Source organism: Cetorhinus maximus, chromosome 32 (assembly GCF_964194155.1).
Source record: "Cetorhinus maximus chromosome 32, sCetMax3.hap1.1, whole genome shotgun sequence".
Taxonomy (NCBI): domain Eukaryota; kingdom Metazoa; phylum Chordata; class Chondrichthyes; order Lamniformes; family Cetorhinidae; genus Cetorhinus; species Cetorhinus maximus.
The window spans coordinates 10,658,413-10,802,591 of NC_135910.1; the positions used below are offsets into that span (position 1 = coordinate 10,658,413).

General features: G+C 48.7%; 1 protein-coding gene across 4 annotated transcripts; it reads right to left on the reverse strand.

Annotated features, from left to right (window-relative positions):
* Nucleotides 1-691: 691 nt before the first annotated feature.
* On the reverse strand, nt 692-108,854 carry LOC144671395 (RAC-beta serine/threonine-protein kinase). Of its 4 annotated transcripts, none has more exons than XM_078533284.1 (15): nt 108,699-108,854; nt 68,863-68,933; nt 39,257-39,425; nt 35,534-35,662; nt 31,116-31,227; nt 26,491-26,644; nt 25,803-25,934; nt 24,709-24,774; nt 16,384-16,452; nt 11,424-11,546; nt 10,864-10,992; nt 8,841-9,055; nt 6,152-6,239; nt 5,321-5,423; nt 692-940 (listed from the first exon to the last, which is right to left on the reverse strand). In XM_078533284.1, exons 3-15 carry the CDS (start codon nt 39,300-39,302, stop codon nt 861-863), a joined length of 1,446 nt encoding a protein of 481 aa, XP_078389410.1. In that variant the 5' UTR covers nt 39,303-39,425; nt 68,863-68,933; nt 108,699-108,854; the 3' UTR covers nt 692-860. The 4 variants fall into 4 exon arrangements, with proteins under 4 accessions (XP_078389410.1, XP_078389411.1, XP_078389412.1 ...); XM_078533285.1 differs by having other exon boundaries at nt 68,859-68,933; XM_078533286.1 differs by lacking the exons at nt 68,863-68,933; nt 108,699-108,854 and adding an exon at nt 61,723-61,803.
* Between the last annotated feature and the right edge of the window lie 35,325 nt (nt 108,855-144,179).

Below are 144,179 nucleotides of genomic sequence, written 5' to 3' on the forward strand. Positions count from 1 at the left end.
CCACAGGGTCTGATCATTAAAGTTACAATCTCTATCATCCTCCACTGATGTCGAAATAAACTGCAATGCCCAGGATTCCTCTCCTCCACCCCACCCCACCTCCACAACTCCCCCCCTCCCCCCTGCCCCCCCTCTCCCCTCCCCCCCTTTCTCCCCCCATCTCTCCCCCCTCCCCCCACTTCAGTACTGCCCCTTCAACACTCCAATAACAGTGTAGTGCCAGCCAAATGATGAGTTTTAGCATTTGTTCCAACCACTTTTTTTGTGCGTTTATGTGCCTGTGAGAGTACACTCAGCAGATGCCTGTGTGCACGTCTGCATGCCCGGTGGATGTGTGTGTGTGTGTGTGTGTGTGTGTGTGTTTGCCAGTGCCTGAATAGTCGGTGTGTGTGCCTCTCTCTCTCTCGCTCTCTCTTTAATGGATCAATAATAAAGGCGATATTTTGAAATTACTTCTTTGTAACAAAAAAACGCGAAACTTTTGAATAGTGACGCGGTGTGAAGCGAGCGACACTCGCTTTGCATGGGTGGCACTGAGGGGGGGAGGAAACGGAGGACCACCCTCGCTGTACAGATGTCTCTTTAAAATATGCACAAACATCCCAAACCTTGGCTCTTGCAGCAGTAGAACAATCACTGCGAGTTTGCTGTTGTTAACTATGTACATATATAAAAAACACAACTTCTAGAGTGAAAGTGAACCGGTAGTTAATTCCCATACAGCAGAGCCTGCTGTTCCTCGGACTCCTAAGGTGGCAGCTGAAGACCGACGATGGAAAAGATGGAGTTTTGGGATAACGTAGAATTGCCTTTTCCGGAGTAAGTCCTGGGTGGTTTTTTTTTTGGTATATTTGCAGGGTTTATTCTCGCACACTTGCCGAGTAGGAGAACTGGGGAAAGTGTGCTTTCTGATCACTCTCCATCAGGTCCAAATTGTCGACTGTAGGGGGAAGAAAAGAAAAACAGTGACAATAAGGGGAATGTGTCAAGCTACAGAATGGGTAGCGGGAGCGAGCGAGTGCTGGGATGTTTCTGGACCCTCAAGCATCTGAAAACAACCAAGAACCATCACCTAGTGCCTCCTGGCAATACGACAATTGCTGACTCTTACGACTGATGATCAGGGATATTTGTGGCCCCTGGGTGCAACCTTTAAATAAACCACAGGTTTATAAACCGGCAACATGGTAGAGTTGGAACTCTAAACTCAGCACCTGCCTTCACACCTTGAAATCAATTCAACAAACTTAACAAATCTTCTGCTCACTTGAGCTTCGAAACACAGAATTGTTATGGCGCAGTGAGGGGACCATTTGGCTCTTTGTGTCCGCATCAGCTCTCTGACTGGGGAAACTCACCTAGTTTCATTCCCCTGCCTTCTCCCCGTAACCCTACACATTCTTTCATTTCAAATAACAGCCCATTTCCCTTTCGAATGCTTCAATGGAACCTGTCTCCACCATACTCGCAGGCAGTGCATTCCAAACCCCTAAGCATGCGCCACATGAAAACGTTTTTCCTCATAACACTATTGCTTCTTTTACTTTTTACTTTAAATCTGTGCCCTCTCGTTCTCAATCCTTTTATGAGTGGGAACAGTTTCTCCCTATCTACTTTGCCCAGTCCCCTCATAATTTTCAATACCTCTTATCAAATCTCCTCTCAGCCTTCTCTTTAAGGAAAAAGTGCGATGCCCAGAACTGGAGATAATACTCAGCTGAGGTCAAACTAGTCACTCATACAACCTCCTTGCTCTTGTACTCTGTGCCCCTATTAATAAAGCCCAGGATACTGTATGCTTTATTAACTGCCCACTCAACCTGTCCTGCCACCTTCAATGACTTGTGTACACACACACACCAGGTCCCTCTACTCTTCACCCCCTTTAGAGTTGTACCCCTTATTTTATACTGTCTCTCCATCATTTCTACCACAATGAATCACTTCACATTTCTCAGCATTGAACTTCATCTGTCCACTCTCCACCAACTTGTCTATGTCCTTTTGAAGCTCTACACTATCCTCCTCACGGTTCACAATGCTTTAGAGTTCTGTGTCATCCACAAACTCTGATATTGTGTCCTGTACGCCAAGACCTAGGTCACCAATATACATCAGGAAAAGCAAGAGTCCCAACGCTGACCCCTGTGGTACTCAACTACAAACTTTCCTCCAACCCAAAAAACATCCAATAACCACTATACTCTGTTTTCTACCACTTGGCCAATTCCGTATCCAAGTTGCTACTGTCCCTTTTATTTCATGAGCTATAACTGTGCTCATTAAGTCCGTTGTGTGGCACTGTATCAAACTCCAGGTACACCACATCAACAGCACTGCCCTCATCAACCCTCTGTTGCCTCTTCAAAAAACTCCAGAAAATTAGTTAAACATGATTTCCCCTTAAGAAATCTATGCTGGCTTTCCTTAATTTAGCCCGCATTTGTTCATGTGACTATTAATTTTGTCCCGACTTATTGTTTCCAGAAGTTTCCCCACCACCGAAGTTAAACTGACTGGCCTGTAGATGCTGGGCTTATCCTTACACCCTTTTTTGAACAAGGGTGTAAACGTTTGCAATTCTCCAGTCCTCTGGCACCACCCCTGAGTTTAAATGTGACAACATTTCATTGCAGCATTGTCACACTTTGTTGAACCAACTGAATCACTCAAGCAGCCTTTTCCCCCCCACCCACCTCAGTAACTGATTTTTCTAATGCACAAAATAAGATTTTAAACGAGCGCAAAAATGTCCACGTTTCACATAAATATGATTTAATTTGCCCACTGAATTGCAACTTCTGCTTTCAAATACCTTAATTTTAAAGTCTTCACTTCAAGTCCTCATCTTTCCTCCAAAACCTGTACTCCAATACTATCTAAAAGAACGTTTAACAATACCTCTGCATTCTGAGCATGCAATCTGCATTATCTGCAAAGATATCTTCATCCTGTGAGGATCTGGAAGATTATTTGGTTTTTCCTCCAAATGACTTTGAAAACAAACCAGAAAGCGATTTCAGCAAATTTTGAGGCAAGTGCCAACATTTGTTTAAAAATGTCACCATTTACTATGATGAGCAGGTCATCGACAGACAACATGGGGGAAGATGGTGGCATAGTGGTAATGCCATTGGATTAGACCCAATCTAATGCTCTGGGGTCTTGGGTTCAAATCCCATCATGGCGGCCAGTGAAATTTAAATTCAATTAATAAATCTGGAATCTAAAGCTGGCTGTGAAACCATCACCGACTGTCATAAAGACTCATCTGCTTCACTAATGTCGTTTAGGGAAGGAAATCTGCCATCCTTACCTGGTCTGGCCTACATGTGACTCGAGACTCACAGCAATGTGGTTGACTCTTAACTGTTCAAGGGCAATTAGAGATGGGCAACAAATGCTGGCTTTGCCAGCGACACCCACATCTCATGAAACAATAAAGAAAATAATATCTGATCAGCAGTGTCTACAATTGTGGTTGCTCAGTTTTCCTTCTCACCCAATGCAGAGATCATTCACCGAGAATAGATTATACTTTAAGATTCTCTCTATATTTCGGTTGAAAAATTCAGAGCAATAATTCATCACAATCCAGGCAGGAAGGAGCTACGACCTAGAAGGAAAGTAAAAGAGATCTAGGGGGCCTTGTTCGGGTTGCCAACTCTCCAGGATTGGCCTGGAGTCTCCAGGAATTGAAGATCAATCTCCAGGACACAGCTATGTGCCACCCTGGAGAAAAATCATCGGGACATTCAAAGGGATTTTTTTTTTTTGGTTATTTTCTTTAACAAGTTTCTCTTTACAAGATATAAAAATATTGAAAATAGGGGAAATAAAGGCTGTTTGGCTGACGGTCAAGCATCATCCAATTGGGTAATGAGTGTAGGCCTGAGGCCTACAGCCATTAATTTTTGCAATTTTGCATTTTATTTCTGCTTTATTCTTGATTTTTAAGCCTGCAGTGAATATTTAAAGTTATTTTGTATTAAATCTTACATCAATTTTAACCCAGCTATGATTATTATTGATTAATTAATCAAAGCACGATCAGTAGTGGCCTGTTTTCCCAGGCCTCGTTTTTTTCCATACTGGCCGTGCACAGCTGGTATTTAGACTATATCTTTGTTTTGCATTTTTCAAGCTGGAATGCTAAAATAAATTGTCCTTTGTTTAACCTTTTTCTTACTGCATTCAGTGACCCTTGAACAACAGTCCAGGGCCATGAGTAACCTCATGGTAGTCACCTAGTATGGTCATCAGGAGATGAAGTTTGACTGATGGACATTACACTTCAAGGATGACAGATGGGAAGATGTGTAAGCAAATGAGATCTTGTGAAGTCTGTATGGCCTTGCAGAGCCTATGAGAATTGTTACGATCTGAGGCTTGTTTTGGGAAAGGTCTGTACCAGGCCTCGGAAGGCAGGATGGGAGCCAGAAATTTGGCTTAAAAGGGGACGTTGCTTCGAGGACTCGATGCTGCAGCCATTGTGGAGTAGTCACCACTGAAGACGGGAGGAAGGGCCTGGAACGGAGTGACTGACCGCAAGGCCCACCTGTAGGTACTCAGCAGCTCGGTAATGTATGTACCAATTTAAGGTGCTGTCGTGGAACAGGCTAATTTGGGGTTATCCATTTTGAGGAGCTGTCATGGAACAGACCAAGTTGGGGTTATTCTTTGCGCTTTACAAAAATCTGCCTTTCTTCTGATGAATATAAAAAAAAGCCTTCCCTTTTCAATAAAGTTATCTTTCTTCCTTTGTAAATTTTTTTATATATCTATTAATATATCAATTATAACTGTCATATTATTATTATAATCATTAGTCAATATTCAATAAAACTGTTGTTTTAACACATTACTTGTCATAGTCATTCATTCCTGTTATGTCCAGAGTACGGCTCTGAACCCAAATAAGACGGGAGAAAGGGACTCTCAGGCCCTTCCTCACACGAGTCTTTTGCTTTCCAGTTGGCGTAGGAAGGCCGTACGTCACAAGGATGGGCATGTTGGCCGACTAATGGCTGGAGCGTGGGGGCAAGTCATGTGATGGAGCCTCCAGGGATACATTTAATCGCAGTTGGCAACCCTAGGCTTGTAGATGGGCAATAACTAATGGTTCCAGACCCCCCCCCCGCCCACCCACCCTAGTCGCTGTTTGAGTTGACCAACAACAGCCCGCCATTGGTCCTGGTTTCTTTTTTGCCTTTTATGAAGGAGTTAATCTAGAGGAAGAACCTCAAAACAAAAGTGGAACATTTTTAATAGTTTCTTGCTCGCTCACCAGATCTTTCATGGGGGGGTTTTTAATACTCACATTTATCTGGGGGGGTGACTGTTATCGACTCTGCTGTGAACTCATCATCAAAATATCGTGTGTCTGTCTCAGACGATACCTGGGGCTTGAATGGGGGGACAAGCTGTTGCACAGAAAGAAAATGGAGGACAGGGGAATTAGTTTAGTGTGAGTACAGTCACTGTACCATCCAAACTCCCTCTGGGTTCAAAGGCCGCAGGAGATCAGACAAAGCTCCACCCTGGGTGACACCTCCCCACACATACCTCAAAACGTGCTCCATCGTGCTTGGCAGCCACCCGCACCCCAGGTAGCAACCTTTTTACATGCAACCTCACAAACACCCACCACCACCCCCATCCCCTTATCCTGGACAGCACCCACTCACATTTTCCCTGCACCATGTCCGCCCCCTCCCTCTGTACAATGGGTGGAAATAGCCTTCACCATGGCGCCCTTCCTGGGTGGTATACCCAAGTAGCATTCGCCCACACCCTGGGTGGTACCTACCCGCACACCCATGCCCCACTGCCTCCCCGGCACCCTGTGTGGTACCTGCCCACTTTACCTCCCTCCCGCCACCGACCTCCCATAACCATGGCAAACACCCAGCCACACCAGGCAACGGAACCCCCAGCGCTATTTGCAGTGCCTGAATTACAAAGCAATCCAGTCGAGCGTGAAGTGCTTTGAGTCGCTGGTGTGGCACAATCAGACTCTTCAGGCAAACTGCTGACAGAGTTGCCATTCAGACTGTTTCAAAAAGCAGCTCTTGTCCATTTTGTGGCTCTTGCTTTGCCAGCTATTTCTTTGCAATAAATGAAGTTCCATCAAACGTTTAGGTTCTCTCACCCGCTTCTCGACGACGTCTTGCCAGTTAACCGGGACAAAGAATTTGTGGTGCATGACTTCCTTTGCATCTTCAGGGCCGCCGCCCAACCTGGAGGAGGCAACAGAGGTGAATAAAGCACTGACTAACTCACGCCAAGCTCCTCTCACCCTCCATCCACTCCAGCCCTTTAACACTCAATGCGGCCATTTCAGAATCCTTGCTCTGAGCTTTAAGTCGCCCCTCCTATGGGCTCAACTCTTCTGTCCTCTGCAACCCCTTTCAGCCTTGTTTTTATACTCATCTCTGCTCTGAGTGGATCACCATCACATCCCCTCCCTCCGTTCTCCACCTGGGCTTCATCCTTGGGTCGCACAAACCAGAACATCTCCTGGACCAATCTCTCCCACTACAACCTACTTCTTCTCCATACCTCTCATCCTTGGCCACCGTCTTGAACCCTTCGCCTTTCTCCCAGCTCAGTTCAGTGTCTGGTTAATTCAGATGTTCTATTAACATTGAAAGGCCCTGGTCGGAGGCAAGGCTTTGACGACAGTGGAGCTTTCTAGCAGAGCTGGTGCAACCGTCCGACGCTACCCCACCTGATCCAACACCACCCGCAAGTTCCCCTCCGAGCCAAGCACCATCCTGACTTGGAACTATATCGCCGTTCCTTCACTGTCGCTGGGCCAAAATTCTGCAGCCTCCTTCCTAACAGCACTGTGGGTGCGCCTACACCACATGGACTGCAGCGGTTCAAGAAGGCAGCTCACCACTACCTTCTCAAGGGCAATTAGAGATGGGCAATAAATACTGGCCCAGCCAGCGACGCCCACATCCCACGCAAAAATGAAAGAAAACAGTAAGGAAAACACCGACCCTCAATACGGATGGGGAGTAATATAGCAGCTTTGGAGGGACAGGGTTCTATGTTTTCTATGGTTCTATGGGGCCTTCAACCTATACTTCCTTAAATTCTCCACTATAGTGGGGGCAGGAGGGGGGAAGCGTGGTTAACCTCACCTCATTATTGGCCAACAATTCCATTGTTGTCAGAGCATACAACTACCTAAAAGACAAATTACATGGAAATTTGTCCTTCTTTCCCCTGAAATTCTAATATTAACGCCAACGACCTTTTTACGTGCCCACAGACTGCGACTCATCCCCGCACTTACCCACGGGGTTCCCTGCTCACTGCAAAAAGTGTCTTTTGTTTTCTGCCCATACGAAAACGAAGAGTGCAAGGGGAGACTGAAAAAGGTGACTTGAATTAAATTCTTACCCACTCGCTCAGCAGGATTGAGAGTGACACCTTTCACCTACTTAAACAGAGGTGGTTTGCCCGGCGACAAAGTAGCAGCACAGCCTCTCTGCTGAGAGAGGCAATGAGTGGTCATCGGTACCTTGTTACTGCTGCTCACATGTTGCTACCAGGGCTGTTTCTTCTTCAGCTAGACCTCTGACAACTCATGGTACCCAGGCAGGAACACTGCAAGAAGAACCTCAGGCCCAAGGTCAGGTTGAACCAACCCAGTCAGACTGCTGGTCAATTATCAATGCAATCGGACTTGGTCACTGGATGGCCAAGCCTGCCACACAGTCCGATCAGACTTAGCTCCTGCTCCCATGGGAGAGAATTATTTGGTCGTTACACCGTTGGCAATAAGAGTCTGAGCTCTCAACACATGGATGGCAGGTGCCAGGGACATAGAAGCAGGAGGAGGCCAATTATCCCAAAGAGGCTGTCCTGCCATTCAGTGAGATCATGGCTTATCTGCAATCAAATTCCATATCCTAACTCTTAATTCCATATGGGCCTTTGCCCAATATCTCTTAATACCCAAATCTGTCAAACACAGCATCAATTCACAGAATCACAGTGCAGAAGAGGCCCTTCGGCCCACCGAGTCTGCATGAGAAACACCTGACCTACCTACCTAATCCCATTTACCAGCATTTGGCCCATAGCCTTGAATGCTACTCACTGCAGCCACCAATCACTCACTTGGACTCGTGATACGTAATTAAGCAGTGCGTTAACTGCATTTACCTTAAACAGCAGAAAGCAACAAGGCGCTTTCCAGGATGGGTTACCAATCAAAACCTGATATCAAGCCGATAAGGAGATGTTAGGATAGGTGTCTAAAAGGTTGGTCAAAGCAGTAGGTATTAAGGAGAGTCCTAAAGCAGTAGAGGCAGAGAGGTTTAGGGAAGGAAGTCTAGAGCTTAGGGCCCAGGCAGCTGAAGGCATGGCTGCCAATGGTGCGAGTGAAGGAAATCGGGGAAGTGCAAGGGATTTCAGGGTAGCCACAATCCACACCAGATAAAGGCCATCAAGGCACAGCCAATTGTCTCAATCAGCAAGCATTCGATAAAAAGAAATGATTGCAGGTCAGAGTAATGAAATGCGAGGAGTCTCACTATTGTGAGTGAGTTCCCCTTCGAAATGCAAAGAATAATTAGTGCAATACCGGAATACTCACAATACTGGCCACAGTTCCTCTTTAACCGTTCCTACTGGCTGCAGAGTTGCTCCAGACCTGTTTTTGTGAATTTAATCTTGTGCAGAATGGGAGAAGAGGGGAGAGGTGCGGGGGCAGCATGAGCAAGCATCAAACATCACTGGGCAGGGGTGGTTACACTGAGCTGCGAGTGGATTGGGAGCTGCAATTTGAAAGGCGTTTACCTGGGAGGCTTGGCGGCTCTTACCTCTGTTTGGGGTCTTTCTTTAAGAGCCCCGAGAGAAGGGATTTGGCTTCGGGGGACAAGGTGCGGGGGAACCGAATTTCTTCCATGAGGATCAGCTCGAAGAGCTTCTCGTGGTCCTGGTTGTAGAAGGGCAATCGCCCGCACATCATCTCGTACATCACCACTCCGAGCCCCCACCAGTCCACAGCTCGACCATAGTCATTGTCCTCCAGCACCTGGTGTGGGACAAGAGGGGTGATCAGACTAATGATGGGTCAGTGCCCATTCAAAAACGAGGAACTTCACTCCATCCCCTCCCACCATGGCCTAGTGGATTCTAAAATAGTGGGATAAAGGAACCCTAAGTCTGTACGATCCCACCACCTCCCAACACTGCAGCTACATTCATGCATGGGTAGCATGCAGTGATCAAGAATATGTGCAACTAGGCAACTCCCAAGTCAGAGAAGGCCAGAGGATGTTCTCTTTTTTGAGGAGGTGCAGTTGGGTGTCGTGCTCAATCTGCGCCTGAGAGATTGTTTTGGACTGAGGGGATTTGCACAGCAGTGCTACCGAGGGAGGAGGGCGCAAAAGGTCACCACCCCCACCAAATCCCCCAAGTTCAAAGGCCCACAAACCTGCTGCCTTGAGGGGGCAGCGCCTGTGGAGAATCCACTCTTCAAGGCAGCATGTGTAGGGTCAGACCACAAATCAGAACCTCTGGGAGCCACAGGCCAATCGTAACCACCGCATCCGCCGATCGTAATATAGTGGGGTGGGTGGGCGAGGCCAGCTAACCTCGCAGATAAGTGTGGAATAGCAGGGAGCACCCCCACATAGTCAGCACTAACACCGCTCCGCTCCCCCCAGAGACACTCAGGCAATAAGGTCAGATAGGATCCATAGGACCTCAAAATAAAACCCCCCACACGTGCTCGCCTAAAATCCCGTAGCCCCTACTGGAACACACTCCACAGCCTAAAAATCGACAACACGCCCACCTCTCAATGGCAGGCCTCCTGGTTGACTGCAAACATCACTAACTGTAGCCTGGGTAAATGACCCGAGCAGTGAAGTCCCAGGTTTCAACCTGCCACAGAAAATCTGGGCAACCCTCAACCACTTAGGCACAGGCCAGGGAAGAGGTGGCCACTTGAGCTCAAGTGGAACATGAGAAACAGCTCAAATTGTGACTGTGGTCATCCAAGTCAGACCATCACCCACGTACTTACAACTATTGCTGGAAAAGAGAGACGTGTCCTAAGCTTTTCGTCTTACACTCATCAGGACACTTGCAAGAAAACCAATAGAAGGGGGAACAACAATTTATACTGTATGTGAAGGGAGTGCTGATTGGTTGGCAAGTGGTGTTGCCATGAATAATGCACCACTGATGGTGGCCGACAGTTAACTGCCAAGCATTGCTTGAAATTTAAACCCGGTAGCTTGTCCCTGATTGGTCAGGGCATTGCCCGGAGGAAGGGGTCAGCGAATGGCTGTCACTTATTTTGTTTAGCTGAAACAGGCGCAGTGTACGTACATGTTCTTTCTGTCTGCAGTCACCATCAGTGGTGCATTCTCCATGGCAACGCCACTTACCAACCAATCAGCACTCTCTTCACACACAGTATAAAAATTGTTGTTTCCCCTTATATTGGTATCTTTGCGAGTGTCCTGATGAGTGCAAGACAAAAAGCTTAGGCATGTCTCTTTTTTTTCAGCAATATTCAAGTTCTGTGCTACCAAACGGCTATTTATATATTGTACTCCAGCCCCAAGAGATCCATTCCTGGTGGCATCACAATCGTTCACATTGCGTCATTGAACGATAACTGCTTCCTCCACCGTACGAATAAATAAAAAGAGCACAAGCGTTTGGGGCGAAAAAAGTATTGGGCAAAAGAGTTAGAGGACAGCAAACCCTTGAGAGTTAAAGAATTAACCACGATCTTTTTACAAACTCAATTCCAGTTTTGTGGCGGGTTTTGTTAAATCTCACAAAGCTCATCTGTGAAGGGAAGCGTAGGGTTGGAAACGCTCTCACCTCGGGTGCCAAATACTCTGGGGTTCCGCAGAAGGTCTTCATGGTTGCTCCATCTGTTATTCCCTCTTTACAGAGGCCGAAGTCTGTGATCTTGATATGCCCATCTTTGTCCAACATGAGGTTTTCCAGCTGAAACGAAAACGAGGGGCACCCCAGAATTCAATGCGGGTATCAATATCGTCACCTTTTTGCCATTGGCAGCCGTACCTTCAGCTGAGTGAGCCCTGAGCTCCGGAATTCCCGCCCTAAACTTCTCCGGTCTCTCCCCCCCACCACACCTTTATGACATCCCTTAAAGGCTACCTCGTTGACTTGGGTCACCCCTTGTAAATCGCTCCCTTGGCTCAGGGTTAGATTTCATTCCACGAGTCTCTTGTGAAGGGTTCCGAGGAGCTTTTCTCACTTTAAAGATTATATGTAAACCCAAGCGGCTGCTGCAGTTTTCGTTAGGGTTGTAAAATTCGCCCTCCATTCCTCTCCACTCCCAACTAATTGCGCCAAAATGGATATTTGGTGGATCAGAAGCTGCTGCCCCCCCCCACCCATGGCCAAATACCAACCTTCAGATCTCTGTAGACAACATTCTTATCGTGGAGGTAATCCAGAGCAGACACAATCTCAGCCCCGTAAAAGCGCGCGCGGTCCTCGGTAAAAACGCGCTCTCTGGAAAGGTGGAAGAAGAGCTGGGGGAAAAAAGACAACAGGGGGTGGAGAGTAAGCACCAGATATATACAGTAACAGAAGGAGGCCATTCAGCCCCTCAAGTCTGTTCCACCGCTCAATTAGATCATAGCTGCTGTATCTTAAATCCATCACCCACCTTGGTTCTGTAACCTTTAATATCCTGATCCAACAAAAATCTATCAATCTCAGTTTTAAAATTCTCAACTGAACCCCCCCTACAATTCCAGTCTCAACACGGGGGTAGAGTTTGGAGTTGGGCAGAGTGGCGTTGGGGGGAAAAAAAGAGTTCCAGGTACCCACTATCCTTTGTGAAAAGTACTTCCTTATATCAACCCTGAACCAGCTCCAATTTTAATATTATATCCCCTTGTTCTAGACTCACGCAGTTCCTCGATCTACTCCATCAAATCCTTTAAACATTTTAGAAATTTTGATTAGATCTCCCCCCCACCCCCCTACTCTTCTATGCGAGGCCTAATTTATGCAAACTGTCCTCATAATTTTACTTCTCGTCCCAATATTTTTGGTGAATTTGCATTGCTCCCTCCCCACCCAATTCTCAGAGCCAACATATTCTTCCCGAGATGCAGTGGTGCCCGGAACTAATGTGGGATGAAGGGAATGCCAAACCTCGCCTGAGGCAACATCTTCATCATCAAGGCCCTCACCAGAGCCACTGGATTAAAACAGTTATTTCTATAGACTGTCACTGAAGGTAACAGAGCAGGAGGCAAAGGTTACAACTGAGGGCCAAAGGAGGGAGTTCACTGCAGCACAATAAGGATCTAGCTTTATGGGTATGTTTAAGAACCATCATTGGGGAGGGGGGGTGGGTCTTCTTGCTTGGGGAGGGGAAAAGCAAACACTCAAAGCTCAGCAGCATCCAGGACAAAGCAGCCCGCTTGATCGGCACCCCCATCCTCCAATTTAAACATTTACTCCCTCCGCCACTGATGCACAGTGGCAGCAGTGTGTACCATCTACAAGATGCACTGCAGCAACTCAGTAAGGCTCCTTTGACAGCACCTTCCAGACCCATGATCTCTACCATCTAGAAGAACAAGGGCAGCAGATGCATGGGAACACCACCACCCGCAAAGTCGTAGAGTCATTTACAGCACAGGAGACGGCTATTCGGCCCATTGATTCAATCCGGCTCCAGACGGAGCAATCCGGTCAGACTCACTCCCCATCTCGATCTCTGTAGCCCTGGAAATGGAAACCTGTCATCGGCTCATTAAACAGCCAGGAGGCAGGAAACCCCCATCATTCAGTTCTGCAGCAAGCAGTGACTCAGGGGACATAAGGAGAAATCACTGATGAATTTGAGCGAGATGGGAAAGGTGATGGTCCTGGGAGTTGATGAACGGATAAGTGTGAAATGTACCTATAGCAATTACCCTTTAACCTATTTTTGCTAGGGTGCAGAGTACTTTGTTCATGTACATATAGTCAAGCCCTGAGCAGCATTTCATTTCCTTCAAGTGTCCGTCCAATTTCCTTTTGAAGTCATTGATCGTCTCTGGTTCCAACGCCCTTGTAGGCAGCGAGTTCAAGGTCATTACCACTGGCTGCATAGAAAAGTTCTTCCTCACATTCCCCCTGCATTTCTTCCCCTTAAATCTGTGTCCCTTAGTCCTTGTGCCATTAGCTAACGGGAAGAGATTTGCCTTGTTTACCTAACCTTACCCAAACCTTGTATACCGCTATCAAATCTCCCCCAGTCTCCTCTTCTCCAGGGAGAACAGCCCCTGTTTTCCAACCTAATCGTGTAACTAAACCGCACCCCCTCCCCACTTTCTTAAAGTGGATAAACTGGATGCAGTACTGTAGTTGGAGTCTAACCAAAGCTCTATAAAGGTTCAGCATAACTTTCCTGCTTCTGTACTCAGTGCCTGTATTTTATGAATCCTAGGATCGCATCTGTTCTGCTAATCATTCTCTCGATATGTCCTGCACCTTCAAAGATTGATGCATAGGCACTCCCAGGTCCCTCTGTTCCTGAATACTCTAGAATTGTGCCATTAAGTCTATATCGCCCCTCCCCATTCTACCACCTGAAACCTCTCTGTAATAGATTCCATCTGTCACTTATCTACTCATTCTGTTGGCCTAATCCTGCTGCAGGTAAATTAATATCATCTGCACTATTTGCCACTCCTTCAAGGTTGGCATCATTAGCAAATTTGATACTTTACTCCATTTTCCAAGATCCAAGTCATTTATTTATAGCAAAAAAAAATAGCAGCAGCCCTAGCACTGACCCTTGGGGAACACCACTGTCTACCAACCTCCAGTCCGAAAAGCAACCATCCACCGTGACTCTTCAGCTCTGAAGAAGGGTCATATGGACTTGAAACGTTAACTCTGTTTCTCTCTCCACAGATTCTGCCAGACCTGCTGGGTTTTTACATCATTCTGTTTTTGATCCACCATGACTTGCTGCTTTCTGTCCTTAAACCAATTTTTTATCCAATTGGACACTGACCCTCCTTTTCCACAAGCCTCAATTTTGTTAAATCAGCCTTTTATGTTAATCAAATGCTTTAAGATCCATTTAGACGTCCACTTCATTCCATCCAGCCTTCTCTGTTATTTCATCAAAAAACTAAATTAGATTAGTCAAGCACCATCTGCCTTCTACAAATCTGTGTTGGTTCTCCATAACTAACTCAAACCTCTCCAAGCCTCTGTTGATTTTTTCCCCCCGATTATTGTTGCTAAAACCTTACCCACTGCTGACGTTAAACTAACTGGTCAGTAGTCGCTAGGGGTGTCTTTACACTCTTTCTTGAACAAGGTCTCAAATTTGCCACTCTCTAGTCCTCTGGTATCACCCCTATATCTAGGGAAGATTGGAAGATTATGACAAGCCCTTCTGCTATCTCCATGGCCACTTCCTTCAGCAACCTGGGATGCAAGCCATCTGGAGCAGGTGACTTACGTGCCCCAAGCATAGCCAGCTTTTCCTGTACTTCCTCCCTCAATTTTCACACTATCCACTGCCCCTGCCATCTCCGCTTCTACCAATATTTTGTCAGATTCCTCTTCCTTAGTAAACACCGGCACAACGAACTCTATTCTAACCTTATCCTGCACCTCTAGACATATATTACTCTCTTTGTCCTTAATAGGATCCACTCCACCTCTTCCTACCCACTTACCATTTACACGCTGGTAGAAGATTTTTGGCTTCCCTTTTATATTTACTGTCATTCCATTCTCATACTCTCTCTTTGCCAGTCTTATTTTCCTCTTCACTTCTCCTCTTAAAAACTGTTGTATTTGACCTGATTCTCACTTGAAGAGTTCACCTAACATGCATTATACACCTTCCCTTTTTGTTTCATCATTATCTCCATTTCCTTCGTCATTCAGGGAGCCCCATCCTTGGTTCTCCTACCGTTCGTCCTTGTTGGAATGTACCTAGCCTGTACACAAAGCATCTTTTCTTTAAAAATTGCTCCCTAACAGCTTTACTTGTCAGTCTCCGGTTTCATTTCATCCCTTCTCATCACATTGAAATTAGCCCTCTTCCAAATTAGAACTTCTATATTAGATTGTTCCTTGCTCTTTGCTATTACTAATCTAAACCTTACGATACAATGATCATTCTTTCCCAAATGCTCCCCCACAGGCACTTGGTTCACCTCATTTCCCTGCGCCAGGTCCAGCAATGCCTCCTTCCTAGCTGGGCCAAGAACATTCTGGTCAAGGAAGTTCTCCTGGCCACATTTCAGAAGTTCCCCTCCAAGCCACTCGCCTTCCTGACTTGGAAATATATCAGCCGTTCCTTCACTGTCGCTGGATCAAAATCCTGGAACTCCCTCCCTAACAGGTGTACCTACACCACGTGGACTGGAGCGGTTCAAGAAGGCAGCTCACCACCACCTTCTCAAGGGGCAATTAGGGACGGGCAATAAATGCTGACCTTGCCAGCGATGCTCAAATCCCATGAATGCCTTAAAAAAAATTTAAATACTATCAGCAATTCCTGCAGTTTGGAAAAACAATACAGGTCAGAAAAGGGACATTAACCAACAAAATCCTTCCCCTTGATGCTCGAAGGGGGCCCCCAGGTTTGAGCCCCAGTTTGTGCCAAGTTATATGATCTGAGCTCTCTGGTTGTAACAGGGCAGGGTGGATTCACACCGCAGGACTAAATTTAAATAGAAAGTTAGAGGGCCCGGGTTCAATCGTCCTGCACTGAGAAAGCTGATCTCAGTTGGCATGACAACGGAGTGGCTCTGCCAGGTGTTTCAGTGAGGCCTCTCAGTCAACCACCCAGCGTGTGGGGCTCGGGTCAGACCGGGTCAGGGAGGCGACCGTGGGCCAAGTTTGGGTTTTTCTAACGCTCCAGCATTTTGGAGGTCATTATATTCTGGTGCGAACCCACAGATTACCAGGTTTATTTTATGCAAGTTCACAGTTTGACATCACAGGGTGAGAACTCACAACGTTTGGATTGTTCACCCCGTCACAATCACCACGCACGGACACACAGAGCTGGGAGCCACAGCGGGGAAAACCACAGTTCGCCTCGGCGCCTAGAGCTAGAACCGGGCCCAGGTTCCGGGCCTAGGTTCCCGCCCCCGTTCGCTCTCCGGGCAGTCCGACTGGAAGGCTCAACTGTGTGGATGGCAAACTGGGCTGGGGCTGGGTTACCTGGTGAAAGAGTCAGCTGCCCTCTGTGCCATCTGGAGAACAGCACTTGGGCAAGGGATCAGAGACTGCTGATGGCAGATGGGAGCAACAATCCAATCCCACACAGCAGCTTCAGCCGAGGGAGGGGGGCTGACACCAGCCAAGCCAAAAGGGAGAACGCCATAAACCTACCTCTCCGCCATTCGCGTACTCCATGACAAAACATAACCGATCACTGGTCTGAAATGCATACTTCAATGTCTGTGGAGCGAGGGGAAAGAGTGTTAGTTAGTGAAAACACAGCACGGAACCAGCAACTCCAATACAAAAGAAAAAAGGCTCTCATTTATATAGTGCCCTTCATGACCATGGGGCGGGGAGGTCTCAAAGCGATTTACAGCAAATGTACTTCTGAAGTGCAGCAATGTGAAAAAGCGCGGCAGCTAATTTGTGCACAGCAAGCTCCCACAAACAGCTATGAGATGACAACTGGGTTATCTATTTCTGTGATTTTGGTCGAAGGATAAAAATTGGCCAGGATGATAGGGATAACTCTCCTGGTCTTCTTCAGGATAGTGCCTGTGGTCTTTACACCTACTTGAGACAGACGGACAGGGCCTTGATTTAACGTCTCGTTCGAAAGACAGCACCTGCAACAATGCAGCACACCCTCGGTACTGCAGTCCAGTGACAGCCTAGATTTGTGGGTTCTAATCCTGGAGTGGGTCTTGAACCCACAACCTTCTGACTAAGAGGCACCGAGCCACACCTGACAACAGTACAGATCAAAAACAACACGGCGGTTGATGGGTGTATGGATGTTCAAAAGGCATTTGATAGTGTACCACCTTATAGGCTTGTTAGCAAAGTGGAAGTCCCTGGGATTAACAGGGGTGGCAGTGTGGATGTGAAATTGGCTCAGAGACAAAGCTAAGAATAGTAGTGAATGGTAGATTTTCAAACTGGAGGCAAGAGTACACTGGTGTCCTCCAGTATTATTATTTGATATACAACAGTGAGCCAGACTTGGGTATACTTAAATATATAATTGCAAAGTTTGACGTTAATACAGGAAATGTAGTAATCAGTGAGGAGGATGGTCATTGAAGATGGCAGGACACGTTGACAGAGTGGCTAATAAAACATACAGTACCCTGGGCTTTTTTTAATAGGGACAGAGTGTGCAAGAGCAAGGAGATTATGTGGAACTTGTATTGGGCACTAGTTTGGCCTCAGCTGGAGTACTGCATACAATTCTGAGTGCCACACTTTAGGAAGGATGTGAAGGCATGAGAGGGTGCAGAGAAGATTCATGAGAAAGGTTCCTGGAATGAGGAACTCCAGTTGTGAAGATAGAGAGAAGGCAGAGAGGAGATTTGATAGAGGTATTCAAAATCATGAGGGGTCTGGGCAGAGCAGATGGGAAGAAACTGTCCCCGCTTGTGAAAGGATCGAGAATGGGAGGGCACAGATTTAAAGTCACTAGTAAAAGAAGCAATAGCGATATGGGGAAAAGTTTCTTCACACAGTGAGCGGTTAGGATTTGAAATGCACTGCCTGAGTGTGTGGTGAAGGCAGGTACAATTGAAGCAGTCAAAAGGAAATTAGGCTGTTATCTGAAAAGGAAGAAGGTGCAGAGTTGTGGGGAGGAGGAGGAAGACTGGCAATAGGTGAGTTGCTCATTTGGAGAGCCGGTGCAGATACGATGGGCCAAATGGCCTCCTTCTGCAATGTAACAATTCTGTGATGGTAACAGACTTCAGGATGATGTAGACAGACTGGTGAAATAGGCAAACACAACTTAATGTAGGGAAGTGTAAAGTGATGCACGTTGGAAGGAAGAATGAGAGAGAATTAATGTAAACAAAATGGTGCAATTTTGAAGTAGGTGCAGAAACTGAGACACCTGGTGTTCACAGAGGGAAATCTCAAAAAGGTGCAGGGCAGCTTGAGAAGGCTGTTAAATAAACACATGGGGGCCTGGGCCTCATAAATAGAGGCACTGAGTACAATAACAAAGAAACCGTGTCAAGGCTTTATAAATGACTGGTTTGACCTCAACTAGAGTACGTGTTCAGTTCTGGCCACCACTATTCTGGAAGGATGTCAAGGCTTTTAGATAGAGTGCAGAGGAGATTTACTAGAATGGTACCAGAAAGTAGGGACTTCAGTTATCTGGAGAGACGGGAGAAACTGGGTTTGCTTTCCTTAGAGGAGAAAAAGGTTAAAAGGAGGTTTGATAGGTGTTCCAAATCACGAATGGCATTGATAGAGTAAATGAGACACTCCAGTGTCAGGAGGGTTAGTAACCAGAGGGCACAGGTTTAGGGTAATTGGCAAACGAACTAGAGGGAAGATGAGAATATTATTAATTCAGCAAATTTGGATGACCCGGAATGGCAGCGGAAACAGAGTCAAAGGGATTTGGATAAATACTTGAAAAGGAAAGACTTCTGGGGCTATGAGGAAAGAATGAAGGAGCGGGATTAATTGGATAGCTCTTTCAAAGAGCCACCATAGTCACAATGGGCTGAATGGCCTCCTGTCCAATGAATCTATGACTATGGCGATTATGTTAAAAATGGTCCTGATAAAAAATACTGCAAAATAAGGGATGGTTTTCGAAATTTGAAGATATATAGCTAATAATTTGTAAAACTGCACCAAAATACAGCAAGATTCACCCAGACTTGCAAAGTGGACAGATAAATGGTAAATGATATTCAATATAGTGAAGTGTGAGGGTACTCATTTTAGGAGGAGGAATAAGGAGGCCAAAACTTCCATGGAAGGCAAGAAACTAAATGGGGCAGAGGGGCAACGAGGTCTGAGAATAGATAGAGGGTCAGAGAGTTATTATGACACAGGAGGCGGCCATTTAGCCCATCAAGTCCATCACAGCTCTCTGTAGGGCAATCCAATCAGTCACCCTTACCACACCGCCTCCCCATGCTCCTGCAGTCCTGCAAGTTTATTTCCCTCAAGTGCCCGTCCACTTTCCTCTTGATATCATTCATCGTCCCTGCTTCCACCACCCTTGCAAGCAGCAAACTCCAGGTCATTGCAAAACACCAAAAGCAGCAACGAAAGTTAAGGTTGCAAAGAGTGCAAAAATACTGAGGCTCATTTCTAAAGAAATAGTAGGGTGCAAATGTTAAAAGTATATAGAACTTTATTTAGACCATACTTGGAGTGCTGTGTACAGCTCCAGTGTCGATAAAGGATACTGAAGTATCAAGAAAAATGTGGAAAAGATTTATAGGGATATTACCAGGATGGGAGGGTGAACCATCTGTCAGTAAGGATGGAGGCGACTAAGGCTGAGGAGTGGAGGAGAGCACCAGACAGCCTAAAAATGAGCTGTCAACCTGGAGAAGCTACAAGACAGGACTACTTGCGTGCCAAACAGCAGAAGCAGCAGGCAATAGACAGAGCTAAGCAATCCCACAACCAACAGATCAGATCTAAGCTCTGCAGTCCTGCCACACCCAGTCGTGAATGGTGGTGGACAATTGAACAACTCACTGGAGGAGGAGGCTCTACAAACAATCCCATCCTCATTGATGGGGGAGCCCAGCACATCAGTGCAAAAGACAAGGTTGAAGCATTTGCAACCATCTTCAGCCAGAAGTGCTGAGTGGATGATCCATCTTGGCCTCCTCCTGAGGTCCCCAGCATCACAGATGCCAGTCTTCAGCCAATTCAATCCACTCTACATGATGTCAAGAAACAGCCAAAGGCACTGGTCACTGCAAAGGCTATGGGCCCTGACAATATTCCAGCAATAGCTGAAGTCTTGTGCTCCAGAACCAACTGTGCCCTTAGCCAAGTTGTTCCAGTACAGCCACAACACTGGCATTTACCTAACAATTGGAAAATTGCCCAGGTATGTTGTGTCCACAAAAAGCAGGACAAATCCAACCCGGCTAATTGTTACCCCTTCATTCTACTCTCGATTAACAGCGATAACAAGTGACGGAAGGTGTCATTGACAGTGCTATCAAGTGGCACTTACTCAGTAATAACCTGCTCACTGACGCCCAGTTTGGGTTCTGCCAGGGCCACTCAGCTTCTAACCTCATTACAGCCTTGGTCCAAACGTGGACAAAAGAGCCCAACTCCAGAGGTGAGGTGAGAGTGACTGCCTTGGACATCAAGGCCACATTTGACTGAGTGTGGCATCAAGGAGCCCGAGCAATACTGGAGTCAATGGGAAACAGAGGGAAAACTCTCCACTGGTTGGAGTCATACCCAGCACAAAAGCAGGTGGTTGTGGTTGTTGAAGGTAGCACCTTTAACATAATAAAACAACCCAAGGTGCTTCACAGGTGTGTCATAAAGAAATACTGAAGCATTCAGTGTCCATACGTAGCAGGACCTGAACAACTTCAAGCTTGGGCTGGTAAGTGGCAAGTGACATTTGCACCACATAAGTGGCAGGCAATGGCCATCTCCAACAAGAGAGAATCCAACTATCTCCCCTTGACATCCCTTGGCATTATCATCACTATCAACATCCTGGGGATCACCATTGACCAGAAGCTGAATTGGGCCAGCCACATAAATACTGTGGTTACATGAGGTTAGAGGCTAGGAATCCTATGTTGAGGAACTCACCTCCTGACTCCCAAAAGCCTGTCCACCATCTAAAAAGGCACAAATCAGGAGTGTGATGGAATACTCTCCACTTGCTTGGATGAGTGCAGCTCCAACAACACTCAAGAAGCTCGACACCATCCAGAACAAAGCAGCCCTGCTTGATTGGCACCCCATCCACCACCTTTAACATTCATTCCCACCACCACCAATGCACAGTGGCAGCAGTATGCACCATCTACAAGATGCACTGCAGCAACTCAACTACAGCCCTTTGACACCACCTTCCAAACCTGTGACCTCTACCACCTAGAACAAGGGAAGCAGATAGATGGGAACACCACCACCAGGAAGCTCCCCTCCAAGCCACACACCATCCTGACTTGGAAATATATCACCGTTCCTTCACTGTCGCTGGGTCAAAATCCTGGAACTCCCTCCCTAACAGCACAGTGGGTGTACCTACACCACATGGACTGCAGCGGTTCAAGATGGTGGCTCACCACCAATATCTCAAGGGCAATTAGGGATGGGCAATAAATGCTGGCCTCACCAGCGATGCCCACATGCCCTGAAAGAATAAAAAAAGTCTAGGGGTCTTTGTGAGAGAAAAGAGCCTCAAAGCAGAGAATTAAGAGATCTTTAAATTACGAAGCGATTCAATGAAAACCGTTTCCACTTGTGAGCGAGGCAGCACAAATAGAAGAAAGTCACTAACAAATAAAGGATTTGGGAAGAATATCTTAGCGCAAAAAACTTACATTTATGCCGAGCTTTTCACAACTGGACGTCTCATATTGCTTTACAGGCAATGAAGCGCTTTTTAAAAGCGTGACCACTGTCATAATGTAGGAAACATGGCAGCCAATTTGCGCACAGCAAGCTCCCAGAGGCAACAATATGGTAATGACCAGATAATCTGTTTTTTGTGATTTTGACTGAGGGACAAATATTGGCCAGGACACATGGGAGAATTCCCATGCCCTTCTTTGAAACAGTGCCATGGGATCTTTTACATCAACCTGAAAGGGCAGATGGGACCTTGGTTTAACATCTTGTCTGAAGGACAGCCTCCTCTGACAGTGCAGCACTCGCTCAGTGCAGGGTCTAAAAGGCACAAATCAGGCATGTGGGGAGTATTCCATCACACTCCTGATTTGTGCCTTTTAGATGACACTATAGTGTCAGCCTTGAATTTTGTGGTCAAGTCCTGGAGTGGGATTTGAATCCAGAACCTGGAGACTCGGAGGTGAGTGTGCTACCCGCTGGGCCATGGTTGAAATAAATAAGAATGTGGAACGTGCAATGCGCTGCCAAATAAAGTGGTTGAAGAAAACAGCATTGACACATATCAGGAGAGGCTTGATACATACATGAGGGAGAAAACGATAGAGGGATATTGGGGCAGTGTGGGCAGGAGTCATTGGTTCTTGTACAGTATAAACACTGACACAAACCAGGTGGGGGAAATGGCCTGTTCCTGTGGTAACACTATCAGGCAGACACCCTCGCCCCACTGAATTTCATTCACAAGCACGAATCCCACATGCTCTCTCTGATTGTGGGGGACCCTCCTGCATAAGCAGCAGGGCCAAGGTTAAGGTGCGGATCACATTGCACATGTAACTTAATGCCACCTTTGAGAGAGATGCAAGATCCTTTGACGCAGTTTAAACAGGCTGAAGAGCTTCACACATGGCATTGCCATCTGGGAAGCAATGCCGGGTCAGGACCTCTCAGTATATCCCTGAAAATGAGCTGCATGGAACAGGCGGTGAAAGGCCCAATTGGCAACCACAAGGATGGGACGAGCATCTTCACTCCTGAAAGCACTAACTCTCATTGTGGTACAGCTCCATAGGCAAGGGTAGATAAAAACAAAATCTGCATTTCTATAGTGTCTTTCATGACCCCACAGCAGCTCGTGGAGTTGGGGATAATATATTAGCATGGCTAGAGGATTAGTTAATGGATAGGGAGAAGAGAGTATGGATAAATGGGGCACTGTTAGGTTGACAGGCTAGGACTAGGGGAGTTCTGGAAGGATCAGTCCTGGGCCTCAGCTATTTATAATCTATATTAATGACTTGGATGAAGAGACAAGAGTAATGTATCTGAGCTTGCTGACAATACAAAGCTGGGTGGGAATGTAAGCTGTGAGGAAAACTCAAAAAAGATGCAAAGAAATATAGACAGGTTAAGTGAGTGGGCAACAAGGTGACACATGGGGTATATTGTGGGCAAGTGAGAGGATAGAAAGGCAGAATTTATTTTTTTTTTGAAAGGAGTGAAACTTGTAAATGTTGATGTTCAGAGGGACTTGGGTGTACCTGCACAAGGAACACAGAAATGCAGCAGGCAGGTACAGCAAGCGATTAGGAAGGCAAATGGCATGTTGGCCTTTATGGCGAGAGGATTGAAGAACAAGAATAAAGAGATCTTGCTACAATTGTACGGGGCTTTGGCAAGAACAACCCGGAACATTGTGTTCAGTTTGGTCTCCATATTTTAAGGAAGGTTATACATGCGTTGGAGGTGGAACAGCAAAAGTTCACTAGATTGGTCCCTGGGATGAGAGGGTTGTCCTATAAGAGAGTGGGTAAATTGGGCCTATACTCTCTGGAGTTCAGTAGTGTGAGAGGTGATCTCATTGAAGCACACACGATTCTGAAGGGGTTTAACAGGCTAGACACACAGGTTGCTTCCCTTAGCTGGGGAATCTAGAACATGGTGACAACAGTCTCAAGTGAAGGGGCTGATCATTTAGGACTGACTTAAGGAGACATTTCTTCCCTCAAAGGGTCGTGAATCTTTGGAGTTCCCTATTCCAGAGGGTTGTGGATGCCCCCTTGCTGAATAAATTTAAGATTAAGGTAAGACAGATTTTTGGTCTTTCAGGGAATCAAGGGATACAGGGAGCAGGCAGGGCTGTGGAGTTAAGGCCAATGATCAGCCATGATCGTATTGAATGGCGGGTGAGGCTCAGGGGGCCGAATGGTCTACTCCTGCCCCTATTTCCTATGGTATGACATTCTAAAGCGTTCCACAATTGATTAATATTTCTTGAAGCGTAACCACAGTTGCAACATAGGAAATACGGCAGCCGATTTGCACACAGCAAGCTCCTACAATTAGCAATGCCAAACAACAGGTAACCTGCCTTTTTCTTTTAAAAAGTGTTATTGGTTAAGGGATAAATATTGGCCTGACATCACGGGGAATTGCCATCCTTCTCTTCGAAATGGTGCCATGGGATGGTTTACATCCGCCCAAGAGGGCAGCCATTTTAACATCTCGTCCGAGAGGTGGCACCTCCGACAGTGCAGCACTCCCTCAGTACTGCTCTGGGAGCATCAGTCTGGATTTTGTGCTCAGGCCTCAGGAGTAGGGCTTGAACCCACACATTCTAACTCAGGAGATGAGAAAGTGTGCTACCCATTGAGCCACGAGCGACAGGACTCCACTACTTGCCAGGGCTGCTGTTATTCCTGCGCTGGTTTAAACCGATGGGCTGTTTGACTGATCAGAGAATTACTGAAGTCTGGCCGACTTTTTGTTTCTGCCCTGGCCCAACCCACCATCTGACTGAGCTCAGCCTGAGGGGGCGACGCCGGGTTGGCGGGGGGGGGGGCTCTGCTCAGAACAGAGCAGCTACACACATCAACCAAGCCTCTGGGGGAGATGGTACACCCTTTACCAGTAGTGACTAAATAAACACCTACTTACTGAAATAGTCAGCGCAGGGGAGGAAAAAAAATAACTGACACATCCCATCACATGGGAGCTGCTTTTACTGTAAATACCACTGCCCTGGTGCCAAATATATATTTTCACATAAACAGACAGCCACACAGGACAGACCAGTATCCAGGAGAATACAGATTAAACCAAGCTCAATCCTATGTACGTTTTTGTACTTACTGTTAAAAATGGATGTCGTGTGTTCTGTAAAACCCTGCTCTCTGTAACAGTGTGGGCGACTTCATCCTACGATAAGCAAAAGCAAGCATTAATGTTTAGGCAGTTCTTGTTTTATCCAGTCAGCACCAACTCTCACAGGGGCATGAATTGCACAAGCACTGACCCCTCCCTGCAGGGGCAGGTTTTCCGGGCATCGGCTTCTATGGCCGCTGACCCCCACCCAGGGCATTGCATTGAGGGCAGATTTAAGAGAATTGGCAAAAAAAAAAAAGCCAGCATGGAGATTGGAGGGGCTATTTTTATTTTTAAAAAAGTGGAGTTGTTACTCTTCTGCAATGCACTGCCTGAAAGGGCTGTGAAAGCAGATTCAACGACAGCTTTCAAAAGGTGGGGGGGTTGCATAAATATTTGAAGGGAAGCATTTGCAGGGCGGTTGCAAAAGGACGGAGGAGTGGGGCTAATTGGATCGCTCTTTCAAGAGCCAGCACTGGCAGGATGGGCCAAATGGCCTCATTCCGTGCTGCATCGTTCCATGATTCTCTGATGAATTCCATGACATTGGCAAGACACCAACAAGTGAAGCGAAGACACCTCAATGTAGTATAACTGTTGTTCGAATAAATCACAGGGGCGTTTAAAGCTTGTTTTCCTTTGAGTTTCTTTGTACACTTTGGCTTACTAGTTGCAAAGATATTGGACATGGTTGGGGGAAACAAAAGGTAGGTTGACTGACAGTTAAGAAACATCCAATAAAAGTACTGAAGAGAATGTCCACTCTCTGATTGGCGTGGGGAGGCCAGGCATGACAAGTATGGACATGTCAGGTGACCAATGGCACCAGTGAGTGGGCAGGGTAAGCGGGATCAGAATGTCATGCGTTGGCCTTCCAGGAATCTATGCCCAATCAGAATTGGCAACCCTAGTTGGGAGGAGCTATGGAAGGAAAGGGGCAAGGAGAGCAGCGGGTTCAACAGAAATCCCAGACTGTGCTGCCTGTGTAGGTGTGGAGTGACATGGACCATTAACGCTGACTGACAGTGACGGAAACAGCCAAAGGTTTCTTCACTAAACGAATCTCAAAAGTAAATACTCACTTTAGCGATAATTACTTCTTTCCGTAGGATTTTCATGGCATAATACCGCCCCGTGGCCTTCTCTTTAACCAGGATAACTTTACCAAAGGTGCCCTTCCCCAGTAACTTTAAATAGTCAAAATCGTTCATCGTCTGCAATCAGAAAAGGACAGCATCCAATTTAGTTATGTCACTTGTGTACTCGAATGTAATAAGACTGAAGGTTGGATCAAACACGATGCAGGCCTGGGCCAGAAACTCAGAAAATGGTGGCGCTCTGTTTGGCCAGTCCTGTAAAATTAAACCACCCCCCCCACCATTCGCTAACACTGCATTATAATCTCTGTGGAACTCAACGAAGACAGAGAGGTACAGGCTATTCAGTAAAACTGAATGACCTGGACATGCTTTCCAGGTGAGTATTGCCTATTTCAGTGGAGGTTATAGAGTGGACCTTACTCAATCATTCCTGCACCCAACTCCGGTATAACAAGCAATGAGCAAAATCCCATTTGATGGGAAATGCAAATCTTAAAACTAATTCAGGTCTGAAATATTTAAATTGGATTGGATATTTTGATCTGAAAATGGAGCTGGGGGGGGTTCCACAGCATGAAGGCTCATCTCTTTTGTGGGGGGAGAAATACCTCCAGATGCCCATTCCCACTGCATTTGCACATCCCTCTGCCAAACAAGCCTTCATACTAACCACTTTATTCCTCGACTTCAAAATTGACACCTCCATCTCTTCCATCCCCGAGCTGTCGCTGGGCGAGCCACACTTGACGTCCATAGCATCATCTCCTGGTTCCTGGTGTTTCAAGCTGTTTGCGACGGTCTGGATGGCCCTTGTCCACTCCTCTCTAGAAACACAGTGGTAGGTACAGTCAGTGACAGCTGTCCCTTTGCAGCCAGACCCCCTGCCCCACCTGCGAGTAGGCGCATGGATCATTTTTCTGCAATTAAGACAACCGAGCGGATTGTGGCCTCACAAGAGAGATTGGTGCGGCCCAGAGCAGCATTTCCACTTTAAACCATCAACAAATGGACTTCTACTCAGCTGGATCCTTCATGCTGTTTTTTTGAAAAAACAAAGTGAAGAAACTATTTCAAATGGACGTCTCGCTGGGAGAAGCATCTGTCTAGACTTTCCTGCGTTTCAGCTCTTTGCTCCCTCTCCCTTGCACAGTTAGGGATGTGGAAGCACCTTTCCTCACAAAGGGTAGTGGAAATCTGGAACTCCACCCACACCCCACCAAAGCCAGTTGAGGCTGGGGGTCAGTATGGCCCACTGGAACGGTCAAAACTGAGATGGTCAGGTTTTAGTTAGGTAGGGATATAAGGCGATGTGGAACCAAGGCAGGTACATGGAGTTAAGATACAGGTCGGCCATGATCCAACTGAATGGTGAAACAGTCTCGAGGGGCTGAAAGGCCTCCTCCTTTCTTGTGGGCCGATCCATGTTAAAGCTTCATGGAAGCTTGGTGCTCTGTATCAAGGTTGGCAGGAACTGGATTCAGATATGAAATCGTATACCCACGCATTGCCGCACACATCCATGGCTGCAGGCAGATATAGACAGGTTAAGTGAGCGGGCAACTAGATGGCAGATGGAGTGTAATATAGAGAAGTGTGAAGTTACATGGTGCTCGTATAAGGAGCACAGATAGTTAGCATGCGGGTGCAGCAAGCAAGTAGGAAGGCAAATGGCATGTTGGCGTTTATTGCAAGGGGATTGGAGTTCAAGAATAAAATGAGGTCTTGCTACGGTTGTGCAGGGCTTTGGCGAGGCTGCGTCTGGAATACTGGGTGCAGTTTTGGTCTTCATATTTAAGAAAGGGTATACATTGAAGGAGGGATAGCGAAGGTTCACTAAATTTGTCCCTGTGATGAGGGGGTGGTCCTATGACGAGAGGTTGAGTAAATTGGGCTTATATTCTCTGGAGTTTAGAAGAATGAGAGATGATCTCATTGAAACCTGCAAAATTCTGAAGGGCTTTGATAGGGTGGATGCTGAGAGATTGTTTCCGCTGGTCGGGGAATCTAATACACAGGAGCACAGTCTCAGGATAAGAGACCAATTGTTTAGGGCTGAGAGGAAGAGAACTTTCTTTACTCAAACGTTTGTGACTCTTTGGAATTCTCTACTCCGGAAGGTCGTGGATGCTCCATCATTGAATACTGGGATAGACAGGTCTCGGGGAATCAAGGGATACGGGGGGAGGGCAGGGAAATGGGAGTTGAAGCCCAAGATCAGCCCTGATCGTATTGAATGGCGGAGCAGGCTCGAGGGGCTGTATGGTCTCCTCCTGCTCCTATTTCTTATGTCCTTATAAGGAAATCTGCCATCCTTACCCGGTCTGGCCTACATATGACTCCAGACCCACAGCAATGTGGTTGACTCTTAATTGCCCCCTGAAACGTCCTAGCAAGGCAGTCAGTTATAGGTAACAAAAACAGAAAATGCTGGAAAAACTCAGCAGGTCTGGCAGCGTCGGTGGAGAGAAAAACAGGGTTAACGTTTCAAGCTTTGAAGAGGAGACGTTCAGGCTTCGAAACGTTAACTCTTTCTCTCACAACAGACGCTGCCAGGTCTGCTGAGCTTTTCCAGCATTTTCTGTTTGTATTTCAGATTTCCAGCATCCGCATTATTTGGCTTTTATCTTGGGTCAGTCGTAGGTGACGCACCACCACGTGCTCCAGGGCAATTAGGGATGGGTAATCAATGCTGGCCTTGCCAGTGACACTCAAATCTAAAGAACAAATACTAAAGAAAAAAGGCGCAGTGATGAGATTTTCCCTAATCAGCCTTGCACCCTCGCCCCCACCGTTACCAGGTTGTGTGTGAAGATACTTTATCTGTAATTTGGTTGTCTGTTATGCAGCGGGAAGGGACGGATGTACTGTGAGGACGGACGTCTGGTTGGCAGCTTTGTCAATATTCTCCCTGCTAATCCCAGTAAACGGCTGCCCGCCTGTGTAGCTGTGGACAATACGCACACACACACCTCTAGTGAAAGCACATTTCAGGCAGGCAGCAGCCAACGTCCAGAAGCCAAGGACACAGCATGCATCCCAGAGCAGCAGTCCATCTCAGAACTTCATTGTAAAAAGCAAATGGAGTTTCCTCTTGAGGACCACCCGAAGTGGGTTAAGGTCCAGGATGGTGGGTGTGCAGTGGCTGCACGTGCTCACGCGGGGGCTGTATGCGCACCATCCTGGACCTTAGCTCACCTCGGGTGGTTTTCAAGAGAAAACCATTGAACCAATACAATACGTTCCCCAGATAGCACCACTGGCCACACGGTTAGAGTCATTCTAAGCATGAGCACCAGGTCACAATAGGCAATCAGAAAAACCTTCAAATTTGTGGCTTTGACTGCAAAGTGGAAAGCATATTAAAACTGTAACTGAGGAAAGGGACATTGTTTCAAACTCCATTTGCTTTTTACAATGAAGTTCTGAGATGGACTGCTGCTCTGGGATCCATGTTGTGTTCTTGGCTTCTGGACACTGGCAGCTGTCTGGTTGAAATGTGCTTTCGCTAGGGTCGTGTGTGTGTGTGTGTGTGTGTGTGTGTGTATATACTGTCCATAGCTACACAGGCGGGCAGCCGTTTACTGGGATTAGCAGGGAAAATATTAACAAAGCGGCTCATCAGACGTCCGTCCACACAATATATCCGTCCATTCCCGCTGCATAACAGACAACCAAATTACAGATAAAGTATCTTTACACACAACTTGGTAAAGGTGGGGGCAAGGGTACAAGACTGAGTAGGGAAAATCTCATCACTGCGCCCTTTTTTTATGTATTTGTTCTTTGGATTTGAGTGTCACTGGCAAGGCCAGCATTGATTACCCATCCCTAATTGCCCTGGGGGCACGTGGTGGTGAGTCACCTACGACTAACCACCTTGCTCGGCCATTTCAGGGGGCAGTTAAGAGTCAACCACATTGCTGTGGGTCTGGAGTTACATTTAGGCCAGACCAGGTAAGGATGGCAGATTTCCTTATAAGAAATAGGAGGAGTAGACCACACGGTCGATTGAGCCCGGTCCGCCATTCAGTACGATCATGGCTGATCTTGGGCTTCAACTCCATTTCCCTGTCCTCTCCCCACATCCCTTGATTCCCTGAGACACCAAAAATCTGTCTATCCCAGTATTAAATGTATTCAACAATGGGGCATCCACAACCCTCTGTGGTAGAGAATTCCAAAGTGTCACAACCGTTTGAGTGAAGAAAGTTCTCCTCCTCTCAGGCCTAAACGATCGGCCCCTTATCCTGAGACTCTGCCCCCAACCAGTGGAAACAATTTCCCCAACCAGTGGAAACAATCTCCCAGTGTCCACCCTATCAAGCCCCTTCAGAATTTTGTAGGTTTCAATGAGATCGTCTCTCATTCTTCTAAACTCCAGAGAATATACTCAACCTCTCCTCAGAGGACAACCCCCTCATCTCAGGGACCAATTTAGTGAACCTTCATTGTACCGCCTCCAATGCAAGTATATCATTTCTTAAATATGGAGGCCAAAACTGCACACACTACTCCAGATGCGGTCTCACCAATACCCTGTATGACTGTAGCCAGACCTCTTTATTCTTGTACTCCAATCCTCTTGCAATAATGGCCAAAATGCCATTTGCCTTCCTAATTGCTTGCTGCACCTGCATGCTAACTTTCTGCGCTCCTTGCGCAAACACACTGAAGTGTCTTTGAACATCAGCACTTACAAGCTTCTCGTCTTTTAAAAGATATTGTGCTTTTTTCACTCTTACGGCCAAAGTGAATTACTTCACACTTCCCTATACTATACTCCATCTTGTTGCCCACTCATTTAACCTGTCTATGTCTCTTTGCAGCCTCTCTGTGTCCTCCTCACAGCTTACCTTTCCACCTAGTTTGGTATCATCAGCAAATTTAGATACATTACTCTGTTTCCTCATCTAAGCCATTAGGATAGATTGTAAATAGCTGAGGTCCCAGCGCTGATCCTTGCAAAACTCCACTATTCACTGAGAAAGCCCTTTCACTAAAGGACATTAGTGAGCCAGATGGTTTTTACAATAATCCTGTAGTTTCATGATCATTATTAATGAATAGCATTTTATTTCAGATTTATCATTCAATTGAATTTTAAACCCCCTCCGCTGCTGGGGTGGGATTTGAACTCATGTCTCCGTGTCTGGGCTTCTGGATTACTAGTCCAGTGACATTCCGTTCCCTCACGGTAGAAGGGGCTGAGGGGTCCGGGAGATAGCAAGCTGCATCCCCGGAAAGTGGAATATTAAAGTGCATTCCCCACTCTCCCCCCTTCATCACTGGCCTCACCGTTCATCTGGTGTATCAACATGGAAGGTCCTCTCAATCACCGTCGTCCACTGCAGGCACCGAATGATAAATGTGTTGGGCCTTGGCCTTTCGGTCTTCATTAGCTGGCATTCTAATAAAACAGAGAAACGTTGAGAAGTTACAGGTCTGTAGGGAAGTTCAATATTCCACAGAATGTACAGCACAGAACAAGCCAATCAGCCCAAGTTGGTGCTTATCTTCCACACCTTGCTTCATCGCATCCGATCAGTATATCCTCCTATTCCTTCCTCTCTCATATGTTTATCCAGCTTCCCCTTAAATGCATCTACACTACTTGCCTCCACTACTCCATCACTCTCTGGGTGAAGACATTTTTCTGGAATTCCCTATTGGATTTATTAGCGATTATCTTATATTGATGATCTTTAGTCCTGGTCTTCCCCAGAAGTGGGAACCATCTTCTCCATGGTTTACCCAATCCAATTCCCTCATAATTTTGACGACGTCTCGAGAAAAGGGCCCCAGCCTGTTCGGTCTTTCCTGGTAGTTACAACCGGTCAGTAAAACCCCCTATCGGGTCCCCTGTGCTGAATGGTCCAATGCAATGCAGGATGGTGCATTTACATGCTGGGGTTAATGACTAACCCTTGGCCATTTGATTACTGAAAGAAGCTGACATTGAAACACAAAGAATTAATCTGCAGCTACATAGCACCCTTCACAACCCCAGGACATCTCAAAGCCAATGAAGTACTTTTGAAGTATAGTCACTGATGCACTGTAGCCAAATTGCCCTCAGCAGTACAAAAGCAAGCCGATGAGGATAGCTCATCTCATCATTAAATCACATTGATTTTTTTTTTAAGAGCTTACTATGCTTAAATTGCCACATTACAACAGGGACTGTGCTCCAAAAGTACTCCATCAGCTGTATATTGCTTTGGGATGCCCAGAGTTCATGAAAGGTGCTATAGAAATGCAAGTTCTTACTTTATTCTCCATCTGTATGTTGCCACAGAACATGACTTGAAGGCTTTATTTTAAGGGAGCCACTTCCCAAATGCTCCCCCTGCTGTTATTTATTGCTACACTGAGCAGGGTAGTAGAGGCTGAAGCACAATTGGAGGCTGAAATCTTTCCACAAGATCAATGAAGGTTTGACATTCACAGGCACTGAAATCCATCCCAGCCACAAATTGGCTGTGTCATTTCTTTGCGCTTTTCTTAAATTCATTCATGGGATATGGGCGTCGCTGGCTAGGCTGGGCATTTATTGCCCATTCCTAATTGCCCTCGAGAAGATTCTCACCTCACAAAGCCTAATGCTGGTTGATCATAGTGGAGAAGAGCGGGACAAGATGGCCGCTGGGACACCATGAGGGCGGGAAGAGATAAGATGGCCGCCAAAAAAGACTCAAGCCATTTGACACTCAACATGCGTTTGGGGTTCAACAGTTCGACTGCTGATCGCAGTGGAATTGGTGAAAAAGGGGCGAGGAACTTTACAAATCAAATTCCAGAAGTCTGATAAAATGGTGAAGGAGATTCCACTCTACAAAACCTGGGACTGTAGGACACAGAGATATGAACAACACCTGGGAGAGATGGTGTCTGTGCTGCGGGGGGGTGGGGGGGGGTAGAGAATGAAGCCATGATTTGAATAAAAGGTCAAATAGATAACAGAGCACAGCGCTAACAACCCATCACTCAAGTGCATTTTGGAGGGTCAGGTTGTCCAGGTCATGTTTTTCACAGGGTGAAAGAATATTCAGTTTGCATATACTGGAGGAATCGCGGAAATGAAAGCACAAGGAGGCCATTCAGCCTATCGTGTCTCTTCTGCTGCTAACTCTTGAATGGGGGCAGTTCATTAATTTAATTCCCAGCCCTTTCACACCTTCTCGGTGAGAATGATCCATCACTCTACACTCTCGCACATCCAGTCAGTTCTGAAATCCTAGCTTAACCTTCCCTACGGATAAAAGCTCCAAAACAGAATGTTTTTAAGCGGTGAGAAACTATAAAATATCAGTGCTCAGAGGGATTTGGGTGTCCTTACACACGAAACAAAGTTAATGCGCAGGTACAGCAAGCAATTAGGAAGGCAAATGGCACGTTGGCCTTTATTGCAATGGGCTTGGAGTGCAAGAGTAAGGAAATCTTGCTGCAATTATATAGAACTTTGGCGAGACCACACCTGAAATACTGTATTCAGTTTTGGTCTCTGTATCCAAGGAAGGACATACCTTCTTTAGAGGCGGTGCAACAAAGGTTCACTACAGTGATTCTTGGGATGAGGGGATTCTCCCATGAGTAGGGATGGAGTAGAATGGGCCACACTCTCTGGGGTTTAGAAGGCTGAGAGGTAGAGGTAATCTCACTGAAACATGCAAGATTCTTCGAGGGCTTGAGGGTGTAATGCTGAGAGGCTGTTTCACCTGACCGGAGAATCTAGAACTAGGGGCGACTGTTTCAGGATAGGAGGTCAGTTATTTAGGAAGGTTTAGTCAGGGTTGCGAATCTTCAGAATTCCCTATCCTAGATGGCTGTGGGTGGTACGTTGTCATGTATACCCAAGAATGAGATCAATAGATATTTGGGTGCTATGGGAATCAAGAGATAACTCCACTTACCCAACCAATACTATTGAGGTTGAAGGTCAGCCATGATCTTATTGAATAGCACAGCGGGCTCGAGGGACCTTAAGGGCTACTCCTACTTATGTCCTTCTGTTATGTTTTTAATTTTGCAAGCCCCTTAGGCAGAACCTTCCAAACCCATAACCACTACCACCTAGAAGGACAAGGGCAACAGACACATGGGAACACCACCACCTGGAAGTTCCCCTCCAAGCCACTCACCATCCTGACTTGGAACTATATCGCCGTTCCTTCACTGTCGCTGGGTCAAAATCTTGAAATTCACTCCCAAACAGCACTGTGGGGGCACCTACACCACAGGGACTGCAGCGGTTCAAGAAGGCAGCTCACCACCACCTTCTCAAGGGCAATTAGGGATGGGCAATAAATGCTGGCCCAGCCAGCGACGCCCACATCCCTTAAAATGAATATTTTTTTAAAAAGCCTCGCCTATCATCAGTGATCACCCATGAATCTTGGTTGCCCCCTTACCTTGGTTCTAACGTCCTTCCTAAAATGGAGCTCTAGGCCTACACACAACATTCAAACTGTGGTCTAGCCAATGTCTTGTACCAATTCCTTGCTTTTTCCACCTGCACCCCAATCTTTAAAGACTTCTGTATTTACACCCTGCAATTTGTCTGCTCAGAAAAATTCGACGAAACCATGGAATCCAGTAACACAGGAGACCATTCAGCCCATTGTGCCCCTGCTGACTCTTCGAAAGAGCTATTCAATTAGTCCCAATCCCCTGTTCCCATCTCATCGACCAGCAAATTTGTCCCCTTCAGGTATTTATCAAATTTCCTTTACAATTTTATGTAAAGTATACTACTTCTTGCTTTTTTCCTCTCTCAAAAGGTACGACTGCACATTTCACCACATTAAACTGTGTCTGCCGTCTATCTGCCCACTTCAGAATCGGATGGCTTGTGTAATACGAGCATAAAGCCTGAGTGGCCAAGTTGCATAGTGATTCAGAAAGCTGCAGATTCAACCAAACCACCCCACGCAGAGACACTTCTAGAAGGTTTTTGGTCCCTGCCAAATGCCAAGCAGTAGAGGAAATGGTCCAAAGGCACTGAGAATCTTTAGCTGCCCCTAACATGCTTGAGAGATAGCTACATGGTTTGCCCAAGAAATTTCAGTTAGTGGTTACTATTGGCAAAAGGCCATAACAAGTCCATGAAAACCACATCCACTGTGACGGGAATCATTTTTAACAAGTCATTCACAGGGTTGGTGAGCTGCTATGGGTGTCACTAGCAAGGGCAGTGTTTATAGGCCATCCCTAGTTTCCCTTGAGGTGATGGTGGCGAGTCACTTTCTTGAACTTCTGCAGTCCACTGGTGTAGGTGCTCCCACTGTGCCATTAAGAGAAAGAGTTCCTGGATTTTGATCCAGTGACAATGAATTAAGTCAGGGTGGTCTGTGGCTCGGGGCGACACTTGGGAGGCAATGGTGTTAGCATGCAACTTGCCAGAGTTACTTCGCAGTACCTCTCCAACCTGCAAATTCTACTTCATGGATGGACAAGGGCAAAAGGTGCATGCTAACAGCTGTTGCCCTTGTCCATCCACGAAGTAGGAGTTGCAGGTTGGGGAGGTGCTGCGAAGTAACTCTGGCAAGTTGCTCCCACATCACTGTTAAGACAGGGAGTTCCAGGATTTTGGTCCGACAACCGTGAAGAAACGGCAATATATTACAAAGTTAGGGTGGTGCATGACTTGGAGGGGAACTTGGGCACATCAGGAGATAGACACTTCAACCAATGTATCACTATCCTCAAAAACTCACCTCCTACAGAGAAGTTGTTTAAGGGTGGCAAACCGTGATCCGGGCTCTCCGGCTTCTCTTTATAGCCAATAAAAGAACCATCCGATTTCAATAGGAAGTACCTTGGCCTCCATGTTTTAATATATTCACCTGCAAGCGACAAAGAGGTAAGGAGGTTAAGGGCAGCATTCATTCTGCCAGATCAACTGGCCAGACTGCAGTGGTCGCAGGGCAAATGCCGCTTTAAGATTCTTCTCCAGCCCCCGCACTGCTTAAAACACATCCACTCACGTGCACAGGGCACCACCAGAAAAAGGGTTACAAGTCCACCTGGATATTTTGGTAAACCATCTGAATGATCTGCCCATCATGGCACAGAACATCATAGGGAATGGAAAACCTCCATTTTCCAGCATCCCTTATAAGCTCTAAGTATGAACCTAGCAATTGATTTTTTTTTGTTAAAATAGAGATGGGCACAGTTGACGAACATAGGAAATAAGGAGGAGGAGGCCATTCAGCCCCTCGAACCTGCTCCGCCATTCGACAGTTCCCTATCATCGAGTACATCGAATGAACCAATCTGAAATAACAACCAAACGAAAAGCTTAGCGAGCATCCATAAACAGAGTGAATGTCACCGCTGCCAGCCAATATTGCCTCTGCTCTGTTCAGGGTTTGGCGAGGGTGGGCAGCCGCAGGGGGAGGTAAAGAAAAGCTTTAGAGGGAGTTGGAATGGAGAGGTTTAACACAATTTGGTCAATAGATTTATATTTCAACTCAAGTCTCACAGTAATACAAAAGCAAGCTGATTTGAAAACAAGACTCTGCTCTTTATAAAAAAGAGAATTAGACAGCAAAAGAAAATTATGCTAAACCTTTATAAATCACTGGTTCGGTCTCATTCGGGAGTTTTGTGGGCACCAGAATTTAGCAAGGATGAAGGGGCTTATATCTGGGGTTGACTGGGAAAGGGGATGGGGAGGAACACATTGCTCTGGGAAGGGGTACAAGGGAGCTATGCCTGGGCTAAGGGTTGGGAGGCAGTGGGCAGGTTTGCTGCACAGCAAATCAGACTAGGAGCAATGGAATGGTCCCGAGTTAACCACGTGACCAGGTCAGCGTGAGTCAATCCTGTGAGACTTACATCATGTGGTTCACACACATCCAGTTGCATGGCACAATTAACATTTCTCCCTGCCACCCCCTGCACTTCCGTGGTGCCCAAACTCATCCTCAATCAGTTCTGTATACTCACTCCCACCAGTCCGTACCTATTACAGTCAAATCACCAATAATCACACATTCACATCAGGGAATGAAACGGCATGTATAGAACTGTAGGAGATATCAAACAGCAGTGACCAACAATCTGCATACATATAGCCCCTTTAAAGAAAAACATCCCAAGGCGTTTTACAGAAGCATCATCACATAAGGAGATACTAGGACAGTAGGCCAAAAGTTTGGTCAAAGAGCTAGGTTTTAAAGGAGATGGAGGTCAGGAGGTTTAGGGAGGGAATTCCAGGGCGTTGTACCTCAGTAGCTAAAGGCACGATCACCAATGTGTCAATAGGGTCCAAGCCGGTTGGTGAAGTTGAAACCAAGGTACAGAGCTTTTATTTATTGAGAGAGTCCAGTCTCGCAGCTCTCCTCCAACACAACCCAGTGTCCCAGCTATCCCCTATGTATATGTGCTCAAAGTACTTAATTAAACAATGCCCTCCACCTGTGTATCCTCACAATATAACTAATAAACCATTAACACAATGGTGGGGTAAAGGTCACCAGGGGTACACAAGAGGCCAGAGTAAACAACAAAATATAAAGAGCAGAGCAGTGTAGAGAGGTTCAATAAACAAATCTTTAAAAGTGAGATGATAAGTTGATAATGCTGTTTAAAAAATACAGGATACCAGATTTTGTTGTGCACAAGTGATAATGTTAAACCAACATAAATCATCGACATGGATGCAGCTCAAATACTTAATATGAGCTCAATGCAACCTCTCCTTCAAGAAGGACATCCAAAACAGACGAAAGGTACAGAGGTTCACCGAGGTGATAACAGAGATAAGAAACTTTAACTGGAGAAGTCACTGGAACACATAGCAAGAGGTGATCCCACTAGTGGTATTCAAAAATGTAAGGGTTTTGAGAAAGTGAACTGGAACAAACTATTTCCACTAGCTTGAGAGTGTGTTTTTAATCTAAAACATAGTACAGTAAAGTCCTGCCATTCGCAACTTCCTTGCTCATGTATTCGCTTCCCCGCATTTTGTGCTTTGTACACCGCATTGTACATCATGTGAGCAATTGTTCACTTATCCGTATTTTCTTTCCCCTCTTTCCTCTATCCCCGCGGAGATGGCAGCCATGACGGAGCAGAGACCTCGACACGTTTTAACAGGGAGATGGTGTGTAAGTCTCTGGAAGCAGTTTCATCCATTACCCTTGGTCGTGAACATTTAATTCCCCCCTTGTTTTTTTGAAAGCACCTTTCCAACAGGGGTGAGAAGCGGTGTCTGGAATGGTTGCAGCTGAAGTGCAATCCGAGGGGAGAGATTAACCTGGGAATGTCTGAAACTCTTGGTCCTGAGCAGCAATAGTGGCTCTATTCCATTTTGAAATGTTCACCGGTTTTTGTCTGCTAGCTTTGAGGTGATTCATCTTTTCTTAAACGAGGATTGTCCCTTTTTAACATTCTCAATACTTGTATCACTCAGAGGCTCCCCACGTCTGTCGTCTACAGGTACCACAATTTTCTGTAGAGTAGCTGCACAAACCAATGCTGCCCTCACGTTGCTGGAACCTATCTAATTGACTCCTATCGAAAAGCACGTTCATCGTTCATGAACTTGCTGTTTGAGAGGTTTCGCGGGAACGTAACCCCCGCAAATGGCGGGACTACACTGTGATAAACTAACAGCGTAGAAAAACGTGACGATTCTCAAATTGAGAGCATTGCTCATATGTTTTTTTCTTCTATGTATAAGCTGCCTTAGCCTCTTGATTCAGGCCTTTAGTTCGCTCCTGGGCATCCGTCATATATTCATTCTGTATATAAATGGTCTGAACCTCTTTGTTTGATTCGAGTCTGTAACTCACATCAACGTCCATCTCAGCCAAATTACTTTGTGTCAGAACAGTCACAACCTGACTGGAGGCGATGGAGCTTCCTTACAGTGAACAGGCATTCCCTGCTACCTAGCACTGCACACGGATCCCTCCAACGATCTTACTGCCCCGTGGCGTCTCCCGAGTGCCAAATTCTCCACTCGACAGTCGGTCATGACAAAATGAATGGGTAATTTCTTATTCACACTTCTTTCCATTCGTGAGCCAATATCGTGGAATAGTTTATCTTTATCAAGTGGAACAGGCAACTTAAAAAAAAAATAAAATAATGCATTCCCTGGACAGGTGTGTCGCCAGCAAGGCCAACGTTTATTGCGTATCCACAGTTGTCATCAAGGAGGCAGTGAAACGCCCCATAGTGTAATTAGGTCAGGAATTCCAGGCTTTTGGAATAGCCAATATAGTTCCAAGTCAAGACGCTGCGTTACTTAAGAGGGGAACTTGCAGGTGGCGGTGTTCCCATTCATCTGCTGCCCTTGTCCTTCTAGGTAGTAGAGGTTACAACAGGTTTGAGAGGTACTGTCGAAGAAACCTTAGCTTCTTTAAATTCGGTTATTAATAAACATTCGGTGGCCCCCCCCATCTAGCCAGGCTTCACACACTCACCTCTTTTATGAAGCCATCCCTCCTTTACAACTGACACTTCATTCATATTGGGACCAAAATATTCTGAGGAAAACCCTGGATTCACTTAAAGACGGAGGAGAGGCACCTGCCTGACCCCAACGACAGGATCCTCAGCAACTCGCCCCTCTTCCCAAACACGGCACGGAATCTGCGGCAAGAGAGATGATAAAAAAAAGTTAGCAGAGTGAGGAACACCCACATAGCCAGTAGAGTGCAACACACACACACACACACACACCCCCTCCCCCAACCCCCACCTCCCCCCCACACACATCTTGCACGTACGCAATAAGAGGAAATATTGAACCGACCATTTCATTCATCCCCACAAGCAGTTGATGCTGAGCCCAGGTTTGGGCTTCAGCCTTGGCCTTAGAAGGGGAACCCAGGACTAGCGCTCACTCTTTAATTTATTTTTGCTGTGTGCGGTCTGTTCATTTCCGTGCATGGTGCTTTCTTTGCACAGACACGTCCTTTAAAGGGGACGGGCCTGTGTGGTAGCTTCCAGGTTGTTGCACGGCCGTGAATGCAGAAGGGAAACACTTCGCAGGGCACATAGGGACGAAGGTAATTCAAGGGAGGGAAAGGCCAACTGGTTCACTCAGCCTGTCCCACAAATATGCAGCCACGACTAAACACTTCATCCCTCTCACCCACACCAGCAGCCGTGTCATCTCCTAGGGAAGGTAAACAAAATCAACCAGAAAAAACAGCCAATAAGTGAGAGATATATATATATATATATAAAAAAAACAACCTGGAAAATCCCTCTCCGACAGCCATAAGCCATTCAGACGGTGGTTGCCGGGAGGGGAGATTAGCAATGGAGGGGAGTTTTGCACGGCAAGTCCCCTTTACTGGCTACAACAGCACTGAGACAGCCCAAGCTCATTTCACTTGGTGGGGGGTCCTGCTACACATTTTTTGGGGCTGGAGTGGTGTCTGGGTCCTCTGGCTCTGGGGTGGGGAAGGTGTTGCCTCACCTGCTGAAAGGTTTCACTGCAGAAGGAGAATTGGGGAATTTTATCAGGGTCATTGGCTACAGAAGGAAATGCAACACGCTGTTAACTGGGGAATTTTATCAGGGTCATTGGAATGAAAGGAGGAGCGGCGGAGAGCACTTGTTTTTAAAAAAAAACCCCATTTCATTCAAAGGGAGCCCTGTCTGCTCTCTCAGGTGGAAGGGAAAGAGCCCACGACACTACTTCAAAGAGCAGCAGGGGTGGGGGGAGAGAGGGAGAGGGAGATCTCCCCGCTGTCCTGGCCAATATTTACCTCTCAGCCAATATCACTTTCAGATTATGTGTGGTCACTATCGCATCGCTGTCTGTGGGAGTTTGCTGTGTATAAATTGCCCGCTGTGTTTCCTGTATCAAAACAGTGGGGGGGCGGACACTTAATGAATGGGCTGTGGCATTTGGAGACACTCTTAAGGCTGTAAACAGCACTACACCGGCGCTTACAAAGCCTCTCTTTTGTCAGCACCCTCTCTGTCCCTCCCTCAAAGCTCCAAATATTCTTGCTCTCTCTCTCTCTCTCTCTCAAAAGGTTGAATTCATACTTTCTCGCTCTTTCCCCCAAGGTCCAAACACTGAGGGAACACCGCCTCCTCCCATCAGTCAAGGGGCAAGAGATAGGCTCAGAGATAAAAACAAAAAACTACTGCGGGTGCTGGAAATCCAAAACAAAAACAAGAATTACCTGGAAAAACTCAGCAGGTCTGGCAGCATTTTATGCTGCCAGACCTGCTGAGTTTTTCCAGGTAATTCTGTTTTTGAGGTCAGAGATCAGAGCTGGTTACTGTGACAAACTGGCCAAGGGGGTTGTGCTGCATGTTTGTTTTTCCACTTCACCGAGTCACAGCAATACTGACCTCCCCCTCTCACCCCCAACTCCTCTAGCTCTCGACCCTCAACACCTCCCTGAATGTTGGCAAGGTGGAGATCCAGCTCCCCCACCCCGGACTATAATGTAAATGAGATGACTGGCATTAGTAGTGAGCATGGACAGCCACTGACTGAACAGCTCAAGGGTTTTCAGAAGGAGCTACAGGATATTGTGAAACACTGAACTTTGAGACCACAACATGGCCCATGTCAAGTCCGATTGGAGGAATCGGGGAGGGTTCAGATTATGAAAACACAGGAACCGGGCTGGCTTGGGGCTGCTCTGAAATCTCCAGCAGATAGACCCACGTCTCTCACACACACACACGCTCAGTAACAAAGTTCCCGAGTTTAAAAATGCGGGGGACGTGCTGTCTCAAGCAATGGCAAGGTGGTGATGGAACTGCTGAGTGATGTGACTGAGGCGACAGAATATATATTAATCTGTGCAATCACCAGGGTTTCACTAAGAGTGAAATTTAATGCCGTGTCCACTTAAATCGGAAATACCCAAAGATCCATAGTTTACAACCTGAGGAAGAGGCTATTTGGCCCACTGTGTTTATGGGAGCTTTCTGTGCACAAATTTGTTCCTGAGGTAAAGAAAGGTGTGGTGTAAATGTGGGTCTTTAAGAGAGATAAACACGAGAGGACATGGCTTTAGGGTGAAAGGGGAAAGGTTTAGAGGGAATTTCTTCACTCAGAGAGTGGTGAGTGTGGGGAACGAGCTACCATCTGACGTGGTAAATGCGGGCTCACTCTTAAGCTTTAAGAAAAAATTGGATAGATACATGGAGGGGAGAGGTCTGGAGGGTTTTGGACTAGGTGCAGGTCAATGGGACTAGCGGAATAATATTTCGGCACAGACTAGAAGGGCCGAATGGCCTGTTTTCTGTGTTGTAGTGTTCTATGGTTCTTTCATTTCTCATCCCTCTGTGGTTGGTCCAATTGCCTACTGAGGGGATGAGAGAGCAATCTGTGACAGGTTTGCTGAATCTCTGGCTTCCCTTATCTTTCCCAGGCTGTTTGTGGAGGGCAATGCAAATTGAGGGAGGAATAGGAAGTGGTTAGAGACATGGAGATGAATCAATAGGAAGTGAAGGAAGGGGTTAACGCTGCTCTAACAACTGCACATAAAATAAGTTTCAGATAAGCATTGTTTCTTAGAGATCATTTTAAACTACTGACCCCCACCCTGCCTCACTGCTCTCTTCCCAGCGGAGAGTCTTTCCACCAATGTTAATCTTCTAAATTTACTACAGTATATGCTCACAGGGGGAAAAGTACTGAATTTAATGGAGATGAACTATAATTATCACACAACATTTAGGTGCATTAACCTAAACACAATGATCCCATTGTTATTAGCACCAACAACTCTGAGTAAGCTGCTGCTTGTACCCACAACCCCACTGACAAATCCCAGAGTGTGGAATTGTTGTGGTTTAGTCGAACAGAGTTCAGTTTTACCTTGCATCCCCCGTACACAAATCCACTGTAAACAAATCAGGGGTTTGAAAGCACAGTTGTGATCTTCACACAAAAAGCATTAAAATGCTAAAAATGGAAACACCTTTTCTGCTTTAACAATGACTCACTCTTTCACTGTGACATGTTCCTCTTACACAGAATTCAACCACAGCTTCCAGCTCAAACTCAAAACGCACCATGCGGACTGCTTTGCTTTCGAACAGGAAAACAAAACTTGCATTTGTATGGCGCCTTTCAGGGAGGTCTCAAAGCACTTCACAGCCAATGGAGTACTTTTGAAATGTACTGCAGAAACCATGGCAACCAATTTGCTCACAACACTATTCTACAAACAGCAATGAGATCATGATCAGATGATCTGTATTTTTTAAATATAAAAGTAATGTTGATTGAAGGGTAAACATTGACCAGAAAACCTCCCGCACTTATTCAAAGAGAGGGCTGTGCCATCTTTCATGTCAGTGGTTCGCAATGTGGGGTCCACAGAATAATCAGTACTGTTGCAGGGTTTCTGCAGAAAAATATTTAGCAAAAGTAGCAGAGCGACTTCTGACAAGTATTCCGACAACTTGTGTTTGTGTAGCGCCTTCGACGTCCCATTGCTTCACAGGAGCGTCATAAAAAAAATAGCGAAGCGGTCTGTGCCCATCTGCACAATATCCAGGCTTGGGCTGATAAGAGGCAAGTGGCATTCATGTCACACAAGTGCCAGGCAACTACCATCTTCAACAAGAGAGAATCTAATCATCGCTCCTTGACATTCAATGGCACCATCATCGCTGAATCCCCCACTATTGGTTACTATTGACCAGAAACTGAACTAGACCAGCCACATAAATACTGTGGCTACAAGAACAGGTAAGAAGCTGGGAATTCTGCGGAGAGAAACTCACCTCCTGGCTCCCAAAGCCTGTCCACCATCTACAAGACACAAGTCAGGAGTGTGATGGGATACTCTCCACTTGTCTGGATGAGTGTAGCTCCCACAACATTCAATAAGCTCGACACCATCCAGGACAAAGCAGCCCACTTGACTGGCACCACATTCACCACCTTCCACATTCATTCCTTCCAACACTGACGTACAGTGGTAGCAGTGTGTACCATCTACAAGATGCACTACAAGAGCAACACACCAAGTCTCCTTAGACAGCACCTTCCGAACCCGCGGCCCCTACCATCTAGGCAAAAGCAGCAGACACATGGGGACACTACCATCTGGAAGTTCCCCTCCCAACCACTCACCATCCTGACTTGGAAATATATCGCCGTTCCTTCACTGTCGCTGGGTCAAAATCCTGGAACTCCCTCCCTAACAGCACTGTGGGTGTACCTACACCACATGGACTGCAGCGGTTCAAAAAGGCAACTCGCCACCACCTTCTCAAGGGGCAATTAGGGATGGGCAACAAATGCTGGCCCAGCCAGCGAAGCCCACATCCCGTGAATGAATAAAACAAAAATTGACATCAAAACACATAAGGAGATAATTTGGACAGAAAGCCAAAGGGGTAAGTTTTAAGGAGCATTTTAAAAGAAGGGAAGAGAGGTGGAGAGGTTTAGGGAGGGAATCCTGGAGCTTATCCACAAAAATCACCAGGTGTTGGGCACCAAGAAGTTGATCGATGACAGTTCACGAGTGTCTCTCTCATCTGCTGTTCTCCAGTTTTGGGGCGAAACGACACCAAAAGAAAAACATATTTTTGGCATCCAGAATTTCCTGGCTATAGAAAGTAGCATTATTATTTAGGTGGCATCTGTGATTACAAATCAAATTTGAAAAGGGGCGGGAGACACACTTTAATCAAAAAAAAAGTACAATCACTGCTTCACATCGATTTGACGAGGCCTCAGTTCAACATCTCACCTGAAGGATGGCACATCCGACAGTGCAGCACTCCCTCAGCGGCGCATAGAAGAGTCAACTTGGATTGTGTGCTCAAGTCCCTGAAGTGGGATTGAGCCCACAACCTTGAGGCCTGGCCGGGGTAGGGGGGGCGGGGAAGAGCCATGGTCTGAGCAGGCTGAGAGAGCCTAACTGAGCAAAGGCCCACAACACTGGACCGCACTCAGTTTGCGGTGTCCCTCAGTAACATTCCAACATTTCGTTTCATTAGCTGCCTCTCTAGTGTTTACCAAGCTTAATTGCCAACTGAAGCCTGTAGTTGTAAATTGAACAGGTACAACTTGAAACAACTGTATGAGTTCCAGCCCCATTGTGGCAAATTGAGAGACTCTATTCATTTTTCTTATCCATTCATGGGACTTGAGCATCACTAACTAGGTCAGCATTCCCTACTAGAAGGCGAGCCTGATAATTAATTTATGGATTGAAAAAATAAATGACCATTTGCTGCTGATGGATAAAGTGCCTCATGCAGAACAACGGTGGCACAGATTTAATAAGCCAAACTGCTCTACCTTTGTCAGTGAGGGGGTTAAGTGAATCTTGTGTTATAAAATCTCAACCGTTTCAGGATAGGGTGCCCGTCCAGTCTGGGACAATACCTGCAGTGTGTACCATCTACAGAGTACACTGCAGCAACTCGCCAAGACTTCTTCGACAGCACTTAGCAAACCCATGACCTTTATCACATAGAAAGACAATGGCAGCAGGTGCATGGCAATGCCACCACCTCCAGATACTGGCCCAATCCGCGCACGGAAATATATTGCAGGTTCCTTCATTATCAGTGGGTTAAAATTCTGGAGCTCCCTACCCAACTGCACTATGGGAACACCTTTACCATGTGGACTGTAGTGGTTCAAGGTGGTGGTGGTGGTGAGCCACTGCCTTCAAGGGAGACTAGGAATGGGCAATAAATGATTTCGCTGCTAGCGATGCCCATTTCCCAAAAGTAAATGCAAAGCCCCAAACTAAGTCGGCCGAGCAGCACCTGCTCAAGAGTCATTTGGGATGCGCAATGAATCCAGAGTCATCAGCATTCCTGGGACGAAGGAAAAAGGACTTCATTCGGAAAGCAGGACCACAGGATAGACCCACTTCCCATGCCAGTGACAAGTACAGCACGATTCGGACTTCAGTGACTGAGAGTACACTGCCTTCAGAAACCATAGTAGAAATACTTCAGAAAATTCACTTTGTCTGAAAGGATCACATCATGTGTGTTTTCCTTACAGTCCAGAAATGAAATGTGCAGAAACATAATCCTCCAGAAACAAAAGCAAAAAATGTTGGAAATACTCAGCAGGTCAGGCAGTAACTGTGGAGAGGGAAACAGAGTTAACGTTTCAGGTTGAGTGACCTTTCATCAGAACGGTTTTGATGAAAGGTCACTAAACCCGAAAGGTTAACTGTTTCCCACTCAGATTTCCAGCATCTGCATTATCTTGCATTAATATATAATTCTCCAGGCTTGCTCTTAGATCAGTAGCACAGTCTGTTTCTCACAGAGAGCCTTTGATAATCACTTCAGATCACAACCAGACCATAAAAGCGGCGAGAGAAGGCGAGAGGTCGGGGCTACCAAAGCAGCGAGAGTGCACAGTAAGAGTTCACAGCCACATTCAGAAACAAAAACCAAGACCAAGACGTAACATCACAGTGATGTTGCAAGTTAATTAGTTGTTGAGTATTGCTGCTTAGTGACTGAGTCTAAACAACTGGCAGATTAAAAACAATAAAAACATTAATATTAAGTAACAAGTGACAAGCTAGTGTGTTTTATTTTTAAGTAAGGTTTATTATGACTAGTAAGGAGTGTTTAGTATTAGTAGGATTTATCAATATTAGTAAGGTTTATTAACAGCAGTAAGGTTTATTAGCAGCAGTAAGGTTTATCAGCAGCAGTAAGGTTTAAGTTTTATTAGCAATAGTACGGTTAACTAACTAACTAACTAAATAAATAGAGAAATGGCTGGGCTGCTCCGACCTCCACAGTGCACATCCTGTGCTGTGTGGGAACTCCAGGACACTTCCCATGTCTTGGATAACCATTTGTGCAGGAAGTGCCATCAGCTGTAGCAGCTTGAACTCCAGGTTTTGGAACTTGAACAGCAGCTGGCACCCAGGAAGTCGAGAGCTTCGTGGATAACATGTTTATAGATGTCGTCACCCCACAGTTTAAAAGTACGCAGAAGGAATGGGTGATCACCGGGTAGTCACAAAGGAACAGGCAGATAGTGCAGGAGTCCCCTGAGTGCATACCACTCTCCAGCCAGGGTTCAGTTCTAAATACTAATGAGACAGATAGTTCATCTGGGGAATGCAGTCAGAGCCAAGTCCATGGCACCACAGGTGGCTCAGATGTACAGGGGGGATACAAGGAAGACTGGAAGAGCCATAGTGATAGGTGTTTCGTTAGTTAGTGGAATAGGCAGGCGTTTCTATGGCTGCAGACATGAAGCCAGGGTGGTGTGCTGCCTCTCTGGTGCTTGAGTCAAGGATGTCATTGAACGTCTTCAAAGCACCCTGGCGGTGGGGGTCGGTGGGGTGAACAGCCAACAGTCATAGTCCATATGGATATGAGCGACAAAGGCAGAAAGAGGGATGTGGTCCTACAGTCTGAATTTAGGGAGCGAGGCAGGAAATTAACAAGCGGGGGCTCAAAAGTAGTAACCTCTGGATCACTCCCAATGTCACACGCAAGTGGGTATAGGAATAGGAAGATAAAGTAGATGAATGCGTGTCTGGAAAGATGGTGCAGGAGGGAGGGCTTCTGATTCTTGGAACATTGAGAGTGGCTCTAGGGAAGATGGAACTCCTACAGGTCGGATGGGCTGCATCTAAACAGAACTGGGACCGGATTCCTTGAGGGGCATATTGGAGAGAATTTAAACGAACTTGGCAGGGGTGTTAGAAGCAAGAAATAATATCAGAGAGGAATATCAAGGTGCACAGAATACTGGGACAGATAGATAGCAGTAGAATAGAGAATAGTAAGTTAATAGGTGGGGTCAGCGTAAGGGAGAAAATAATAAAGTCTAAATCAGGGTTATGTATGTGGTAAATAAGACTGATAAGTTACAGGTGCAGATTGCCATGTGAAATTCTGACATTGTGGCTATTAACAGAGACTTGGCTCAAAGATGGGCAGGGCTGCATATTAAATATTCCTGGATACAAGGTTTTCAGGTAAGATAGGAAAGGAAGAAAAGGGGGAAGGAGGGGTGGCGGTATTCATTAAGGAGAACTTAGCAGTGCTGGAGAGAAAGGATCTCCCAGAGGGGTCAAGGACAGAACTATTTGGATGGAGCTAAGGAACAAAAAAATTGCTCGGTGTAGTCTATAGGCCACCAAGTAGTGGGAAAGATGTAGAGGAACAAATTTGCAAGGAAATTATGGAGAGGTGCAAAACTTATAGAGTAGTTATAATGGGGGACTTTAATTTACTGAATATAGATTAGGATAGTAGTACTGCAAAAGGGCAGAGAGGGGCAGGAGTTCCTAGAGCAAGTTCTGGAGATTTTTCTACAATAGTATGTTTCCAGTCCAATGAAAGGGGAGGCACAGCTGGGTCTGGTTCTTGGGGATGTGCCAGTGGATCAAGTGTCAAGTAGGAGAACATTTAGGGGATAGTGATTGTATATCATAACATTTAGGTTGACTATGAAAAAGGACAAAGAACAGCAGACTAAGAATAATTAACTGGGGAAAGCCAACTTCAATGGGGTAAGAATGGACCTGGGCCAAGTCAAAGGTTGGCAGAGAGGTAAAAAAAAAAGAGTAGCTGAACAATGGGATACTTTCAAAGAAGAGATAATTCAGGCACAGTCAACGTATATTCCCTCAACAGGGAAAGGTAGAGCAAACAAATCTGGAGCTCCCTGGATGACAAAAGAGATAGAAATTAAGATAAGGAAGAAAACCTGTGCTTATGACAGATGTCAAGTAGAAAAAACAATTGAGAGCCTGGCTGAATATATAAGGTTCAAAGCGGAAGTGAAAAAGCAAGTAAGGGAAACAAAGAGGGAGTATGAAAAGAGACTGGCAGCCAACATGAAAGGGAATCCCAAAATATTTTATAGGCATATAAATAGTAAAAGGGTGGTGAAAAGAGGAACCAAAAGGGGATTTATGCATGGAGGCAGAGGGCATAGCTGAGGTATTAAATGAACATTTTGCATCTGCCTTTACCAAGGAAGATATTGTGACCCAGGCCATAGTGAAAGGAGGATTTAAAATTGACAAGGTGGTATTAGATACGCTGTCTATTCTTAAAGTGGATAAAGCACCAGGACCGGATGAGGTGCATCCAAGGGTACTGAGTGAAGTGAGTGAGAGTGGAAATGCAGAGGCACTGGCCATCATTTTTCAGTCTTCCTTAGAGGACTGGAGAATTGCAAATGTTACACCCTTGTTCAAAAAAGGGTGTCAGAATAAGTCCAGCAACAACAAGCCAGTCAGTTTAACTTCGGTAGCGGGTAAACTTCTAGAAGCAATAATTCAGGACAAAATGAATAGTCGCATGAACAAATGTGGGCTAATTAAGGAAAGCTAGTATGGGTTTAAGAGGAAATCTTGTTTAACTAACTTGCTGGAGTTTTTTTTTGAAGAGTTAACAGAGAGGGTTGATGAGGGCAATACTGTTGACGTGGTGTACCTGAGCTTCCAAAAGGCATTTGATACAGTGCCACACAACAGACTTGCAAGCACAGTTATAGCTCAGAGAATAAAAAGGACAGTAGCAACCTGGATATGAAATTGGCCGAGTGGCAGGGGGCAGAGAATTGTGGTTAATGGATGTATTTTGGACTGGAGGAAGGTTTGTAGTGGTTAGTTCCCCAGGAGTCAGTGTTCGGACTCTTGCTTTTCCTGATATATATTAATGACCTGGGCCTTGGTGTACACGGTACAGTTTCAAAGTTTGCAGATGATACAAAACTTGAAAGCATTGTGAACTGGGAGGAGGATTGTGTAAAACTTCAAAAGGACAAAGACAAGTTGGTGGAATTAATGGAGAGGTGGCAGATGAAGTTTAATTTGGAGAAAGGTGAAGTGAATCAGGTTGTAGGAAGAACATTGAGAAACAGTATAAAATAAAAAGTACAACTCTAAAGGGGGTGCAGGAGCAGAGGGATTGGGATGTAGAAATGCAGGAGTCATTGAAGGTGGCAGGACAAGTTGAGAGAGTGGTTAATAAAGCGTACAGTATCCTAGGTTTTATTAATAGGGCCATACAGTGCAAGAGCAAGGTTATGTTGAACTTGTATAAGACACTAGTTTGGCCTCAGCTGGAGTAGTGTGTTCAGTTCTGGGCCCTGCGCTTTAGGAAGGATGTGAAGGCATTAGAGAGGGTGCAGAAAAGATTCATGAGACTGGCTCCTGGGATTGGGAACTTCAGTTATGGAGATATATTGGAGAACATGGGACTGCTTTCTTTGGAGAAAAGAAGGCTGAGAGGAGATTTGATAAAGGTATTCAAAATCAGGAGGTGTGTTAACTGTTCCCACTTGTGAAAGGATCAAGGACAAGAGAGCACTGATTTGAAATAATTGGCAAAAGAAGTAGTGATATGAGAAAAAGCATTTTCACGCAGCGAGTGGTCAGGGTTTAGAATGCACTACCTGAGAGTGTGGTAGAGGTGAAGCGTTCAAAAGGGAATTAAAATGTTATCTGAAAAGGAAGAATGTGCAGGGTTATGGGGAGAAGGCAGGAGAATGGCAGTAAGTGAATTGCTCATTTGGGGAGCTGGTGCAGACACGATGGGCCAAATGGCCTCCTTCTGCACCATAACAATTCTGTGATTCAGACCAGAGCCATTTGGTGAAAAATCTCTTAGCGCTGGGAAAGTGACCTCTTGCTCCACATTACACCAGGTTGGAACTAGACTATATGGAATGAATCAATAAAAGAACAAACTTGCATTTATATAGCGCCTTTCACAACCGTGGGATTTCAAGCCGCTTTTACAGCCAATGAAGTACTTTTGAAGAGTAGTCACTGTTGCAATGTAGTAAGCTCAATTGCCAATCTGCACACAGCAAGCCTTCACAAACAACAATGCGTTAATGGGTAAACTGTTTGTTACTAAAATGACGTTGGTTGAGAAATTGGACACCACGGAGAACTCCCTGCTTCCCTTCAAAATAGTGCCAGTGGATCTTTTACACCTTCCTAAAAGGGCATTCAGGCCCTCAGTTTAATGCCTCATCCGAAAGACAGCACCTGACAGTGCAGCAGTCCCTCAGCACTGCACCGAGTGTGTCAGCTCAGATTTTGTGCTCAACTCTCTGCAGTGATACGTGAACCCACAACTTGCTGACTCAAAGGCGAGAGTGTAACACCCTGACATCTAAACCTCGAACAAACATCCTTTTTGAAAACAGAAAACCCCTTTAATCAGGCCCTGAAACACTTCTACTAAACGCAACAGTAATGAGGTAAAGCAACCCTTTTGTACTTGAACCATGGGTGACACAATGAGGGACTCAGATACGCTAAGAATACCTGCATTGATTGGCCAACCCGATCCAGTGCTGAAGACCATTTGGATCAACGTGCTTTTGAGGTCCTGGACAACATGCTCGCAGGGAGACAGAACTCATTTCCTGGGGTCCAAATGTGCCTAAAAAGTCATAGCAGCAGCAGCAACAGCAACAAGGCTGTGTGAGTGAAACTTGACGCAGGGGTGTTGGGGGTGGAGGTGCAAAGAACGTCAACCATCGGCAAGGGGCAGAAGGTTGAAGACACTGTTCCTTAGTGCAAAACCTTGGCAGCCCCTCAGTCTGAGAATCCCACAGACCCGACTCAGACAGCAGGCAAAGCTGGAAGCATCTCCCGAGCTGAGTTCTGTTCACGGTGCAAACGCAATCCTTGCAATCCTCCGTGGCCGGGTAGCTGGAACGTTCGCTTGAGCGAGCGCTCCGAACCCGAGCACAAACACCGACCGGGTTTTCTACGCCAACCGCAGCCGAGTTCTCCCGGTGCTCGAGCCCTCTGCACACATCGAAAAAGAGGAAATGCAGCGTTTTCATTTTCTAACAAGTCACCACATCCTATGCAGTTCCTGGATTTAACGCATCAAACATTGCAGAAAGCTTACTATATAAAGCACTGTGCGCAAGGTGCTGTGTTAAACACGGCGCCACAGCAAGCCACACCAACACGCCACGCAGTATCGGATCACGTAGACACGCTGTGCGTGTGTCGAAAAGTGAGCTTCACAGATCCCCTCACAACTAATTAAAAGGCATAATGGTCAAAATCTCTCACCAGAAGTTCCCTCTTTTCCCCAAAAGGACAATTTCCTTTGTCGATAATATAAAAATAAAACCTACATTTCCTCTTGCTTTGCTTTCTACTAATTATACACTTTAACACTAAAAATGGTAGATTGAGATTCAAACTCATACTATATGAAACCATCCCATCTGAAACCACCAAACACAACATCCCACTGCCTGCACATCACCATTTGCCAGTGACTGTGCTGCAGGGTATATATGCCTGGAATCTTGCTATGGGTTATGCGCGCGATCACTGCCCAGTGCAGCACTATTGTGCAGTTGAAACAACCATTGCTATTCCAGATCTGAGTCTTGTGGGCCGGTCTCAGCCGAGGCTGCAACAAGGACCCTATTCCTGGTCACCATCCATCCAGTGGCATTGGGCTAGATGGGCTGAATGGCCTCCCCTTGCCTTGCTACCTGTGATCCATGATGGAGAGCATCTATGGTGCACCCACTATCAAATAGCCCCTCATTCCCCTTGCAGGCAAAGCAAGAGGACAACTGACAGTCATAGAACTGTAACCCAGCAAGAATCAACACCTTCCAACTGCTTGAGAGGACATGTGAAAGACTACATCAATCAGAACAGGTTAACAACAATCTGGCAAATATTTTGACCTGGACCTGGATACAGCAGTTCATATGCCAGCAAGTCCCATGGCCTTTACTCCAACAGCTTATTGTACAATCATACAGTGCAGAAGGAGACCATGTGCCCATCATGCCTCTTTGAAAGAGCTATCCCATTAGTGCAAATCACCTCATACATATGTACATACATATGAATTCAGAGCAGGAGTAGGCCACTCAGCCCCTCGAGCCTGCTCTGCCATTCAAGATCATGGCTGATCTGAATGTAACCGTAGCCCCATATTCCTACCTACCCCCGATAACCTTTTACCCCCCTTGCTAATCAAGCATCTATCTAGCTCTACCTTAAAAATATTCAAAGACTCTGCTTCCACTGCCTTTTGGGGAAGAGAGTTCCAAAGACTCTCAACCCTCAGAAAAAAATTTCTCATCTCTGTCTTAAATGAGAAACCCCTTATTTTTAAACAGTGACCCCTGTTCTAGATTCTCCCACAAGTGGAAACATCCTCTCCACATCCACCCTGTCAAGACCCCTCAGGATCTTAAAGGTTTCAGTAAAGTCGCCTCTTACTCTTCTAAATTCCAGTGGATACAAGCCTAACCTGCCAACCTTTCCTCATAAGATAACACCTGCCCATTCCTGGCATTAGCTTAGTAAACCTTCTCTGAACAGAAGGGGACCAGTATTGTACACAGTCCTCCAGATGTGGTCTCACCAGTGCCCTGTATAACTGAAGCATAACCTCCCTACTTTTGTATTCAATTCCCCTCACAATAAATGATAACATTCTATTAGCTTTCCTCATTACCTGCTGTACCTGCACACTAACCTTTTATGATTCATGCACTAGGGCACCAGGTCCCTCTGAACCTAAGAGTTCTGCAATCTCTCGCCATTTAGATAATAAGTTTCCTTTTCAATCTTCCTGCCAAAGTGAATGATTTCACATTTGCCCACATTATACTTCATTTGCCAGATCTCATCCCACTCACTTAACTTATGTCACTTTGTAGCCTCCTTATATCCTCTTCATAATTTACTTTCCTACGTATCTTTGTGTCTACTGCAAATTTAGCTACCATTTCTTTGGTCCCTTCATCTAAGTCATTTATATAAAAAGTTGAGGCCCCAGCACAGATCCCTGTGGAACACCACTTGTCACATCCTGCCAACCAAAAAAAAAAGACCGATTTATGCCAACACTCTGCTTCCTGTTAGCTAACCAATCTTCTATCCACGCCAATATATGTTACCCCCTACAACATGAGCTTTTATTTTCTGCAATAACCTTTGATGTGACACTTTATCAAATGCCTTCTGGAAATCTAAGTATAGTACATCCACCAGTTCCCCTTTATCCACAGCACATGTGACTCCTTCAAAGAACTCCAATAAATTTGTGAAACATGATTTCCCTTTTACAAAACCATGTTGACTCTGCCTGATTGCCTTGAATTTTTCTGAATGCCCTTCTGTAACATCTTTAATAATAGCTTCTAACATTTTCCCTATGACAGATGTTAGACCAACTGGCCTATAGTTTCCTGCTTTCTGTCTCCCTCCCTCTTTGAATAAAGGAGTTATATTTGCAATAAAGGCTTTTTCCCATAAGCCTGCATTTTACCCTTTTTTAAGAATTTATCCATCTCCCTTTTGAAAGTTAATATTGAATCTGCTTTCAGGTAGTACGACCAGATCATCATAGCTCGCTGATTAAAACAAAATTCTTCTCATCTCGCCTGTGGTTCTTTAGCCAATTAACCTAAATCTGTGTCCCCTGGTTATTGACCCTCCTACCAGTGGAGGCAGTTTTACTTACTCTTAACTCATTCTTCTTGAAAACCTCGATTAAATTGAGCCCTTGACCTTCTCTGCTCAAAGGAGAACAATCCCAACAAGTAACCACAATTTCTCCTTTCCCCTTGTGTAGTAGGGACAGGGAAGACAGTGTCAATGTCTTATTAATTACATTGTTAACGATCAATGGCAATCATTTTGTTAAATGGCAATTGCATTATTAAACAGGTGAGGGGGACTGGTACATGTATAAATGGGGACAGCTGGAACACTGAGAGGGGAGGGACTGGGAGAGTCTGTGACTTTACTTTGCCAAATTGGAAATAAACCTGTTTAAAAGGTCCAGGCTAGCTTCAGACTCATTCTTCCTCAACATAGGGTGTCATAGACTGCACTCCCTTTTCAGTTATTTGAAGAACCTTTTGTTAGTGTTTTGTTTGCACTTCAGTCCCACGCTCCTGATCTACGGACACCCGGTGCGGAAGGGGGTCGGGAAGGAGGAGGACCTCCTCGTGAACCTGCTCCTGGGCCTGGCCGGGTTGGCCATTAACAGGTCCAGGTAGCGGGCGATTGAGGGGGGAGTCCCACCCGATTGTTTGTCCCTCTTCCGTAGCTACGTTCGCGGCCGGGTGTCCCTGGAAAGGGAGCACGCGGTGTCTGCTGGCACCATCGAGGCCTTCCGTGCCCGGTGGGCACCGCGGGGACTGGGGTGTTTTGTTGACCCCTTTAATCACATCTTGGTTTGATGTTTGTACGGTTCCTTTAAAGTTTTTCCTTGATTTTACAGCTGACCTGACTTAGGGGCTGTGCTTGATTTCTCCCTTGTTATTGTTAATTTAGTTAATTGTTTTAACTCTACAAGAGTTACTGGAACTAATCAGACGGGGGAGGGAAGGGGCTGCTGGGTTTCTGGATGAAGGTGGAGGGACCTCATCAATCCCCTGGTACTGACTTATCCCCTCCTTTGCTACTGCAGCCTGTACCACCAGGACTTCACACTCACCCTCTCCAAGTGGGTTAAACTATTGTTTGGACCATTCGCACATTTACAAGCTTTCCTGTATATAGCTTTTAGTCCATTAATTACTCTCATCCTGCCTCATTTTGTCTCCCGGTATTACCACTTTTGCCAACGAACCGCCCCCATGTACCTAACCCAGCCACTTTATAGTTCTGGTATTCTCATTTCTATTTTCCTCTGGCTCTGCTCTGACCAGCCGATCGACAACATGAGTCCCAGTGAAGGGTCCTGTCTGAGACGATCGTATTTTCCTTCTCATAAACAGACCGTGCCTTGACTGGAACATTTCCAGCATTTTCCATCGTTTTTCTTACGGATTTCCAGCGCCTGCGCTATTTTGGGTTTTTTTTTAAATGTTACGTAACAAGCGGTCGATTTTACAATTGGGTTTCTAAAAAGAACTGCGATCAGGTTTAGGGTTAACAGATTCCAGTAAAAATTGCAACTTTATCAGGGAATCAAGTCCCTACCCCCTAAATGCACCATGAGTCAATTAACACATACTGCTGATTCTTTAGAAACTGAAAACCTTTGTTACTGCATCTCTACTGAGGTTAATAATCCACCCTCTACAACAGCTTGCATTTCTGCAAGAAATAAAAGCAAAGTAGGTCTACAGCCCCTTGAACCTACTCTGCCATTCAATAAACTCATGGCTGAACTCCCTCAATGGCACTGTCTCTCCAAATTCCTTCAGTTCCCTTCAGTCTGCCCACAAGCGTTGTTTTACCTCTCTACCTTTTAGCCTATTTCCGATCCTTTCCCCCTCCCCACCCCACCCACAATCTGTAATAAAAGCAAAATACTGCGGATGCTGGAAATCCAAAACAAAAACAAAAATACCTGGAAAAACTCAGCAGGTCTGGCAGCATCTGCGGAGAGGAACACAGTTAATGTTTCCAGTCCGGATGACTCTTCATCAGAACTAAGGAAAAATAGAAAAGAGGTGAAATATAAGCTAGTTTAAGGGTGGGTGGGACAGGTAGAGCTGGATAGAGGGCCAGTGATAGGTGGAGATTGCCAGAAGAAGTCATAGACAAAAGGACAAAGAGGTGTTGATGGTGGTGATATTCGCTAAGAAATGTGCCAATGGGGACATTAAGGGTGGAAAGCAGGATGTGCAAGGTACAGATAAGCCTAGTGGGGGTGGGGTGAGGGGAAGGGATCGAAATAGGCTAAAAGGTAGAGATAAAACAATACATTTAAAAATAATGGAAATAGGTGGGAAAAGAAAAATCTATATAAATTATAGAAAAAAGGGGGATCGGAAAGGGGGTGGAGAAGGAGGAGAGAGTTCATGATCTAAAGTTATTGAACTCAATATTCAGTCCGGAAGGCTGTAATGTGCCTAGTTGGAAGATGAGGTGCTGTTCCTCCAGTTTGCGTTGAGCTTCACTGGAACAATGCAGCAAGCCAAGGACGGACATGTGGGCATGAGAGCAGGGTGGTGTGTTGAAATGGCAAGCGACAGGGAGGTCTGGGTATTGCTTGCAGACAGACTGAAGGTGTTTTGCAAAGCGGTCACCCAGTCTGCGTTTGGTCTCTCCAATGTAGAGGAAACCACATTGGGAGCAGCGGATGCAGTAAACTAAATTGAGGGAAGTGCAAGTGAAATACTGCTTCACTTGAAAGGAGTGTTTGGGCCCTTGGATGGTGAGGAGAGGGGAAGTAAAGGGGCAGGTGTTGCACCTTCTGCGGTTGCATGGGAAGGTGCCGTGTGAGGGGGTTGAGGTGTAGGGGGTGATGGAGGTGTGGACCAGGGTGTCCCGGAGGGAACGATCCCTGCGGAATGCCGCCGGGGGGGGTGAAGGGAAGATGTGTTTGGTGGTGGCATCATGCTGGAGTTGGCGGAGGATGATCCTTTGAATGTGGAGGCTGGTGGGGTGATAAGTGAGGACAAGGGGGACCCTATCATGTTTCTGGGAGGGAGAGGAACGTGTGAGGGCGGATGCGCGGGAGATGGGCCGGACACGGTTGAGGGACCTGTCAACCACCGTGGGTGGAAAACCTCAGTTAAGGAAGGAGGAAGACATGTCAGAGGAACTGTTTTTGAAAGTGGCAACATCAGAACAGATGCAACGAAGGTGAAGGAATTGAGAGAATGGGATGGAGTCCTTACAGGAAGCGGGGTGTGAGCAGCTGTAGTCGGGGTAGCTGTGGGAGTTGGTAGGCTTGTAATGAATGTTGGTGGACAGTCTATCACCAGAAATTGAGACAGAGAGGTCAAGGAAGGGAAGGGAAGTGTCAGTGATGGACCATGTGAAAATGATGGAGGGGTGGAAACTGGAAGCAAAATTAATAAATTTTTCCAGATCCAGACGAGAGCATGAAGCCACACCGAAGTAATCATCGATGTACCGGAGAAAGAGTTGTGGGAGGGGCCCTGAGTAGGACTGGAACAAGGAATGTTCCACATACCCCATAAAGAGACAGGCATAACTGGGGCCCATGCGGGTACCCATAGCCACACCTTTTATTTGGAGGAAGTGAGATGAGTTTAAGGAGAATTTGTTCAGTGAGAGAACAAGTTCAGCCAGATGGAGGAGATCAGTGGTGGATGGGGATTGTTCGGGCCTCTGTTCGAGGAAGAAGCTAAGGGCCCTCAGACCATCCCGGTGGGGGATGGAGGTGTAGAGGGATTGGACGTCCATGATGAAGAGGAGGCGGTTGGGGCTAGGGAACTGGAAATTGTTGATATGATGTAGGACGTGAGAAGAATCGCAGATGTAGGTGGGAAGAGACTGGACAAGGGGAGAGAGAATGGAGTCAAGATAGCAAGAAATGAGTTCCGTGGGGCAGGAACAGGCTGACACGATCGGTCTGCCAGGACAGTCCTGTTTGTGGATTTTGGGTAGGAGGTAGAAGCGGGCCATCCTAGGTACTTTACAGCCTTCTGGACTGAATATTGAGTTCAACAACTTTTGATCATGAACTCTCTCCTCCTTCCCCACCCCCTTTCCGATCCCCCCTTTTCCTATAATTTATATATATTTTTCTTTTCCCACCTATTTTCATTATTTTGAAATGTATTTCCATCCATTGTTTTATCTCTACCTTTTAGCCTATTCCGATTCCCCCCCCACCCCACCCCCACTAGGGCTATCTGTACCTTGCTCGTCCTGCTTTCTACCCTTAATGTCACCTATTAGCACATTCCTTAAATAATATCACCACCGTAAACACCCCTTTGTCCTTTCGTCTATGACATCTTTTGGTTATCTCCACCTATCAGTGGCCCTCTATCCAGCTCTACCTGTCCCACCCACCCCTTAAACCAGCTTATATTTCACCTCTTTTCTATTTTTCCTTAGTTCTGATGAAGAGTCATTGGGACTCGAAACGTTAACTGTGTTCCTCTCCACAGATGCTGTCAGACCTGCTGAGTTTTTCCAGCTATTTTTGTTTTTGTTTTCCTTCAGTTCCCTTGTTGTCCAAAAATATATTGGTCTCAGGCTTGCAGGCACTTAACGGAGTGAGCATCCATAGCCCTTGTGGTATAGAAGATTCCAAAGATTCACAACCCATCTCCCCGCTCCCCTCCAAATGCCACCTCGAGTGAAGAAATTCCTCATTTCTGTCCTAAACGGCTGACACCTCATCCTGAGACTCGAGAACCACGGGGTAGAGTCTCCAGCTGAGGAAACAGACTCCCAGCATCCACCCTGTCAACCTCCATGTTGTCAAGCCATATTGGACTCGAAACGTTAACCATTTCTCTCTCCACAGGCGCTGCCGGACCTGCTGAGATTTTCCAGCACTTTCTGCTTTTATTTCAGATTTTCAGCATCTGCAAGATTTCGTCTACCCTGTCAATCCCTCTCGGGAATCTCGTGCAGTAACATTGATATAGCGCCTTTCACATAGCAAAACATCCCGAGGTGCTTTCACAGGAACGTGATCAGATACACCAAGTCACATGAGGAGGAATTTGGACTGGCAAGAGGTTGGTTTTAGGGAGCGTCTTAAAGAACAAAAAAAGAGGTGCAGAGCGGGAGGGGTTGAGAGAGGGAGTTCCAAAGCTTAGGGCTCAAGCAGCTGAAGGCACAACAACAATTTACGTCTATGTGGCACTTTTAGCTTAGTAAAATGTCCCATGGTGCTTCACAGAAGTGTAACCTGACTAAATTGGATAAGCTATATGAAAGAATGAATGAGTTACATTTCTATAGCATCCTTCATGCCCTCAGGGCATTCCAAAGGGCTCTACAGCTATTGAAGTACTTTTTGAAACAACGAGGTTGAAGGGTCATGAGGACTCGAAACGTCAGCTCTTTTCTTCTCCACCGATGCTGCCAGACCTGCTGAGTTTTTCCAGGTAATTCTGTTTTTGTTTTGGATTTCCAGCATCCGCAGTAGCTTTTAGCTTTTTGTTTTTATCTCTGTAGTTAATTTGTGTGCTGCACAGGCCCATAAACAGCAATGAGACAATGGCTAGATGTTCTGCTTTAGTGATGTTGATCGAGGGATAAATATTGGCCGGGGTGGGGTTACCTGCCCAGTTCTTCAAAAAGAGTGCCGGGGATCTTTTCTGTCCGTCTGCGGGGCAGCATTGAGGAACTGCTTCATTTACAGATAAACTGGGATTGAAAATGAGAAATTGGGAACGCACGAACTGATTTTTCGTTTGAAGTTAAAACTGGGAGACGGGCAGGTATTCGTCAGGCTTCAAGGGGAGGCCACTGCCTGGAGAACTCTGATACGGTCAGCTTTCTACCAGATACAGGGTTATTCACAAGGACCCTCCCCCCCTCCCTAGCGCTGGGTGCACCCCGCCTGCTTTTCCTGCTCGTACTATTCAGGAGAAAGAAGAAACTGTGGTTACTTGTTGGGAGCGTGAGTCTGTGCGCCTTTGCGCATGCGCTCGCCTGTGTCCGCCACAACCTTGCTCCCCATTCATTCCCTGCAATATTATACTAAGTTACACAGGCCGCAAGTCTTTTGCTCCATTTCCGGTTTATCTCAGAATCACACAGTGCAGAAGAGGCCCTTCGGCCCATCGAGTCTGCACCGACAGGTGAGAAACACCTGACCTACCTACCTAATCCCATTTACCAGCACTTGGCCCATAGCCTTGAATGTTATGACGTGCCAAGTGCTCATCCAGGTACTTTTTAAAGGATGTGAGGCAACCCGCCTCCACCACCCTCCCAGGCAGCGCATTCCAGACCGTCACCACCCTCTGGGTAAAAAATATTTTTCCTCACATCCCCCCTAAACCTTCTGCCCCTCACCTTGAACTTAGGTCCCCTCGTGACTGACCCTTCAACTAAGGGGAACAGCTGCTCCCTATCCGCCCTGTCCATGCCCCTTTATGTGGTGCTGGCATTGGAGGGAGGGGTTTGGGGGTGAAAAAATCAGATGCGGTTGGAATCAGTTTGTATTTCTGAGTTGTACCCTGGATTTGGGGGTCCGAGGTTTACACAAGGATAAGGCACGGGGGATTGGAGGGAGGGGGGGTGCAGGGAGTATAAAACAATGGGGCTTCACAGGCATGTCTCCCAGCCCAGTGGCTCCACCAGCATGGACATTCTTTGGGCGGACATGTCGGGGGATTAGGAGGAACCTCGCTTGCTGCGGCTGGTTTAAAGAGGTACAATACCGAGGGGATGGACGGAAGCAGTAAATGCAAGCAGGCACACATCCATATCCTGTAAGCGGATTGCAAGAGTCTCGTAGAAAGCAATGTTGGCAGAGGGGGCAGCGAGAGACAGGGAATGAGGACGAGGGAATTGCAGGGTTTGAAATGGGAACAATGTGAGGGAATTGTGAAGAGTGGCCGGGGGAGGGGGGGGTGGGAAGAGGAGCCGAATGTACGCGGGCTCAACACAGTGAACAGTTTGTCTGTGAATGACTGGAGAATAGGGAAAGGTGCTACATATCTCAGGGGAGCTGCTGCTTGTTTTTTGGCCTTGTGCAAGAGGGGAATGCTTACTGCCTCTCTAAGGCTAAGAAAGGGGGAGTTCCAGCCCTATATGTCACTGAGAGGGGAGATTGATGCTGCCAGTCTATAACCTGAGGTGGCGTGCTTGTGGGTCTGACTATGTGTAAAGAGGACGAACGTTCAGTCTCAACTTCCTGGTTTACACTAAACAAACACTGGGACAGTCCAGAGTATACTGCCATTCTCGCTCTCTCCCCTCTACCCCCAAACCCTCTCTCTCTCACCCTTATTTACACAGCACAGAGATAATGGATTGTAGTCAGTGGCGCTGCCACATTGTTTGCATCTCAGACACGGGATACAGAATTAAAGTGACCACTTTAGTTACAAAGGCTAAAGGAATTTGGGCCCTGAACCGTGCTGTGGTGCCATTTGCATAACAGTGGCTGGTGAAAAGTTATCACATTGTAATAAAGTGGGGGTCGGGGGGGGGGATTGCTACATAACTCAACTGACACACATCATCTGAAACGCAAGGACTGCACTGCAACCTGCACTTCTCTCATCAGCCAGACACGCACTGACCTGCAGCCACGTGTGGATGCCCTCGTTCCCCCTCATCCTGGGCGGCTGCTCGGCTCGGCAGAAGAGCCTCGCAGGCAAGCAGCACCCACTGCACATGCTCAGAGCCGGCATCCCCGGCCAGACAAACAAGTGACGCTCAAAGCAAACACTGGGGTCAAGCACAAGGGCACTTTGGGGGTGGGGGGGGGGAAGCAAACAAGAGGCAGCAGCAAAGTGAACAGAACCGGCCAATGCCAGCTTTCCCCTGCTGCTTTCAAATATTTACCTCTCTGCCGAGAAAGAAAATCGATGCTGCGGGGAGGGGGGTTGTTGTCTGGCGTCCCCTTCGCCCCTTGGCCTGCCGGGACCTGAAATCACAGGCCACACACACTCCGCGCTGCAATCCTGCAGATCGAGGCTCATCCCAGCAAAGCCCAAGAGACAGGCTGCGACAGTGCGCCTGGGGGAGGGGGTGGAGAGAGATCAAGTGTCGGCTCAGTGAGTTAGCGCTCTCGCCTCAGAGGCTGGACGTTGTGGGGTCGCGCCCCGATCCAGTCCAGGCTGACACTCGCGGTGCCGCACTGACGGGGGTGCTGCACCGTCAGGGGGTGCCACCTTTTGGACGAGGCTTTTAAGGTTGACATCAAAGAGGGGCGGGGTGGGTTCTCCCCCAGAGTTGTGGCCCTCACTCAAAGCAAAGTTACAAGGCTCAAGAGAAAGGCATAGATGTTAGCATTGCGCGCGAGCTGGGGTTGCGCTGCAACACTGTCATGGAAAGTGGACAATCAAGGAAGCCAAATTTAGAGGCAAGCACCATGGAGGGGGACTTTACATTGTCTTATCCTGTGGCTCGATCCAGTCACATAACCAAAGATCCTACTGTATATTAAGGGGATTTCCCCACTTTGCTGTCAGTCACTGTGTAAATATAGTTTTACCTCCTTAAACACATCAAGGCGCTTCACAGAATTACAGCACAGAAACAGGCCATTCGGTCCAACTAGACCATCCTGAAGTTTAAGCCCTCTCACCCTACTTCACTTCACCCTTATAGAACCATAGAAAAGTTAGGGCGCAGAAAGAGGCCATTCAGCCCATCGTGTCTGTGCTGGCCAAAATGAGCGTAATAAAATAAGGTGATTTTAATCCCACTTTCCCACAGCACCTGGTCCATAGCCTTGCAGGTTATAGCGCTTCAGGTACCTTTTAAATGAGTTGAGCGTTTCAGCCTCAACCACCAACTTAGGCAGTGAATCCCAGACGCCCACCACCCTCTGCGTGAAAAAGCTTTTCCTCATGTCCCCTCTAATCCTTCTACCAATCCACCTTCAATCTGTGCCCCCTGGTAATTGACCCCTCAGCTATCAAAATATCTTTCTATTCCTTTCTCTCCTGATGTGGTTTCACCTCAAATGCATCTTCTGCTTTGCGCCTCAACCACTCCATGTTTCTCATACAAATTAGGGGGGGGAGGTACAGCATAAATCGATGCCTTGCCCGATTAACAGTGTTGTGGATCCACCCGGATACTGGGCGCAGGTGATCCAGGGCGCCAGTCTCCCTTCTCTCAATCTCCCAAATCAAAAGTCCAAGAAATTGGTAAGGGGATCAAAGGTTACGGGGCGAAGGCGGGAGAATGGGGTTGAGAAACTTATCAGCCATGATTGAATGGCGGAGCAGACTCGATGGGCTGAATGGCCTAATTTCTGCTCCTATGTCTTATGGTCTAAATGGACAATAAGCTGCAGGAGAGGTAGCTGAAAGCCCAATCAAAGAGAAGGACTTGGAGAGGGTTCTTAGGCTAGGGGAGATAGCAGGACAAAAGGTTAAGAGGGCTCCAGGGAGTTGATGCTGTGCCACCAGTGATGGGAATAAAAGGGAGAGGTGTAGTGGAGGCCAGATTAACCTTCCAACAGGAACGCTGGAGGTTACGTGCAGGAGAATTAACACTGACAAGAGCACACCAGGTACAAAGCTTTAACTCGCAGGAAACACAACGTGAAAGTGTGCACCGAGATTAATACAGGGATCCACAACGCGCCCCCAGGATATCAGAAAGCCCAACTCAGTCACTAATGTCCCTCAAGAAAGGGAATCTGCCAACCCTATATTAGTCACACGTCACCCAGACTAACATCAAATGATTGACATGGGGGGCACTAAGGGTCAGTCAGGGATAGGCAATGAAAGCTGCTCCCCAAAGTCCTTGAATTAGCTGCCACCTCCCACACGCGTCTTCTTCACATCCAACGTTCCTGGTCAGCCTCCCAACCTCCTTCAACTCCAGTTCACCCAAATCTTTGCCGTGCCTACCCTTTACCATACACAGCTCTGCTAACTCATCATCCCCGTGCTCGCTGGCCGACTTTGGACCCCAGCTCCCCGAATTCCAATGCCTCGGTTCTCATCCTCGTCCTTCAATTCTGCCATGGCCACCCCGTCACTGTGACCTCTGCTTCCCCCTCGCCGCGACCTCCCCTTCCCCCTCGCCCCGACCTCCCCTTCCCCCTCGCCGCGACCTCCCCTTCCCCCTCGCCCCGACCTCCCCTTCCCCTTCCCCTTCGCCCCGACCTCCCCTTCCCCCTCGCCCCGACCTCCCCTTCCCCCTCGCCCCGACCTCCCCTTCCCCTTCGCCGCGACCTCCCCTTCCCCCTCGCCCCGACCTCCCCTTCCCCTTCGCCGCGACCTCCCCTTCCCCCTCGCCCCGACCTCCCCTTCCCCCTCGCCCCGACCTCCCCTTCCCCCTCGCCCCGACCTCCCCTTCCCCTTCGCCCCGACCTCCCCTTCCCCCTCGCCCCGACCTCCCCTACCCCCTCGCCGCGACCTCCCCTTCCCCCTCGCCGCGACCTCCCCTTCCCCCTCGCCGCGACCTCCCCTTCCCCCTCGCCGCGACCTCCCCTTCCCCCTCGCCGCGACCTCCCCTTCCCCCTCGCCGCGACCTCCCCCTTCCCCCTCGCCGCGACCTCCCCTTCCCCCTCGCCGTGACCTCCTCTCCCCCTCGCCACGACCTCCGCTTTCACCTCGCCGTGACCTCTCCTTCCCCCTCGCCGCGACCTCCCCTCCCCCCTCGCCGTGACCTCCCCTTTCCCCTCGCCGTGACCTCCGCTTCCCCCTCGCCGTGACCTCTGCCATTCCTGGCCACTTGGGCATCCCCTTGACCTTCGCTCCAAAGGCAGCCGTGGCTTCAGCTGTTCATAGACTGGAATTCCCTCTTCTGCCTGTCTCTCCTTTTTTTTATCCCTCCATAAAGCTTAACTCTTTACCTCAATTCCTCCTTTGACTAAAGCACTGATTTTTCACCTTGTACACTTCTGAGAAGCACCTTGGGACTTTTTTTTTTAAACTTTACAACAAAGAAGGATGCCATTCAGCCCCTCATGGGGCAGCAGGTTGGCTTTCTCCATTAATGGCAAGACACAATTGCAAGTTGTTGTTGCCTCACAGATGTTGTCCACATCCAAATGGCTCTCTCCTCTTTGTGCCAAATCCAGCTCTGGAGGCTTACAGTGAAAGATTGAAAATGGAATATGTGAAGTTCCTCTGCTACTGGTTAAGGAAGTGCCTCAACATTATCAGAAATTCAGAACCAGGCAGCTCACCACGTGTTTTGATGCTCCCACTTAGCCACATCTTCACAGAAGTGAACTTCCTCAGGAAGGACTCCGAGGGCCGATTCTCTATTTCACACCTGCAGGCGTTCAAACATTCCCAATTTATCCGGGTTGCCCGGGCATGCGGACACGGGATGCGGGCGGAATCAGGCTGGGCCGCAATGCCTCACACAGTTGAAATGCCTGCCGTGCTCAGTTTCACAGTTCGCACTTGATTGGCCAGGGGAGGTGCTGACGGACACTGCCCATTGGGCCACCCACCCTCTAGGGAACGGGCGCCTTCAGGGGAAAGGAGAAAAGTGCCGGGAAAAGACCACCTATCGATCCTTAAACCAGGACACCTCTCATGTTACTTACGTCCTAACCTCACTCCCTTCGCTGACTACCCCCAGCCCCATCTCTGCGATCAGATCAAAGCAATAAAGAATCACTTTTTCTCTGCCTTGATATTAAGCCAAGTGAAACAGGCACATCACGCCATCTTGTAAAAGTCCAAAACACTGTAGATGCTGGAAACGCAATGTTCCAATGCAAAATGGCCACTAAACCCTTCAATTCTGCACCATATTTCACGCTGAGCCGCCTAGTCCAATCCTCTATTCTGGCTTTCTCCCCAATAGCCCTTGATAAGGGGTGACCCTCCCCTCCACAATGTCATCCAATTCCCTTAAAAACCTGGCATTTGCTTCAGCAATTTTCAGCAGAGAGTTCGGGATTCTAACCATCCTCGACGAAGCTAGGGCTCTGTTAGGAAGGAGCAGACAGCGGGCCAAGAAACGAGGCTGATCGCCAAAGAGCAAGGGGAGTTGGGAGGCAGGAATGGGAGGCGCAACACTGGTGGGAGGCCTGCAGCTACACCATGACAGGTAGCCCTTTGTATCAGAAGTTGTCATAAGTGCTAACATAGGCAGTTTCACATGCTAAAGAACCTTGAATCGAGGTGTGCCAAACCAGGAGAGTAGTACTTATGGTACAATCTGGGATTGGTACTTTGGCAGAGACTGTGAAAATGCCTAGTGACATTTAATGACAGATCACTCTGCGCAAACAATAATTCCTCCCAGCCAATTATTTAACAGCGACTCTGTGTAACCATAAAACGTCTCACACACACAAACTCACTCTCTCACACACGCACGCACAGTTAGATAGTAAGCCAGCATAGCTACTCCTGTTCATAGATTTGTAGGACCTCAAAATGGCTTTCCCAACCCAAGCTTGGTGCCGTCTCGCTACTGTCAGGTGTAGAGTCTTGGTTAGACCCCACCTGGAGTACTGTGCACAGTTTTGGTCTCCTTACCTAAGGAAGGATATACTTGCCATAGAGGGAGTGCAGCGGAGGCTCACCAGACTAATCCCTGGGATGGCGAGATTGTCTTGGAGGAGAGATTGAGGAAACTGGGCCTGTATTCTCTAGAGTTCAGAAGAATCAGGGGTGACCTCATTGAAACTTACAAAATTCTTACAGGGCCTGACAGGGTGGATGTAGGTAAGATGTTTCCCCTGGCTGGTGGGTCTCGAACCAAGGGACATAATCTCAGAATAAGGAGTAGGCCATTGAAGACTGTGATAAGGAGGAACTTCTTCACTCGGAGGGTAGTGAATCTTTGGAATTCTCTACCCCAGGGGGCTGTGGAGGCTCAATCATTGAGCATGCTCAAGACAGAACTTGATAGTTTTCTGGAAATTAATGACATCAAGGGATATGGGGGATAATGCGAGAAAGTGGCATTGAGGTAGATGATCAGCCATGATCTAATTGAGTGGTGGAATAAGCTCAATGGGCTGAATGGCCTTCTCCTGTTCCTATGTGGCTAAGTGGGTACCTACTCACCTTAGGCAGAAGGTCCTGGGTTCAAGTTACTTCACCCAAGGGATTGAGAATCTTTGGAATTCTCCACCCCTGAGGGTTGCGAATACTCCCATTGTTGAATACATTTAAGGCTGGTATAGACGGATTTTTGGTCTCTCAGGGGAATTAAGGGATATGGGGAGTGGGCGGGAGAATGGAGTTGAAGCCCAAGATCAGCCATGGCAGAGCAAGTTCGATGGCCTGTGTGATCTGCTGCTGCTCCTATTTCTTACGTTCTTAAGTTTCACTCCAGAGACTCAAGTAGAACATCCAAGCTGATACTCCCAGTGCAGTACTGAGGGAGTGCTGTACAGTCGGAGGTGCCAAATTTTAGATGAGGCGTTAAACCAAGAGCCCACGTGCCCTTTCAGGTGAACATATAGTATCCAGTGTAATTTTGGAAGAAGAGCAGGGGAATTCTCCCCGGTGTCCTGACCAATGCCTTCAGCCAGCATCACTAAGAAGAGTGGTACCTTGCTGTGCACAAAGTATATTTTCCTATCTTACAAACAGTGACTTTACTACATTGGCTGTAAAGTGCTGTGGGGCATGCTGAGGTTGTGAAGGGTCTTGTATAAATGTAAATCTTTCATTCCTATTCCTAATTTCCCTTTTCAGCCTGAAATGGAGCATGGTGGCTTCTCCTCCTGGCTTCTCATCTTTCCAGGGATGATGCAAATCTGACAAGGCAAAGGTGGCAGCCAGATTGTCAGATGTAACCTTCACCGCCAGACAAAACAGTGCAAGCTTCACAATGCAAGAGAGAAAAAAAAAATCGCACCACAGCTAACGGAACACAAAGAAATCTGGCACAGATTCCTCCTCCAGAAGCTTCTAAAGGCCCAGATAAAAGACAATGCAATCGCGTTTCAGGCAGAAAGGGCCCCTCTAACCCATCCTTCAAACTTTATCAGCTCCCTCGCCGGGGTTCTGGGACTATAACACCTTGGTGTCCACTCATTCTCAAACCCTGTGGCCAAGAGCTTTCCCTAAGTTTTCCCACTCTCACAAAAACCTTAATTCTGCCAATCCCATCCCACCCACCACCACTACCCCCGCCCCAAGCTTCCTGGGATAAGCAACACTTCCGCTAGTTTAGCCCCTGAAGATCAGGAAACTTGGACAAAATGTGGGGGCGGGGGGGGGATGAAAATGAGCCAATAAAGCCCCTTTCATCTCTTGGAGATGAGACTGAGTGCCACCCAGACATGGGGTGAAAGCTGCTTGTTATCAGGACACCGGGTGGCTGGAGCAGCCTCACTGGGTTCCTAGCGGCCTTAAGCCCACAGCTTTGAGCAACGAGGGCGCGAGGAGTGCGAACGTTCAACCAAAAAAAAAGGGGACAGTACCCTGGAGCCAAAGGCCCTGGAATTATTAAAATGAGGACATGGTGATGCATTTTTGTTTATTTGTGCTTGGGATCTGGGCATTGCTGGCAAGGCCAAGCATTTGTTGCCCACCCCTATTTGCCTTTGAGATGGGTGGGAGAAGAGCAGGAGAAAGAGACACTGTAGGAGTGATAACATGGGCCTCATCCATATCTAGGTCTGGGTACAAACAGGTCCAAGTGTGGCCCTTGTGTGCAGGACATATAGACACACCCGAGCCTGGCACAGGAGATGGTTGCCAGTCTTGGCCACGTGAACTAGGAGAAAGAAAAAGAGAGAGAGAGAGAGAGAAGAGGGACGGCTCACCTACCTCCTCGAGGCCAAGCTTAGGAGCATTCGCCCACTCTTTCCGTTGGAGAGACTTAGGTGATGCAGGCAAACCTAAAGAACAAAAAAGAAAAATAATTTACAAACCTGGGACTAAGACTTCATTCTTTGATTTTCACCTGTAGGCACAGACTCCAGCTGTGGCACAGTTCTAGCGATTCGACACTACCTGTCCGTGTGTGATTATGACCAGTAAATGCCAACAGACTATTTAACTGTATGAGGCGTCTCTCAGCAAACCCAATGGCGTCCTCACCGAAGGTTTTGGCAGAGGTGGGGGCATTGCTAAAACACAGAGGAACTGTAGCAACCTGATCATTAATAAAAACAAAAAACTGCGGATGCTGGAAATCCAAAACAAAAACAGAAATACCTGGAAAAACTCAGCAAGGACTCAAAACCTCAACTGTGCTCTTCTCCGCCGATGCTGCCAGACCTGCTGAGTTTTTCCAGGTATTTCTGCAACCTGATCATTGTTTTGATTAGCTAATCTAAGCTCTGCAGACACTACATGCAGAGGGTGGGACTTCTAGCCTATGGTGCTAGGCCCCACAATGAATGGTGCTCTACCCACTAAACCACTGGGGAGTTCAGGCTGAAAGACACGCCGAGAGCAGTACTGAGGGGTCACGGCTCTGTTGGAGGCACTGTCTTTCGGATTAGACGTTAAACTGAGGCTCTGTCTGTCTTCTCTAAAAACAACAAGGAAGTTCTCCTGATTAATGTTGATCACAATCAACATCGCTTCACAACAGATGGCCTGTTCATTAATCCATTGTTGTATCTGGGAGCTACCCTGTGCTTGTTTGCTGTTCCACATTTTAAAAGACTGACTACACTAAGTGCTTTGGGATATTGTGGGAACGTGAAAGGCACTATACAAATGCAAGCCTATCTTTCTGCACATTTTATATTTACGGTGTGCTGGTCAGATCAAGATTAACAGGCAGCAAGGGGGCTGCATGTTATTGCTGTAGATGCACTCTTAGCAGGAAGATATTCAGCTCTATGCAACAACACTCAAGAAGCTCAACACCATCCAGGACAAAGCAGCCCACTTGATGGGCACCCCATCCACCACCTTAAACATTCACTCCCTCCACCACCGATGCACAATGGCAGCCGTGTGTACCATCTACAAGATGCACTGCAGCAACTCATAAGAACAAGGAGGAGGAGGCCATTCGGCCCCTCAAGCCTGCTCCGCCATTTAATAAGATTACGGCTGATCTGATAGAAACCTCAAATCTGCATCCCGCCTACCCCTGATAACCTATCACCCCCACTTTGCCTACCAAGAATCTATCCACCTCTGCCTTAAAAATATTCAAAGGCTCTGCTTCCACCACCTTTTCAGGAAGAGAGTTCCAAAAGACTCACGGCCCTCAGAAAAAATTTAGCCTCATCTTTGTTTTAAATGGGCGACCCCTTATTTTTAAGCACCAAGGCTCCTTCCAAACCCATGACCGCTACCATCTAGAAGGACAAGGGCAGCAGACACTGGGAACACCACCACCTGGAAGTCCCCCTGCAAGCCGCTCACCTTCACTGTCGCTGGGTCAAAATCCTGGAACTCCCTCCTTAACAGCACTGTGGGTGTACCTACACCACAGGGACTGCAGCGGTTCAAGAAGGCAGCTCACCCACCACCTTCTCAAGGACAATTAGGGATGGGCTATAAATGCTGACGCACATCCTGCGTAAGAATATTAAAAAAAGTACACACTGCCTAGACTCTCCTGGTGGTTCAATGGGCTTATCCAGACTGTCTCAAGCCAAAGAGCTAGACAGTCTCAAGTTCCAGTCCTGGTGTGTTCTGACTGCAGCCAGGTGCAACAGCAGACTCAGCCCTGATCATTGACCCTTGTCGGAAAAGGTCACGCCACGTAGATATCAGGTGAGGGTTCAATTCGGATCAGCAGCTCTGCCTCCCATGGGTGAAGAGCCTGCCAACACTCGGGTGTCTAGACTGGCAGGATGAGCAGCAGCCACTCAGGGCGAGGTGCTAGTGGAGCCCTGGGGGTCTGTGGAACAGCCAGAATAAGCAAAAAGGGGGTGGGTTGGGGGGAAAAAAAAGAATAAAAAGACATACAATTCTGAGAAAGAATAAAATAGCACACGGTTGGTTAGATGTTTGTGCAGGTTTCTTCTGAAAGAGCCAACAGCTTGACACCAAGTCCGGTAAATAACCCACAAGAGAAACAGAAAGGTACACCGCACACAGTCACGTGTGTCCTAGATCTGTTTACACAGAACAGTTACTCAAAATAAGCTGAGTGAGAGAGGAAACTGGTGGCTGTCTCACTGAGTGAGGGTAGGAGGGGGGGGAGGTGCAGGCAGAGAGGGAAGAGAAGAATAGAATGATACAGTTTCCCCTCCTCCCACTGTATAGCAGTCTGCAATTCCCTCTCTCTTCACCCTCTGTGGCAGGGGTCACTGCCCGGCTTCCCACTTTAGAAGGGAAATGCTCCCCATTGCGACAAATTCTCCTCGGGGTTTATGGAAACTGCTCCTCTACAAGGAACCCAGAAATGTAATTTGGAGGGGGGGGGGGGGAAAGAGGGTGCAGGGGGAGTGGAACTGAAAATCCTGTGGGTTTCTGGAGATTTCATCCACACCCAAGGTTTCAAATGCAGAAACAGCTGGGCAAACCCCCGAATGGAAGGGTTTACCGGCTCAGAGCTGGCTCTTTATCGGAATTGCACCCCATCACTTTGTGACCTTTATGCACATGGTCCTTTATCTTAATGCCAGTCTTCCTTTCCTGTTAGTTTTGCCTTTGGTCATCAAGGCCAGTGCAGTATCGAGAGAGTGCTGCACTGTCAGAGGTGCCATCTTTTGAGTGAGACACCATCTGCCTGTTCAGGTGGGTGTACAAGATCCTACGGCACTATTTCATAGAGGAGCGGGGAGAGGGCTTCTCGCCAATATTTATCCCTTGATCAACATCAAAAAAAAAAATCTATTCATTATCACTTTGCTCTTCATGGGAGCTTGCTGTGCACAAATTGGTTACCACGGTTCCTGCACTACAACAGTGACTACACTTCAAAAAGTACCTCATTGGCTGCAAAGCACTTTGAGGCATCTTGGGGTCATGAAGGGCGCTGTATAAATGCAAGTCTTTCCTTTTTAGATTCAAAATTTCTGTCCTCAGCAGTATTATTTCCTGTTTACAGCACTTACCACCTCCCACAGGGTAAACCCCATCGCCCATGGGCAAGCCCCACTCCTCCCTGTTCAATCGGCACAAGGTTATCCACTCCCACTTCTGGAAATGACTCTGTTCGATTTGCAGTGGACGAATGCATCGGGCGGGGGGCGGGGGGGAATGCTGCATGTCACCAGGTCACAACAGCAAAAATTCACCGGTCGCAGGCCCCTCCCCGGCCACTCACTCAGGCTGAACCAAACTGTGCAAAACTCTGGGACCTTCGAGCTCCACTTTCAAACCCACATCCTGTCTGCCACCAGGGCTCAAATTTGCATCATTACAGTGCTGCCCACCTCCATCTCTAGTTCAGCATCTCTGCTGCTGACACTTGTAATGCTCTAGACCAGGTGTAGTTCAATAGTCACAGGTGTGTCCATGTTGACTGACAACTGACAGAGAGGCGCGCACAGGCACAGAGGCGCGCACAGGCACAGAGGCACGCACAGGCACAGAGGCACGCACAGGCACAGAGGCACGCACAGGCACAGAGGCACGCACAGGCACAGAGGCACGCACAGGCACAGAGGCACGCACAGGCAGTACAGGGAAGTCTATTTCATATGTATATTACTTAACATCCATCACCATTCACTATCCAAGAAAGTTAAATACTCAACAATCAAAACACAAACATCTGAATTCCCAATTAGCCAGATGGGAAACTCGGGATTTTTCAAAGGTGGTAGTTATTATATTTGACAATACTTCTCTGGACTTGATTCCCCAACCTCTCTGATCTGGCTACTTGTCCAAAACCCAGGCGCCAATACTATCCTGCCCCATGGTGAGACTCGTTCACCAATCACCCCCCACTCTTCCACATCTACACTGGCACTCTAACCCCTAAACGTATTGAATTCGCTAACACAGACAAGCGGCAAGGCCACAGAGGGATCTGAATGTGAGGGAGGCAAAACCGTAGTCAACAGCTTCGATCTTCCAGTGCTTATGTGGAGGAAACTGCTGCTCACCTGAGACTCCATGTCAGACAAGCGGGTTGACAACCAACGGCAGTGGAAAGGAAGAAGAAAGATGGTAGAGAGGGAGAAGTGGGGATTGTCAACGCTCCTGTGGAAGCTGACCTTGTGTCTACGGACAGAGGCAGCATATATATGAGGATGTGTGGAGGAGTGGGGAACAAGAATAGATCCTTGGGGCACTCATAGGAACAAGAGTTGGCCATTCAGCCCCTCAAGCCTGTTACGCCATTTAACTAAACCATAGTTGATCTGAGCCTCGACTCTATTTACTCTTTGCTCCATATCCCTTACATAAAATCTATTAATCGCAGTTTTGACATTTTTAACTGACCTTTAAGTCTTTATTGTGGGGGACGGGGTGGCGGGGGTGGGGTGGGAAGAAGAGTTTCAGATTTCTACTAACCAGTGTGTGAAGGAATGCTTCCTGACAGCACTCCTGAGCGTCCAGCCTCGAATTTTACGGTTGTGCACCCCGCACCCCCCAACATTTTTAGGGTGTGTGGAGGGCGATGATTGAGTATTAAACCCCAACAAGTCTCAGCATATCCATCGCATTATCACATTCTTCTCTCTCCAGCAACGCACACGGCTGCTCATTGAACCCACTTGTACTGTCTGCATCAACGCCCTTTCTGCCAATTTAATCCTGGGCAAGAAACTTCAATCTCATGTCACTTATACTCTTCAGTGCCTCATGTGAAACTTGCCCCTCTGCGGCTTTGAATCCTTGGCCAAAGTGAACAGTTTCCTTGGTTTGATCAATTCCCTTCATAATCTCCAAAACCTCAATTAGATCATCTGAGAGATTTTTCCCCACCCTCCCAAAAGACAAGAAACACAGTTGCCTGGATTCAAAGGCAACTTGAAAAGGAAGAATGTGCAGGGTTACGGAAAGAAGGCAGGAGAATGATACTAAGGGAATTGTTCTTTTGGAGAGCTGGTGCAGACAAGACGGGGGCTCCTTCTACACTGTAACGATTCTGTGATTCAGCCATACAACTTGTATTTATAGAACGTGTTTAAGAGTAGTGACAATACTTCCCTGGGTGCTTCACGGGAGCTTAATCAAAGCTTTGAACCTCGTCACAAACAGACGTAAGTGCAGGTGACTAGGAGCTCTGTCACAGAGGTTGATTTGAGGCACAAAGTCTCCAGCAAGCCAATTTAACCAATGAATTACACAGGGCTGTGGGTTCAAGGCCGCTCTCCAGGCTGCGGGTTCGTTCTTCAAACCGGTGTGGTGCTGAGGGAGTGCTGCACTGTCAGATGTGTTAAGCCAAGGTCTCACCTGCAAGTTGAAGTGCTGCAAAAGATGGATGCCCCTAAGAGAAGTAGAGAACTCTCCCAGCGTCTTGACCAATATTCCTCCCCCAGTCAATAACACCTAAAAGTAGATCAATGGGCCATTCATTACATTCCCCATCTGTGCCCAAATTGGGCACCATATTTGCTCACATAACAAGGACAGTATTTCATTAGCTGTGCAACACTTAGGGATGTCCTGAGGACATCCGGTGCTTTATAAATGAAAATTACTCTTTACCAATTTGAATTTGAAAACCTGCTACATAGAGACTGCTGTAGGCTGTCTTCAGTCACCGAATCACAGAATTGTTACAGCACAGAGAGAGACCATTCGGCCCGTCGTGTCTGCGCCAGGTCTCCGAGTGGGTATTGCTCCTGGTGCATTCCCCCGCCTTCTCCCCGTATCCTTGCACATTCCTCCTTATCATAGACTAATCCAATTCCCTCTTGAATGCCCCAATTGAACCTGCCACCTCTCTCGGGCAGTACATTCCAGATCTTAACCACTCACTCTGTGAACATGTTGCTACTATTTATGCATGAAAAACTACTGCACACACTTCACCTCTACGAAACCCTACCTTCCCACTACACTCTTGCACCCAATTTTTAGGCTGTAAATTCAAATGTTTGCATTTAGAAACTTGTCACACTGTACAGGGTATGGTGGTTATGTCACTCGACTAATGAGCCTGAGACATGAGCTCAAATTCCAACAATGCAACTGGGGAATTTAAACTCAGTTCATTAACTAAAGCTAGAATAAAAAGCTTCTATTAGTAATGGTGATTATGAAACTACCAGATTGTCATCAAGACCCATCTGGTTCGCGAATGACCTTTAGGGAAGGAAGTCTGTCATTCTCACCCGGTCTGGCCTGCACGCGATTCCAGGCCCACAGCAATGTGGTAAACCCTTAAATGCTCTCTGAAATGGTCAAGCAAGCCGCTCAGTTGCATTCAAGGCAGCTCACCATCGCCTTCTCAAGAGCAATTAGGGGTGGGCAATAAATGCAGGCCTTGTCAGGGACATTCTCATCCCTGAATGAATAACAGAAATGGCACTGTCCAGTCAGTGCCTCCTCAGTTTCACACCTCCGAGCTCCTCTGTCCGTACTGCAGGAAAATCGCCTCTATTCCAATCAACCCTACCCTCTCTGCTTCTGAAATCACTCCAAGTTTTTGCTGTTGAGCTTTAAACAATATAAAACCAAAGTATTATTGGTACAGGAGACAAAACAGGATAATGTTTGGGTGCCCTGCTCCGAATTGCCAGGGGTTCACCCAAAACTATGTTTACCCAACACCATACGTTACAGAGATAAAAGCAAAAAACTGCAGATGCTGGAAATCCAAAACAAAAACAGAAACAGAAATACCTGGAAAAACTCAGCAGGTCTGGCAGCATCGGTGGAGGAGAGCACAGTTGACGTTTCGAGTCCTCATGACCCTTCAACAGAACAGGTCTGGCAGCATCGGCGGAGGGGAGCACAGTTGACGTTTCGAGTCCTCATGACCCTTCAACAGAACTGAGTTCTGTTGAAGGGTCATGAGGACTCGAAACGTCAACTGTGCTCTCCTCCGCCGATGCTGCCAGACCTGCTGAGTTTTTCCAGGTATTTCTGTCACCATACGTTACAGATTAGCGTCTAGTAAAATTTCATGCCAGTTACAGAGCACAAGGATGACATGAGCATCGACTCCAACAGTGTGAACACCCGATCCCGAGCTAAGAGATGGCGCTCTCTCTGAGTCAGAAGAGTGTCAATCTGATGAGCTCAATGGTAGCACTCTCCGAGTCAGAAGGACGTGGGTTCCATTCTTACTCCAAAGGTTTGTGCACAAAAATGTAGGTCTGCAGTGCTGAGGGAGTGCCGCACTGTCGGAAGTGTCTCTTTTGGATGAGATGTTAAACCAGCTACATTTCAGGTGGCCGTAAAGCATGCCATGACACTATTCGAAGGAAAGCAGGGGAGCCGTTCAAAATTTATCCCTCCAACAACATCACTAAAAACACTGTATACATTGTTGATGGGAGCTTGCTGTGCGCAAATCGCCTGTGGCATTTTCCACAAGACAAAACGGCTGCACTTCATTGACTGCAAAGAGCTTTGGGACGTGCTGAGATCATGCGAGGGACTTTATACATGCATTTTTTTTTCTCTTTGAACTTCTCATAATTTTATTTTTCAAATCTCAAACGGACAATTAACGGAACTGAACATCTTGGCTATAACAAGGCAGAGGGAGTAAGAGAAGCATTTTTAAGAATGTGCAAACTGCTCACTGCACCTGCAGGAATAACCTGATGCCCCGATACTTTGCTAACTCCTGCACTCCAGCTAAGAGAGTCGGGCCCCAAATGGGGCAATGGGTTGAGTGTAAAGGACCCTGATCCTGACAGCTACAGGGCGAGTGCTCATTGTGTGAGGCTGGCTTTTCCAGGTTGTCGACTGAGTCGGGTTACGTCGCTCTTCCTGATCCCAACAAGCACATCGCTTCCTCGTGTGCTGGCAAACCTCCACTCACAAGTTCCCGCTCCAGAGGAGAAGTGCCGACAGCTTCACTAAGTCCGGCTGGGTTGTGGTGAGCACAGAATGCTACAGGAAAAAGGATCATCTGGAAGAGGAAGCTGTTGAACTTTATTTTTCATAAATACGGTTTTATTTACTGTAATGACAGGTCGACTAACTCCTCCCTAGCCAGCACCCCCGCCTTGCTTCTCCTGACAATATTTACAGTAAAACAACCAGAGCAAAGATAGGTTTTGTTTCCAAACAGAGGTGTGTTTGATTTTTTTTCCTCTGTAATAGGCACTAAAGGGACAACAGGTAACAAGGCCACACCCAGAATCCCTTGGCACCATGAGGGTAAACACAGGCACATTCTACGGCAGAGTTTAGATTCCGTTGCGGCAGCCTGGAGCAGGGACTCAGCTTTTCAGGGCACGGGCTCTGCTTTCATGTCCTGGTACGTACACTCCTACGGAAAGCACAAAGTCACATTCAGCACCTGACAGCGGGGGACAGTAGCACAATTGGTCCAATCTTCAAGAGGGCTACAGGAAGGTAGTAGGTCAAGTTGAGAAGGCTGTTTAAAAAACCTATGGGATTTTTGGGCTTTATAAATAGGGGCAGATAGCACAAAAGCCAGGAAGACATGCTGACCTTTCTAAAATTTGTTTAAGCCTTAGAGAGAAAAATAAGGCTTGGATGCATACCGCACTTTTCATGACTACTGGGCATCTCAAAGTGTTTCATAACTTTTTTTTTGGAAGTGTAGTCACTGCTGTAATGTGGGGAACACAGCAGCAGGGCAGAGAATGCTGGAGGGTTGGCAGTGAGGAGGGAACTCCAAAAGCATAAAGCCAGAGCTGGGCGGCTGATGGATCTGCCACTCAAGGTGGATTGGAGGGGATAGTGTTTGCAAGATACCCAGCAGGGTGGCGTGGGTTGGGGGGTACCCTTTACATAGGTATCGCTCGGTACCGATTGCCCTAACCAAATAAGCAATACCCACATTCCAGTCCCCCTGACAACAATACCACTTAATTTGATAAGAGGAAAATAATTGCTTCACCTACGCTCTTGCAAAGACATTTTGTTTGCATTCTGAGGTGAAGGCCCCTCCCCACCCCGCCCAGAGACAGCAGCTAAAGTGGAACTGTCCCTCAGCTCAGGGCCACTATGCCAGGAGCTACAGCGCCAGTTCCAGCTCTCAGAGGCACGTGTACTGAATCTCCTGGGATAGGACAGCCATCTAATGGACACAAAGTCACACAAGGGACTGTCCATGACTCTCTCTCTCAAACTTTGGCACTTCCTCTGCTCTCCATCCATTTGGTTCCTCTGACCTTCAAAACACTGAGCCTGCTATTCTCTGATTTTGTATAGAATTACCAAGTATGTGCAAAGTAATTTGGCCCAAACAGTATATGTGCATTTATGCTCCGCCCAAGCCTCCCCCTATCCTCATCCAACTCTGTCAGCATAACTCTCTATTTCCTTAAGTTAAAAGCAAAAACCTGCGGATGCTGGAAATCCAAAACAAAAACAAAAATACCTGGAAAAACTCAGCAGGCCTGACAGCATCTGCGGAGAGGAGCACAGTTAACGTTTCGAGTCCGTATGACTTCATCAGAACTAAGTAAAAATAGAAAAGAGGTGAAATATAAGCTGGTTTAAGGCCGGGGGCGGGGGGGGGGCGGGGGCTGTAAAGTGCCTAGTCGGAAGATGAGGTGCTGTTCCTCCAGTTTGCGTTGAGCTTCATTGGAACAATGCAGCAGGCCAAGGACGGACATGTGGGCATGAGAGCAGGGTGGAGTGTTGAAATGGCAAGCGACAGGGAGGTCTGGGTAATGCTTGCGGACAGACCGAAGGTGTTCCGCAAAGCGGTCACCCAGTCTGCGTTTGGTCTCTCCAATGTAGAGGAGACCACATTGGGAGCAACGAATGTGGAAACATTCAACGTGGCAGAAGCTGTGAAGTGGGGTCCCACAGGATTCAGTGCTGGGCCCACTTTTGTTCGCAACTTTCATAACGATTCAGGCTTTGGAATCAAAAACAATTTCTAAATTTAAAAGGCGGCACCGTTTTTGGGAGAGGGGCTTGGTCAACACTGAGGAGGGCTACAAAAACATTACAGAAGGACAGTAATAGTGGACACAGTGGAATGGTCATAGAGGTAGCACTGTGGGTGTACCTACACCACTGACCTCAGCGGTTCAAGGAAGCGGCTCACCACTGCCTCCTCAAGGGCAATTAGGGGGTAGGCAATTAATACTGGCCCAGCCAGCAACACCCACATCCCATCAACGAATAAAAACAATAAACTTACAGAGCAGGCATATAATTGGCAACTGAATTCCAACATAGATAAGTGAGAGGAATTACATTTTGGTTAGAAAAATAAGGTCGCAGATCACTTGGAAAATAAGAATCCAAATGGCGCAGAGGGGCAAGGGAAGTTTAAAAAAAATCACAACTTCTCGCTATTTGGTGTAAACCAATAAAGCCACACAAAAGCAAGCCAAGAGCTAGGGTTTACTTTTAGAGAAATAGAATTGAAAAGTAGAGAAGTTATGATGGCATCGGGCCTTGAAGTACCGTGCAGTTTTGGACGCCATAATTTATGACCCTAAAGTTTCTCAAATCTAGTCACTAATTTGGAAAGCCCAGATTACCGTCAAGTAACTATTAATTTATAATCCCAATTTAGTCTGTACCTAGAAACTAATTGAGGACCGCCTTCTGTTACCCTTCCCAATCCCGCTGACGCCTCAGTCTATCACCGGGGTTTCTCATGGAGAGAAATATCCCCATCTTAAATGTGTTTAGTAGGCGTACATCAATGACTCCTCATTTGGTATGTGGTATGTAGGACTCGGTCAAAGATGGGAGAGAAGAGGCATAAACACTGGCAATGTGCCAGTTTGGCTGAATGGCTTATTTCTGTGCCCACCCCCCCAATGTAATATCACAAAACTGCGGCTTCACAGCTGACCTTAGACTTAGCTGTTTCAGACTGTACACAAGCCTTGGCACAGGCCAACTAAGATGTCAGAACCCGTTTCGGTCTCTTAGTTGGGTCAGCAGCACATTTATTAGCCATTTTAGACACATCTGTAAACTAACCAAGACAAACCATACAGATGGCAGGGCACTGTGCCAAACACACGCAGTCACAAGAAACAATGACGACAGCTAAATGTGTGCTCACCTTTTTTTAAAAAAAAAATTAAATCTTCAGCTGCGCGGGACAAAGCAGAGCAAATAGTTCGAAAAGGGAACGGGCAAAAGGCCTCATCCTGTAACAGGGGTGAACTGCTTACTCATGGGCCAACTTTAAACTCCATCTAGGTCAAGCCTTCGAGTACAGATCAACCTCCAAGTCTTGGGATTTGGCAAATCAATGTCGTAACCCGGCTCCTAATCGGCTGAGATTTAGCATCGTAGCCAAGGTGGTCGTTCGGCCCATCGTGCCTGTGGCAGCTCCCTGAAAGAGCTCTCCAGCTAATCAAGTTCCTTTGATCTTGCTCAGCCGTCTTTTGTCTGCGCCAAATATCGATCCCGTTTCTAGTTAAAAGGTATTATGGATTCCGCTGTCTTCCCGCTATTGGTGGTCAGGCATTGGAAGTCCTAACAACATTTTGTGTATAAAAAAAATCCTTCCTACTTCGTGTTTCTGAGGATGATTTCAATTCGATGCCCTCTAGTTACCAACTCACTGGCCAATGAATATAGTGTCTCCATTTACCTCGTCAAAATCCCCCAGAAGTTTGAATTCTGAACTATTTACCACTTTAGAAGAGAAACATAAATAAAACACGCCGATGGATTTAGAGACAGAACGCCACCTTAAATTAAAGAAAGGCAGACTCCAAAACAAGGAAGAATTTTCGCCAACAAAAACAAAAAGAGCTTGTGTTTCAACAGTGTCTTATTGTCCCCTCAGGATGCCCCAAGGTGCTTCCCAGTCACCAAGTTACTTTGAAGTGTACTCACTGCTGCAAAAATCCACAGCAAGGTCCCACAAACAGCAACGTGAGAATGGACGATCGGTTTTCAGGTTGTTGGTCGAGGGATAAATATCGTCCAGGATATCAGGGAGAGCTTTGCTCTTCTTTGGAATAGTGCCACAGGATCGCCTACATCGACCCGAGGGTGGGGGTGGGGCACTCGGGGCCTTCGTTTAATGCCTCGTCCGAAAGACGATACTGACAGTGCAGCGCTCGTTCAACACCGCACTGAGGTGTCAGCTTAGATTCCGGCCCTGGAGTGAGACTTGAACCTTTGACCTTCTGACTCAAGAGGGAACAGTGCTACCCGCTGAGCCACGATGCCATCTTGTTGATTGGTGCCAGGCCTGCCCTATTCACACTAACACTGGGAAATCTGTGTTTGACTTGAGGAACTGTCCTGGAAACTGCATTTGGCTTCAGGGAGTCCCAGGGTCTCCTGAATATACAAAACATTCTTCCATTGGTTTATGTGACTACCTACTTGCATTGGGAGAGGCCACCACTAATGTTCCCTCTAATTTTCTTTTTATGTACAACCTATTCATTTAAGCGTGTGGGCCCTTTAAAGTGCTTTTGCTCAGCCACGCATGTGCAATAACTTAAGGGGGTCAGCCTGTGTGGGGGCCTCCGGTTTGCTGCATAGCCTAGTGGGAACATTATCCTCAGAACATGTTTCCACATGGGCGAGGCTGAAACGGAGGACCATAATTATGAGACAGTCACTAACAAATTCAATAGGGAATTCAGGAGAAACTTCTTTATCCAGAGAGTGGTTCACTACCACATGGCGGTAGTCGATGTCAATAGCATAGGTGCTCTGAAGAGGACGCTAGATAGGCATACGAGAGAGAAAGGAATAGAAAGGTATGCTGGTTAGGGTTAGATGAAAGGAGGCTCGTGTGGGACATAAACACCAGCTGGGCAGAATGGCCACTTTCTATGCTGTACTATGTAATATACAGCACCGACTGTTTCCATTAAAGAAAGCAGAACTCACCGCAAGGCCAAAAAAACCATCATGTTACTAAAGTTTCAGCACAGTCATTGGGTTCTGGGGAATCACAAGGGAAGGGTTTAAAACCAATGGGATTTGGTCTGCACGACATAATTTCTCTCGCTTTTTGATGAAGCCAGCCTGTTGCAGCATATCTGCACTTCCTTAACGACACAGACTCTGGTTCATAATAAATGAATGCTTGCCATCACATAATTTGCACGCGATGCCCTCAGGGGAAGTGCTCAGCCCCACCCAGTTTTTTCCATCTTTATCAATGGCAAAAGTCAAAAGTGTCATCAGGCGAGCTAGTCAATGAAAGCTCCTCTGGTGAATCAACAAATAAAAATACAGTCTGGGGCAGAACTAAGACCTTATGGGCCAGGATGCTTCAGGCCTTATCAGGATAAATAAAAGGAGAGTATCAGAGAAAATAGTTCAGCAAAGGGAGGATGAAGTGGCATCAAGGATCTTGAGGGAAATCAAGGGATGAAATTTAACGCAGAGAAGCGTGAAGTGAATACATTTTGATAGGGAGAACAAGGAGAGGTAATAGAAAATAAAAAAATGCAATTCTGAGGTAGGGAGAGGAGCAGAGGGGCATGTGCACATACGAAAATAAAAAATACAATTCTGAGGTAGGGAGAGGAGCAGAGGGGCATGTGCACATACGAAAATAAAAAATACAATTCTGAGGTAGGGAGAGGAGCAGAGGGACATGTGAACATACGAAAATAAAAATACAATTCTGAGGTAGGGAGAGGAGCAGAGGGGCATGTGAACATACGAAAATAAAAAATACAATTCTGAGGTAGGGAGAGGAGCAGAGGGACATGTGAACATACGAATCAGGGGGAGTAGGTCAGTTGGCCCCTCGAGCCTGCTCCGCCATTCAATAAGATCATGGCTGACCTGATTGTGGCCTCAACTCCATCATCCTGCCTAACCCTAAACTCTTTTGACTCCCTTGTTAGTCAAGAATCTAATTACCTCAGCCTTAAAAAATGTTTAGTGATCCTGCCTCTATCATTCTCTGGGGGAGAGAGTTCCACAGAGTCATGACCCTCAGGGAAAAAATTTCCCCTCACCCTCCGTGTTAAATGAGAGACACCTTATTTTTAAAGGGTGCCCCCTGGTTCTGGACTTTCTCACAGCGTGGAACATTCTTTCAGCATCCCTCTGTCAAGCCCTCAGATCTTATCCGTTTCAATAAGGTCACTTCTCATTCTTCTGAACTCTGGGGCCTGGGATGCACAACTCGTTGACGGTCAGAGCCAGGCTGAGAAAGTGGCTAATATGGCATCCTGGGGCTTTACAAATAAAGACAGAGTACACAGAGCAAGAAATCTGTTATGGTGAACTTTACAAAATACCAGTTCGGCTTCAATTGAAGTATTATGTCTAATTCAGGGCACTGCATTTTAGGAACGATATGAAGGCATTAGAGAACATATAGATAAATCAAAATACAGCTTATGCTGGAAATCTGAAATAAAAACAGAAGGTGGTGGAAAAGCTCAGCAAGTATGACAGCGTCTCTGGAGATAGAAACACAGTTAATGTTTTAAATCCACACGACCCTTCTTCAGAGCATACAGAAAAACTTCTGAAAACGTTAACAGGGATGAGGGACTTCAGTTACGCGAATAGACTGGAGAAGCCGGGGCTGTTCTTCATGGGGAAGATGGAGAGATTTGATAGAGGGGTCTGGACAGAGTAGGTTGGGAGAAACTGTTTAAGTTGGTGGAAGAGTCGAGAACCAGAGGAAACTGATTCAAGGTGATTGGCAAAAGAAACAAAGGCGACTTGAGAGGGGGGGGGGGGGAAAAAAAATTAATGCAGCGAGTGGTTAGGATCTGGAATGCTCTGCGTGAGTGTGTGGTGCAGGCAGATTCAATCAAGGCTTTCAAAAGGGAATTGGATAATTACCCAGAAAGAGAAAAAAAAATTGCAGGGCTAAGGGTGAAAGGCGGGGGAGTGGGACTAACTGAATTGCTCTTGCAGGGAGCTAGCACAGACACAATGGGATGAATGGCCCCTTTCTGTAACCATTCTATGAAATAGCAGAGGCCCTAGAAATTATCCTTCAGGCTCTCATTGTAGGTAGATGAGTGCCAAAGGACTGTAAAGTGGCCAATGTGATATCTATAGGAACAGGGGGTGGCCATTTTGCATCTCAGTCCTGTCGCACCATAGCATGAGACCATGATTAATCTGTCACCTAACTCCATATACCCCTTAATACCTTTAGTTAACAAAAATCTATCGATCTCAGATTTAAAATTAACTATTGACCAAGAATCAACTCTTTGCACATAGAAGTTTCCTAACTTCACTCTTGCAAGGCCTGGCTCAATTTGTTTTAGTCCTAGACTCCCCAACCAACAGAATAATTTCAAATGCAGACAGAGCTAACCTAAGTAATTACAGAGCAGCATTTTCTCTCAACATCTGTGGTAAGGAACATTTTGGTAGGAACATTTTGGAATCTTTAATTGGAACTTAAATTGTCAAAAATTGAGATGACGACGAAATAATTCGAAGCAGTTAAGTTAAACCCACTTTCAGAGAGGAAGATGGTGCTCGACAAATTTGATTCACGTTGAGAAATTCTTGGAGGAGGTGATGGATAATGGTGGTTGGAGGAAACGAAGAGGATGTGATGTACATGGGCCTTCAGAAAAGCCTCGACAAGGTCAGCACACGTGAGACTACTGGAGGTCAAGAATCAATGCAGTAGGGCAGGATAGCAAATTGAATTAAAACTGAAAAGGAGGGGGCAATACCAAGGATAGGAGTCAGAGGTAGTTTTAGAGTGGCTGGAATTGGATTGTGGAGTCCCACAGGGTTCTGTTCCAAGGCCACTTCTGTTCACAGTGCACACTAATGATTTGGGTCTAGAGTGAGAGGGAGCGGTGTCCAAATGATAAACAGGAAGCATTTTGAAGAAATGGGCTAAAAGAGGCAGGTGGAGCTCAAATGTCAGGAAAAACGAGGTGACACATTTTAGTGCAAAAAGAAAATAATTATGCCAAAACAGTTGGTCTGGTCATTTCTCTCAGTGGGAGCTTGCTGTGCGCTTATTTGCTGCCACATTTCCTACATGACAACGGTGTCTACACTTCTGAAGTATTCACTGGTTACAAAGCACTTTGGAAAAATCCTGAGGTCATCATTGCTATAGCAATGTAAGGCTTTCTTTTACTTTGAATGGAGAAGTTGGGGAGAGGGAAGAGAAGGTTGGGTAATGTGGAAACACAGGAGTTTGAGAGTTTGGGTTCAGAAGACATTAAAGCAGCACATGAACTTTTTTAATGGTCCTATCCACTTAACAGAACACAGGGTTTTATGACATGAGGTAGAGAATATAAAAGCCAAAGTACTGTGTGCAGTTTTGGGCCCTATGCTATAGGATGTTGAGGCCATATTGACTGTGCAGCATATTCAGTAAGATGCTGCCTCACATGAGGAAATGTAACTATGAAGAAAAACTTGAATAATTGGAGCTGTTTTAGCTGGAAGGGGAGAGTATGGGGTGATTTTATAGATGTGTTTAAAATTATCAAGGGGCAGGTCAGGGCCATTTCCAGTGAGGGGCCTTGAACAAGGGACAGAAGATACTAGGCTACGAGAGATTTAGGACAGAGAACAGAAGAAACTTTTCATATACACAGAGGGTTGAGACACTGTAGAATGCAATGAGTTAGCAATTGAAGCAGAGGCCATATCAGAATTTAAGAATCTGTTACGATAGGCGGATGAAGGAAGGGGGGGAAATAAAGGCACATGGGGACAAGATGAATAGACAGGGTTAGGACTGCTACATGTGTGTGGAGGATAAAGACCAACACCAAGTGGATGGGCTGAATAGCCTCTTTGTGATGGGATTTCTATGCACTCTCGGGTGGATAAATAGTTGGCCTCAGCACCCTGCACGCATTCACTCAGTTGGCACAATTGGGCACATGATCCCCATGGTCACACAATCATGCATGTTGAGATTCTCTGGTGCCATTTCACACATGAAGGTGCGCGCTGTGGGGAACCTAGCTACCAACATCAATAAAACAGATGACCAGGTCCTGGTCACATTGCCACTTGGGCGGACCATGCTGCATGCAAACTGGCTGTCGCAGGCTTCCTATATTACAACAGTGGCTGCACTTCACAAGTATATTATTGGCAGGAGAGCGCTTTGGCACGCCCCCGAGCCCGTGTATAAACGCACGTCTTTAACTGGTATGGGAGTGTCACAAATTAATGAATTCACTAACTTAGCACCCAGATCAGCTGCTGCTATTGAGGTGTTGGAAATCCTAGACTTTCATTGTGCTCTGCGTGAGCTATGAGGCGACGAACCAATAGGCAACAATTGACTTTCAATGCGTACCAGTGAGTAAACCGGGCATTTGTACCTGGCAATTGGATAGGACCTGACAGGACAGCTGGGCATCAACCCCAGTCTAACAGGCCATTAGATATCAGTGACTCAAATCCCATTGCCAAGTCAACCATGTTCCTTTATGCCACCCATCAAGAATGCTCTTCTTCTCGATCTGAGCTGCACAGAGCAGTACAATGAATGACAACGTCCGAAGAGGTAACAAGACATTCCAGGGAGATGGGAAATATCAGAGATTATCATAGACCCTGCAGATTAAAATTATGAAAAGATTTGATGAAGGATCTGATTCAAGTAGACTGGGAGAGATTGTTTCTACCGGCAGCAAGGTCAGTAATCAGAGGACACAGATTAATTGGATTAATAATTGAATAGCAGGTTGACATAATCAACAAAAGAGTCAGGGGGAAGATGAGAACTTTTTTTTAGATGTAAATGCATCAGTATCATCAGAATTATTACAGTGCAGGAGGCTGCCATTCGGCCCTTCATGTCTGCACCGACTCTCCAAATGAGATATTCACTTAGTTCCATTCTCCCGCCTTCTCCCCGTACCCCTGCAAATTCTTCCTTTTCAGACAACAGCCTAATTTCCTCTTGAAGGCCACAATTCGACCTGCCTCCGTCACAAGTTATGATCTAGGACGTACTGTTTGAAAGGACGGATGAAGCAGATTCAATGGCGGCTTTCAAAAGGAAATTGAATCAATACTGGAAAAGAAAAAAAATTTACAGGGCTTGGAGATTGAACAGCTGTTTCAGAGAGAGTACAGGTATGAAGGATCGAATGGCCTCATTCTGTCCTAAGATTCTACCTTCTCCTGCTCAGTTCTCAGTAGAATTGCTCCCGTTATTCAGACTTTTCTAACAATTTTGCAAGCAACTGAATGTGCTGCACCGAGTGACACGACTATTCCCAGCCAAAATGGAGAACCTTGGGTGATTTCACCCAATCACTGCTGTAAGTGACTTGGGGTTAATTTTTCACATCATCTGACTATTTTCCACTTAGTACACTTTGATGGAGAAATTATCCCGCTCATATTGGTAGACATTACCATAGTGCATCACAAGTTCTGTTTGGGGTTGCTGGTAGAGACTCTTAAGTAGACTCTGTAGACTGTGCTGTAGTGTACTGTTTAAAGACTTGCTTTGCTGAGCAAACTTTGCTTTGCTGTAAAAGAAATGGTTTGCTAAGAGCGTTGCCATAAGTCCCATCCCGACACAGTGGTGTCAACAGATATTCTGTACTAAGCGTGAAAGCAGAGCAGTTACTTAGTCTCAGCATGGAATGATATGCACAGTCAATGAAGTAGCCTAAACAGATCTCCCCTGTTCTAGGTCCCCACACACTAGTTTTACACGGCAGCAAGTTGTCTGGCTCTGCATCACATCCCTTCATAAAGCAATCCCAGAATTGGTTAATTGACCAAAACTCGGGTTATGCTATTTTTAAACAGATTAGCATTTGCAAACAAAACACACAAGTTTGTGGTTAGTTTTATATTCTCCCTTTAGAGTCAGATGGCTACCGATTCAAGTTCAACTCCAGACCTTGAGCACATTAATTAGGCTGATGCTACGCTGCAGAGGGAGTGCTGAACTCTCAGAGGCGGGGTCCTCCGGATGAGATGTTAAATCGAGGCCTCGGCTGCTTGATCAGTAAGCAGAAAAGGCCTCGCAGTGCAATTTAAAATGGGGAGCTCTCCCAGTACCCTGACAGCAGTCATCCCTCAACCTACATCAATAAACACAAGAACATCAAGTCATTCATCACTGCGGTTTTACAAAATTTTCTCTCTTGAGCATCCCCAAGTTTAATCACTCCACCATTGACAGCTATGCCTTCAGCTCCTGAGGCCCCAATCCCTGGAATTCCCTGCCTACACATCTCCACCTCTCTACCTGCTTTCCTTTAAGACTCTTAAAACTTACTTCCTTGAGCAAGCTCTTGGTCATCTGACCTAATATCTATTTATGTGGGTCAATGTCATATTTTGTTTTATAGTCGCTTGGTAGTACAGAACTTGAGTCTTGCTGAAAAAAAGAGACATGCTGTTAGAAGCTTTTCACCTCGCAATCAGGACAGATTCGCATGAATACCAAATCTCAAAGGGAACAACAATTTATACTGCCCGAGAAGAGGTGCTGATTGGTTGGCAAGTGGACTCTGATTGGTAGAGGCATTACCATGGAGAATGCATAAGGGTACAGTTAATTGCCAAGCTTTTGTTTAAATTCAAACCAGGCAGGTCAACTCTGGTCAAGGCATTACCATGGGGAATGAACCAGGGAATGGCTGCCCCTAAGCTTTTTTTTTAAAGTTGAAAAAGGCACAATGCGTGGGCATGTTCTTTCTGTTTGCAAAGGAGAAAGTTTTCAGAGTCCACTTGCCAACTAATAAACACCCTCTTCTCATGCAATATAAATTGTCATTCCCTTTGAGATTTAGTGTTCGTGTGAATCTGTCCTGATGAATATAAGATGAAAAGCTTTGACAGCATGTTTATTTTTTCAGCAATATTCAAATTCTGTTCTACAACGCGCCTGTGAAGTGCCTTGGGGCATTTTATTACATTAAAGGTGCTACATAAAGATAAAAACAGAAACAGAAATACCTGGAAAAACTCAGCAGGTCTGGCAGCATCGGCGGAGAAGTGCACAGTTGACGTTTCGAGTCCTCATGACCCTTCAACAGAACTAAGTAAAAATAGGAAAGGGGTGAAATATAAGCTGGTTTAAGGTGGAGGTGGGGGGGGGTTGTTGGGACAAGCAGCCAGCTGGGACAACCCCCCCTTAAACCAGCTTATATTTCACCCCTTTCCTATTTTTACTTAGTTCTGTTGAAGGGTCATGAGGACTCGAAACGTCAACTGTGCTCTTCTCCGCCGATGCTGCCAGACCTGCTGAGTTTTTCCAGGTATTTCTGTTTCTGTTTTGGATTTCCAGCATCCGCAGTTCTTTGCTTTTATCTCTATATAAAGAGAAGTTGTTGTTGCTGTTTGCAAAATTGACTACTATTTTTGAACACTTCAACAGCTCTTCAGGATATCCCGAAGGTGTGAAAAACTCTGTAAAAATGCAAGTTCCCCCAACCCCCTCACCCCTTAAATTTGCCTGTTGGCCTCCGCAGACCCAGAGGTGAGCATTCTGGTTTGTGCAACTCTGGGGGATTTAAAACCAACAGAGATTCTCCACAGGCTGAGAGCCCAGAAATGATTTTTGGATTGACTGATTTTCCGTGAAGAGAGTCTGACAAACATAACTCAGTGCTGTTGCTTTTCAGTAATAAACAGTGCAGAGGAAACACTGTGCAAACAGCAGATACCATCTACATTTACAACACACCACATGTATATGGTAACTGCTGAGGCTAGTTCCAGCCTGCCAAAATCTGATGTAATGTCTATATACGAAAGCACACATCCTCCTCCCTACACACCCGCACCTCCCCACCGAGACACACGCACCCTACAAATAAGGCCACAGAACCCCTCGACAGCAAAAGCTGATATGATTACTGCCAGCTAAGTAAATATTTCCACACCAGTGCAGCGTATGGCCCAGTTTTCTGCCTCTGGAAGTGCCTCGCTATCAATTTACCTGAAGAAACAATCTCTCACCTATTGCCCTTTCAAATCCTCGATTAATAATTTTAAATGAGATTGATAGATTAGAGGACAGGAGTCAAGGCAGGTGGATGGAGTTAAGATAAAGATCAACCACGATCTGTATGAATGGCCAAACAGGGCTGAATGGTCTCCTCCTGTTAACATATCACAAAATAATTATAGGTAAGGAGGGCCATTCAGCCCATCTTAGACATCCTATGACCCTAAAATTCTACCATTGCAGTATCCCAGATTGGTAGATTGCCCCACTTCTGAGTCTCTGTTCCAATGAGAAAATCCCCAAATCCTTTGAGCTTTTCATCATAATCACCCTTTGCTGGCCCCTTTTCTTGGACCAAATCCTTCCTATAATGAGGCATCCAGACCTGCACGCAATACTGCATCTGTGGTCTAACCAATGTCTTGCACTAATTCAGCAACACTTCCGTGGTTTTATATTTAATGCCACGAGGTGTATAACCCAGAAGCTTGTTTTACGAGTACTCACAAAGTTCAAGATCAGTGTACCTGCAGTCCCAGGCCTCTCTCCATTCCACCGCTCTGAAGAACATTACTATTAAGGGTGTACTTCCCTTCAACACTCTTATTTGCAACATGCACTTCTGCATAAAACAGCATCGGCCACAACTCCAAACGTTAATAGGTGCATTCCACTTCTCTTTTCATCAGATTTAATATCTTACAGACACTTTTTTTGTGCTCTCAGCATCAGGGAGGTTTGTGAAAATCAAACCAATTTCCATTTCAGCCGAGATTTGCAAATACCCCTAGGTCAGGTACAGCACGGGGTTAGATACAGAGTAAAGCTCCCTCTACACTGTCCCCATCAAACACTCCCAGGACAGGTACAGCACGGGGTTAGATACAGAGTAAAGCTCCCACTACACTGTCCCCATCAAACACTCCCAGGACAGGTACAGCACGGGGTTAGATACAGAGTAAAGCTCCCTCTACACTCTCCCCATCAAACACTCCCAGGACAGGTACAGCACGGGGTTAGATACAGAGTAAAGCTCCCTCTACACTGTCCCCATCAAACACTCCCAGGACAGGTATAGCACGGGGTTAGATACAGAGTAAAGCTCCCTCTACACTCTCCCCATCAAACACCCCCAGGACAGGTACAGCACAGGGTTAGATACAGAGTAAAGCTCCCTCTACACTGTCCCCATCAAACACTCCCAGGACAGGTACAGCACGGGGTTAGATACAGAGTAAAGCTCCCTCTACACTGTCCCCATCAAACACTCCCAGGACAGGTACAGCACGGGGTTAGATACAGAGTAAAGCTCCCTCTACACTGTCCCCATCAAACACCCCCAGGACAGGTACGGCACGGGGTTAGATACAGAGTAAAGCTCCCTCTACACTCTCCCCATCAAACACTCCCAGGACAGGTACTGCACAGGGTAGGTACAGAGTAAAGCTCCCTCTACACTCTCCCCATCAAACACTCCCAGAGCAGGTACTGCACAGGGTTAGATACAGAACTCTGTGCTGTGGGCTCCTGACCATTGGGATCTGATTTGTCAACGCCCACGCTCATCACCTCTGAGTAATAGGAATGTGGGGAAAGCTATGCAAGATGAAACCTACAGTTGTTTCACATGGATACTGCAAGCCCGAAATGGAAAAGGTTCCATTCTCTCATCATGATAAACACAAAAATTCTCTTATCGCAGAGAGAGACTTAGGGACCAGAAGGGTGGACTAGAATCTAACCCAAAAGATCATTGCTGGTAAAAACAAAAAACTACTGTGGATGCTGGAAATCCAAAACAAAAACAGAATTACCTGGAAAAACTCAGCAGGTCTGGCAGCATCGGTGGAGAAGAAAAGAGTTGACGTTTCGAGTCCTCATGACCCTTCAACAGAACTGAGTAAAATTAGGAGAGGGGTGAAATATAAGCTGGTTTAAGGTTGGGGGGGGCGTTGTAGGGACAAGCAAGCAGTGATAGGAGCAGATAATCAAAAGATGTCACAGACAAAGGAACAAAGAGGTGTTGAAGGTGGTGATATTATCTAAACGAATGTGCTAATTAAGAATGGATGGCAGGACACTCAAGGTACAGCTCTAGTGGGGGTGGGGTGGAAAGACTGACAGGGTATTACAGGTATAGATTTAAAAATAATGGAAATAGGTGGGAAAAGAAAAATCTATATAAATTATTGGAAAAAACAAAAGGGAGGGGGAAGAAACGGAAAAGGGGTGGGGATGGAGGAGGGAGTTCAAGATCTAAAATGGTTGAACTCAATATTCAGTCCGGAAGGCTGTAAAGTGCCTAGTCGGAAGATGAGGTGCTGTTCCTCCAGTTTGCGTTGGGCTTCACTGGAACAATGCAGCAAGCCAAGGACAGACATGTGGGCAAGAGAGCAGGGTGGAGTGTTAAAATGGCAAGCGACAGGGAGGTTTGGGTCTTTCTTGCGGACAGACCGAAGGTGTTCGCAAAGCGGTCGCCCAGTTTGCGTTTGGTCTCTCCAATGTAGAGGAGACCGCATTGGGAGCAACGAATGCAGTAGACTAAGTTAGGGGAAATGCAAGTGAAATGCTGCTTCACTTGAAAGGAGTGTTTGGGCCCTTGGATGGTGAGGAGAGAGGAAGTGAAGGGGCAGGTGTTGCATCTTCTGCATGGGCATGGGGAGGTGCCATAGGTGGGTGTTGAGGAGTAGAGGGTGATGGAGGAGTGGACCAGGGTGTCCTGGAGGGAACGATCTCTACGGAATGCCGCCGGGGGGGGGTGAAGGGAAGATGTGTTTGGTGGTGGCATCATGCTGGAGTTGGCGAAAATGGCGGAGGATGATCCTTTGAATGCAGAGGCTGGTGGGGTGATAAGTGAGGACAAGGGGGACCCTATTATGTTTCTGTGAGGGAGGAGAAGGAGTGAGGGCAGATGCGAGGGTCATTGCTGGCATGTGACCTACCACAGCACCCACTTTTGTCGGACATCTCCCAATGCAATAGAGGGTGAGGGGGCACAAAGTTAAGGTAATTGGCAAAAGAAGCAATGGGGATGTGAGGAAAAAGCTTATCATGCAACAAGTGGTTAGGATCAGGAATGCACTGCCCGAGAGTGCAGGCAGGTTCCATCGAGGCATTCAGAAGGGAATTAGGCTGCTATCTGAAAAGGAAGAATGTACGGGGTTACAGGGAGAAAGCAGGGGAATGGCACTAGGTAAATTGTTCATTCAGACAGCTGGTGCAGACACAGTGAGCCGAATGGCCTCCTACCACGCTGACAATTCTGTGATCCTGTACAAGCACCAGGCACCAACGTTCCTTCTCAATTTTTTCTGGAGCGTGCGGGTGATTTATCCAAGTGCTCAGCCGCTTTAAACATCTTTGCGCAGCCCTGCGGGTGGAGTAACTTAAAGGGATCAACTTGCAAACAGCCTACGCGGGTAGATGCAATGGAACAGCTCACATGAACATTGTTGGGCATTCCCTCCCCATACAGAAAGTAACTTAGGCACGAGGAAAAAAGCACAGGAGAGCAGCGCACACTGCAGCGCCATCACTATTGAGAGGATGCAGGTGCAGCGTGACAAGCTTACATAGGCATTGCCCATTATAGAAGTGGCAGAATGCAAGATTTTAAAATTGGGACCGAATTACTTTGCAAGCCCTGATCTAATACTCCCTGGCCCTCAAATCTTACTTCACCTCAGAGCCCCTACCCATGATCCTCTTAAAATTCTTCCAGTGCTAATATTTTGCTTTTATAATGTACAAAGCAGAGAATGGTGAAAAGCAGCAATAAAGTTGAATTTGGTCCAGAGCAGTTTTCTTTGCAGTAGCTCTCGATTCTTCAGCTTGTTTGCAGAGCGTTTACTGCTGATTACATAGATTAAATCAATCTTGCTCATCCCACAAAGATACAGCCGGGCATTTGGCAACAGCTGTTGCTATGGTTGCACAGCTCAGTAATATCCTGGGAACCAAATCTAGGAGCACGAGGTATGGCAAAAGCGATAGTGAAGACTTCTGTGCGTTACCTAGTCTCCCGCACCCATCGCTCATCTCTGAGATCAAAAGTCACGGGTTCAGGTCCCAGTCCAGTTACTCAAGCACATATTCTAGGCTGACAAGCCAGTTCAGCACTGAGAAAGAACTGTGCTGTCATTGGCATCAACTTTTAGGTGGGGCGCTAATCTATCTGCCAACCCGGGTAAGGCAGGAGATTCCACCACAGGGCCCTGGCCAATATTTATCCCTCAACATAAATCATTTGCTTTGGGAAAACTGAATGTCATGTTTCCTACATTCCTTCATCTGTTGTCACTATATCCTTAGTGGGGCTGCTGACATCATCTTGCTTCTTCCCTGGCTTTCTTCAATCCTCCCTCAGTCCACTTAGCAAGGTTATCCACCTTAGCCTTCTCTGCTCTAAGAGGGAACAATCTCAGCTCCTCCAATGTCTCCAGAGGTTGAGCCAGAGGAAAGTGCAGCTCAAAGACCTGATGTCCGACAGGCCGTCTGATTGTAGAGGTCAGCAAGGTATAAGCAAAATATTCATTCGCTTAACAACTTTAATTACCTCTTGATTTTTCTTCTCCCTCTTCTGTTCTTACCCTCAATTTCTCCTTCAGTTGTTGCCAGGACAAGGCTGTCGGGTCTACGTTTCCAATGTCCTTCCTTGGCCGTCTTTCTCTCCCTGGACTTCGCAACCCTGTTGGTTCCTGAACTCCTCTCTTGATCTAACCCGCTTGTTTATCTTTCTGTCCACTCAGCTGACCCTGTGCATCCTCTACCATCTCCCACATCCCAACACTTTGAAAAGGGCTTCAGCAGTTGTAATGTGCTTTGTGGCGCCCCGCGGTTACCAAAAGTGCTATATAAATGCAAACTCTTTCTCCTTTAAAAAGGAGCAGGCATTTGCAGAGGTTCACTACTAGGGATGTTGAACTCCAGAGACATCATTAAGACATAGACAGGGCCCTTCGGTTCCCTGTCAAGTGAACCCATGACAAGGTGCAGACAGTTCTCAGGTGGCGAGGGAAAACAATGTGCTGTTTGCCCCAACATTCCACACTTACGGCTGATTCAAATCATTAAATCGGCTGAAGAACGCAAAGTGACAAAGTCAGGGAGCTGTTCACACCGTAACCTGGCACGTTCCCAAGGACAGTGTGCAAACCCTCAAATGTTTTCTTATTCCTCCTTCGAAACGGCATGGAGAGAGATTTAGGACATCACCCCCTTTACACATTCAAATTAAAAACTTTCTCTTTTAAAAATAATTTTTTTTTTAAAAAATAAAAATTTCCTCCCCTCCCATCCTTACTCACAGGGGTGCCCAAAGCACTGCGGCTAGACGAGCGACGATCCGAGCCCCGGGTCTCTGCCACCTACAACCAGACGTGTCTGGGAGCAGGTCTCGTTATCAGAAAGATTAAAAATAATTGGCAAAAAGAACCAGAGGAGAAATCCCATGACCTCTGGTTGCCGACCCATTTGCCAGAGGAAAAACAAACCTTCCTCCCCCTCCCCCCCCCCTGCTAATTTTAAATACCTCGATTAGGTTTCCACCCCATCCCTTAGCCTTCTCTGCTCTAAGAGGGAACAATCTCAGCTCCTCCAATGCTGAGCCAGAGGAAAGTGCAGCTCAAAGACCTGATGTCCAACAGGCCATCTGATTGTAGGGGTCAGCAAGGTAAAAGCAAAATATTCATTTGCTTACCAGCTTTAATTACCTCAAGATGTGCCAAAGCACCTTCCACAGCCAATGAAATATTTTTGTTGAAGTGAGTCGTGAAGGAAACACAGCAGCCAATTTGCACACAGCAAGCTCCCATAGACGACCAGTGGCGTTGATCGAGGGATAAACAGCAGCGAGCCCTCTGAACCCTTCGTCAAATAATGGTATCACAGGATCTTTCACATCCAGCCGAAGGGGGCAGACAGGGCCTCGGTTCAATGTCTCACCTGAAAGACGACATCCCCAGGCACCATGCTGGGACCGCAAACCTGAATTATGCGCTCGAGGGTCTAGAGTGCGACTTGAACCCACAACACATACATTGGAACACAGGACTTAGGAGCAGGAGCAGGCCCTTCAAGCTACATTGTTACCTATCGGAAGTGTAGCCAACAGAGCCATAAACATGCAAATCCATGGAGCTGGACAAAAGGTACTTGAGGACACACGTCATAAGCTAGATAGGTTGAAGGCACGCAAGGATAAAGCCATTTGTCAGTCAACAAGTACACGAGATGTCAGGATCTTAGATCTGGCTGCTCTGTTGCTGGGATATGGGTAGAAGCTGGATTGGATGGATTTAAAGGCTACATTTCAGGGTGGGGGATCCACAGAGCTGTTGACATGTTCAAGGACCAAAGAAACAGGAATTCAAGCTGGAGAGGCAAATGGGTTGGAGATGATTTCATTCGAGGAGAGAGGAGTGCTTAGAAACAGTTACATTCCCTCTGCGAAACACCCAAAGCGTCTGCATGTCTTTCACTAAATCCCAGGATAAAGATAAGAGGGTTAGGTCATTTAGGATCGAGATGAGGAGGAATTTCTTCAGTCAGAGGGTGGTGAATTCTTGGAATTCTCTACCCCAGAGGGCTGTGGAGGCTCAGTCACTAAGTACATGCAAAGCAGAGGTCGATAGGTTTCTAGATACCAATGACATCAGGGGATACGGAGATAGTGTGGGAAGATGGCATTGAGGTAGATGATCAGCCATGATTTAGTTCAATGGCGCAGTTGGCTCAAGGGGCTGAATGGCCTACTCCTGCTCCTATGTTCCAGGAGTTTGTCTGTGCCAATGGCCAAGCACTGCTGACGCATCAACCTTAGCGGAAGCAAGTACAATGCTCACAAGTGACTTGGATTGACTGGAAAGTTACTTCCAGAGCTGGGGCCACTGCTCCAATCCTGGCACAGCCTGAACACACTCCACACTGCAACAGTGGCCTGAGTCTACCCTGCTGCAGAATGTGGCTCTGCCTCATGGATCTGTAACGTCCACACCAATATCGTGGCAAGTGCAGCTATACACTGCCAAAAAGACAGTGTCAGGGACGCTCAAATCCACCCCAACCAAGTGGCTCCAGGTGCAGTCCCACATTGCCCTGCCTGCCATTTACCATAATGCCCACTGTGCTCAGTGAGATGGGAAATAAACTCATGAGCAATGCTGACCTATCCATCCCATCCATTCATTTATGAAGACTTGAAAAATCCACCAAGAAAACATGTAAAATTGCATCGGGCCAAAGTGGGAAACAGCAGCTAATATTCACGCAGCTATTAACCCACTATCCAGATAATTAAAATTGTGGAATGCATGTAGCCTAACAAACCCCAGCACCTCATCGATGACCCAATAGCAAAGGCCTCTGGTTTCGACCTCTCTAGGCTCAGCTGAATCAACACAGGGGAAGGGCAAAGTGGTCACCTGCTCTAAAAGTGGAAGATGAGAGACAGCCTGAAGTGCGATTGTGGCTAGGAATCCCAAACCATGAAAAACATCACAGTAGCCTGCCTAGGAACACAAGAACAGGACTAGGCCCCTCGAGCCTGTTCTGCCAGTAAGAGCACGGCTGATCTGCGACCTAACTTCACATACCAAATGCCGAAGAGCCATATTGGGTGCGAAACGCCTCCTCAGATGCTGCCAGACCTGCTGAGTTTTTCTAGCACTTTGTTTTATTTCACATACCCTTTTCTCCGTATCCCTTAAAAACTTTAGTTAACAAAAATCTCGCAACCTCAGATTTATAACAACCAATTGATCATTTGCGTAAAAGGGTTTCAAACTTCTACGGCACTGTGGTAGACCGTGCCTCTAAACTTCCCAACCACCGGAACAGTTTCTCTCCACCTACCCTATCTGTTCCCCTTAATATCTTGAAAATGTCTATCAAATCATTCCTTAACCGTTTAAATTCCAGGGAATACAACTCTAGTTTGTGTAATCGCTCTGTGTAATTTCACCCTTGGTGTCCAGGTATCATTCTGGTAAATCTACACTGCACTCCCTCCAAGACCAATATATCCTTCCTGAGGTGTAGTACCAAGAAATGCTCACAGGCGTGGTCTAACCAGAGCTTTGTGTAGCTGAAGCACGATTTCTGCTCCCTTGTATTTCTAGGGGACCAGAATACAAGCCAACGTTCCATTAGCCATTTTGCTAAGGCCTGTTGGGGGAGGCACCTTAGCATCCACTCCAGCATCTCAGGAGGCCATTGAACAGATAGCCAGACTAGATATCCCATAATAAGCTTTTCCCCTCCTATGAAATTAGTAGTTACCAATCTGTGCTGGGGGCCCAAAACATAAGTGCTTTAACTAGGGTCATTTAATGTTGTTAGTTGGCTTAGTTTTCACATGTACACTGGCAATGTCCAGCTCTCCCTCGCCACCACCTCTCTTGACTCCTCCACTGTTGCTAAATTAACTGACTGCCTGTCCCAGATCCAGTACCAGATGAGCAAAAATTTCCTCCAATTAAATATTGGGAAGGCTAAAGTCATTGTTTTCAGACCCCGCTCCAAATGCTGTTCACTAGCTACCGGCTCCATCCCTCTCCCTGGTAACTGCCTGAGATTAAGCCAGTAGGTATCACATTTAAGCCCGAGATGAGCCTCTGATCTCATATTCGCGTCATCCTAAGGCTGCCTATTCCCACCTCTATAATGTCACCTGACTTCACCCCTATCTCAGCTCACCTGCTGCTGAAACCCTCATCCATACTTTACTTACCTCTAGACTTGACTATCCCAATGCACCCCTGACTGCTCTCCAATATTCTACCCTCCGTAAACTTGAGGCCATCCAAAAATCTGCTGCCCATGTCTCAACTCTCAGCAAGTCACGTTCCCTTATCATCCCTGTGCTCGCTGACCCACACTGGCTCCTGATCAAGCAGCGTCTTGACTTTAAAAATCTCACCCTTGTTTTCAAATCCCTCCATGGCCTCGCCTCTTCCTATCTACAACCTTATCCATCCCCAAAACCCTCTAAGATATTGGTGTCCTCGAAACCTGGCCTCTTGTGCCCGTTCCCAATCATAATTGCTCCACCATTGACAGCCATGTTGTCTGAGCCCCAAGCTCTGGGATACCCTCTCTACACTTCTCAGCCTCTCTACGTTGCTGTCCTCCTTTAAGACATAGAAGCAGTTCAGACAAGATTCACTAGCCTGATTCCTGGGATGGGGGGTTGGTCTAATGCAGAGAGGTTGAGCCAGTACTCATTGGAGTTCAGAAGATGTACTCATTGAAACAAAGGATTGAAGAGGCTTGACATAGTAGATGCTGTGTAGATGTTTCCTGTTGTGGTGGAATCTAGAACTGGGGGGGGGGGCACAGTTTCAAGACAAGGGGTCTCCCATTTAAGATGGAGGTGAGGAAGAATTTCTTCTCTCAGACGGTCGTTAGTGTCTGGAACTCTCTTCCCCAGATCCTGGGTCATTGGACATATTCAAGGCTAAGTTTGACTCTCTTGTAGATCAAAAATCTCTCTAAGGTAATGGGGGCAGGCAGGAAAGCGGAGTTAAGACCACAATCAGATTAGCTAAGAGCTTACTGAATGGCAGAGCAGGTTCGAGGGGTCAAATAACATAAAAAATAGGAGCAGGAATAGGCTAAGACACATCTCAAAACCTACCTCTCTGACTAAAAGCTTGATACCAACAAGGAAAATCATACATACACATAATGTTGAGTGATACATTCCTTGTTTGATACCCTTAAGGGTATCTCCTCAAATCTGATCTCACCAAGGATAGCATCTGCAAACACCCTAACCCCTCAGCTTAGAGAACTCCAAATGCCATCTCCAACATTGCATTCGATAAGCCTGATATGTAATTAAACTGTTGGGGCATTTCTTTCACAGTTCAAGTGTGCATTATACACAAAGTTCACACCTATCCCACCCACCACTTACTGTAATCACCTTCAACTGAAATCCAAATGACAGCAGTAAAATTAATGGTGATGTGACCCTGGGATCAGTGCAGGAAATGTCTTGATGTGGCAGGAAGAAAGTGAAGCCTTCTATGGACCCAGCCCATTGTCTCTGGGAAACATAGCAAATAACAGAGGTCATGAAGCACAATCCTGATGTGTGGGTGACAGAGGCAGTCATCGAGTGCAGAGCAGGATCCCACAAGCACAGCCATTAGATGAGTGACTATTAAGCTATTTCTGGTGTTGGTCGGATACCAGGAGAGCTTCGGGCTCCACTTCAAACCGTGGGGCGAGATTTTTAATATCCACCTGATCCACAGAATAAAGGCAGAAGGAATCGTGTCTCTTCCAGAGTACACACATCTTGCCAGAGCATCAGTCTTCCAACACTCCAAGTGAAAGCATGGATTATGTGCTCAAGTCCTGGTCTTGAATCCTCAGCCATCTGACTCAGATGAGAATTCTAACCACTACGTCAACCCAGTGAAGGCTAACGGCCTGCATTTATATAGCATCTTAAATATATTTCAAGACGTTTCACAGGGTCTGACATTGAGCCAATGGCCCAAAGTTTGGGATGTGTTATGGCCAGTGACATTTAGATTTTCAGGGCTGTCTTAAAGGAGTGAAGAGAGGTAGAGAGGCAGTGAGGTTTAGAGAAATAAAAGATTTCAGAACTCAGGGCTTTGGGAGCTGAAGGCCTGGCTACCAATGATGGAGTGATTAAAATCAGCACTGCCCAAAGGGCTAGAATTGGGGAAGCATAGATATCTCGGCGGGTTGGGGGCTGGAGGAAATCACAGATAGGGAAGAGCGAGGCCTTGGAGGCATTTGAAGACAAGGATGTTTAAGTCAACCGTGGCTGACAAAGGAAGTTAAGGATTGTACCAGGTTGAAAGAAAAGGCTTATAAAGTTGCCAGAAGTTGTAGTAAACCTGAGGATTGGGAGGTTTTTAAGAATACAGCAGGGGAAGACCAAGAAACTGGTAAAGGGAGAATGGAATATGAATGCAATCTAGCAAAAAACATAAAAACAGACTGTAAAAGCTTCTATCAGTATGTAAAAAGGAAGTAAAAACAAAAAACTGCGGATGCTGGAAATCCAAAACAAAAACAGAATTACCTGGAAAAACTGCCAGACCTGCTGAGTTTTTCCAGGTAATTCTGTTTTTGTTTTGTAAAAAGGAAGTGTCTGGCTAAGACAAACGTGGGTCCATTACAGGCAGAGTCACGAGAATTCATAATGATGAATAGAGAAATGACAGAGAAGCTAAGTGATTACTTTGTGTCTGTTTTCACTGAGAAAGATAAAGGAAATCTCCCAGATTTAGAGATCCAAAGGGATAGGGAGAATGAGGAGTTGGAAGGAAATTAGGAAGAAAGAAGGTTCCATTGGAGAAATTAATGGGACCGAAAGTGGATAAGTCCCCTGAACCTGACATTCTGCATCCCAGAGTGTTGAAAGAGGTTTCTATAGAGAGAGTGGATGCATTGGTAATCATTTTCCCAAAATTCTACAGGTTCTGGAATGGTTCCTGAAGGTTGGAAGGTAGCAAATGTCACCCCACTATTTAAGAAGGGAGGAAGAGGGAAACAGGGAACTACAGACCTGTTAGCCTTATATCTGTAGTAGGGAAAATGCTAGAATCTATTATAAAGGGTGTGATAAATGGATATTCAGATAATCATGATCTGATTGGGCATGGTCAGCACGGATTTACAAATGGGAAATCATTGGAGTTTTTTTGAGAATGTTCCTGACAAAGTTGAAAAAGGAGAATCGATGGACGTAGTATACTTGCATTTTCAGAAGGCCTTTGATAAAGACCCCACAGGAGGTTGATTAGCAAAATAAAAGCACATGGGATAGGAGGGGATATACTGGCAAAGATTAAGGATTGGCTAACAGGCAGAAAACAGAGGAGGAATAAACGGATCTTTCTCACATTGGCAGGCTGTGACTAGTGGGGTACCGCAAGGATCAGTACTTGGGCCCCAGCTGTTCACAATCTATATCAATGATTTGGATGTGAGGACCAAATGTAACATTTCCAAGTTTGCAGACGATACAAAGCTAGGCAGGAATGTGTGTTGTGAGGAAGATGTAAAGCGGCTACAGGAGGATTTGGACAGACTTAGTGAGTGGGGGCAATAACATGGCAGATGGAATTTAATGTGGAAAAATGTGAGGTTATCCACTTTGGTAGAAGGAGCAGATGTACAGAGTATTTCCTAAATGGTAAGAGATTAGAAAATGTAGCTGTACAAAGGGACCTGGGTGTCCTTATCCATAAGTCACTGAAGGCTAACATGCAGGTGCAACTAGCTATTAGGAAGGTTAATGGAATCTTAGCCTTTATCGCAAGAGGATTTGAGTACAGGAATAGTGAAGTATTGCTTGTATAGAAGCTTGGTTAGGCTGCACCTGGAGTCCTGTGTGGAGTTTTGGTCTCCTTACCTCAGAAAGGATATTATTGCCATAGAGGGAGTGCAACAAAGGTTCACCAGACTTCTTCTGGGGTTGGTGGGACTGTCTTATGAAGAGAAATTGGGGAAACTGGGCCAGTATTCTCTAGAGTTTCAAAGAATGAGAGGTGATCTCATTGAAGCCTACAAAATACTTAAAGGAATAGACAGGGTAGATGTAGGTAAGATGTTTCCCCTAGTTGGAGAGTCTAGAACCAGGGGACACAATTTCAAAATAATGGGGAAGCCACTTAGGACCAAGGTGAGGAAAGATTTCTTCACTAAGAGGATTGTGAATCTTTGGAATTCTCTACCCAAGAGGGCCTTGGAGGCCCAGTCATTCGAGCATATTTAAGGTAGAGATTGATAGACTTCTGATTAACAATAACGTAAAGAGTTAGGGGGATAGTGTGGGTAAAAGGTATTGAAGTGTTCGATCAGCCATGAACATATCGAATGGCAGAGCGGGCTCGACGGGCTGAATGGCCTTCTCCTGTTTCCTACATGGTCGGAAGCTCATCCTGGGGTTATAGTAATTAAGACAAGGTTGCGAACAATCTGGTTCAGCCTCACACAGTTGCCAGGGAGAGGGGTGGAATCAGTAGCTAGAATGCGTAAGCAGGGGACACAAAATAAAACTCAATAAACCCATTACTGGAAGGATGCAGTTAAGCTGCAAGTACTCATTTGAGACCAGAAACACTTTTTTAAAAATTCGTTCATGGGACCTGGGTGACATTAACTAGGCCAGCATTTATTGCCCATCTCTAATTGCCCTCAAGAATTTCCCTTTCCAGTTCCAGAGCCTGGCAGTAATGAGTTTCTCACCCTGTACTAATTTCTCTAGGTGCTCTGTATTAAATATTTTACAACTACGTAAATTTTCCAACTTTCTCCATTATAAATTCTTAAGCCTCCAACTATAATGATAAGTGGCTGTGTAAACTGTCCTTAGACCCTCCCCTCAGAGGGGCACTGCACTGCTACAATGATGTAATTACAACTTGACATGTTTACATAGACAGTTACCATTATAACTATAGGCACAAAAATAGATAATGGAAACGTATCGGGCCTGAATTCAATGGGAGCACCTTGGTCCAATTATTTCCCTACCCTCTTAACCATGCTTCACTTAAAGCTTCTACCTGGTCTTGACTGGTGCAATTAGTCACATTAAAAAATAAAGTTAGAAGGAAGTCTTTTTTGTTTTTTTTTGGAAGGAGCCCGATGCATCAACTTGGAATCTTTGGATGGTTATTGTACACCAGATGCATACACAGCACTTGCCAAAATGCAAAGCACTGTGATGTTTGGCAACTTCACACCCAGCTCTATCAAAAATGCAAAGCAGCTCCTTTCCTCGGTGTCCTTTAACAAAAAAAAACGTGAGCAAGCCTCTTGACAATCATTCCTGCTCCCTGGCTTCGAATTAAAGCCAGGCTGATGAAAATGAAAACCTCCCCTGTCTGCTGACCTACAGAACTCGAGCAGCCCCAAGCACAGCAATGGCCTTCAGGCAGGGATCCACAGTGGCTGATGAAGGAGATGCAAGAGATAACACGATTGCAGGGAAAGGGAACACAGGAGGAAGACATTCAATCCATCGAGCCTGCTCCGCCATTCAACTAGATCATGATTGATTGTCTACCTCAACACCATATTTCCCCCACTATCCCCATATCCCTTGATGTCATCAGTATCCAGAAATCTATCGATTTCTGTCTTGAACATACGCAATGATGAGCTTCTACAGTCCTATGGGGTAGAGGTGGGAGGATCTTTCACCCCCATCTGAGATGGTTGGTGAGCCCTCGGTTTGATGTCTCATTTGGGGGATGACGCTTCTGACAATGCAGCACTCCCTCAGTATTGCACTGGAGTGTTGGCCTGGATTTTGTGCTGAAATCTCTGGACTGGGGCTTGAATCTACTTCTGACTTGGAGATGGTTATGGCAGGTGGATGGTAAAGGCCAAGCTGCCCAAATCCCAGAGGGAAACTTGAAGAAGCTGCCACAACTATTTGCAATTTGTACTTATTTCGAGGTGCAGGCTTTGAATTCAGTAAAAAGGAAGCCACCAAGACTTATAGGTTTCTTACAAAACTAAATTAAACCTTTATTAATAGAAGAAATGATTTTAAGCGCATACACAGATCTACAAATTACTATGATAACTTCTAAATTCCCTAATTAATCTAAACCCCAGTTACACCTCCGTTAAGGCACATAGATTTTTTAAAACTCAGAAAAAGTAACACCCAATACCCTTAACAGTCAAATTCAAAGTGAATTTTTCTCAGCTTCAGTTCCTTGCACAAGATAGGAGCTCACGGTATCGTTGGTAATGTATTAGCATGGATTGAGGGTTGGTTAACACACAGAAGACAGAGAGTCGGGATTAATGGGTCTTTTTCAGGTTGGAAAGACATAACTAATGGAGTGCCACAAGGATCAGTCCGAGGGCCTCAATTATTTACTATCTATATTAATGACTTGGAGGAGGGGGCAGAGTGTAGTGTAACCAAATTTGCTGACGATACTAAATAAGTGGGAAGACATGTTGTGATGAGGACATAAGGAATCTGCAAGGGGGTATAGGTAGGTTGAGTGAGTGGGCAAAAACTTGCCAGATGGAGTTTAATATAAGAAAGTGTGAGGTCATGCACTTTGGTAGGAAGAATCAAAAGGCAGACTATTATTTTAAATGGAGAGAGAGACTCCAAAAAAATGCAGCACAGAGGGATCTGGGTGTCCTTGTGCATGAAACACAATGCAGGTGCAGCAAGTAATTAAGTAATTAAGGCGGCAAATGGAATTTTGGCCTGTATTGCTAGGGGGTTGGAGTTTAAAAATAGGGGAGGCTTGTTACAACCATACAGGGTGTTGGTGAGGTCGCACCTGGAATATTATGTACAGTTTTGGTCCCCATATTTAAGAAAGGATAAACTGGCACTGGAGATAGTTCAAAAGGGATTCCCTAGGCTGATTCCTGGGATGAAGGGGTTAACTTATCAAGATCGGCTAAACAGGTTAGGCCGTTATTCATTAGAGCTTAGAAGAATGAGGGGTGATCTTATTGAAACATACAAGATTCTGAGTTGACAGGGTAGATGTTGAGGAGATGCTTCCACTAGTGGAGGAATCTTGAACTAGGGAACATAGTTACAGAATAAGGGGGCACTCATTTAAAACTGAGGTGCAAAGGAATTTCTTCTCTCAGATGGTAGTGAATGTCTGGAATTCTCTACCCCAGAGAGTTGTGGAGGCTAGATCACTGAAAGTATTTAAAGAGGAGGTAGATAGATTTTTGAAATATCGGGGAGTTTAGGGCTATGAGAAGCTGACACGAAAGAGGAATTGAGGCCTGGGGTAGTTCAGCCATGATCTTATTGAATGGTGAGACAGGCTTGAGGGGTCGAATGGCCTATTCCTGCACCTATTTCTTATGTTCTTATTTGAGAATTCCAAAGATTCACCGCCCTCTGAGTGAAGAAATTGCTCATCTCATTCCTAAATGGTCTGCCTTTTATTGTGAGACTGTGTCCCTTAGTTCTAGGCCCATCCCCCACCCCCAGCTAGGGGAAACATCCTTCCTGTATCTACCCTGTCTAGCTCCTAGCCCCTTAAGAATTGTGTAAGTTTCAATGAGATCACCTCTCATTCTTCTAAACTCTAGAGAATGCAGGCCCAGTCTCCTCAAACTCTGCTCATAGCACAATCCCACCATCCCAGGAATTAGTCTAGTGAACCTCCGCTATACTCCCTCTATGGCAAGTATATGGCAGCTGGTGGGTTTCCATTAATTAATCAAATGTGGAATTAAAAGCCAATCTCAGTAATGGTGACCATGAAAATATCATCGATTGGCATAAAAACCCATCTGGTTCACTAGTGTTATTTAGGGAAGGAAATCTTCTGTCCTTACCTGGTCTGGCCTACCTGTGACTCCAGACCATGTAGTTGACTTTTAACTGCCCTCTGAAATGGCCGAGCAAGCCATTCAGTTCAAGAGCAATTGGGAAAGGGCAACAAACGCTGGCCTTGCCAGCAATGCCCACATTCCATGAAAGAATAAAAAGTCAGACTTAATTTAGGAGTCTACCTAGTTGCCAATACGGACAATCTCCATGTGCCTCACACTGCCCACAGTGTAGTAGACAGTTGGACTAGAACACTCTCTAATTTTTCCCCAGCCATTAGCCCAGAAAAGAGATTCCCCCCCCGCCAACCCCAATCGAGAAATTCACGTGCTCTCTCCCAACAGTCAATAAGAGACTGCAGCCGCCGTGCTGCCGATAGCGTGTGCCAACAGGCAAAGCAGGACTTCCTCTTCCACCCCCCCTGCCACCACTTCCCATTCCCCAGAGAAACATGTTCTGGATCAACGAAGCAGAGAATCTCCTAAACTCTCATTTTCAACCGGGGTTGCAAACACGCTGCCCTAAACACGCTTCCTCTGCCTCATGCCGGCCACCTTCCACTGCCCCCCTCACCGCCCCATGCAGCCTCAAGCTTTCCCACAATCTCAAATGTTCAAACTCCTTACCTCCCCAAGTCTTGCTGTGCTCCAGTTGCTCTGCAGGTTTTTAAACATCCAAAAGTGCAGGGTTGTTTATTCGCTCATGACTCACCTTGCCTCCTTTACAATTCAAAACACTGCTGATGTCCTGCACTGTGAGTTATTGCCCCTTCACCTGCACTCCTCAGTCCAAAACAGGAGACGCAGTGGTACTTCTGTGAGACCCCGCCCACACTCAAGTCAGCTGGTCCCTCATAGCCAATGAGAAATAACTGATATTATTGGCTTCTCACCTTGTTTCACTCCTCCCTGAGCAGGCTGTGTAGTGATGCCCCCACAGAGCATAGCTGCCTTATTTGTTTAGCACCAGCCAACTCTTCAATTGAGGGCCAGCAGCATCTCTACAAACAGGAATTACTCGCAATCTCTTTTGCAAAGGAGAACAGCGAGAACTGCTGCATATTCTAGCGCTTGCACATTAGTCACATTGTTGTACAAGTGAGAATTTAACACCATGAGCACCAATTGCTTCTGAAGCCAATGCTGTTAACTGGGGCAGTGGTAGGAGTGATCCAAGCGTTTCTTTGGCAAAGCAGTGAACATGATAGTGTGAGGTCTCCCAGAGCACACCAGAACCACAAGCCCAACAATAACCCCGAGTTTCTGTTTTTGATGTCCACTCTTTAAAATCAAGATACCTCCCACACTTTGAAGCCCATTCCTGTTAAATACCGGGATTTACGGTCAGTCTCAACTCTATCATCAGCATATGCAGTAGTCACCTCCTTACACGCCGCCAGTCACAGACATCACCTCTGCTATCACCGCCCACTCTTATTGGAAGAAAAGTCATTGTGAGTTGGAGCTGATCCCGAGAAAAGGAGTGATGAGCTTCCTCAGTGGATTCACACGGGCTCCGCAGCTGGCCTGTGATCAGGTAGTTTCAACTCCTGAATTTACAAAGTGCCAGCATTTGAACCTTGCCAGGTCTAGAGTTCAGCTAAGACCTGTCAATTTATCCACTCCCCCTACCCAACACCCTCCACCTGTACATGGCTGGTGGCCACTCAGCCACAGGCCGTTCCCCCAGCTATGTTACGCCCAGACTGTGCCCCACTCCTGCCCATGTGCCGGGGGGTAGGGCAGATGCCCCCCTTGCCTAAAAGGGGGGAGGGGGGGCAGATCCCATTCTCACCTAAAAGGGGGGGGGCAGATCCCCTTCTCACCTAAAGTGGGATGGGGGGGGGGGGCAGATCCCCCCTCACTTAAAGGGGGGGCAGATCCCTCCTCATCTAAAGGAGGGGGGGCAGATCCCCTCTCACCTAAAGGGGGGGGGGGGGGGGGCAGATCCCCTCACACATAAAGGGGGGGGGGGAGATCCCTTCACACCTAAAGGGGGGGGGGGAGATCCCTTCACACCTAAAGGGGGGGAGCAGATCCCCTCACACCTAAAGGGGGGGGGGGGGGGGGGGCAGATCCCTCACACCTAATGGGGGGGGGGGGCAGATCCCCTCACACATAAAGGGGGGGGGGAGATCCCTTCACACCTAAAGGGGGGGGGGAGATCCCTTCACACCTAAAGGGGGGGGGCAGATCCCCTCACACCTAAAGGGGGGGGGAGATCCCTTCACACCTAAAGGGGGGGGGGGAGATCCCTTCACACCTAAAGGGGGGGGGGAGATCCCTTCACACCTAAAGGGGGGGGGGAGATCCCTTCACACCTAAAGGGGGGGGGGAGATCCCCTCACACCTAAAAGGGGGGGGGGGCGATCCCCCTCTCGCCCAATCCCGCCCTGAGGCCCAGCTCCCTCCCCCGCTCCCCGGCCTCCCGTGGGCCTCGCCGCCTCGCCCTTTCCCCCGGGGGTACCTGTCTCCGGCGGCGCGGGACCGGGCTGCTGCCTCCTGATGTCGGGGGGCCCCCGGATCCGGCCTCTCTCAGGCTCCTGACTCTCCCTCTCTCCGCGGGAAGGCCCGGCTCCCGGACATGACTCGGGAGGCTGCCGGAAGTGACCCGGCGCGGTGCAGGGCGGGTGACGGACGCCCGACCAATGGGAGGCGGCGATGCTGCACGGAGTCGGCGGCGGCCAATCAGATGCGGGGAGAGGGCAACCAATCGCCAAGCGGGAAACACAAGCGAATCAGGAGCGGGGTGAGGTGAGGTCGCGAAATGTGGATCAGCCGGAGAACCTTTCCCAGCCCGACACCGTCACCGGGCAACCCAACACCGGGTAACATCCCAACACCAACACCGGGTAACATCCCAACACCAACACCGGGTAACATCCCAACACCAACACCGGGTAACATCCCAACACCGGGTAACATCCCAACACCGGGTAACATCCCATCACCAACACCGGGTAACATCCCAACACCGGGTAACATCCCAACACCGGGTAACATCCCAACACCAACACCGGGTAACATCCCAACACCAACACCGGGTAACATCCCAACACCAACACCGGGTAACATCCCATCACCAACACCGGGTAACATCCCAACACCAACACCGGGTAACATCCCAACACCAACACCGGGTAACATCCCAACCCAACACCGGGTAACAACCCAACACCGGGTAACAACCCAACACCGGGTAACATCCCATCACCAACACCGGGTAACATCACCAACACCGGGTAACATCCCATCACCAACACCGGGTAACATCCCATCACCAACACCGGGTAACATCCCAACACCAACACCGGGTAACATCCCAACACCAACACCGGGTAACATCCCAACACCAACACCGGGTAACATCCCATCACCGGGTAACATCCCAACACCAACACCGGGTAACATCCCAACACCGGGTAACATCCCAACACCAACACCGGGTAACATACCAACACCGGGTAACATCCCAACACCGGGTAACATCCCAACACCGGGTAACATCCCAACACCGGGTAACATCCCAACACCAACACCGGGTAACATCCCAACACCAACACCGGGTAACATCCCAACACCGGGTAACATCCCATCACCAACACCGGGTAACATCCCATCACCAACACCGGGTAACATCCCAACACCAACACCGGGTAACATCCCAACACCAACACCGGGTAACATCCCAACACCAACACCGGGTAACATCCCAACACCAACACCGGGTAACATCCCAACACCAACACCGGGTAACATCACCAACACCAACACCGGGTAACATCCCAACACCAACACCGGGTAACATCCCAACACCAACACCGGGTAACATCCCAACACCAACACCGGGTAACATCCCAACACCAACACCGGGTAACATCCCAACACCAACACCGGGTAACATCCCAACACCAACACCGGGTAACATCCCAACCCAACACCGGGTAACATCCCATCACCAACACCGGGTAACATCCCATCACCAACACCGGGTAACATCCCATCACCAACACCGGGTAACATCCCAACCCAACACCGGGTAACATCCCATCACCAACACCGGGTAACATCCCATCACCAACACCGGGTAACATCCCAACACCAACACCGGGTAACATCCCATCACCAACACCGGGTAACATCCCATCACCAACACCGGGTAACATCCCAACACCAACACCGGGTAACATCCCAACACCAACACCGGGTAACATCCCAACACCGGGTAACATCCCATCACCAACACCGGGTAACATCCCAACACCAACACCGGGTAACATCCCAACACCGGGTAACATCCCATCACCAACACCGGGTAACATCCCAACACCAACACCGGGTAACATCCCAACACCAACACCGGGTAACATCCCATCACCAACACCGGGTAACATCCCAACACCGGGTAACATCCCATCACCAACACCGGGTAACATCCCAACACCAACACCGGGTAACATCCCAACACCAACACCGGGTAACATCCCATCACCAACACCGGGTAACATCCCAACACCAACACCGGGTAACATCCCAACACCAACACCGGGTAACATCCCATCACCAACACCGGGTAACATCCCAACACCGGGTAACATCCCAACACCAACACCGGGTAACATCCCAACACCAACACCGGGTAACATCCCATCACCAACACTGGGTAACATCCCATCACCAACACCGGGTCACATCCCAACCCAACACCGGGTAACATCCCAACACCAACACCGGGTAACATCCCAACACCAACACCGGGTAACAACCCAACACCAACACCGGGTAACATCCCAACACCAACACCGGGTAACATCCCATCACCAACACCGGGTAACATCCCAACACCGGGTAACATCCCATCACCAACACCGGGTAACATCCCAACACCAACACCGGGTAACATCCCAACACCAACACCGGGTAACATCCCATCACCAACACCGGGTAACATCCCATCACCAACACCGGGTAACATCCCAACACCAACACCGGGTAACATCCCAACACCAACACCGGGTAACATCCCAACACCGGGTAACATCCCATCACCAACACCGGGTAACATCCCAACACCAACACCGGGTAACATCCCATCACCAACACCGGGTAACATCCCAACACCGGGTAACATCCCATCACCAACACCGGGTAACATCCCAACACCAACACCGGGTAACATCCCATCACCAACACCGGGTAACATCCCAACACCAACACCGGGTAACATCCCATCACCAACACCGGGTAACATCCCATCACCAACACCGGGTAACATCCCAACACCGGGTAACATCCCAACACCAACACCGGGTAACATCCCAACACCGGGTAACATCCCAACACCAACACCGGGTAACATCCCAACACCGGGTAACAACCCAACACCAACACCGGGTAACATCCCAACACCAACACCGGGTAACATCCCAACACCGGGTAACATCCCAACACCAACACCGGGTAACATCCCAACACCGGGTAACATCCCAACACCAACACCGGGTAACATCCCAACACCAACACCGGGTAACATCCCAACACCGGGTAACATCCCAACACCAACACCGGGTAACATCCCAACACCAACACCGGGTAACATCCCAACACCGGGTAACATCCCAACACCAACACCGGGTAACATCCCAACACCGGGTAACATCCCAACACCAACACCGGGTAACATCCCAACACCGGGTAACATCCCAACACCAACACCGGGTAACATCCCAACACCGGGTAACAACCCAACACCAACACCGGGTAACATCCCAACACCAACACCGGGTAACATCCCAACACCGGGTAACATCCCAACACCAACACCGGGTAACATCCCAACACCGGGTAACATCCCAACACCAACACCGGGTAACATCCCAACACCGGGTAACATCCCAACACCGGGTAACATCCCATCACCAACACCGGGTAACATCCCAACACCAACACCGGGTAACATCCCAACACCGGGTAACATCCCAACACCAACACCGGGTAACATCCCAACACCGGGTAACATCCCAACACCAACACCGGGTAACATCCCAACACCAACACCGGGTAACATCCCAACACCGGGTAACATCCCAACACCAACACCGGGTAACATCCCAACACCAACACCGGGTAACAACCCAACACCAACACCGGGTAACATCCCATCACCAACACCGGGTAACAACCCATCACCAACACCGGGTAACATCCCAACACCAACACCGGGTAACATCCCATCACCAACACCGGGTAACATCCCAACCCAACACCGGGCAACATCCCATCACCAACACCGGGTAACATCCCAACAACATCACCGGGTAACATCCCATCACCAACACCGGGTAACATCCCAACACCGGGTAACATCCCATCACCAACACCGGGTAACATCCCAACACCAACACCAGGTAACATCCCAACACCAACACCGGGTAACATCCCATCACCAACACCGGGTAACATCCCAACACCGGGTAACAACCCAACACCGGGTAACATCCCATCACCAACACCGGGTAACATCCCATCACCAACACCGGGTAACATCTCAACACCGGGTAACATCCCATCACCAACACCGGGTAACAACCCATCACCAACACCGGGTAACATCCCAACACCAACACCGGGTAACATCCCAACCCAACACCGGGCAACATCCCATCACCAACACCGGGTAACATCCCAACAACATCACCGGGTAACATCCCATCACCAACACCGGGTAACATCCCAACACCGGGTAACATCCCATCACCAACACCGGGTAACATCCCAACACCAACACCAGGTAACATCCCAACACCAACACCGGGTAACATCCCATCACCAACACCAGGTAACATCCCAACACCAACACCGGGTAACATCCCATCACCAACACCGGGTAACATCCCATCACCAACACCGGGTAACATCCCAACACCAACACCGGGTAACATCCCATCACCAACACCGGGTAACATCCCAACACCAACACCGGGTAACCCATCACCAACACCGGGTAACATCCCAACACCAACACCGGGTAACATCCCAACACCAACACCGGGTAACATCCCAACACCAACACCGGGTAACATCCCAACACCAACACCGGGTAACATCCCATCACCAACACCGGGTAACATCCCAACACCAACACCGGGTAACATCCCAACACCAACACCGGGTAACATCCCAACACCAACACCGGGTAACATCCCATCACCAACACCGGGTAACATCCCATCACCAACACCGGGTAACATCCCAACACCGGGTAACATCCCATCACCAACACCGGGTAACAACCCATCACCAACACCGGGTAACATCCCAACACCAACACCGGGTAACATCCCAACACCGGGTAACATCCCATCACCAACACCGGGTAACATCCCATCACCAACACCGGGTAACATCCCATCACCAACACCGGGTAACATCCCAACACCGGGTAACATCCCATCACCAACACCGGGTAACAACCCATCACCAACACCGGGTAACATCCCAACACCAACACCGGGTAACATCCCAACCCAACACCGGGCAACATCCCATCACCAACACCGGGTAACATCCCAACAACATCACCGGGTAACATCCCATCACCAACACCGGGTAACATCCCAACACCGGGTAACATCCCATCACCAACACCGGGTAACGTCCCAACACCAACACCAGGTAACATCCCAACACCAACACCGGGTAACATCCCATCACCAACACCGGGTAACATCCCAACACCAACACCGGGTAACATCCCATCACCAACACCGGGTAACATCCCAACACCAACACCGGGTAACATCCCATCACCAACACCGGGTAACATCCCAACACCAACACCGGGTAACCCATCACCAACACCGGGTAACATCCCAACACCAACACCGGGTAACATCCCATCACCAACACCGGGTAACATCCCAACACCAACACCGGGTAACATCCCATCACCAACACCGGGTAACATCCCAACACCAACACCGGGTAACATCCCAACACCAACACCGGGTAACATCCCATCACCAACACCGGGTAACATCCCATCACCAACACCGGGTAACATCCCAACACCAACACCGGGTAACATCCCAACACCAACACCGGGTAACATCCCAACCCAACACCGGGTAACATCCCATCACCAACACCGGGTAACATCCCAACACCAACACTGGGTAACATCCCAACACCAACACCGGGCAACATCCCAACCCAACACCGGGCAACATCCCATTACCAACACCGGGCAACATCCCATCACCAACATCGGGCAACATCCCATCACCAACACCAGGCAACATTCCATCACCGGGCAACATCCCATTACCACCACCGGGCAACATCATATCACTATCACCGGGCAACATCGCATCACCAACACCGGGCAACATCCCAACACTGGGCAACATACCATCACCAACACCGAGCAACATCCCAACACCGGGCAACACCCCATCACTATCACCGGGGAACATCGCATCAACAACACTGGGCAACATCCAATCACCAACACTGGGCAACATCCCGTCACCAGCACCGGACAGCATCCCAACACCGGGCAACATCCTATCACCAACACCGGGAAACATCTCATCACCGGGCAACATCCCAACACCAACACCAGGCAACATCTCATCACCAACACCAGTCAATATCCCATCACCGGGCAACATCCCAACACCAACACCAGGCAACATCCCAACACCAACACCGGGCAACATCCCATCACCGGGCAACATTTCAACACCGGGCAACATCCCATTACCAACACCGGGCAACATCTCATCACAGGGCAACATCCCAACACCAACACCAGGCAAAATCCCATTTCCGGGCAACATCCCGACACCGGGCAACATCCCATCACCGGGCAACACCCCAACACCGGGCAACATCCCATTACCAACACCGGGCATCATCTCATCACAGGGCAGCATCCCATCACCAACACCGGGCAACATCCCATCACCGGGCAACGTCCCAACAGCATCACTGGGGAACATCCAATCACGAACACCGTGCAGGACCCCATTACCATCACCGTGCAACATCCCAACAACAACACCGGGCAACATCCCAGCACCATCACCAGGGAACATCCCACCACCAACACCGGGCAACATCGCAACACCAACATCGGGCAACGTCCCAACCCCAACACCAGGCAAAATCCCAACACCAACACCAGGCAACATCCCAAAACCGGGCAACATCCCAACAACATCACCAGGAAATATACCATCACCGGGCCACATTCCAGCACCCACACCGGGCAACATCCCATCACCAACACCGGGCAACATCCCATCACCATCAACGGACAACATCCCAGCACCAACACCGGGCAACATCCCATCACCATCACCGGGCACCATCCCATCACCGTCACCGGGCACCATCCCAACACCAACACCGGGCAAAATTCCAACACCAACACCGGGTATCATCCCAACACCAACACCGGGCAACATCCTATCACCATCACCGGGCAACATCCCAACACTAACACCGGGCAACAGCCCAACACCAACACCGTGCAGCATCCCAACACCAACACCAGCTAACATCCCCTCACCAACACCGGGGAACATTCCCATCATCATCACCGGGTAACATCCCATCACCAACACCGGGCAACATCCCATCACCATCACTGGGCAACATCCCATCACCATCACCGGCAACATCCCATCACCAACACCGGCTAACATCCCCTCACCAACACTGGGGAACATTCCCATCATCATCACCGGGTAACATCCCATCACCATCACCGGTTAACATACCATCACCATGCAACATCCCAACACCATTAACAGACAACATCCCAACACCATCACCGGCAACATCCCTTCACCAACACCGGACAACTATCCCAAAACTGGGTAACCATCGCATCACCGAGCAACATCCCAACACCGAGCAACCATCACATCATCAGGCAACATCCCATCACCGGGCAACATCCCATCAGTGGGCAACATCCCAACACCGGGCAACATCCCAACACCAACGCCGGGCAACATGCCATCACCAAAACCAGGAAACATCCCATCACCGGGCAACATCCCAACACCGAGCAACCATCACATCATTAGGCAACATCCCATCACCGGGCAACATCCCATCAGTGGGCAACATCCCAACACCGGGCAACATCCCAACACCAAAGCCGGGCAACATGCCATCACCAAAACCAGGAAACATCCCATCACCGGGCAACATCCCAACACCGAGCAACCATCACATCATTAGGCAACATCCCATCACCGGGCAACATCCCATCAGTGGGCAACATCCCAACACCGGGCAACATCCCAACACCAAAGCCGGGCAACATGCCATCACCAAAACCAGGAAACATCCCATCACCGGGCAACATCCCAACACCGAGCAACCATCACATCATTAGGCAACATCCCATCACCAGACAACATCTCATTACAGGGCAACATCCCAACACCAGCACCGGGCAACATCCCAACACGAGGCATCATCCCATCATCATAACCGGGCATCGTCCCAACACCAACACCGGGCAACATCCCATCACAAACACTGGCAACATCCCTTCAGCAACACCGGGTAACATCACATCACCAACACCGGGCAATATCCCATCCCCAACACCAGGTAAAATCCCATCACGACAACCGGGCATCATCCCATCACCATTACCGGGCAACATCCCATCCCATCACCGGAAAACTATCCCAAAACTGGGTAACCGTCGCATCACCGGGCAACATCCCAACACCGAGCAACAATCCCATCACCAAGCAACATCCCATCACCGGGCAACATCCCATCGGTGGGCAACATCCCAACACCAACACCGGGCAACATCCCAAAACCAACACCGGGCAACATGCCATCACCAACACCAGGAAACATCCTATCACCGGGCAACACCCCAACACCGGGCAACATCCCATTACCAACACCAGGCAACATCTCGTCACAGGGCAACATCCCAACACCAAAACCGGGCAACATCCCATCACCGGGCAACATCCCAACAGCATCACTGGGGAACATTCCATTGCCAACACCGTGCAAGACCTCGTCACCCTCACCGTGCAACATCCCAACAACAACACCGGGCAACATCCCAGCACCATCACCGGGGAACATCCCAACACTAACACCGGGCAACAGCCCAGCACCAACACCGTGCAGCATCCCAACACCAACACCGGCTAACATCCCCTCACCAACACCGGGGAACATTCCCATCATCATCACCGGGTAACATCCCATCACCAACACCGGCTAACATCCCCTCACCAACACTGGGGAACATTCCCATCATCATCACCGGGTAACATCCCATCACCATCACCGGTTAACATACCATCACCATGCAACATCCCAACACCATTAACAGACAACATCCCAACACCATCACCGGCAACATCCCTTCACCAACACCGGACAACTATCCCAAAACTGGGTAACCATCGCATCACCGAGCAACATCCCAACACCGAGCAACCATCACATCATCAGGCAACATCCCATCACCGGGCAACATCCCATCAGTGGGCAACATCCCAACACCGGGCAACATCCCAACACCAACGCCGGGCAACATGCCATCACCAAAACCAGGAAACATCCCATCACCGGGCAACATCCCAACACCGAGCAACCATCACATCATTAGGCAACATCCCATCACCGGGCAACATCCCATCAGTGGGCAACATCCCAACACCGGGCAACATCCCAACACCAAAGCCGGGCAACATGCCATCACCAAAACCAGGAAACATCCCATCACCGGGCAACATCCCAACACCGAGCAACCATCACATCATTAGGCAACATCCCATCACCGGGCAACATCCCGTCAGTGGGCCACATCCCAACACCGGGCAACATCCCAACACCAAAGCCGGGCAACATGCCATCACCAAAACCAGGAAACATCCCATCACCGGGCAACATCCCAACACCGAGCAACCATCACATCATTAGGCAACATCCCATCACCAAACAACATCTCATTACAGGGCAACATCCCAACACCAGCACCGGGCAACATCCCAACACGACGCATCATCCCATCATCATCACCGGGCATCGTCCCAACACCAACACCGGGCAACATCCCATCACAAACACTGGCAACATCCCTCCAGCAACACCGGGTAACATCACATCACCAACACCGGGCAACATCCCATCCCCAACACCAGGTAAAATCCCATCACGACAACCGGGCATCATCCCATCACCATTACCGGGCAACATCCCATCCCATCACCGGAAAACTATCCCAAAACTGGGTAACCGTCGCATCACCGGGCAACATCCCAACACCGAGCAACAATCCCATCACTAAGCAACATCCCATCACCGGGCAACATCCCATCAGTGGGCAACAACCCAACACCAACGCCGGGCAACATGCCATCACCAACACCAGGAAACATCCCATCACCGGGCAACACCCCAACACCGGGCAACATCTCATTGCCAACACCAGGCAACATCTCATCACAGGGCAACATCCCAACACCAACACCGGGCAACATCCCATCACCATCACCGGGCAACATCCCAACACTAACACCGGGCAACAGCCCAACACCAACACCGTGCAACATCCCAACACCAGCTAACATCCCCTCACCAACTCCGGGGAACATTCCCATCATCATCACCGGGTAACATCCCATCACCAACACCGGGCAACATCCCATCACCATCAACGGACAACATCCCAGCACCAACACCGGACAACATCCCATCACCATCACCGGGCACCATCCCATCACCATCACCGGCCATCATCCCAACACCAACACCGGGCAAAATCCCAACACCAACACTGGGTATCATCCCAAAACCAACACCGGGTAGCATCCCAGCACCAACACCGGGCAACATCCCAATACCAACACCGGGCAACATCTCATCACAGGGCAACATCCCAACACCAACACCAGGCAAAATCCCATCTCCGGGCAACATCCCGACACCGGGCAACATCCCATCACCAGGCAACACCCCAACACCGGGCAACATCCCATTACCAACACCGGGCATCATCTCATCACAGGGCAGCATCCCATCACCAACACCGGGCAACATCCCATCACCGGGCAACATCCCCACAGCATCACTGGGGAACATCCAATCACGAACACCGTGCAGGACCCCATTACCATCACCGTGCAACATGCCAACAACAACACCGGGCAACATCTCAGCACCATCACCGGGGAACATCCCACCACCAACACCGGGCAACATCCCAACACCAACACCGGGCAACATCCCAACCCCAACACCAGGCAAAATCCCAACACCAACACCAGGCAACATCCCATCACCGGGCAACATTCCAACAGCGGGTAACATCCCAACACCAGCCAACATCCCAAAACCGGGCAACATCCCAACAACATCACCAGGAAATATACCATCACCGGGCCACATTCCAACACCCACACCGGGCAACATCCCATCACCAACACCGGGCAACATCCCATCACCATCAACGGACAACATCCCAGCACCAACACCGGGCAACATCCCATCACCATCACCGGGCACCATCCCATCACCAAACCGTGCAACATCCCAACACCAACACCGGGCAACATCCCTTCACCAGCACCAGGAAACATCCTATCACCAACACCGGGAAAAATCACCGGGCAACATCCCAACAACAACACCAGGCAACATCCCATCACCAAAACCAGGCAATATCCCATCACCGGGCAACATCCCAAAACCAACACCAGGCAACATCCCAACACCAACACCGGGCAACATCCCATCACCGGGCAACATTCCAACACCGGGCAATATCCCATCACCAACACCGGGCAACATCCCAACATGAGGCATCATCCCATCATCATCATCGGGCATCGTCCCAACACCAACACTGGGCTACATCCCAACACCTGGCAACATCCCATCACCAAAACCAGGCAACATCCCATCACCAACATCTGGCAACATCCCATCACCAGCACCGTGCAACATCCCATCGCCATTACCGGGCAACGTCCCATCACCAACACCAGGTAACATCCCATTACCTACATCTGGTAACATCCCATCACCAGCACCATACACCATCCCATCGCCATCACTGGGCAACATTCCATCACCAACACCGGGCAACATCCCATCACCAACACCGGGCAACATCCCATCACCAACACCAGGCAACATTCCATCACCATCACCGGGCAACATCCCATTACCACCACCGGGCAACATCATATCACTATCACAGGGCAACATCCCATCACCAACACCGGGCAACATCCCAACACTGGGCAACATACCATCACCAACACCGAGCAACATCCCAACACTGGGCAACACCCCATCACTATCACCGGGCAACATCCCATCAACAACACTGGGCAACATCCCATCATCAACACTGGGCAACATCCCATCACCAGCACCGGACAGCATCCCAACACCGGGCAACATCCTATCACCAACACCGGGAAACATCTCATCACCGGGCAACATCCCAACATCAACACCAGGCAACATCCCAACACCAACACCGGGCAACATCTCATCACAGGGCAACATCCCAACACCAACACCAAGCAAAATCCCATCTCCGGGCAACATCCCGACACCGGGCAACATCCCATCACCGGGCAACACCCCAACACCGGGCAACATCCCATTACCAACACCGGGCATCATCTCATCACAGGGCAGCATCCCATCACCAACACCGGGCAACATCCCATCACCGGGCAACATTCCAACAGCGGGCAACATCCCAACAACATCACCAGGAAATAAACCATCACCGGGCCACATTCCAACACCCACACCGGGCAACATCCCATCACCAACACCGGGCAACATCCCATCACCATCAACGGACAACATCCCAGCACCAACACCGGGCAACATCCCATCACCATCACCGGGCACCATCCCATCACCATCACCGGGCAACATCCCAACACCAACACCGGGCAAAATCCCAACACCAACACCGGGTATCATCCCAACACCAACACCGGGTAACATGCCAGCACCAACACCGGGCAACATCCCATTACCAACACCGGGCAACATCTCATCACAGGGCAACATCCCAACAGCAACACCAGGCAAAATCCCATCTCCAGGCAACATCCCGACACTGGGCAACATCCCATCACCGGGCAAAACCCCAACACCGGGCAACATCCCATTACCAACACCGGGCATCATCTCATCACAGGGCAGCATCCCATCACCAACACCGGGCAACATCACTTCACCATCACCGGGAACCATCCCATCACCATCACCGGGCAACATCCCAACACCAACACCGGGCAAAATTCCAACACCCACACCGGGTATCATCCCAACACCAACACCGGGTAACATCCCAGCACCAACACTGGGCAACATCCCATTACCAACACCGGGCAACATCTCATCACAGGGCAACATCCCAACACCAACACCAAGCAAAATCCCATCTCCGGGCAACATCCCGACACCGGGCAACATCCCATCACCGGGCAACACCCCAACACCAGGGAACATCCCATTACCAACACCGGGCATCATCTCATCACAGGGCAGTATCCCATCACCAGCACTGGGCAACATCCCATCACCAGGCAACGTCCCCACAGCATCACTGGGGAACATCCAATCACGAACACCGTGCAGGACCCCGTTACCATCACCATGCAACATCCCAACAACAACACCGGGCAACATCCCAGCACCATCACCGGGGAACATCCCACCACCAACACCGGGCAAAATCCCAACACCAACACCGGGCAACATCCCAACCCCAACACCAGGCAAAATCCCAACACCAGGCAACATCCCATCACCGGGCAACTTCCCAACAACATCACCAGGAAATATACCATCACCGGACCACATTCCAACACCCACACCAGACAACATCCCAGCACCAACACCGGGCAACATCCCATCACCATCACCGGGCACCATCCCATCACCAAACCATGCAACATCCCAACACCAACACCGGGCAACATCCCAACACCAACACCGGGCAACATCCCTTCACCAACACCGGGTAACATCCCATCACCAACACCGGGCAATATTCCATCACCAACACCAGGCAAAATCCCATCACGACAACCGGGTATCATTCTAACACCAACACCGGGCAACATCCCATCACCAACACTGGGCAACATCCCATCACCATCAACGGGCAACATCCCATCACGAACACCGGGCAACATCCCATCACCATCACCGGGCAACGTCCCAACACCAACACCGGGCAAAATCCCGACACCAACGCCGGGTATCATCCCAACACCAACACCGGGTAACATCCCATCACCAACACCGTGCAACATCCCATCAACAACACTGGGCAACATCCCATCACCAACACTGGGCAACATCCCATCACCAGCACCGGGAAACATCCTATCACCAACACCGGGAAACATCTCATCACCGGGCAACATCCCAACAACAACACCAGGCAACATCCCATCACCAAAACCAGGCAATATCCCATCACCGGGCAACATCCCAAAACCAACACCAGGCAACATCCCAACACCAACACCGGGCAACATCCCATCACCGGGCAACATTCCAACACCGGGCAATATCCCATCACCAACACTGGGCAACATCCCAACATGAGGCATCATCCCATCATCATCACCGGGCATCGTCCCAACACCAACACCGGGCAACATCCCAACACCTGGCAACATCCCATCACCAAAACCAGGCAACATCCCATCACCAACATCTGGCAACATCCCATCAGCAGCACCGTGCAACATCCCATCGCCATTACCGGGCAACGTCCCATCACCAACACCGGGCAACATCCCAGTACCTACATCTGGTAACATCCCATCACCAACACCGGGCAACATCCCATTACCAACACCGGGCAACATCCCATCACCAACACCGGGCAACATCCCATCACCAACACCAGGCAACATTCCATCACCATCACCGGGCAACATCCCATTACCACCACCGGGCAACATCATATCACTATCACCGGGCAACATCCCATCACCAACACCGAGCAACATCCCAACACCGGGCAACACCCCATCACTATCACCGGGGAACATCCCATCAACAACACTGGGCAACATCCCATCACCAACACTGGGCAACATCCCGTCACCAGCACCGGACAGCATCCCAACACCAGGCAACATCCTATCACCAACACCGGGAAACATCTCATCACCGGGCAACATCCCAACACCAACACCAGGCAGCATCCCATCACCAACACCAGGCAATATCCCATCACCGGGCAACATCCCAACACCAACACCAGGCAACATCCCAACACCAACACCGGGCAACATCCCATCACCAGGCAACATTTCAACACTGGGCAACATCCCATTACCAACACCGAGCAACATCTCATCACAGGTCAACATCCCAACAGCAACACCAGGCAAAATCCCATCTCCGGGCAACATCCCGACACCGGGCAATATCCCAACACCGGGCAACATCCCATTACCAACACCGGGCATCATCTCATCACAGGGCAGCATCCCATCACCAACACCGGGCAACATCCCATCACCGGGCAACATCCCAACAGCATCACTGGGGAACATCCAATCACGAACACCGTGCAGGACCCCATTACCATCACCGTGCAACATCCCAACAACAACACCGGGCAACATCCCAGCACCATCACCAGGGAACATCCCACCACCAACACCAGGCAACATCCCAACACCAACACCGGGCAACATCCCAACCCCAACACCAGGCAACATCCCATCACCGGGCAACTTCCCAACAACATCACCAGGAAATATACCATCACCGGGCCACATTCCAACACCCACACCGGACAACATCCCAGCACCAACACCGGGCAACATCCCAACACCAACACCGGGCAACATCCCAACACCAACACCGGGCAACATCCCATCACCATCACCGGGCACCATCCCATCACCAAACCGTGCAACATCCCAACACCAACACCGGGCAACATCCCTTCACCAACACCGGGTAACATCCCATCACCAACACCGGGCAATATTCCATCACCAACACCAGGCAAAATCCCATCACGACAACCGGGTATCATCCCAACACCAACAACAGGCAACATCCCATCACCAACACTGGGCAACATCCCATCACCATCAACGGGCAACATCCCATCACCAACACAGGGCAATATCCCATCACCATCACCGGGCAACATCCCAACACCGGGCAAAATCCCAACACCAACACCGGGTATCATCCCAACACCAACACCGGGTAACATCCCAGCACCAACACCGGGCAACATCCCATCACCAACACCGTGCAACATTCCAACACCATCACCGGACAACATCCCAACACCAACACCGGGCAAAATCCCAACACCAACACCGGGTATCATCCCAACACCAACACGGGTAACATCCCATCACCAACACCGGGCAAGAGCCCATCAAAAACACCGGGCAACATCCCATCACCAACACCGGGGGAAATCCCATCACCGGGCAACATCGAAATACCGGGCAACATCCCATCACCAACACCGGGAAACATCCCATCACCGTGCAACATCACAACACCATCACCGGGGAGCACCCCATCACCAACACCGTGCAACACCCCGTCACCATCACCGTGCAACATTCCAACAACAACACCGGGCAACATCCCATCACCAACACCGGGCAACATTCCATCACCAACATCTGGCAACATCCCATCACCAGCACCGTGCAACATCCCATCGCCCTTACCGGGCAACATCCCATCACCAACACCGGGCAACATCCCCTCACCAACATCTGGCAACATCCCATCACCAGCACCGTGCAACATCCCATCGCCCTTACCGGGCAACATCCCGTCACCAACACCGGGCAACATCCCATCACCAACACCAGGCAAAATTCCATCACCATCACCATCACCGGGCAACATCAAATTACCACCACCGGGCAACATCCTATCACCATCACCGGGCAACATCCCATCACCAACACCGTGCAACATCCCATCACCGGGCAACAACCAATCACCAATACCGGGCAACATCCCAACACCAACACCGGGAAACATCTCAACACCGGGGAACATTCCCATCATCATCACCGGTAGCATCCCATCACTAACACCGGGCAACATCCCATCACCGTCACCGGGCAACATCCCATCACCAACACCGGGCAACATCCCAACACCGGGAAACATCCCATCACCAACACGGGCAAAATCCCAACACCGAGCAACATCCCATCATCTCGTTCACAGGCAACATCCCATCACCAACACTGGGCAACATCCCATTACCAGCACCGGGAAACATCTCATCACCGGGCAACATCCCAACTCCAACACCAGGCAACATCCCATCACCAACACCGGGAAACATCTCATTACCGGGCAACATACCAACACCAACAGTGGGCAACATCCCAACACCAACACCGGGCAACGTCCCATCACCAGGCAACATTCCAACACCGGGCAATATCCCATCACCAACACCGGGCAACATCCCAACACGAGGCATCATCCCATCATCATCACCGGGCATCGTCCCAACACCAACACCGGGCAACATCCCATCACAAACACTGGCAACATCCCTTTACCAACACCGGGTAACATCCCATCACCAACACCAGGCAATATCCCATCCCCAACACCAGGCAAAATCCCATCACGACAACCGTGCAACATCCCAACACCAACACTGGGCAAAATCCCAACACCAACACCGGGTATTATCCCAACACCGGGTAACATCCCAACACCAACACCGGGCAAGATCCCATCAAAAACACCGGGCAACATCCCATCACCAACACCGTGCAACATTCCAACAACATCCCGACACCGGGCAACATCCCATCACCGGGCAACACCCCAACACCGGGCAACATCCCATTACCAAAACCGAGCATCATCTCATCACTGGGCAACATCCCATCACCAACACCGGGCAACATCCCATCACCGGGCAACATCCCAACAGCATCACTGGGGAACATCCAATCACGAACACCGTGCAAGACCCCGTTACCATCACCGTGCAACATCCCAACAACAACACCGGGCAACATTCAATTACCAAAACCGGGCATCATCTCATCACAGGGCAACATCCCATCACCAACACCGGGCAACATCCCATCACCAGGCAACATCCCAACAGCATCACTGGGGAACATCCAATCACGAACACCGTGCAAGACCCCGTTACCAACACCGGGCAACATCCCAACACCAACACCAGGCAAAATCCCAACCCCAGCACCAGGCAACATCCCATCACCGGGCAACATTCCAACGGCAGGTAACATCCCAACACCAGCCAACATCCTAAAACCGGGCAACATCCCAACAACATCACCAGGAAATATACCATCATGGGGCCACATTCCAACACCCACACCAGGCAACATCCCATCACCAACACCGGGCAACATCCCATCACCATCAACGGACAACATCCCATCACCAACACCGGGCAACATCCCATCACCATCACCGGGCAACATCCCATCACCAACACCGTGCAACATCCCAACACCAACACCGGGCAAAATCCCAACACCAACACCGGGTATCATCCCAACACCAACACGGGTAACATCCCATCACCAACACCGGGCAAGATCCCATCAAAAACACCGGACAACGTCCCATCACCAACACCGTGCAACATTCCAACACCATCACTGGACAACATCCCATCACCAACACCGTGCAACATTCCAACACCATCACCGGACAACATCCCATCACCAACACCGGGCAACATCCCATCACGATCACCGGGTAACATCCCAACACCTACACGGGCAACATCTGATCACCAACAGCGGGCGACATCCCACCACTGGTCAATATCCCATCACCGGACAAAATCCCAACACCAACACCGGGTAACATCCCAACACCAACACCAGGCAAGATCACATCAAAAACACCGGGCAACATCCCATCACCAACACCGTGCAACATTCCAACACCATCACCGGGTAACATCCCATCACAATCACCGGACAACATCCCATCATCAACACCAGGCAACATCCAAACAGCGGGCAACAAACCATCACCAATACCGGGCAACATCCCAACACCAACACCGGGAAACATCTCAACACCGGGGAACACTCCCATCATCATCACCGGGTAGCATCCCATCACCAACACCGGGCAACATCCCAACACCAACACTGGGCAACATCCCATCACCATCACAGGGCAACATGCCATCACCAACACCGGGCAAAATCCCAACACCGAGCAACATCCCATCATCTCGTTCACAGGCAACATCCCATCACCAACACTGGGCAACATCCCATCACCAGCACCGGGCAGCATCCCAACACTGGGCAACATCATATCAGCAACACTGGGAAACATCTCATCACCGGGCAACATACCAACACCAACAGTGGGCAACATCCCAACACCAACACCGGGCAACATCCCATCACCGGGCAACACCACAACACCGGGCAACATCCCATTACCAACACCGGGCATCATCTCATCACCGTGCAACATCCCAACAACAACACCAGGCAACATCCGAGCACCATCACCGGGGAACATCCCACCACCAACACCGGGCAACATCCCAACACCAACACTGGGCAACATCCCAACCCCAACACCAGGCAAAATCCCAACACCAACACCAGGCAACATCCCATCACCGGGCAACATTCCAACAGCGGGTAACATCCCAACACCAGCCAACATTCCAAAACCGGGCAACGTCCCAACAACATCACCAGGAAATATACCATCACGGGGCCACATTCCAACACCCACACCGGGCAACATCCCATCACCAACACCAGGCAATATCCCATCACCAACACTGGGCAATATCCCAACACCAACACCGGGCAGCATCCCATCACCAAAACCTGGCAACATCGCATAGCCAACACCGGGCAACATCCCATCACCAACACCAGGCAACATCCCATCACCAACACCAGGCAATATCCCATCACCAACACTGGGCAATATCCCAACTCCAACACCAGGCAATATCCCATCACCAACACTGGGCAATATCCCAACACCAACACCGGGCAACATCCCATCAGCAACACCTGGCAACATCGCATCGCCAACACCTGGCAACATCCCATCACCAACACAGGGCAACATCCCATCACCAACATCTGGCAACATCCCATCACCAGCACGGTGCAACATCCCATCACCAACACCAGGCAATATTCCATCACCATCACCGGGCAACATCCCATTACCAACACCGGGCAACATCCCATCACCAACATCTGGTAACATCCCATCACCAGCACCGTGCAACTTCCCATCATCATCAACAGGCAACATCCCATCACCAACACCGGGCAACATCTCATTACCAACACTGGGCAACAGCCCATCACCAACACCGGGCAACATCCCATTACCACCACCGAGCAATGTCCTATCACCATAACCGGGCAACATCCCATTACCACCACCAGGCAACATCCTATCACCATCACCGGGCAACATCCCATCACCAACACCGAGCAATATCCCAACACAGGGCAACACCCCATTACCAGCACCGGGCAGCATCCCAACACCGGACCACAGCCCAACACCGGGAAACATCTCATCACCGGGCACCATCCCAACACCAACACCAGGCAACATCCCATCACCAACACCAGGCAACATCCCATCACCGGGCAACATTCCAAAAGCGGGCAACATCCCAACACCAACACCGGGCAACATCACATCAGCAACTCCTGGCACCATCCCAACACCAACACCGGGCAACATCCCATCACCAACACCGGGAAACATCTCATCACCAACAACAGGCAACATCCCAACACTGGGCAACATCCCATCACCAACACCGAGCAATATCCCATCACCAACACCGGGCAACATCCCATCACCGGGTAACATTCCAACAGCGGGCAACGTCCCAACACGAGGCATCATCCCATCATCATCACCGGGCATCATCCCAACACCAACACCAGGCAACATCCCATCACAAACACTGGCAACATCCCTTCACCAACACCGGGTAACATCCCATCACCAACACCGGGCAGTATCCCATCACCAACACCAGGCAACGTCCCATCACCGGGCAACATTCCAACAGCGGGCAACATCCCAACACCAGCCAACATTCCATAACCGGGCAACATCCCAACAACATCACCGGGCAATATACCATCACCAGGCAACATCCCATCACCAACACCAGGCAATATCCCATCACCATCACTGGGCAACATTCCAACACCGGGTAACATCCCATCATCAACACTAGGCAACATCCCATCACCGGGCAACGTTCCAACAGCGGGCAACATCCCAACACCAGCCAACAACCCAAAACTGGGCAACATCCCAACAACATCACCGGGCAATATACCATCACCGGGCAACATTGCAACACCAACACCAACAACAGGCAACATCCCATCACCAACATCGGGCAATATCCCATCACCAACACCGGGCAATATCCCACCACCAACACCGGGCAACATCGCATCAGCAACACCTGGCAACATTGCATCGCCAACACCGGTCAACATCCGATCACCAACACCGGGCAACATCCCATCACCATCACGGGGCAACACCCCAACACCAGGCAACATCCCATCATCAACACCGGGCAACATCCCATCACCAACATCTGACAACATTCATCACCAGCACTGTGCAACATCCCAGCGCCATCACCGGGCAACATCCCATCACCAACCTCCGGCAAGATCCCATCACCGGGCAACATTCCAACAGCGGGCAACATCCCAACACCAACACCGGGCAACATCCCATCACCAACACTGGGAAACATCTCATCACCAACACCAGGCAACATCCCAACACTGGGCAACATCCTATCACCAACACCGAGCAATATCCCATCACCAACACCAGGCAACATCCCATCACCGGGTAACATTCCAACAGCGGGCAACGTCCCAACACAAGGCATCATCCCATCATCATCACCGGGCATCGTCCCAACACCAACACCGGGCAACATCCCATCACAAACACTGGCAACATCCCTTCACCAACACCGGGTAACATCCCATCACCAACACCGGGCAGTATCCCATCACCAACACCAGGCAACGTCCCATCACCGGGCAACATTCCAACAGCAGGCAACATCCCAACACCAGCCAACATTCCAAAACCGGGCAACATCCCAACAACATCACCGGGCAATATACCATCACCAGGCAACATCCCATCACCAACACCGGGCAATATCCCATCACCATCACTGGGCAACATTCCAACACCAACACCGGGTAACATCCCATCATCAACACCAGGCAACATCCCATCACCGGGCAACATTCCAACAGCGGGCAACATCCCAACACCAGCCAACATCCCAAAACCGGGCAACATCCCAACAACATCACCGGGCAATATACCATCACCGGGCAACATTGCAACACCAACACCAACAACAGGCAACATGCCATCACCAACATCGGGCAATATCCCATCACCAACACCGGGCAATATCCCACCACCAACACCGGGCAACATTCCATCAGCAACACCTGGCAACATTGCATCGCCAACACTGGTCAACATCCGATCACCAACACCGGGCAACATCCCATCACCATCACAGGGCAACACGCCAACACCAGGCAACATCCCATCATCAACACCGGGCAACATCCCATCACCAACATCTGACAACATCCCATCACCAGCACTGTGCAACATCCCAGCGCCATCACCGGGCAACTTCTCATCACCAAACCCCGGCAACATCCCATCACCAACACCGGGCAACATTCCATCACCAACACCAGGCAATATTCCATCACCATCACCGGGCAACATCCCATTACCACCACCGGGCAACATCCTATCACCATCACTGGGCAACATTCCATCATCAACACCGAGCAACATCCCAACACAGGGCAACACCCCATCACCAGCACTGGGCAGCATCCCAACACCGGGCAACATCCTATTACCAACACCGGGAAACATCTCATCACCGGGCACCATCCCAACACCAACACCAGGCAACATCCCATCACCAACACCAGGCAACATCCCATCACCGGGCAACATCCCAACACCAACACCGGACCACAGCCCAACACCGGGAAACATCTCATCACCGGGCACCATCCCAACACCAACACCAGGCAACATCCCATCACCAACACCAGGCAACATCCCATCACCGGGCAACATTCCAACAGCGGGCAACATCCCAACACCAACACCGGGCAACATCACATCAGCAACACCGGGCTCCATCCCAACACCAACACCGGGCAACATCCCATCACCAACACTGGGAAACATCTCATCACCAACACCAGGCAACATCCCAACACTGGGCAACATCCCATCACCAACACCGAGCAATATCCCATCACCAACACCAGGCAACGTCACATCAGCGGGTAACATTCCAACAGCGGGCAACGTCCCAACACGAGGCATCATCCCATCATCATCACCGGGCATCGTCCCAACACCAACACCGTGCAACATCCTATCACAAACACTGGCAACATCCCTTCACCAACACCGGGTAACATCCCATCACCAACACCGGGCAGTATCCCATCACCAACACCAGGCAACGTCCCATCACCGGGCAACATTCCAACAGCGGGCAACATCCCAACACCAGCCAACATTCCAAAACCGGACAACATCCCAACAACATCACCGGGCAATATACCATCACCAGGCAACATTCCAACACCAACACCAACACCAGGCAACATCCCATCACCAACACCGGGCAATAACCCATCACCATCACTGGGCAACATTCCAACACCAACACCGGGTAACATCCCATCACCAACACCGGGCAACATCCCATCACCAACACCAGGCAACATCCCATCACCGGGCAACATTCCAACAGCGGGCAACATCCCAACACCAGCCAACATCCCAAAACCGGGCAACATCCCAACAACATCACCGGGCAATATACCATCACCAGGCAACATCCCATCATCAACACCGGGCAATATCCCATCACCATCACTGGGCAACATTCCAACACCAACACCGGGTAACATCCCATCATCAACACCAGGCAACATCCCATCACCGGGCAACATTCCAACAGCGGGCAACATCCCAACACCAGCCAACATCCCAAAACCGGGCAACATCCCAACAACATCACCGGGCAATATACCATCACCGGGCAACATTGCAACACCAACACCAACATCGGGCAATATCCCATCACCAACACCGGGCAATATCCCACCACCAACACTGGGCAACATCCCATCAGCAACACCTGGCAACATTGCATCGCCAAAACCGGTCAACATCCGATCACCAACACCGGGCAACATCCCATCACCATCACGGGGCAACACCCCAACACCAGGCAACATCCCATCATCAACACCGGGCAACATCCCATCACCAACATCTGACAACATCCCATCACCAGCACTGTGCAACATCCCAGCGCCATCACCGGGCAACATCCCATCACCAACCCCCGGCAAGATCCCATTACCAACACTGGGCAACATCCTTCCACCAACACCGGGCAACATTCCATCACCAACACCAGGCAAAATCCCATCACGACAACCGGGCAACATCCCAGCACCAACACCGGGCAACATCCCAAAACTGGAAAACCGTCGCATCACCGGGCAACATCCCAACACCGAGCAACCATCCCATCGCTAGGCAACCTCCCTTAACAGGGCAACATCCCATCAGTGGGCAACATCCCAACACCAACACCGGGCAACAACCCAACACCAACGCCGGGCAACATGCCATCACCAACACCAGGAAACATCCCGTCACGGGGCAACACCCCAAGACTGGGTAACGTCCCATTACCAACACCGGGCAACATCTCATCACAGGGCAAAATCCCAACACTAACACCGGGCAACATCCCAATAACAGCCAACATCCCATCAGTGCACAACTTCCCAACACCAACACCAGGCAACATCCCATCACCGGGCAACATCCCAACACCGGGCCACATCCCATCACCAACACCGGGCAACATCCCATCACCGGGCAACGTGCCAACACCATCACCGGGGAACATCCCATCACCAACACCGTGCAACACCCCGTCACCATCAACATGCAACATCCCAACAACAACAACGGGCAACATCGCAGCACCATCACCGGAAAACATCCAATCACCAACACCGGGCAACATCCCAACACCAACACCGGGCAACATCCCATCAGCAACACCTGGCAACATCACATCGCCAACACCGGGCAACATCCCATCACCAACACCGGGCAACATCCCAACACCAACACTGGACCACAGCCCAACACCGGGAAACATCTCATCACCGGGCACCATCCCAACACCAACACCAGGCAACATCCCATCACCAACACCAGGCAACATCCCATCACCGGGCAATATTCCAACAGCGGGCAACATCCCAACACCAACACCGGGCAACATCACATCAGCAAAACCGGGCACCATCCCAACATCAACACCGGGCAACATCCCAACAACATCACCGGGCAATATACCATCACCGGGCAACATTGCAACACCAACACCAACACCAGGCAACATCCCATCACCAACATCGGGCAATATCCCATCACCAACACCGGGCAATATCCCACCACCAACACCGGGCAACATCCCATCAGCAACACCTGGCAACATCGCATCGCCAACACCGGGAAACATCCCATCACCAACACCAGGCAACATCCCATCACCAACACAGGGCAACATCCCATCACCAACATCTGGCAACATCCCATCACCAGCACTGTGCAACATCCCATCGCCATTACCGGGCAACATCCCATCACCAACACCGGGCAACATCCCATCACCAACATCTGGTAACATCCCATCACCAACACCGGGCCACATCCCATTACCAACACCGGGCAACATCCCAACACCAACACCAGGCAACATCCCAACACCAACACCGGGCAACATTCCAACACCAACACCGGGCAACATCCCAACACCAACACCGGGCAACATTCCAACACCAACACCGGGCAACATTCCAACAGCGAGCAACATCCCAACACCAACATCGGGCAACATCCCATCACCGTGCAACATTCCAACAGCGAGCAATATCCCATCACCAACACCGGGCAACATCCCATCACCGGGTAACATCCCATCACCAACACCAGGCAAAATCCCATCACGACAACCGGGCAACATCCCAGCACCAACACCGGGCAACATCCCAAAACTGGAAAACCGTCGCATCACCGGGCAACATCCCAACACCGAGCAACCATCCCATCGCTAGGCAACCTCCCTTAACAGGGCAACATCCCATCAGTGGGCAACATCCCAACACCAACACCGGGCAACATCCCAACACCAACGCCGGTCAACATGCCATCACCAACACCAGGAAATATCCCGTCACGGGGCAACACCCCAAGACTGGGTAACGTCCCATTACCAACACCGGGCAACATCTCATCACAGGGCAAAATCCCAACACTAACACCGGGCAACATCCCAATAACAGCCAACATCCCATCAGTGCACAACTTCCCAACACCAACACCAGGCAACATCCCATCACCGGGCAACATCCCAACACCGGGCCACATCCCATCACCAACACCGGGCAACATCCCATCACCGGGCAACGTGTCAACACCATCACCGGGGAACATCCCATCACCAACACCGTGCAACACCCCGTCACCATCAACATGCAACATCCCAACAACAACAACGGGCAACATCGCAGCACCATCACCGGAAAACATCCAATCACCAACACCGGGCAACATCCCAACACCAACACCGGGCAACATCCCATCAGCAACACCTGGCAACATCACATCGCCAACACCGGGCAACATCTCATCACCAACACCAGGCAACATCCCATCACCAACACCGGGCAACACTCCAACACCAGGCAACATCCCTTCACCAACACCGGGCAACATCCCATCACCAACATCTGACAACATCCCATCACCAGCACTGTGCAACATCCCAGCGCCATTACCGGGCAACATTCCAACACCAACACCGGGCAACATCCCATCACCAACATCTGGTAACATCCCATCACTGTGCAACATTCCAACACCGGGCAACATCCCATCACCAGCACTGTGCAACATCCCATCGCCATTACCGGGCAACATCCCATCACCAACACCGGGCAACATCCCATCACCAACATCTGGTAACATCCCATCACCAGCACCATGCAACATCCCATCGTCATCACCGGGCAACATCCCATCACCAACACCGGGCAACTTCCCATAACCAACACTGGGCAACATCCCATCACCAACACCAGGCAATATTCCATCACCATCACCAGGCAACATCCCATTACCACCACCGGGCAACATCCTATCACCATCACCGGGCAACATCCCATCACCAACACCAGACAACATCCCAACACTGGGCAACATCCCATCACCAACACCGAGCAACATCCCAACACAGGGCAACACCCCATCACCAGCACCGGGCAGCATCCCAACACTGGGCAACATCCCATCACCAACACCGGGCAACATCCCAACACTGGGGAACATCACATCACCAACACCGAGCAACATCCCAACACCAGGCAACACCCCATCACCATCACCGGGCAACATCCCATCAACAACACCGGGCAACATCCCATCACCATCAGAGGGCAGCATCCCATAACCGGGCAACATCCCATCACCAACAACGGGAAACATCTCATCACCGGGCAACATCCCATCACCGGGCAACATCCCAACACCAACACCGGGCAACATCCCATCACCGGGCAACATTCCAACACCAGGCAACATCCCAACACCAACCAACATCCCATCACCGGGCAACATTCCAACACCATCACAGGGCAACATCCCATCACCAGCACCGGGCAGCATCCCAACACCGGGCAACATCCCATCACCAACACCGGGAAACATCTCATCACCGGGCAACATCCCATCACCAACATCTGGTAACATTCCATCACCAACACCGGGCCACATCCCATTACCAACACTGGGCAACATCCCATCACCAACATCTGGTAACATCCCATCACCAACACCGGGCAACATCCTATCACCAACACCGGGAAACATCTCATCACCGGGCAACATCCCAACACCAACACCAACACCAGGCAACATCCCAACACCAACACCGGGCAACATTCCAACACCAACACCGGGCAACATCCCAACACCAACACCGGGCAACATTCCAACAGCGAGCAACATCCCAACACCAACACCGGGCAACATCCCATCACCGTGCAACATTCCAACAGCGAGCAATATCCCATCACCAACACCGGGCAACATCCCATCACCGGGTAACATCCCACCACCAACACCAGGCAATATCCCATCACCAACACCAGGCAAAATCCCATCACGACAACCGGGCAACATCCCAGCACCAACACCGGGCAACATCCCAACACCGAGCAACCATCCCATCACTAGGCAACCTCCCTTAACAGGGCAACATCCCATCAGTGGGCAACATCCCAACACCAACACCGGGCAACATCCCAACACCAACGCCGGGCAACAAGCCATCACCAACACCAGGAAACATCCCGTCACGGGGCAGCACCCCAAAACTGGGCAACGTCCCATTACCAACACCGGGCAACATCTCATCACAGGGCAACATCCCAACACTAACACCGGGCAACATCCCAATAACAGCCAACATCCCATCAGTGCACAACTTCCCAACACCAACACCGGGCAACATCCCATCACCGGGCAACATCCCAACACCGGGCAATGTGCCAACACCATCACCGGGGAACATCCCATCACCAACACCGTGCAACACCCCGTCACCATCAACATGCAACATCCCAACAACAACAACGGGCAACATCGCAGCACCATCACCGGAAAACATCCAATCACCAACACCGGGCAACATCCCAACACCAACACCAGGCAACATCCCAACCCCAACTCCGGGCAACATTCCAACACCCACACCAGGCAACATTCCTTCACCGGGCAACATTCCAACAGCGGGCAACATCCCAACGCCAGCCAACATCCCAAAACCGGTCAACATTCCAACAACATCACCGGGCAATATACCATAACCGGGCAACATTCCAACACCAACACCAGGCAACATCCCATCACCAACACCGGGCTATATCCCATCACCATCACCGGGCGATATCCCAACACCAACACCGGGCAACATCCCATCAGCAACACCTGGCAACATCGCATCGCCAACACCGGGCAACATCCCATCACCAACACCGGGCAACATCCCATCACCAACACCGGGCAACACTCCAACACCAGGCAACATCCCTTCACCAACACCGGGCAACATCCCATCACCAACATCTGACAACATCCCATCACCAGCACTGTGCAACATCCCAGCGCCATTACCGGGCAACATTCCAACACCAACACCGGGCAACATCCCATCACCAACATCTGGTAACATCCCATCACCAGCACCGTGCAACATCCCATCGTCATCACCGGGCAACATCCCATTACCAACACCGGGCAACATCCCATCACCAACACCAGGCAATATTCCATCACCATCACCAGGCAACATCCCATTACCACCACCGGGCAACATCCTATCACCATCACCGGGCAACATCCCATCACCAACACCAGACAACATCCCAACACTGGGCAACATCCCATCACCAACACCGAGCAACATCCCAACACAGGGCAACACCCCATCACCAGCACCGGGCAGCATCCCAACACCGGGTAACATCCTATTACCAACACCGGGAAACATCTCATCACTGGGCACCATCCCAACACCAACACCAGGCAACATCCCATCACCAACACCAGGCAACATCACACCACCGGGCAACATCCTATCACCATCACCGGGCAACATCCCATCACCAACACCAGGCAACATCACATCACCGGGCAACATCCCAACACCAACACCGGGCAACATCCCAACACCAACACCGGACCACAGCCCAACACCGGGAAACATCTCATCACCGGGCACCATCCCAACACCAACACCAGGCAACATCCCATCACCAACACCAGGCAACATCCCATCACCGGGCAATATCCCATCACCAACACCGGGCAACATCCCAACACGAGGCATCATCCCATCATCAGCACCGGGCATAGTCCCAACACCAACACCGGGCAACATCCCAACACGAGGCATCAACCCATCATCAGCACCGGGCATAGTCCCAACACCAACACCGGGCAATATCCCATCACCAACACCGGGCAACATCCCAACATGAGGCATCATCCCATCATCAGCACCGGGCATAGTCCCAACACCAACACCGGGCAATATCCCATCACCAACACCGGGCGATATCCCAACACCAACACCGGGCAACATCCCATCAGCAACACCTGGCAACATCGCATCGCCAACACCGGGCAACATCCCATCACCAGCACCGGGCAATATCCCATCACCAACACCGGGCAACACTCCAACACCAGGCAACATCCCTTCACCAACACCGGGCAACATCCCATCACCAACATCTGACAACATCCCATCACCCACACTGTGCAACATCCCAGCGCCATTACCGGGCAACATCCCAACATGAGGCATCATCCCATCATCAGCACCGGGCATAGTCCCAACACCAACACCGGGCAATATCCCATCACCAACACCGGGCAACATCCCAACACGAGGCATCAACCCATCATCAGCACCGGGCATAGTCCCAACACCAACACCGGGCAATATCCCATCACCAACACCGGGCAACATCCCAACATGAGGCATCATCCCATCATCAGCACCGGGCATAGTCCCAACACCAACACCGGGCAATATCCCATCACCAACACCGGGCAACATCCCAACACGAGGCATCATCCCATCATCAGCACCGGGCATAGTCCCAACACCAACACCGGGCAACATCCCAACACGATGCATCATCCCATCATCAGCACCGGGCATAGGCCCAACACCAACACCGGGCAATATTCCATCACCAACACCGGGCAACATCCCAACACGAGGCATCATCCCATCATCAGCACAGGGCATAGTCCCAACAACAACACCAGGTAACATCCCAACACCGGGCAACATCCCATCACCAACATCTGGTAACATCCCATCACCAGCACCGGACAACATCCTATCACCAACACCGGGAAACATCTCATCACCGGGCAACATCCCAACACCAACACCAGGCAACATCCCAACACCAACACCGGGCAACATTCCAACACCAACACCGGGCAACATCCCAACACCAACACCGGGCAACATTCCAACACCAACACCGGGCAACATCCCAACACCAACACCGGGCAACATTCCAACAGCGAGCAACATCCCAACACCAACACCGGGCAACATCCCATCACCGTGCAACATTCCAACAGCGAGCAATATCCCATCACCAACACCGGGCAACATCCCATCACCGGGTAACATCCCACCACCAACACCAGGCAATATCCCATCACCAACACCAGGCAAAATCCCATCACGACAACCGGGCAACATCCCAGCACCAACACCGGGCAACATCCCAACACCGAGCAACCATCCCATCACTAGGCAACCTCCCTTAACAGGGCAACATCCCATCAGTGGGCAACATCCCAACACCAACACCGGGCAACATCCCAACACCAACGCCGGGCAACAAGCCATCACCAACACCAGGAAACATCCCGTCACGGGGCAACACCCCAAAACTGGGCAACGTCCCATTACCAACACCGGGCAACATCTCATCACAGGGCAACATCCCAACACTAACACCGGGCAACATCCCAATAACAGCCAACATCCCATCAGTGCACAACTTCCCAACACCAACACCGGGCAACATCCCATCACCGGGCAACATCCCAACACCGGGCAATGTGCCAACACCATCACCGGGGAACATCCCATCACCAACACCGTGCAACACCCCGTCACCATCAACATGCAACATCCCAACAACAACAACGGGCAACATCGCAGCACCATCACCGGAAAACATCCAATCACCAACACCGGGCAACATCCCAACACCAACACCGGGCAACATCCCAATCCCAACTCCGGGCAACATTCCAACACCCACACCAGGCAACATCCCATCACCAACACCGGGCTATATCCCATCACCAACACCGGGCAATATCCCAACACCAACACCGGGCAACATCCCATCAGCAACACCTGGCAACATCACATCGCCAACACCGGGCAACATCCCATCACCGGGCAACATGCCAACACCATCACCGGGGAACATCCCATCACCAACACCGTGCAACACCCCGTCACCATCAACATGCAACATCCCAACAACAACAACGGGCAACATCGCAGCACCATCACCGGAAAACATCCAATCACCAACACCGGGCAACATCCCAACACCAACACCAGGCAACATCCCAACCCCAACTCCGGGCAACATTCCAACACCCACACCAGGCAACATTCCTTCACCGGGCAACATTCCAACAGCGGGCAACATCCCAACGCCAGCCAACATCCCAAAACCGGTCAACATTCCAACAACATCACCGGGCAATATACCATAACCGGGCAACATTCCAACACCAACACCAGGCAACATCCCATCACCAACACCGGGCTATATCCCATCACCATCACCGGGCAACATCCCATCACCAACATCTGACAACATCCCATCAGCAACACCTGGCAACATCGCATCGCCAACACCGGGCAACATCCCATCACCAACACCGGGCAACATCCCATCACCAACACCGGGCAACACTCCAACACCAGGCAACATCCCTTCACCAACACCGGGCAACATCCCATCACCAACATCTGACAACATCCCATCACCAGCACTGTGCAACATCCCAGCGCCATTACCGGGCAACATTCCAACACCAACACCGGGCAACATCCCATCACCAACATCTGGTAACATCCCATCACCAGCACCGTGCAACATCCCATCGTCATCACCGGGCAACATCCCATTACCAACACCGGGCAACATCCCATCACCAACACCAGGCAATATTCCATCACCATCACCAGGCAACATCCCATTACCACCACCGGGCAACATCCTATCACCATCACCGGGCAACATCCCATCACCAACACCAGACAACATCCCAACACTGGGCAACATCCCATCACCAACACCGAGCAACATCCCAACACAGGGCAACACCCCATCACCAGCACCGGGCAGCATCCCAACACCGGGTAACATCCTATTACCAACACCGGGAAACATCTCATCACTGGGCACCATCCCAACACCAACACCAGGCAACATCCCATCACCAACACCAGGCAACATCACACCACCGGGCAACATCCTATCACCATCACCGGGCAACATCCCATCACCAACACCAGGCAACATCACATCACCGGGCAACATCCCAACACCAACACCGGGCAACATCCCAACACCAACACCGGACCACAGCCCAACACCGGGAAACATCTCATCACCGGGCACCATCCCAACACCAACACCAGGCAACATCCCATCACCAACACCAGGCAACATCCCATCACCGGGCAATATCCCATCACCAACACCGGGCAACATCCCAACACGAGGCATCATCCCATCATCAGCACCGGGCATAGTCCCAACACCAACACCGGGCAACATCCCAACACGAGGCATCAACCCATCATCAGCACCGGGCATAGTCCCAACACCAACACCGGGCAATATCCCATCACCAACACCGGGCAACATCCCAACATGAGGCATCATCCCATCATCAGCACCGGGCATAGTCCCAACACCAACACCGGGCAATATCCCATCACCAACACCGGGCGATATCCCAACACCAACACCGGGCAACATCCCATCAGCAACACCTGGCAACATCGCATCGCCAACACCGGGCAACATCCCATCACCAGCACCGGGCAATATCCCATCACCAACACCGGGCAACACTCCAACACCAGGCAACATCCCTTCACCAACACCGGGCAACATCCCATCACCAACATCTGACAACATCCCATCACCCGCACTGTGCAACATCCCAGCGCCATTACCGGGCAACATCCCAACATGAGGCATCATCCCATCATCAGCACCGGGCATAGTCCCAACACCAACACCGGGCAATATCCCATCACCAACACCGGGCAACATCCCAACACGAGGCATCAACCCATCATCAGCACCGGGCATAGTCCCAACACCAACACCGGGCAATATCCCATCACCAACACCGGGCAACATCCCAACATGAGGCATCATCCCATCATCAGCACCGGGCATAGTCCCAACACCAACACCGGGCAATATCCCATCACCAACACCGGGCAACATCCCAACACGAGGCATCATCCCATCATCAGCACCGGGCATAGTCCCAACACCAACACCGGGCAACATCCCAACACGATGCATCATCCCATCATCAGCACCGGGCATAGGCCCAACACCAACACCGGGCAATATTCCATCACCAACACCGGGCAACATCCCAACACGAGGCATCATCCCATCATCAGCACAGGGCATAGTCCCAACAACAACACCAGGTAACATCCCATCACCGGGCAACATCCCAACACCGAGCAACCATCCCATCACCATCGCCGAGCAACATGCCATCATCAACACCAGGAAACATCCCATCACCGGGCAGCACCCCAACACTGGGCAACATCCCATTACCAACACCGGGCAACATCTCATCACAGGGCAACATCCCAACCAGAACACCGGACAACGTCCCAACACCAACACCAGGCAACATCCCATCACCGTGCAACATTCCAACACCGGGAAACATCCCAACACCGGGCAACATCCTATCACCAACACCAGGCAACACCCCATCACCGGGCAACATCCCAACCACAACACCGGGCAACATCCCAACACCAACACCAGGCAACATCCCATCACCGTGCAACATTCCAACACCGGGCAACATCCCAACACTAGCCAGCATCCCAAAACCGGGCAACATCCCAACAACATCACCGGGCAACATTCCAGCACCAACACTGGGCAACATACCATCACCAACACCAGGCAACATCCCATCACCAACACCGGGCAATATCCCATCACCATCACCGGGCAACATCCCATCACCAACACCGGGCAACATCCCAACACTGGGCAACATCACATCACCAACACCGAGCAACATCCCAACAGCGGGCAACACCCCATCACCATCACCGGGCAACATCCCATCAACAACACCGGGCAACATCCCATCACCATCACAGGGCAACATCCCATCACCAGCACCGGGGCTGCATCCCAACACTGGGCAACATCCCATCACCAACAACGGGAAACATCTCATCACCGGGCAACATCCCATCACCAACAACGGGCAACATCCCATCACCGGGCAACATCCGATCACCAACACCAGGCAACATCCCATCACCAACACCGGGCAACATCCCAACACCAGGCTACATCCCATCACCAACACCGGGCAACATCCCATCACCAACATCTGGCAACATCCCATCACCAGCACCACGCAACATCCTAACCCCAACATGGGACAACATCCCAACACCAACACCAGCCAACGTCCCAAAACCGGGCAACATCCCAACAACATCACCGGGCAACATCCCATCACCAACACCGGGCAATATCCCATCACCAACACCGAGCAATATCCCAACACCAACACTGGACAACATCCCATCAACAACACCGGGCAACATCCCATCACCAACACCGGGCAACATCCCAACACCAGGCTACATCCCATCATCAACACCGGGCAACATCCCATCACCAACATCTGGCAACATCCCATCACCAGCACCGCGCAACATCCCATCGCCATCACCGGGCAACATCCCATCACCAATACTGGGCAACATCCCATCACCATCACCGGGCAACATCCCATTACCAACACCGGGCAACATCCCATCAGC

Coding starts and splice junctions, on each gene's coding strand:
- LOC144671395 (XM_078533284.1), bottom strand. CDS start 39,302: ATGAATGAAGTGTCAGTTGTAAAGGAGGGATGGCTTCATAAAAGAG. Junction 24,775..25,802: donor AAGAAGTAATTATCGCTAAA/GTGAGTATTTAC, acceptor TGCTTATCGTAG/GATGAAGTCGCCCACACTGT. Junction 6,240..8,840: donor AAGAAAGACCCCAAACAGAG/GTAAGAGCCGCC, acceptor TGCCTCCTCCAG/GTTGGGCGGCGGCCCTGAAG.